Here is a 114,746-nt window from a genome sequence, read left to right on the forward strand (position 1 = left end):
CTCTCAGTCTCCCGCTCTCTTTTTCCCTCTCTCACTCTCCCTCTCTTACTCAATTCAATTCAATTCAATTCAACTCAATTCAATTCAATTGAAGTGTTTTATTGCCATGGGAAACACATGTTAACATTGCCATAGCAAGTGAAGTAGATAATAAACAAAAGTGAAATAAACAATAAAAATTAACAGTAAACATTACACTCACAGAAGTTCCAAAGGAATAGACACATTTCAAATGTCATATTATGTCTATAAACAGCGTTGTAACAATGTGCAAATAGTTAAAGGGAAATATAAAAGGGAAAATAAATAAACATAAATATGGGTTGTATTTACAATGGTGTTTGTAATTCAATGGTTGCACTTTTCTTGTGGCAACAGGTCACATCTTGCTGCTGTGATGGCACACCGTGGTATTTCACCCAGTAGATAAGGGAGTTTATCAAAATTGGGTTTGTTTTCGAATTCTTTGTGGGTCTGTGTAATCTGAGGGAAATATGTGTCTCTAATACGATCATACATTGGGCAGGAGGTTAGGAAGTGCAGCTCAGTTTCCACCTCATTTTGTTGGCAGTGTGCAACAAGCCTGTATTCTCTTGAGAGCCATGTCTGCCTACGGGTCTGCCTCAATAGGTTTTGTATCAATGTATCAAGTAATTATATATTTTTTCTCGTGATTTGGTTGGGTCTAATTGTGTTGCTGTCCTGGGCCTCTGTTTGTGTTTGTGAACAAATCCCCATAACCAGCTGACTTAGGGGACTCTTCTCCAGGTTTATCTCTCTGTAGGTGATGGCTTTGTTATGGAAGGTTTGGGAATCATTCCGTTTAGGTGGTTGTAGAATTCAATGACTCTTTTCTGGATTTTGATCATTAGCGGGTATCTGGCTTATTCTGCTCTGCATGCAGTATTTGGGGATTTTTCGTTGTACAGAGTCTCAATTTGCTGTTTGTCCAATTTTGTGAATTGTTGGTTTGAGACTGGATCCCAGACCTCACAACCATAAAGGGCAATGTGTTCTATAACTGATTGAAGTATTTTTAGCCAGATCCTAATTATGGTGAATTTTGTGTTCCTTTTGATGGCGTAGAAGGCACTTCTTGCCTTCTCTCTCAGATCGTTCACAGTTTTGTGGAAGTTACCTGTGGCTCTGATGTTAATGCCAAGGTTTGTATAGTTTTTTGTATGCTCAAAGGCAGGTATTCCCAAACTACCCCCAGGGGTACGAGCAATGCCGTCGGGGGTACGCCAAATAAAAATGTGATTCACATAAAAAAATATAAGCTCAGCAAAAATAGAAACGTCCTCTCACTCTCAACTGCGTTAATTTTCAGCAAACTTCACGTGTAAATATTTGTATGACATAAGATTCAACTGAGACATAAACTGAACAAGTTCCACAGACATGTGACTAACAGAAATGGAATAATGTGTCCCTGAACAAAGAGGGGGTCAAAATCAAAAGTAACAGTCAGTATCTGGTGTGGCCACCAGCTGCATTAAATACTGCAGTGCATCTCCTCCTCATGGACTGCACCAGATTTGCCAGTTCTTGCTGTGAGATGTTACCCCACTCTTCCACCAAGGCACCTGCAAGTTCCCAGACATTTCTGGGGGGAATGGCCCTAGCCCTCACCCTCCGATCCAACAGGTCCCAGACGTGCTCAATGGGATTGAGATCCGGGCTCTTCGCTGGCCATGGCAGAACACTGACATTCCTATCTTGCAGGAAATCACGCACAGAATGAGCAGTACGGCTGGTGGCATTGTCATGCTGGAGGGTCATGTCAGGATGAGCCTGCAGGAAGGGTATCACATGAGAGAGGAGGACGTCTTCCCTGTAACGCACAGTGTTGAGATTGCCTGCAATGACAACAAGCTCAGTCCGATGATGCTGTGACACACCGCCCCAGACCATGACGGACCCTCCACCTCCAAATCGATCCCACTCCAGAGTACAGGCCTCGGTGTAACGCTCATTCCTTCGACGATAAACTCAAATCCAACCATCACCCCTGGTGAGAGAAAACCGCAACTCGTCAGTGAAGAGCACTTTTGCCAGTCCTGTCTGGTCCAGCGACGGTGTTGCCGGTGACGTCTGGTGAGGACCTGCCTTACAACAGGCCTACAAGCCCTCAGTCCAGCCTCTCTCAGCCTATTGCGGACAGTCTGAGCACTGATGGAGGGATTGTGCGTTCCTGGTGTAACTCAGGCAGTTGTTGTTGCCACCCTGTACCTGTCCCGCAGGTGTGATGTTCGGATGTACTGATCCTGTGCAGGTGTTGTTACACCTGGTCTGCCACTGCGAGGACGATCAGCTGTCCGTCCTGTTTCCCTGTAGCGCTGTCTTAGGCGTCTCACAGTACGGACATTGCAATTTATTGCCCTGGCCACATCTGCGGTCCTCATGCCTCCGCGCAGCATGCCTAAGGCACGTTCACACAGATGAGCAGGGACCCTGGGCATCTCTCTTTTGGTGTTTTTCATAGTCAGTAGAAAGGCCTCTTTAGTGTCCTAAGTTTTCATAACTGTGACCTTAATTGCCTACCGTCTGTAAGCTGTTAGTGTCTTAACGACCGTTCCACCGGTGCAAGTTCATTAATTGTTTATGGTTCATTGAACAAGCATGGGAAACAGTGTGAAGTTATTTTGATTTTTTTACGAATTATCTTTGAAAGACAGGGTCCTGAAAAAGGGATGTTTCTTTTTTTGCTGAGTGTTTATATATATATATATATGTATATATATATATACTGTATATATATATCTTTTAATTTTTGTATATTTTTTCACATTTTTAAACGGTCCATTTATGTTTTTCAACAATACAATGCAGGTAGCCTAGTCAAGCAATTAACATCCAAAGTGGCAGATAGCCCAGTGGTTAGAGCGTTGGGCCAGTAACCGAAAGGTTGCCACAACTTTGGAAGTATGCTTGGGGTCATTGTCCATTTGGAAGAGCCATTTGCGACCAAGCTTTAACTTCCTGACTGATGTCTTGAGATGTTGCTTCAATATATCCACATAATTTTCCTATCTCATGATGCCATCTATTTTGTGAAGTGCACCAGTCCCTCCTGCAGCGAAGAACCCCCACAACATGATGCTGCCACCCCCGTGCTTCACAGTTGGGATGGTGTTCTTCGGCTTGCAAGCTTCCCTGTTTATCCTCCAAACATAACGATGGTCATTATGGCCAAACAGTTCTATTTTTGTTTCACATTTCTCCAAAAAGTACAATCTTTGTCCCCATGTGCAGTTGCAAACCGTAGTCTGGCTTTTTTATGGCGGTTTTGGAGCAGTGGCTTCTTCCTTGCTGAGCGGCCTTTCAGGTTATGTCGATATAGAACTCGTTTTACTGTGGATATTGTCATGCTCGTCGAAAGGATTGGACCAAGGCGCAGCGTGCGTAGAGTTCCACATATTTTAATAAATTGAAACTCACCAAACAAAACAATAAAGCTCAAGAACAAACGAAACGTGAAGCTACTGGTGTGCACACAGGCAACTATCTGTAGACAAGATCCCACAAACACAAAGGGGAAATGGCTGCCTAAATATGATGCCCAATCAGAGACAACGATAAACAGCTGTCTCTGATTGGAAACCATACCAGGCCAACATAAACCATTAAACACCTAGATGACCCACCCTAGTCACTATCACGCCCCAACCAACAGAGAATAAACAGCTCTCTATGGTCAGGGTGTGACGGATATAGATACTTTGTACTTGTCTCCTCCAGCATCTTAACAAGGTCCTTTGCTGTTGTTCTGGGATTGATTTGCAGTTTTCGCACCAAAGTACGTTCATCTCTAGGAGACAGAATGCATCACCTTCCTGAGCAGTATGACGGTTGCGTGGTCCCATGGTGTTTATACTTGCGTACTATTGTTTGTACAGATGAACATGGTACCTTCAGGCGTTTGGAAATTGCTCCCAAGGATGAACCAGACTTGTGGAGGTCTACAATTTTTTTTCTGAGGTCTTGGCTGATTTCTTTTGATTTTCCCATGATGTCAAGCCATTCATGATTAGCCATTCAGAAGCTTCTAAAGCCATGACATAATTTTCTGGAATTTTCCAAGCTGTTAAAAGGCACAGTCAACTTAGTGTATGTAAACTTCTGACCCACTGGAATTGTGATACAGTGATTAGTGAAATAATCGGTCTGTAAACAATTGTTGGAAAAATTACTTGTCAAGTCCTATCCGACTTGCCAAAACTATAGTTTGTTAACAAGAAATTTGTGGAGTGGTTGAAAAACGAGTTTTAATGACTCCAGCCTAAGTGTATGTAAACTTCTGAATTCAACTGTATGTGCAAAAGTACTATCTCACAACTCGATGAAACCTTCACTCTTGCGCAGACATTTAGAAACAAAACATGCCAATTTGAAAAATAAGCCACAGGAGTTTTTTGAGCGAGAATTAAGACGACTTTTGAGTAGTAAGACATGTATAAAAGCAAAATATACCATAAATAAGAAGGGGTTAGAAGCGTCTTATATGGTGAGCTACCGAGTGGCTAGGACAGGCAAGCCCCATGCTATTGTGGAGGACTTAATTATTCCTGTTGCCTCGGATATGGCTGGGACAATGCTGGGGTAAAAAGCCCCAAAAACTATACTGACAATGCCTTTATCAATCAATACTGTTTCACAACGCATCAGTGACATGGTAGGAGATGTTTTAAAACAATTACTGCTTCGCATGCAAGGCAGTCAATTCTATGCGTTACAACTGGAAGAGTCAACAGATGTGGCGGGCCTGGCACAGCTCCTGGTATATGTCCGTTATGTTTATGGGGGGTCAATTAAGGAAGACATTCTCTTCTGCAAACCACTGGAAACCAGGACAACAGGAAAGGATATTTTTAAAGTACTGGACAGCTTTGTGACATCAAATGGACTTTGGTGGCCAAGATGTGTTGATATCTGTACTGATGGCGCAAAAGCCATGACAGGGAGACATAGTGGAGTGGTGACGCGCGTGCAAGCAGTTGTTCCTGACGCCACTTGGTACACTGCAGCATCCACCGAGAGGCTCTTGCTGCTAAAGGAATGCCTGACAGCTTGAAAGACGTTTTGGACACTACAGTGAAAATGGTTTGTTAAAACAAGGCCCCTGAACTCTCGTGTATTTTCTGCACTTTGCAATGATATGGGCAGCGGCCATGTAACGCTTTTACAACAATACAGAAGTGCGCTGGTTATCAAGGGACAAAGTATTGACATGTTTTTTAAAATTGAGAGACGAGCTTAAAGTTTTCTTTACCGACCATAATATTCACTTGTCTGACCGCTTGCATGATGATGAGTTTCTCACACGACTGGCCTATCTGTTTGATGTTTTTTCTCACCTGAATGATCTGAATGTAGGATTACAGGGACTCTCCGCAACTATATTCAATGTGCGGGACAAAATTGAGGCTATGATTAAGAAGTTGGAGTTCTTCTCTGTCTGCATTAACAAGGACAACACACAGGTCTTTCCATCATTGGATGATTTTTGGTTTGCAAATTAACTCAAGCTTACGGACAATGTCAAATGAAGCACCTGAGTGAGTTGGGTGCGCAATTACGCAGGTACTTTCCCGAAATGGATGACACAAACATCTGGAATCATTATACCTTTCATACCTTGCCTCCAGTCCACTTACCGATATCTGAACAAGAGAGCCTCATCGAAATTGCAACAAGCAGTTCTGTGTAAATGTAATTTAATCAGAAGCCACTACCAGATTTATGGATTGGGCTGCGCTCAGAGTATCCTGCCTTGGCAAATCACGCTGTTAAGACAATGATGCCCTTTGCAACCATGTACCTATGTGAGAGTGGATTCTCGGCCCTTACTAGCATGAAAACTAAACACAGCCACAGACTGTGTGTGGGAAATGATTTAAGACTTAGACTCTTTCCAATACAACCCAACATTGCAGAGTTATGTGCATCCTTTCAAGCACACCCTTCTCATTAACCTGTGGTGAGTTGTTCACAATTTTCGATGAACAAATAAAGTTTTATATGTAAGATGGCTAAATAAAGAGCAAAATTATTGATTATTATTTGTGCCCTGGTCCTATAGGAGCTCTGTCACTTACCACGAGCCGGGTTGTGACAAAAACTCACATTCATTCTTATGTTTAATACATACATCATATAGTGTGTGTGTGGCAGGCTTACAATGTTGGAAAAAACTACATTTGAGAGTGTCCTGACTCTGGTGCTAGAGGGGGTACGCTGACCCTGGTGCTAGAGGGGGTACAGCTGGAGGTTGGATGACTGAAGGGGGACGGGACTATATATAGTTTTAGAGGGGGTACAGCTGGAGGTTGGATGTTTGAAGGGGGACGGGACTATATATAGTTTTAGAGGGGGTACAGCTGGAGGTTGGATGTTTGAAGGGGGACGGGACTATATATAGTTTTAGAGGGGGTACAGCTGGAGGTTGGATGTTTGAAGGGGTACGGGACTATATATAGTTTTAGAGGGGGTACAGCTGGAGGTTGGATGTTTGAAGGGGGACGGGACTATATATAGTTTTAGAGGGGGTGCAGCTGGATGTTGGATGTTTGAAGGGGGACGGGACTATATATAGTTTTAGAGGGGGTACAGCTGGAGGTTGGATGTTTGAAGGGGGACGGGACTATATATAGTTTTAGAGGGGGTACAGCTGGAGGTTGGATGTTTGAAGGGGGACGGGACTATATATAGTTTTAGAGGGGGTACAACTGGAGGTAGAATGTTTGAAGGGGGACGGGACTATATATAGTTTTAGAGGGGGTACAGCTGGAGGTTGGATGACTGAAGGGGGACGGGACTAATACAAGTGAACCACTGATCTAGGACAACTATGTCTAGATGGAATTCGTATTTGTTGTCCTGGCAACTGGACATTTTTTGGAACACCATTATTTTTAGGTTGAGGTACTTATGGTTTGTTTGTCAGTTATGGTGTGCAGGGTGAATAGGTAGTCTGTTGTATGGTAATTTGGTAAAAAGCCAATTTGTCATTTGCTCAGTACATTGTGTTCACTGAAGAAATGTACAAGTCTGCTGTTAATGATAATGCAGAGGATTTTCACAAGGTTGCTGTTGACGCATATCCCATGGTAGTTATTGGGGTCAAATTTCTCTCCACTTTTGTGAATTGGGGTGATCAGTCCTTGGTTCCAAATATTGGGAAAATGCCAGAGGTTAGGATGATATTAAAATATTTAAGTATAGCCAATTGAAATTTGTTGTCTGCATATTTTATCATTTCATTTAGGATACCATCAACCCCACAGGCCTTTTTGGGTTGGAGGATTTGTATTTTGTCCCTTTTGTTCATTCAATGTAATTGGAGAATCCAGTGGGTTCTGGTAGTCTTTAATAGTTGATTGTAAGATTTGTATTTGATCATGTATATGTTTTTGCTGTTTGTTCTTTGTTATAGAGCCAAAAAGATTGGAGAAGTGGTTTATCCATACATCTCCATTTTAGATAGATACTGTAACACTTGGTGTTGTTGTTTGTTTAGTGTTTTACTCTTTTCCCAGAAATGGTTCGATTCTATGGATTCTTCAATTACATTGAGCGGATTTCTGACGTGTTGTTCCTTCTTTTTCCGTAGTGTATTTCTGTAGTGTTTTAGTGATTCACCATAGTGAAGGCGTAGACTCAGGTTTTCTGGGTCTCTGTTTTTGATTGGATAGGTTTCTCAATTTCTTTCTCAGGTTTCAGCATTCTTCATCAAACCATTTGTAATTGTCATTCATTTTGTTAGGTTGTCTGCTTGACATTTTTAGATTTGGTAGGAAAGCAGAGAGGACAAATACACTGTTGAGGTTTTCTACTGCCAAGTTTACACCTTCACTATTACAGTGAAACGTTTTGTCCAGGAAGTTGTCTAGAAGGGATTGAATTTGTTGTTGCCTAATAGTTTTTTGGTAGGTTTCCACACTACTTTCCTTCCATCTGTAGCATTTCTTAATATTATTCAGTTCCTTTGGCTTTGACGCCTCATGACTGAGTATTGCTCTGTTTAAGTGGACTGTGATTTTGCTGTTATCTGATAGGGGTGTCAGTGGGCTGACTGTGAACGCTCTGAGAGATTCTGGGTTGAGGTCAGTGATAAAGTAATCTACAGTACTACTTATAAGGAATGAGCTGTATGTGTACCTACTGTAAGAGTCCCCTCGAAGCCTAACATTGACTATGTACAGACCCAGCATGAGACAGAGCTGCAGGAGTTCTGACCCGTTTTTGTTGGTTGTTTTGCCATAGTCGTGTCTAGAGGGGAATATTTGGCAGGGAATGCTGTCACCTCCGGGTATGTGTTTGTCACCCTGTGTGCTGAGAGTGTCAGGTTCTTGTCCAGTTCTGGCATTTAGGTCGCCACTGACTAGTACATGTCCCTGGGCCTGGAAATAGTTGATCGCCCCCTCTAGGATGGAGAAGCTGTCATTGTTAAATATGGGGATTCTATTGGGCATATATTGGTCGCACACATGAGGAAATATTTCTCTGTTGAGATCATTTCCTTATTCATTTCTAGCCCGATGTAAAATGTTCCTGTTTTGACTAATTTAATAGAGTGTCAGGTCTGCTCTTTACCAAATTAGCATACCCCCTGAGTCTCTTCCCTGTTTCACAAGTTTGGTGGATCGGACTACCAGCTCTCTGTAACCTAGAGGGTAACCAGTGGGTCTGTCTCCTCCATATCATGTTTTTGTTGATGACAATGTCTGTATTTGTCTGTATTTGTAACGGTCGTCGGATGAAGAAGGATCGGACCAAAGCGCAGCGTGGTAAGTGTTCATGATTATTTATTTAAACTGAACACTGAGACAAAATAACAAAATGGAACAACACGAAACAGTTCTGTCTGGTGCAGACACAAAACAGAAAACAACTACCCACAAAACACAGGTGGGAGAAAAATGATTCTCAATCAGAGACAACGATAGACAGCTGCCTCTGATTGAGAACCATACCCGGCCGAACACAAAGAAATACAAAACATAGAAAATGAACATAGAATGCCCACCCAAATCACACCCTGACCAAACCAAAATAGAGACATAAAAAGCTCTCTACAGTCAGGGCGTGACAGTATTTCCAATTTCTTTGATGAAGTCTGGATTCCTGCTCTTTAGGCCAAAGGCAGATGACCTCAGACCTGGTATATTCCAGAATGAGGTAGAAGAAGCTTTGTGTTCCATAGAGTCTAGTGTAGTTTTCATGTGGTTTAGGCTCGGACCATTACAGTAGGTGTGAGCAGAGCATGTTGAGCATCTGATACATACTTCTTAGGTCGCAGGATGGGGCTTGGGCGGGTGTAATAGTGGGGGTTGGGCCTGTTGCTCTGCTCACGGCCTGGGCATATGTCCTGCTGTCATGTTGAGGTTCTTGCTGAAGGGGCGGGGGTCATGGGGGGGGGGGGGGGGGGCAGAATACTGATGTGGGGGGGACTATATAGGGTGTGGCTAGAGTTTGTTTGGGGAGGGGTCGACTGGTTGAGGTGGGGATGTGGCTGGTGGTGCTATGGTCTAGGTGTAGGTCCTCTTGGTGCAGATCCTCCAGGTAGAAGCCACTGTAGTTCTGGGACGGTGTCTCGCTAGTCTGGGCAGGGTGTCCGTTTCTCTGTTGCTTCTGTGTGAGGTGCTGGGGCTGTGGTTGAGGGTGATATCCTTCAGGGTCCTGACAAAGGAGGATAACTGCTGTCTTGTAGAGGTCGACCTCGTCATAAAGGCTGTTCAAGAGTAGTGGTGGGCCAGGTAAACATTTGGTTTTGAGGCACAGTCCCAGGAAATGCTTGCATTCACATGCTGTATGGTGGCAGGGTACGTCTTTTCGTGGTAGCAGGGTGGAGATAACCACTTGTGCGTTGGGGAAAGTGGAATAAGCTTTTCAATCACTCCCTTGAGTGCTGTGGCCACCCTTTCCTGCTGGGCTCTCAGGTTGTTTGTGCCTTATGATGTGGCTGGGGGACCCTAGTCGGTACTCTGACAACAGCTCCATGTCACGCCGGGGTGTTCGGACAACAAAGTTTAGCCACTTGTGTTTTGGAAAAAGTTACCTCTCGTCAATGTATTTCCCATTTGATTCAATGGGAATGAGTTGACCTGGCGTCGTGAGGGAGTTTGTTCCACCATTGGGGTGCCAGAGCAGCAAACAGTTTTGACTGGGCTGAGCGGGAACTGTACTTCCTCAGAGGTAGGATTCAATGAGCACCACGTGCTCTCACCACTGGTGTCCCCCAGGGCTCTGTTCTAGGCCCTCTCCTATTCTCGCTATACACCAAGTCACTTGGCTCTGTCATATCCTCACATGGTCTCTCCTATCATTGCTATGCAGACGACACACAATTAATCTTCTCCTTTCCCCCCTCTGATAACCAGGTGGTGAATCGCATCTCTGCATGTCTGGCAGACATATCAGTGTGGATGACGGATCACCACCTCAAGCTGAACCTCGGCAAGACGGAGCTGCTCTTCCTCCCGGGGAAGGACTGCCCGTTCCATGATCTCGCCATCACGGTTGACAACTCCATTGTGTCCTCCTCCCAGAGTGCTAAGAACCTTGGCGTGATCCTGGACAACACCCTGTCGTTCTCAACTAACATCAAGGCGGTGACCCGTTCCTGTAGGTTCATGCTCTACAACATTCGCAGAGTACGACCCTGCCTCACGCAGGAAGCGGCGCAGGTCCTAATCCAGGCACTTGTCATCTCCCGTCTGGATTACTGCAACTCGCTGTTGGCTGGGCTCCCTGCCTGTGCCATTAAACCCCTACAACTCATCCAGAACGCCGCAGCCCGTCTGGTGTTCAACTTTCCCAAGTTCTCTCACGTCACCCCGCTCCTCCGCTCTCTCCACTGGCTTCCAGTTGAAGCTCGCATCCGCTACAAGACCATGGTGCTTGCCTACGGAGCTGTGAGGGGAACGGCACCTCCGTACCTTCAGGCTCTGATCAGGCCCTACACCCAAACAAGGGCACTGCGTTCATCCACCTCTGGCCTGCTCGCCTCCCTACCTCTGAGGAAGTACAGTTCCCGCTCAGCCCAGTCAAAACTGTTCGCTGCTCTGGCACCCCAATGGTGGAACAAACTCCCTCACGACGCCAGGTCAGCGGAGTCAATCACCACCTTCCGGAGACACCTGAAACGCCACCTCTTTAAGGAATACCTAGGATAGGATAAAGTAATCCTTCTAACCCCCCCCCCCCTTAAAAGAGTTAGATGCACTATTGTAAAGTGGTTGTTCCACTGGATATCATAAGGTGAATGCACCAATTTGTAAGTCGCTCTGGATAAGAGCGTCTGCTAAATGACTTAAATGTTAAATGTAAATGTAATTCAATGAGGAGCACAATCTATGTCTTTTGTCCTCAGTGGGTGTGGGGGTGTTGTCAGGGGGGGGGGGGGGGGGGGGTACCAGGAGGTGGATCCTGCCTTGTCTGTCCTGCCTGTGGTGTTAAGACTGTGGTCGAGGTCTGAAGTGGGCTGGTTTCTCAGGGGGGTTGGCTAGCTTTCTCATGAGTGGTTGATTGTCACACCTTAGCTTTCTCACCTCTTCCTGCAGTGCTGTTGGCTGGGCTGTGTGTTCCTCTGTTAGCTGTGCCATGTGTTCCTCTCTCTACTCCTTAAGTTCTCTCACCTCGGACCGGAGTGCAGCCAGCTCTCTCAGACAGCTGTCTATCTCCACCTCCAGCCCTCTGGGTACTGTAGAGGGGGTGGTGTTGTGCTGGTCGGTTTTGTGTGTCTGTGCTGTCTGGAGTGTGTGGACTAGCTCTCTGAGCTCCAGCATGTCTCTCTCCAGCTTGGTGAATTTATCCCTCTCAATGATGGAGGACCAGTGCAGTTGTGGGACCCTGGTGTGTTCAGTGCTGGGGGGGGGTGACTATCCTCTTCTGCAGGACAGTTTGAAGAGGTGTGATCAGACTCGCTCGGGGTGGGGGAGTCGTCACCAAGAGAAAGCTTCTCCTGCCTGATTCTGTGGAAGTCCTGTTGGAAATATATGAAGTTGCCCTGCAACACCACTGTTCCATTCTTGTACAGGTTGACATCCCTCAAGTGGTGAGGGGGCTGTGCTTCGGCAACGTGGGTGGGGTTATATCTTGCCTTGTTAGCCCTGTCCAGGGGTATCGTCGGACGGGGCCACAGTGTCCCCTGACCCACGACTATCTCAGCCTCCAATATCTATGCTGCAAGAGTCTATGTGGCAGGGAGCAAGGGTCAGTCTGTTATATCTGGTGTAATTCTCCTGTCTTATCTGGTGTCCTGTGTGAATTTAAGTATGCTCCCTCTAATTCTCTCTTTCTTCCTCTCTCCCTCCCCTCCGGAGGACCTGAGCTCTAAGACCATGCCTCAGTAATACCTGGCCTGATGACTCCTGGCTGTCCCCAGTCCACCTGGTTGTGCTGCTGCTCCAATTGCAACTGTTCTGCCTGCGGCTATGAAACCCTGACCTGTTCCCCGGACGTGCTACCTTGTCCCGAACCTGCTGTTTTTGACTCTCTTTATAAATACATTTGATTGATTGATTGACAGATGGTGGCTCATTCTCAGTGTCCTCGTTTTCCAATATTCAAATGTTCCACCCTCTGCCAATACCTTCTCTCTTAAAAGAGGGTTAGTGTGTTCTTATAGCTGTGTGCCATTACCAGGGATGGTCTGTGTGGAAGACTAGGTTGCTTACGTTCCCATTTTTGTAGCAGTCAGCAAAAAGTGTCTCTAGGTTGTCCATGAGGAGCTTCTCTTTGTGCTCTTTCTGTGCCTTGTCATTTTTATATCCAAGGGGTACTGTACAGAGGGATGTCATGGAGCAGAGGGCCAAACAGGCCTCTGCATTTGGGCGGGGGAGGAACTCTGCTGCCATTGTTGGGCTCAGGGGCATCACACCTCTCACTTCACACCTCTCACTTCACACCTCTCACTTCACACCTCTCACTTCACACCTCTCACTTCACACCTCTCACTTCACACCTCTCACTTCACACCTCTCACTTCACACCTCTCACTTCACACCTCTCACTTCACACCTCTCACTTCACACCTCTCACTTCACACCTCTCACTTCACACCTCTCACTTCACACCTCTCACTTCACCCCTCTCACTTCACACCTCTCACTTCACACCTCTCACTTCACACCTCTCACTTCACACCTCTCACTTCACACCTCTCACTTCACACCTCTCACTTCACACCTCTCACTTCACACCTCTCACTTCACACCTCTCACTTCACACCTCTCATTTCACACCTCTCACTTCACACCTCTCACTTCACACCTCTCACTTCACACCTCTCACTTCACCCCTCTCACTTCACACCTCTCACTTCACACCTCTCACTTCACACCTCTCACTTCACACCTCTCACTTCACACCTCTCACTTCACACTTCAGTGCTAATTAATGTTGCAGTCGTTTCCTAGCAAGCTTGGTAGCCTTTTAACATAGCATTCAGTATTCATAACGTTAAATATCTAGAATTTATTGTAATGTTCTTTTCACTCTAGGCTTTCAAAGTAGCTGTTGGATGATATTTTCGGGGTTCTGTTGTGCTTATTTTGGTGGTTGCTGGTTTTTCAGAAAGTTTTCTGGATCGTCCTTGGCAGTAAGAATCCGTGGTAAATAAAATCCTTCCAGAATCATTCCAGGTAATTTTGTTCAACATCAGGTTGTAGATTTGGAGTTTCTATTTGGAGTGAGGGTTATGTTGTGGAGGGTAGTATCCTGTATACCTTAAATCTATAATTTTGTAAAAACATGCAATGACCTCTCTCACGCTCACTCTCCCTCTCCCTCTCCCTCTCTCTCTCTTTCTCTCTCTCTCTCTCCCTCACTAACTCCCTCTCCCTCTCTCTCACTCTCCCTCCCTCTCCCTCTCTCTCTCTTTCTCTCTCTCTCTCTCCTTCACTAACTCCCTCTCTCTCTCCCTCTCTCACTCTGTTTCTCTCTCTCTCCCTCTCTGTTTCTCTCTCCCTCTGCTATCTCTCTTTCTCTCTCTCTCCCTCTCTAACTCCCCCTCTCTCTTTCTTTCCCTATCTCTCCCTCTGCTCTCTCTCTCCCTCGCTCTTTCTCTCCCTCTGCTCTCTTTCTGCCGTTCTCTCTTTCTGCCGTTCTCTCTTTCTCTCTATCTCTCTCTGCTCTCTCTCTCTCTCTCTCTCTCCCTCTTCTCTCTCCCTCTCTCCTGCTCTCTATTTCTCTCTCTAACAATCTCTCTCTCCCTCTCTCGCTCTCTGCTCTCTCTCTCTTTCTCTCTCTCTACCTCTCTCTCAATACTCTCTCTCCCTCTCTACTTTATCACTCTCTCCCTCTCTCTCTCTTTCTCTGCTTTCTCTCTATCTCCCCCTCTCCATCTCTCTGTCTGCTCTCTCTCACTCTCACGCTCTCTCCCTCTCCCTCTCCCTCTCCCTCTCTCTCTCTTTCTCTCTCTCTCTCTCCTTCACTAACTCCCTCTCTCTCTCCCTCTCTCCCTCTCTCACTCTGTTTCTCTCTCTCTCCCTCTCTGTTTCTCTCTCCCTCTGCTATCTCTCTTTCTCTCTCTCTCCCTCTCTAACTCCCCCTCTCTCTTTCTTTCCCTATCTCTCCCTCTGCTCTCTCTCTCCCTCGCTCTTTCTCTCCCTCTGCTCTCTTTCTGCCGTTCTCTCTTTCTTTCTCTCTATCTCTCTCTGCTCTCTCTCTCTCTCCCTCTTCTCTCTCCCTCTCTCCTGCTCTCTATTTCTCTCTCTAACAATCTCTCTCTCCCTCTCTCGCTCTCTGCTCTCTCTCTCTTTCTCTCTCTCTACCTCAATACTCTCTCTCCCTCTCTACTTTATCACTCTCTCCCTCTCTCTCTCTTTCTCTGCTTTCTCTCTATCTCCCCCTCTCCATCTCTCTGTCTGCTCTCTCTTTCACTCTCACGCTCTCTCCCTCTCCCTCTCGCTCTCTCTGCTCTCTCTCTCTCTCCCTCTCTCTGCTCTCTCTCTCCCTCTCTCTCCCCCTCTCTCTCTCTCTCTTTCTCTCTCTCGCTCTGCTGAATCTATGGTTGACCGTGTAGTTCTCTAGGCCAGAGTCAGAGTTGGTGTCCAAATGATTGCCACGGATCAGAGATCACTTCACTGAATTGGGGTATTTATGACAACATTGTCTAATCCATGGTTTATATGTGATTATAACAAAGCCTGCTGGAAATCCTGGGGAGGATTCTGGAGTGTTCCATCTGCAGCTTCCAATACCGTGATTCCGTACAGTGACCATTCCTGTCTGGTGAGAGAGGGGGATGGGCTTGCCCATCTGTGTGTGTGTGTGTGTGTGTGTGTGTGTGTGTGTGTGTGTGTGTGTGTGTGTGTGTGTGTGTGTGTGTGTGTGTGTGTGTGTGTGTGTGTGTGTGTGTGTGTGTGTGTGTGTGTGTGTGTGTGTGTGTGTGTGTGTGTGTGTGTGTGTGTGTGTGTGTGCGTGTGTGCGTATGTGTGCGTGTGAGCGTGCGTGCGTGTGTGTGTGGAGGGGTAGCCTTTCTGTCAGGTGTTGGTACTCACATTAGTCACGTAAAAACAAAGCATTCTGGGAGGCGCTGATGGGCGACACAAAGGGAGCATCCAGACTCCCCTCTGAGTCAAACGATACCCGATACCCTTTCTCTCTCTCTCTCTCTCTCTCTCTGTGTTTATGTGTGTGTGTGTGTGGCGAGGGGGGTACTGGGGATGGGGGCGTCTTATTGGCTGCCAGGCTGGGGTCACAGTGAGGTCGAGACTTACGTGATGGATGGACTACTCTGTCTCTACCCTGGGTTTCCTTCTCCTCCCTCTCCTTGCGCTCTCGCTCTCTTCCTAAATTGTTTTCTCTACTGCGGTCTCCATCTCATGCTCTCTTTCTTTTTTCCAATTCCCTCTCTTTATCTCTCCCAGTGTCTTTCTCTCTCACTCTCTTTCTTTCACTCTCTGTTTAAAATAAAATGCCTCGCAATATCTCTAAATGCATTTAATTTTAATGCATTTTCTCGCTCCACTCCTTCTGATTCAATTTCCCTCTCAGCCTTTCTCATTATTTTACAGATCACCATGTCTCTCTCCCCTTTCCCCCCCAGTCTTCCTCTCTCTTACAGATGTGCTGGTCTTCCATCAGTCATTTCAGGTCTAAACCAGAGAAACCTCATCACATGCCCTTCCACTCTCTGCTCCCTCAAGCCCTCATCTCTTTGTTCTCTCTTCCCTCCACCCCTTCTCTCTCTGTTCTCGTTATCTCTCCACTCTCTCTGTTCTCTCCATTGCTCCATCCCTCCTCTCTCTGTTCTCTCTCTATCCCTCCTCTCTCTCTTCCCTCCACCCCTTCTCTCTCTCTGTTCTCGCTATCTCTCCACTCTCTCTGTTCTCTCCATTCCTCCATCCCTCCTCTCTCTGTTCTCTCTCTTTCCCTCTTCTTTCTCTGTTCCCTCCATCCCTCCTCTCTCTGTTCCCTCCATCCCTCCTCTCTCTGTTCTCTCTCTTTCCCTCTTCTTTCTCTGTTCTCTCCATCCCTCCTCTCTCTGTTCCCTCCATGCCTCCTCTCTCTGTTCCCTCTATCCTCCTCTCTCTGTCCCCTCCCTCCACTCTCTGTTCCCTCCATCCCTCCTCTCTCTGTTCCCTCCATCCCTCCTCTCTCTGTCCCCTCCCTCCACTCTCTGTTCCCTCCATCCCTCCTCTCTCTGTTCCCTCCCTCCACTCTCTGTTCCCTCCCTCCCTCCTCTCTCTGTCCCCTCCATCCCTCCTCTCTCTGTCCCCTCTATCCTCCTCTCTCTGTTCCCTCCATCCCTCCTCTCTCTGTCCCCTCTATCCTCCTCTCTCTGTTCCCTCCCTCCTCTCTCTGTCCCCTCTATCCCTCCTCTCTCTGTCCCCTCCATCCCTCCTCTCTCTGTCCCCTCTATCCCTCCTCTCTCTGTCCCCTCCATCCCTCCTCTCTCTGTCCCTTCTATCCCTCCTCTCTCTGTTCCCTCCCTCCACTCTCTGTTCCCTCCATGCCTCCTCTCTCTGTCCCCTCCATCCCTCCTCTCTCTGTTCCCTCCCTCCTCTCTCTGTCCCCTCTATCCTCCTCTCTCTGTTCCCTCCCTCCTCTCTCTGTCCCCTCCCTCCCTCCTCTCTCTGTCCCCTCTATCCCTCCTCTCTCTGTCCCCTCTATCCCTCCTCTCTCTGTTCCCTCCCTCCTCTCTCTGTCCCCTCTATCCCTCCTCTCTCTGTCCCCTCTATCCCTCCTCTCTCTGTCCCCTCTATCCTCCTCTCTCTGTCCCCTCTATCCCTCCTCTCTCTGTCCCCTCTATCCTCCTCTCTCTGTTCCCTCCCTCCTCTCTCTGTCCCCTCTATCCTCCTCTCTCTGTCCCCTCTATCCCTCCTCTCTCTGTCCCCTCCATCCCTCCTCTCTCTGTTCCCTCTATCCCTCCTCTCTCTGTCCCCTCCATCCCTCCTCTCTCTGTTCCCTCCCTCCACTCTCTGTTGTCTCCCGCATGCCGCATGCCTTCATTAGAAGGCCTGAAGACTGCTGAGGAGAGGATCTTTAAACTGAGAGACAAGGCCGGTAATAGCCTCATTATTATCATGTAACTACAGGTGAGACTTGCTTCTAATCCAATAAAAATAAGAAAGTGATTGGCTGCTCACTACTTGATGGGCACATGAAACTGATGTTTATTGAGCTAAAGTTCACCCTTGGGAGCAATAAACAGTACCATTCACTCTCTTTTCATTGCTTTATCGTTTGACATGTTTAGGTGGTTGTAATTCCTGTATTTTCAATTGTTCATTATAGACACTCTTCAATGACTTAACCTGACCTAGTTCACCTAGTTATTAACCGAGCTCCCGAGTGGCGCAGCGTTCTAAGGCACTGCATCTCAGTGCTAGAGGCGTCACTACAGACACTCTAATTTGAATCCAGGCTGTATCACACCTGGCCATGATTGGGAGTGCCATAGGGTGGCGCACAATTGGCTCAGCGTTGTCCTGGTTTGGCCGGTGTAGGCCGTCATTGTAAATAAGAATTTGCTCTTAACTGACTTTCCTAGTTAAATAAAGTTGTTTTTTTAACTGTCCACGTAGGGGTTTAAAATGTTGGTAACTTTCCCAGAATGTCCTGGTTTTCTAGAAATCCTGGTTGGAAGATTTTCAGAATCGGGGGGATAAGCAGGAAATCTGAGAATACTCCAACCAGGACTTCTGGAAAAACTGAAATGTACAACCCTATACCTTGTGTGAAGCAGTAGATGTATCTCCGAGCTGGGCATCTCCGGCGCGGCCCACGCTTGGATTGCGTCCTACCTGACAGGTCGCTCCTACCAGGTGGCGTGGCGAGAATCTGTCTCCGCACCACGTGCTCTCACCACTGGTGTCCCCCAGGGCTCTGTTCTAGGCCCTCTCCTATTCTCGCTATACACCAAGTCACTTGGCTCTGTCATATCCTCACATGGTCTCTCCTATCATTGCTATGCAGACGACACACAATTAATCTTCTCCTTTCCCCCCTCTGATAACCAGGTGGTGAATCGCATCTCTGCATGTCTGGCAGACATATCAGTGTGGATGACGGATCACCACCTCAAGCTGAACCTCGGCAAGACGGAGCTGCTCTTCCTCCCGGGGAAGGACTGCCCGTTCCATGATCTCGCCATCACGGTTGACAACTCCATTGTGTCCTCCTCCCAGAGTGCTAAGAACCTTGGCGTGATCCTGGACAACACCCTGTCGTTCTCAACTAACATCAAGGCGGTGACCCGTTCCTGTAGGTTCATGCTCTACAACATTCGCAGAGTACGACCCTGCCTCACGCAGGAAGCGGCGCAGGTCCTAATCCAGGCACTTGTCATCTCCCGTCTGGATTACTGCAACTCGCTGTTGGCTGGGCTCCCTGCCTGTGCCATTAAACCCCTACAACTCATCCAGAACGCCGCAGCCCGTCTGGTGTTCAACTTTCCCAAGTTCTCTCACGTCACCCCGCTCCTCCGCTCTCTCCACTGGCTTCCAGTTGAAGCTCGCATCCGCTACAAGACCATGGTGCTTGCCTACGGAGCTGTGAGGGGAACGGCACCTCCGTACCTTCAGGCTCTGATCAGGCCCTACACCCAAACAAGGGCACTGCGTTCATCCACCTCTGGCCTGCTCGCCTCCCTACCTCTGAGGAAGTACAGTTCCCGCTCAGCCCAGTCAAAACTGTTCGCTGCTCTGGCACCCCAATGGTGGAACAAACTCCCTCACGACGCCAGGTCAGCGGAGTCAATCACCACCTTCCGGAGACACCTGAAACCCCACCTCTTTAAGGAATACCTAGGATAGGATAAAGTAATCCTTCTAACCCCCCCCCCCCTTAAAAGAGTTAGATGCACTATTGTAAAGTGGTTGTTCCACTGGATATCATAAGGTGAATGCACCAATTTGTAAGTCGCTCTGGATAAGAGCGTCTGCTAAATGACTTAAATGTAAAATGTAAATGTAACTGGACTTGAGATAACTAGAGTATCTTTTTAAACTGCATTTCCAGCCTAGCGCTACATCACACATTCTACAAGCAACATCAGAGAGACATAATGTCATCTCTCACACTCTTTCTCTCTCTCTCATCACCGTTCTCTCTCTCTTTATTTTTTTCTCGATCATACTGTCAATCCCTCCATTGGCTCGATCCCTTAATCGGCACCCGGAGACCCACATCTGTCGATGGTGGAATTCATTTTGTCTGCCACTCAGAGAGGAGGGGTCAATGGCTGTCTGTCTGTCTGTCTGCCACTCAGAGAGGAGGGGTCAATGGCTGCCTGTCTGTCTGTCTGCCACTCAGAGAGGAGGGGTCAATGGCTGCCGACGTGCCAATAACCAGACTACCTGATGAGTTCTGTCTGTCTGTCTGTCTGTCTGTCTGTCTGTCTGTCTGTCCGTCTGTCCGTCTGTCCGTCTCTGTCAGTCTGTACATCGGTCTATCTGTCTGTACATCTGTCTATCTGTCTGTACATCTGTCTATCTGTCTATCTGTCTATCTGTCTGTACGTCTGTCTGTTTGTCTGTCTGTCTGTTTGACTTTCAGGATCTGGACGTATGTCATTGCATCATGTGGGATGTGGGTGCACCTGTGTGTGTGTGTGTGTGTGTGTGTGTGTGTGTGTGTGTGTGTGTGTGTGTGTGTGTGTGTGTGTGTGTGTGTGTGTGTGTGTGTGTGTGTGTGTGTGTGTGTGTGTGTGTGTGTGTGTGTGTGTGTGTGTGTGTGTGTGTGCGTGCGTGCGGGGTGCGTGCGTGCGTGCGTGCGTGTGTGTGTGTGTATATATACAGTGCTGTGAATAAGTATTTGCCCCATTTCTAATGTTCTCGACATTTGTGGGTTTTCAACAAGAACTGCTCGCTTCAAGTCCTGCCACAACATCTCAGTTGGGATTAGGTCTGGGCTAGGCCATTCCAAAACCTGAAATGTGTTGCTTTTTAGCCATTTTCCTGTGGACTTTATTGTGTGTTTTGGATCATTGTCTTGCTGCATGACCCAGCTGCACTTCAGCTCCAGAGCTGACAAGGTAAAAATCTGTCGTTCTGCCCCTGAACAAGGCAGTTAACTCACTGTTCCCCGGACGCCGTGGATGTCAATTAAGGCAGCCCTCTTGACATCACTGATTCAGAAGAGTGGGGTTAAATGCGTAAGACACATTTCAGTTGAAGGCATTCAGTTGTACAACTGACTAGGTATCCCTCTTTCCCTTTTCCTTTCAGCTGGCAGACGGATGGCCTGACATTCTCTTGTAGAAGTTTCTGATACAGAGCAGAATTCATGGTTCATTATATTAAGGCAAGTCGTCCAGGTCCTGAGGCAGCAAAGCATCCCCAAACCATCACACTACCACCATAAGGTTCTTACTGTGGAATGCAGTGTTTGGTTTTCGCCAGCCATAATAGGACTGATGTTGTCCAATAAGTTATACTTTTGACTCAACTGTCCATAGAACATTCTTCCAAGAGTCTTGATGATCATCCAGGTACTTCCAGGTGCTTTTTGGCAAACTTGAGTTTGCTCTTTTTGGAAGAGATGGGTCTCATTATGTCTGGTGAAAACCAAACACTGCATTCTACAGTAAGAACCTTATACCAAAATCACTCCACAGTGAGGTGAGAGAATGAACAACAACTACAGGAAGCATTTGGTTGCAGTCATTGAAGCTAAAGGTGACACAACCAGTTATTGAGTGTAAGAGGGCAATTACTTATTCACACAGGTGAATAGGGTGTTACATAACTTTGTGTGTGTGTGTATTTGTAGCATTAGTGTGTACATGCGTGTGTGTGTGATAACCGCAATTAGTTGTATTGAGGGCCCAAGGGCCTATTGCTGTGGGTGTTTACTTGTACTGTGTGTGTGTGTGTGTGTGTGTGTGTGTGTGTGTGTGTGTGTGTGTGTGTGTGTGTGTGTGTGTGTGTGTGTGTGTGTGTGTGTGTGTGTGTGTGTGTGTGTGTGTGCATGTGTGTGTGTGTGTGTGTGTGTGTGTGTGTGTGTGTGTGTGTGTGTGTGTGTGTGTGTGTGTGTGTGTGTGTGTGTGTGTGTGTGTGTGTGTGTGTGTGTGTGTGTGTGTGTGTGTGTGTGTGTGTGCATATTTGTGTGCGTATTTGCGTGTGAATACCTGTGTACCTTCAGCTGTCCTGTCCCTTTCATACTGTGACGCTGCTGATGACGTCATATCACCCCTTTATCAGACGTTCCTTCTTATCATCATCTGATGACTCTTCTTCTGCTCTCTGCCTAAAGAAGGGAGCTGCTCTCTGCCTAAAGAAGGGAGCAGAGGTGAGGACAGACGTCTGGCATACCTGATCACAGAAACACAAAGAGTTGTTTGATGATTTCTTCATAACATAGGTAGGCCTATAGGTTAATGTATACAAGGTGAAATAGATCCACAAACACATACAGACAGACGCACGCACACATAGCGAGAGAGCGAGCGAGAGAGAGAATTTCAATGGTGGATGTCTCAGATCTGTTTAGCATGTTCAAACATCACCTCGTGCTATTCTTGTCATTGAGCACTAATGCGAAACCCCAAAGTGTTTATGGCGTATCCCTTGGAGACACTATCCATTTCACAACATCGATTCATGTTGAGAAAAAAAAGAAAGATAGAAACGTTTTGGGAAGAAAAACTGTCTCTGTGCTGTCTACTCCCCAAAGGAGTCTTCCTGTGATACAGAAAAGTCTGAAGAATAGAAAACTAAATGGACAGATTAATGATAAATAACGTTTCAAACTTCTGAGAGGGTTATAGTTTATAAATGGAACGCATTAAGTTTAACAAATTGTTGAAAGAGTGTGTGCGCCAGCCCGAATGTCCGCGCCAGCCTCCCTCAATCACTCTTGCGCAGACGACGTCGATAAACACAACAGAAGTCCAGAAACCAAGGCTTGCTGGGAAAACGAAGAATCAAACAAAGTTCAAAACTGAAGTAAACCGTTGAACGAATAGATATTTATTTTTGTTGCTAACAATGCATTTGAGAGTTACATCAATCAGCCTCATCTCAAAATGTCGGAGTGAGCTGAGAACTTTATCACGCACAGTAGTATTTGTTTTCTCTTAAGATTATTTAGTTATGTTTTTATCAAGTGAATTTTGTCAGATAATATAACAATCAGTTGTACATGTTATTGAAAATGTAGTGGTTTGTGCGATCTTTTTTATTTCCATAATGTTAAGCATTAACTTCTTTGAATAAAATTGAAAAGGGGAGATTGCAACCCAGAAATTGTAGGGCCTATATCGGAATTGCATATTATAACATTCGTTTATGTATTGGTCTAATGGTTACAAAAACAAATGACAAGAAAACGTTTCTAGAGACATTAGCCTACTATTACTATGATCTTAACGATCCAGTTGAAAGAGAAAAAAAATGAAATTACGATATTATATTAGACGCTTGCTCAAATAATTAGTTTTGGTCTAAAGCATTCAATTAATCTAGTTTACAAAAGATAATCCAAAAAATAAACAAAGGAAGTTGTTATGGCAAATGTGCTAATACCTTTCCGATTCAGTTAAATCAGTTAAAAGCACTTGTTGAAAGTTAATATAATTGGATTATGGTACTTTAACCGCCGGGGAAAAAACGGTTTGTTTGCAAACGAGAAAAATTATAACATTAGGCCTCCCTAGAATATATCCAGACAAATAGAAATAGGCCCGACATATTTAGATTTCACTTGAAAAGTTCATGTGAGCACTCAAAAAGTGTTTTTACATTTGGATAATAAAATGTTGCATTACATCCTCCAATGCTCAAGTTGTTTTGCACAAATTGTCCTTCCTGGTCCAAATCCAGGATACACGATAAAATATTTATTCAATTTCATAATCTACGTCACCTCCTTATGTCAAAAGGTTTAAACATCTATTCCCCCATCACAAGGCCGTAATTGTTTACGTCAGACATCTATCATCGAACACTGTTTATCCGCGAGCCTAATGGGTACCATCAACTAGGCTTACACAAGAACACTCCACGTGAGCAGAATCTACCGGCTGGAGTCGGTGAAAGGGTTGTTCTAACATACCTTGATTCTGAGGTCATACTTGTAAAAACGTGAATTATACCTACAACAGATGTGTCCTGCTAAAACCGAGAAGGAGTATTGCTTTGTAGCTAGATTGTGACTTTGTTGTTTGCCCAGTGTGGTCTTTAAACTGGTGTTTGGGTTCGGGGCTGCTGTGACAAACAGCCTCGGAGAGGAACGGTGACCGCCGAATGACCCCGAGTTTTCTTTACTTTGTGTTTTTAATTCAACCCTCGTCGCCCTGGTACCCAGAGTTCATACGGTGTTACTGCTAGTGTGGGGGAACGTTCAGTGGTTCCAAAGGCCTCGTGTAGGCTACAGAAACAAAGAAGAGAATAGTGGATAGGCCTCATAAAGACAGACGGGTATGAAACTCCAGGCAAAAACGACACATGTTGGTAGCCTATAGCCTACGGCTGGGTTATTTTGGTAAATATTATGTATTTTGAATTCAATTGAATACAGGCCTAGCCTATATATCATAAACTGACATAGATATGGATAATAGCATGCATCATAGAACTGCTGTAGAGCAGTTGCTAAAGATAGCCTACGTTGACTATAGTAGTGAAACTCTAACCATAGTAATATCTGATAGGTTGTCCTAATATTGTAATATTATTGCATGAAAATACATTTACAATTTAACCATGGACCAACTATGAAGCATGAAGATTATCGAATGAATGTTGCAAGAACAACGTTTTATTTGAAATAGTATTGGAAATTATATTTTCTGTTTTGGCCATTTATTTTGTATAAAACTCGAACATTATAGTATAAATGTAATTTATTTTGAGATTCAAATTGTCAAACTACAAATAAATAAATAAAATCCTGTTTGTGGACTAATACACGCCTATATACTCTGGCACAATTAGGTGGACATGTTTTACAATCACATACATGTATTTTCCAATAGGCCTGTGTTATTACATGTCGTTATTTCCCTGTGCTTCGTGCATTATTGGCGTTTTAAACAAGTCTACACAAGTAATCGCATTAATGATTTCATAAGCACGGCCCTGCACGGTGACGCAAATGATATAGAGACGCCAGCTCTCTATCCTCAAGGCAAACAGAAAATATAATGCCAACGGTAATTTTGTAGATATTGATTACATTTCGAAAGATTCGAAACCAAAACAAGGACCTAGGTTTATTTTAAAAGAATATTGGAGAGATTTGTGGAATTAAATATTATAGAAAAGTATCTCTTAAAATGAATACATTGTGATCAATTGGCTACTGAAAATGATCTGGCATATTTCTATTATTTCAAATAAAATATTTGAAGCAAGGAAAATAATTGTATTTTAAATCATGTGAAACAATGAGCTCATTTTGGATATGCTACAGGCTCAACATTGATGTAACATGTTATCGTAATTTAACATTCAAATAGGCTATTCACTATGTAACATTCAGTGAAAACAAGTGTCACATTAGCAGGTCAGATTTTGAGCAGAGAAAACGACAAGTTAATTAATTGACTATTGGCAACTTTTGATCACATATGGACCATTGTATGTAAAAAATGTAAGGAGAATTGTGTATATGAAAATAGCATATATTTATATCTAAATAATATATATATTTAAACTGTGTATACAGCCTAGGGCCTAAACCAACTGGTAGGCAGGCCTATGTTTGAAAGTGGCTAGACGACCGACAAACATGACTGGCCTGGTCTATCAACCAACAACAAACCCCTGATGAACATCGTTATGACTATTTATACAGAAACACCCCTAGTATTCAGGAATGACGGTGTCTTTTAGGATTTTACCCTCACAAAAAAAGTCAAATGGGACAACAAGATGTCAATGTCTAATCAAACAATCCTTATTTTTTTGTCCAAAACTGATCAGATGGTCCCCTAATTTCAAACCAATAAGGAGAATGTCTATCATTAGAAATAACTAAACGTTTCCCAAACTCTCCACGGGAAAAAAAAAACATCAGCATCACTTACGTTGCTAGTCCAATCGGTTTCCGCTATCTCCTGAGAGCCGGAGCTAGCGGCCCACGCAGCATGGCGAGGCCTCGCGCACAAATAGCAGCTCTCTCAGGTGGATCCAAGGTAAAGTTGAACGTCGGTCATTAATCATGACTCGATTTCAACCTCGAGTTCTTCCTTTTATGGCAGGATCGACTCGCACCCTGCACACGAGGAATTGCAACATTAACAGAAAGAGAATGTATGGCAGCTAGCAGACATGTTTTGCCTGAAAAACGTAACGTGAAGTGTTCAGAATAAGTAACAGTTCTTGAAAGAAAATTCTGTCGTTTTAGACCAGTGTGTAAACTTACTGTTTTGTGGCAGCTTGAAACTCATCCAATTCATACCAATATTTGGCTTTGCCACTTTCCAACAGCAACTAACCAAATATTCATGGTTGCAATCCAAATTCAAATATAAAAGAAAAAGGCAGGTTAATGGAACTGTGGGTGTGTTCGGAGTGGTGAGGACGGTGAATTGACATACTATTTTGGTTTATTTTCATATAATTTTCATATATTTATTTTCCTCAATGGAAGCTATTGAAATGAGGAACAATAAAGGTGTAAGTACCAGCCCACATGTATCCGAATAATACACACTAAACCCAGTCAACATGTGAAAATATATAGGTCCGCTGTATTTGTATGATTGATTCAACATCGCTTATGGGAGGTGAAGCACAAGTAGTCATACCGCAGTCCTTTGTTGTTGAAACAGTTTGTATTATTTGCATTGTTTCGTGTGTGTGTGTGTGTGTGTGTGTGTGTGTGTGTGTGTGTGTGTGTGTGTGTGTGTGTGTGTGTGTGTGTGTGTGTGTGTGTGTGTGTGTGTGTGTGTGTGTGTGTGTGTGTGTGTGTGTGTGTGTGTGTGTGTGTGTGTGTGAGCTCCTGACTTTATTGCTGACTTTATCCTCTCCAGTCATTATGACAGACACGCATCTTCCCGTATGACACCTTACAAGTAATGCATGAACATATTGACATTTCTCTGTATTTATTGGACATAAGCCTACATCTATCTAATAGATCAATGGACATAAGCCTACATCTATCTAATAGATCAATGGACATAGGCCTACATCTGTCCTCTATTTGTCCTTCTCAATGTGAACAGGGGATCCGAAAGCGCATGACTCCCATCGCACACGGTTGGTACTTGACACGTCATCTGGCACATGCAATATTTGTACCTGTACCTTATGTACTGCCGCAGCCAAGTCACTGCCCATACTCAACCGTGGATCTGGAGCATCCTTTCTGACCTATCATTTCCCAGCCTTATGCCGTCAGGGGGAGATGCCACACATCTCTGGTACCTTGAGGAGCCTGACAGACACACCGAAAATGACAGGAGCAGAAGGGCTCATCCTTGTCAATATCCTCCTCTCGATGTTTTAATCAATGACCTTTTTTTGTCCCTTCAATAAGCCAGCAGCTCGATAAGGTTGTCATCGCGAATGCCACTGACGTCTGCGCTCTCATCCCCTCCGTGGAAAAACATGCCTTTATTATGCCAATAATGCTTTAACCCATGGGACGGGAGTGCGCACGGCTGCATGCACTGAGAACGTTTAAACTGGAACACGTAAAGCCCTATGCTGGAGAGATAATGACGTTGGACTTTGGACATGAGAAACCTTAAGCTATTGTATTGTAGTCGATTATTATAGTCGGGTCATTCTCAGAGGCATGTATACAGGTACACTTGCAATACTATCATATAAGAATAACACTTTTGTAGTAGCATCTAAGGGCATATGGGTCATGTCTTCCACTTTCCACGGGTCTCCTTTGACAGAAATGGCCTCTGTTCCATTTCGATGAGAGATCCAAATTTGAATGCTTGGTCATGCATGGCGAGAGAAAAAAGGCCTATGATCATCCTTTTAGCCACAATAAACATACATCCAGAAAATGTCGTAGAGGCAAAAGCACTTTAATACACATATTTTGACCCGTAAACATCGCGCTGAAAAACCCTTTACATGTGCTCTGCTCGAATAAATAGTAACAGACAAGCCTTATAAGACATAAGTCATCATCGGTCTCCAAACTGATAAAACTCAGTGTCCTATCAAGTATAGGCTACATGAAAGCTTGGCGTATCATGCAAACCTCACACAATACATTCAGATTGACACTCGCGACACTAGGATAGTACAAACACGGGCCGGAAACACAGGTTTGAAAATGATTCGGGAGGTATTCTAAGAATGTGCCAGCAGTGATTCCACACATAAGAGTTCTCCTGGCTGATTGTGCGTAAAACACAACTCCTAGTGCAAACAGTCTGTGAAAGTAGTGCTGCACTGTCTAATGAATCAATCTGGCACACATGAGGTATTTGTTTCGTTGTGCAGCTTGTGTAGGCTATAAATCCAGCTCGTTGTGGAGCAATGGTACACTCTGCAGCATTTGCCTTGGGAAAGTATCCCATGTGCACTATGATTACTCTACACATGAATGTACAATTGGAATAGAAATCTGACAGATTTGAACTCAAAACTCCATGAACTTGTCAGATATGTTACCCTGTTTAAACCACAAATTACAACACACCATAGATGAACCACGCAGCCAGGACAATAGCCCAATCTCATTGTCTCAAAATCCCCCAAGTAGTGCATACATTTTTATATTTACCTTGTTCAAATTAATTTAACCTATCCGAGTTAGGACTTGTACATTATATTTACTATATGTAGACCGTTGCCACGCGGCAAGGGTTCTTTAGCTGGAGGAGTATGGGTCAACCCCAGAGGACACTGTTGAAGAGGCTGGAGATGGGGTGGAGGGGGCGGAGAGGGACTTCTCAGATCCGGCTGCTTTTTCCGGGCAGCTATCCCTCGGGTCTGACACTGCGGCATTGGTGGGCAGCAGGCATTCCTTCTCGCGCTTCTTCTGTTTCATCCTGCGGTTCTGGAACCAGATTTTGACCTGAGTCTCGTTCAGTTGAAGCGCTGCCGCGATCTCCACGCGCCGCGCGCGGGTCAAATACTTGTTGAAGTGGAACTCCTTCTCAAGCTCGGTGAGTTGCTTGGTGGTGAAGTTGGTCCGGACGGTGTTGGACTGCCCCCCATAGCCGTACTCCCCTGATCTGCCTGTAGAGGAATGAAGGGAGAATATGAGGGATCCTTGGAGGTCAGGACTAAATAAAGGCCAAGGAAGTTGGAGAACTGACACATTTCTCCCAACCTATGATCCTTAGAAATCGTGTGCCATGCACACATGTTTGGAAAAGTACTGTCATTTTTACGCACAATGGTTTAAATCCATCTTTTTGATCGCCAGAAGTTAACATAACTAAAAGTAGTTCAAATGTATATGTTCAAATGCACAACAATGTAAATATTGCCACAATTACTTTGTGACATGTTAATTTTCACTCATTCAACCTTTCATGCATGCTCAAATCACTTATGATGACATCAGTGGAATGTTTCGTTACTTTGTATTCAATATTTTACGAAAGGCAAACAGTTCATCACCTTTTTCACAGTCAAATACACGCGTCATGCGTGGGTATTAGATGCCTGCTTAGATGTCCCCTTTCTCCAACAACCCAGAATGTTCCATGCATTCCAGATATCACACCCAAGACAAACCAGACACCATACCAATAGCTTACACGGCCTAAAACTCAGACTTACAACTGGTAATTATATATGGCCCAACACTTCAAAACACGTCCTAAAGGAGAGTTTGGCCAACTTGAGAGCTGAATACCATAGAACTGAATGCCAAGTTGTTGCATCTAAGAAGCGTTTCATAATGTCACTCACCATGCGTAATTTGGATACGATCTATGTGGCGTCAGAATGGCTGCCATGACATTGTGGTGTTGTGTCAGCGTATCATTGTGAAATCATATCTATTTGAAACTGCAATGGCCAAACCCTCATCCTCCACTCTGCACGTGGGTTACTTCCTCCAAAATCTGTCTTGACTACACCTGTTCCAATAATAACAGACGGCCAATCGATCTATTACTCACACTCTACATTTGGGTTTATGAGAGGTGCATTCATCTGTCAACTTATGCATTGTACGGCACCCACCTGTCTTGGGCGGGTTCCTCTTCACTTTCATCCAATCGAAGGTCTGTGCGTTGGAGGCGCTCTCGGAGGACAGGGGCGAGCAGCACGAGTCAAGGTGGGCCGCGTGCAGGGGTGACAGCGGGTTTGAGCACCCAGAGAAAGGAGACAGGTTCGCCTGCTCGTGCCCGCCACCATAGGTGGCGTGAGCGTACTGGAGCTGACCCAGGGGCGCACCCCCATAACCTTGGCGATGCTGCGGTACCATGGACGAGGAAATGTTGCCGGAGTACATTAATGGGGCGCACTGGGGGAAACCCGTGGCCGACTCCACTTCCTGGTTCAGTGCGTAATGGTTGTAGGTGGCACAGAAGCCCTGGGGTCCATAGCCCGAGCCGCAGGCAGGATGGGCCCCATAGGCTAAACCCAGAGAGCCAGTAGGAGTCTGGTAGGACCCCGTTTGGTGAGGGATGCCATCCGGGGAAGACCTATTGGGCATGAAGCGCTCATCCGCCCCACAGTTGTTCACGGTGACTGCACAGGACTGGAATGTAGTAATTCCGTGGTCGGAGTGGAAAGCCCTGACTGAGCAGGACCCGCCGTCGCCGCTCATCACAGAGTAATCTAACAAGCTGCTCATTGTAGCATTGTCTCAGCGGGACTGACACCGTCCACAAAAGGCCCGGTCCTCTGATGAATCTCTCTTTGTCTCACCCTGGGTGACCGTGCCACCTTACCGGTTCCCTGCCTTATCAGATAAGGGAGGGGGCAACACAGGGCGATATCAATGAAACGGTGGGTGGTCACGTGGACCGGGTCAGCCAGTGAGCTGCTTGGCCCTGTCCACTTAGCTGTGACAGATTGTTGTCTGAGTGGGTATTTAAATTCCAAGCGCTCATCGATCAAGGTGACGTGGTTCGGCACTAATGTATTGGCCGAGCAAACAATGAGCCCGGAGGCAGACACGGCGGACAGCGCTCAGGTCGCATGTAGAGCGGGGAACAGCAAATACGGCATCCACTCTATAGCCTGCCCAGCTCGGATGACTGTCTGGAGAATAGTTATAGGCTTTCCCAAGACCCTCCAGGAAAATGACCTACTCTGTTTCTTCAGTATGCACGAGGTAAGGTGGCATTTCAAGATGAACAGGGGGGATATGGAAATATAACTGAATGTATTGAGAGAGAGAGAGAGAGAGAGAGAGAGAGAGAGAGAGAGAGAGAGAGAGAGAGAGAGAGAGAGAGAGAGAGAGAGAGAGAGAGAGAGAGAGAGAGAGAGAGAGAGAGGGAGAGGGAGAGGGAGAGGGAGAGGGAGAGAGAGAGAGAGAGAGAGAGAGAGAGAGAGAGAGAGAGAGAGAGAGAGAGAGAGAGAGATAAGAGACTGTGTGTTAACATCGTCAGCTGGTTGGCATGGAGACGTGAGTCTGGTACACCCGTCCCTCTCAACTGCAACTTACCATAACCGTGGGCCTATTCAGCAGGATTCAACGTGCATTATGTTATTTCACTAGATTGGGGTCTGTATACATCACTTGTGTATCAAGGACTTCCCTATCGTTTGACCTCATCTCTGCGTTGATAGCGGGACAGAGGCATTGAGGGTTTAGATTTCTTTGAGGCAGGCTAGCTGAGCCCCACGACGATATTTGAAGAGCACAGAGTTGACCCATCACAAAGAATCATAGTGACACAGTATTAACAGTGTTGCTCCAAAGTCCAGTCTACAGTGTAGGTTACTCTCATGATCACGTGATCAGCTGATTTAATAATGGGAGGTCTGTGTTGTAAGGAGGAGGAGAAACTGCTGCTTGATTATCCTGTTATGAGACCGTTTGAGAAATGAATGGTGATGAAATATACTGTTGCAGAGAAAGAGTAAAATATAGGGTGACTGGTGCTCTCAGTCCTGGTGCTAAACTCTCTCAATTGAATGCAAACGGATTTATTGGCATGGGAAACATGTTTACATTGCCAAAGCAAGTGGAATAGATAACAAACAGAAGTGAAATAAACAATCAGAAATTAATATTAAACATTACACTCACAAAAGATTCAAAAGAATAGAGACATGTCAAAGGTTATATTACTGGCTATGGACAGTGTTGTAACAATGTACAAATAGTTAATAAAGTAGGGGTTTGTTCTTCAATGGTTGCTCTTTGCTTGTGGCAACAGGTCACACATATTTCTGCTGTGATGGCACACTGTGTTATTTTACCTAGTACATATGGGAGTTTATCCAAATTAGATTTTTTTTTCAAATTATTTGTGGGTCTGTGTAATCTAAGGGAATTATGGTCATACATTTGACAGAGGTCAGGATGTGCAGCTCGTTTCCACCTCATTTTGTGGGCAGTGGGCACATAGCATCTCTCTCTCTCTCTCTCTCTCTCTCTCTCACACACTCACACACACACACACACACACACACACACACACACACACACACACACACACACACACACACACACACACACACACACACACACACACACACACACACACACACACACACACACACACACACACACACACACAGACAGATTCAACCCAAGCCATATAGGCACCGTCATAGTCACAAAGTATGTTTTTATATAACGTCACAAAGACATGTGACATTATGTTTCAAAATCAGTTGCAAGCTGAACTGTATGATCATTATTATCGCACACAGAAAGACACACACGGGCACATATCACACTCACACATAACAAAGACAGAGAGAGGACGAGGGTAGAGTGAGAAGAGGGGGAGAGTGGTTTGCGCCCCTACTGGATGATAAGAGAACTGTATGGCCTAGTGTCGGTCATTCTTACAACAGCCTCTTTTCCTTCTCAGCAGTATTTCCCCCACGGTAGTAGATTAGCTCACATTGAGCTTCTAGAGCATAACCCATATGAACGCTGATAGGGCCTATCGTAAATTTAGAATAAAAACGGACTGACACTACAAGACTCTTAAGTCTGAGAAATGCAAGAAAGTATCACACTCCTTCCTTACTCTTCCATTTTCTCCCTTCATCATCTCTCTCTCTCTACAACGGTGCACACAGCCTAGCCCCTAGTGCGTGGGCGCAGCATTGACTCTCTTCCCCAGGCCATGGACGTTCCAGAATACGCTTTGTGCGAACATGGAATGGGGAGAGAAAAGGCGCATTGTTTCGGAATGATTTCGTTACCAGCCTTTGGAAAGGAAAGCCCAAGTTGGACCAGAGTTGTATAGCCTAGGCTTATATAGCAGCTTTCCTCTTCACATATGTGCATAGCTCACTGCCAGTTTGTTTTTAGGAAGTTAAATATTGGCTAAACGTCACTCCAGTTAAATGTAATACGGCTATGCACTTAACTTTCCAATGATACGTTTTATGATCGATCCATGCTATGTAGCAACCGGTGGTTAGTATGCCCACAAGCATAAGCATGTTGAGTGAAATAGCCCATTCCGAAATTATAACAGGAATGTAATAATTCTACCCACATTTCATACAACTTGCACAGTGAAATGGGTAATACACACATTTCTCCAAGACTATGGAGAAATATATTTCTGCAAGAACAAAACACATTTATAGCCGAAAGCCATTTTGCCCTAATAGATTATTCTTATGAAAATCTCAATTTAACCAAATGCATTTCTTGGCATAGGCCTACACTGTTCCCCAACATTAAACGCATTAGAGCTATTTTTAGAAAATATAAAACGTTTAAAATGAATTCTAATGTATAGGCCTGCAGCAGCCTGTTTTGAATTAGGCTACTTACAGCACGAGGGGTGAGATTCTTCTGCTGTCCGCTGCCCTGCACGCTTGGAGAGCCCGCGCGCTGTATTTGAACAGCTATAAAAATGAATTATTACCTAAAGCCTACAAAGCTTCCGCGTTTTTGGCTTCGAATTGCGAATCCCATCCAAAAACATTTTATTTGTGCGTTATACATCACAATTGGTCTCTTTGATGCCATTCTTATTAATGACGTGGTTTGATTTATGAGCTCGGAAAACATGGCTCGAGCATTTGCCTCCCCATGCATCCAGCACTGGGAGCTCGCACTACAGGGAGACATGCTATTGCTAGCCTACCATGTTTACAATTCTACTAACTTTACAACCAGAGCAAGTAAAAGAGGACATTTATTCAAAATATACTGTAGTAGGTAAGTTTACGGAGTTTGTTGTATAATCGCCTCTGAGTTACATGAAATTGGACCAGAAAAGTTTTCAAAATAGCTTCTGATTCAAAATTGTAAGATGATGTTTTTATTCAACAAATTATTTGAACTAATATAAACTTCAATCTCGAATTTCACCGCTATTTAAATCAGTGAAAATAATTTTAAAGGTGCTAATTTGAAATGAACATAAACAGAATACAACCTCAATGGCTCTAAATTGGTGAACTGAGATTATTAAACCTCATCGATGAAGATTTGTGTTTGGGTTTCTTTATCCCACGAAATGTTATACTTACAATATAATATAGACCAAGCATTTATTATAATTACTATAGAATTCATACTCAGAGATCAGGATATATTGGCCTGCTTTCATCAGACTATTTTGCCTTGCAAATTAACGAGAGTAAATTTGTATTCAGGATGAACTAATTAACATTTAATCGATTGGTTATTCCTCCTTTCTATTTTTTGGACAAAAATACATTTGATCCAAATTACACTTTACACTTCATGAAACGGTTTGGATAATAATAACTGTACACAATCTTGCAATTTCCTTATGGTAATTCAGATTTATTTCTAACAAAAATAGTCATGGAGTTGTAAGCTATACAAAAATAAAATGACCAGATTTCATACTATTGTGCACCTTTACACAAATTGCATCTTGAGAAATCAATTTGTTATTGTAATTACAAGCATATTGTATATTTGTCCAGACTCTTACCTTAAATTAATCGACTAATCAATTAATCAATGAAAATAAAATGTGCCGATCATATAGGCCTAAAACAACCACCAAAATTAAATTCATAGTTAAACCAGAGTTTTAATTTATTAAATGTTCCGGTTTAAAAGTCTTGTTCTATTTTTTGATTGATTTCAATAGCTCAGATGTTGCAAGTCGATTGTAGTTAGTGACTCCGAGAAAAAGTAGAAGCTGTCCGTAGATATGTCCAGATTGTCCACGGGGCTGTCCAGGGATTCTGACAAACTGGGCGAAGCGGCATCGGAGAGGTGAAGGCAAGAATCCGAGGAGAATACTTGGAAGTCGTGTATTGAGACGTCCAGGGCTGGGGGACTACCGCCATTGTCCGGGCCAGTTGCAGAGCCGGAGCCTATTGTTGACACGCAGCCTGGAACAGTGGGTGACGGGTTGAGAAAATGTTTCAGATTTTTGTCATTGCTGCTCAGTGGCGAAACTGTATAACTCTGGGCCTCGCCATTGTGCGGACCAACATTCTGGAGCTGCTGGGAAGAGCTCAGCGAGTTATGCTGAAAGGAGCAGGCCTCTCTCTCCATAAGGGCCCCGGTCACTGTATTGAGGCTCTGCTCAAACAGCGAGCCATCATTCTCCTCGTCGTTGCTCTGGATTCTGTCCCCGGCGCTCGGTCCTTTCCCTTCGCCATTGTGGTTCTCCTTGCATTGGGTCTGCCTCTTGTGCTTCATCCGGCGGTTCTGGAACCACACTTTGACCTGCCGCTCGGTGAGGTCCAGCAGGGCGGCTATCTCCACCCTTCTCGGTCGGCACAGATACTTGTTGAAGTGGAACTCCTTCTCCAGCTCCAGGAGCTGTGTGTTGGTGTACGCAGTCCTCAACCGCCGGGAGCCCCCTCCCCCTCCTCCTCCACTTTCTAGAATCTCAGGGGAACCTGAAACAGCAGCACATAAACCATAAGATTAAGAAGCATTTCAACATGAGCAACAATTACTTGATAATGCACATATTACGCCCGAATAGACACAAACCACCAGAGAGTAAGTAGCCTATTCCACACAGTGGCTACTTCAGCAAAATGGCCGCTCATTCAGAGCAGCACCCAATGCATCCCTTTACCCACAAATATTATTGCAATATGGATATTGATAAATAAATGCACACTATTAGACTAAGTCCTATAGTGCACCATATGTACCTAAATTCCCCTCAAAATAGAGCAGAGAGAGAAAGCGGTAGTGTAGTCCAGGCCGGTGTAGGCTAGCTGATATACTAATGAATGCCCCAGCTGCCCCGCACCGCAACACTAGTCTATCACTCTTCATTACTGTCACACATCAGAACTCTGGCACTGCTCAGCGAGGAAGGACAGCGTGGAAATCAAATACATCTTTTTAAATTACTTACCTTTTCCCAAACTTTTAGGAGAAGTAGAGTAAAAATATGTTGATCCCAATGCGTATTTGTGAACAGGAAATTAATGTCGAATATGCAACTTGGTAATGACTAGCCTATTACCACTCCTTCAGGTGTTTAGAACGTGGATTCTGCATAAAAATGTCGACACTTTAAATTACCCCATAAAAACCACCCACCTTTCGGGGAGAAGCATACAGGTCCACTCGTTATAGCTGTCGCCGTGGAAGTCGGCAGGTGATTCTTCTTGGAGGCTTTCTTCTCCCGCATCCAGGGGTATTCCGGGGGTAGGGAGGCGGTGGGCAGAGGGCAGCATCCATCCGGGCTGAGTCTGGGCCGGCTGTGCCTCGGGTGGCTTCCCGGGTTGAGGCTGGGAATGGTCTGCTCGAAAGGAGGAGGAATCAGTGTCGAGCGTGAAAGCGTCGATCTCTTGATTGATGAACTTTGAAATGAATCACCGACAGGGGGGAAAGATGTCAGGCACTCAGCAAGCGACGGCTGACTATTGATAAAACCGCTCTCTCGCTCGAATTCGTAATTCATCTCAGCTCACTGCGAGCCGGGGAAAGTTTGCTGCGTGTATTTTTATTTGTCGCGGCTCAATGAGAAAGATAGACTTTTTTCAAATTCACTGATTACGGCGGTATGGTGAACGAGCTGCTATTAAACTATTGAATTCATGGAGACAAGGTGGAAATTGGAACGAACTGCCTGTCACATGATTACTTCTGCCCAATGACAATTTGGGGTTTAATCAAAAGAAGCCACTGTCTGCTTGATTGATCTAAAAACTATGGTAAAGAACGCCTCGTCTATGCGGGGAAGGCTGTTTTTATTTACACCTTTGTCTCGTCCCTTAACCCCCCAGTCAACTCCACTAAGCTATAAATGTGTTTTTAGAATGGCCGCTTGCGCGCTGTGACAGGGAAGTAGCTACACTTGCTGGTGCACTCTTCTTTTCTGGTGTTGAGTATGTCAATAGAGAACGCCCCGCGCCACGCAAATCACGCAAATCACGCCAATAGATAGCTACATGCTATGCCTGCGGTCATTAGCAAAGTTAGCCATTCATGTAGAGTTCAGTCAGGGAAAACACACCGCAAAACTAATACTGAGGGCTCCTGACAGAAACAAAACCCAACAATCCAATGTGTTCCAAAGCGGTAGAGCTAACCATATAGACTGTGTTCATAGACGTTATGTTCAATACAAGCATCTATGGGCTATATAGGCAAGGCTCATACACACAACTGGGAACTTAGAGTCATACTTATTGTGGCTAATGCTCACTACGATGCCATGTTACTGTCACCCACTTGTGTGCAATACATTCATTACACATGAAGAAGTGAAATATTGTGCATAACACCCAAATACCCAAATAGCCTATACACACACACACACACACACACACACACACACACACACACACTATACAAGTGGTGTATGTATTAGCAATCGGATGTTATACAATGATACGAACCTAATGCAAAAAAATTACAACAAAAAAATCTTTCAAATGTCAAATTCAGCAGATTGTGCATTTGCATACCAATCATGTTCTGCTTCACTTTAGTCCACAATGCTTTGGGAACCGTTACTCGTTCTCTATCTCTATAAAAGACAGCACTTACACCACTCTGCATCGGTCACTCTGCATAGTACTCCCGGGTTCACTAAAGTAAGGTTGACCGATATTCTAAAAAATAATCTGGTCTTTATGCTGCTTCTCTTGCGGGTTTTCCCCGGATATGGGAGGTTTTAGAAGGCGTCTGAGGCCAGGTGTGGTGGGTTGTGGGTGGACAAGTGCAAGAATGGAGAAAAGGATCCTCTTTACATACATCCTCTTTACAGAGAGTGCTATGTGCCCACATTTCTAATACCCCTTTATTCTATTGCACAGTATAAACCAAACCTGCCATGGGAATAGGTCGTTTTAACGAATGCATTGCAAGGAGATTCTGTAGAAGGACATGTGTATCGACTGAGCAGCTCCCACAGTGTTTGGTCATTTGCCCGTCCAGTACAATCTGTGAAAGCCACGTTTTGGATGTTTTTTGTCAAACAGTCAGGAAGTAGCTATGTTGTTTTCTTTAGAAAAAAAACTGGAATAGTTGGTTGGAGAGAGGAGAAAATTAAGTGGTAGGCCTCGCTCAGTTTATTGCTTATATACCAAACAAAGAATCCTGGAAGCCTGCGCGCGATCAATCTTACTTGCTAAAAGGTCTGACAGCTCCGTGCCCTCAGAACACATTTAAGGCTTCTAACTCTCCCCTGGATCAAATGCAGCCAGGAAGCGGCGAGAAACACTGGCCACTCAGATTAGAACACGTTTCTGTTTGCAATCACAGCTTTTCTGTCGCTTAAAGGGTGTTTTAAGACATAAAAAATACAAGGAAAATTTAGCAGATGGGCGATAATGCGCGTAAACGGTGAGTAGGCTAAACCAACATCTCCATTGCATTTTTCTTTCTGGAATTTATTTTTGCGTGTTTACAAAACGTCCATATTTTCGTTGGAGCAAACATTTGGGTTTGTTGGAGGTGAGGAGAGCAAAGGACGGGGCTGCTGAGGAGGAGAAGGATGGCTTTTGGGAATTACGCATAGGCTTTGTCTGCAAGGCAAGGAGTGGGTGGCGGCTTTCTGTGAACCCTACTCCGACCTACACACTTTTTTACAGGGTTATTCTGGGGGAATGATTTAGGACCCCTTTCCCACGGATGGATATACAATGAACAACAATTCATTTTTTTCAAACTAAAACCTTATTTATGGTGCGTTAAAATCTCCTACAAATGAGTCAAATCAATGCAGTGTGTGTGTGTGTGTGTGTGTGTGTGTGTGTGTGTGTGTGTGTGTGTGTGTGTGTGTGTGTGTGTGTGTGTGTGTGTGTGTGTGTGTGTGTGTTTTGGATCCAGAGCTGCTCAGTGTATGCTGACAGACCATGGTTCAATTGTTCTAGGTTCCCCTGCTAACCATATGTCAGGATCATAGAGCTCTTGCCCTATAATATCAGTCATTTTGTCATCGTTCTAAAGTAAATAAATTCGAGTACAGCTTCTGTAAAACTTTTCGATAATCCTGAAATGCATTTGAGGGGAAACTATCAATTTACTAGTAAAGTACGTGTCTTCGATTATTGGTAGGGAAATAGTGCACAATGCATGGTACTGAATGTTGCATCGTGTTCTGCATTATTGGTCTGTATTGACCTGCTTTATATAATTAATCAATATGCTCATTGAATTATGTTTGAATATCTAAACTTGAATGTAGTCAAATTAATTCAATAGAAAATACGTGTTATTCTATATGTACGACAGCTTTCTTTTTCAGACATGTGTGAATTCAATTTGGGCGTGCCACAACAAAGGAAACTGAAGTACACATTCCCAAAAGCTAGTCTTCAGAGAGACATACACAAGCTATAATTGTCATACTTATTTTACGTGACTGCACAATATTAACAGCTGAGATTATGTTGAATACTTTTTGCTTCTTCTAAACCTCTATAATTATTATTGTGAGCAGCGAATCCCGCGGCCACATAGGACTATTTAGCTGCATCAGATAGCATATAAATCAGACATTCATATGTCCTGTATTACACCCCCTTCATTAAGTCTCATCTACATCATTTACATTTGTAAATAACTATAATTATGAGCTTAACAGGCCATTTTATGCATCCTATAGCGCCATAATACATTTGAAACAGTTCCACCTAAAATGTAGTGATTGAATATAGGTCTATCAGCAAACTTTTTCCACTAACGGTTTCTCATTTAACCTATTTTATCCTAACAGATACTGCAGAAGATCCTCGTGACACTTTTGTTATTATGGATGTGCCCATGCGGAGGAGGAGCGGAACAAGGCCACCGCAAGAGCTTCTGAGTTGCCCACGCGCTAGAGGAGACAAAACAAGAGGCCTAAAATGTTTTCGTGATTTATTGTCACTACAAATTAAATATGATGTTATAGATTATTAATGGTATTACAGATTATGAGATAATGGGGATACATTTGTTTTTATGAAATAGCATAGCCTCTAAAGTCCTACCAGTTTTTTTTCTACCTCACAAATTAGGCTTTTTATGGGATATTAAGGTGTTTATTATTACTATTATTATTATTATTATTATTATTCCTTCCTTATTGTAGTTTGTGCCATTGTGTTCTACGTTCAAATTCCCTCGAAATTAAGGTTGAAAGATACATTTATATTGAAAATCATTTATTTATCCGAACTGCAGCAGGATGGAATGTATGACATTGAAACAGAAACTTGGTAATATCTCAAATATTTTTTTTTTCAATAAAAAAAATTCTAATGTCTGTCCTTCCTTCCAACCTTATTGCATGATTGCGTGATTTACATTCGTAGAGAAAAAAAAAATAACACCAACATATTATGTGCTGCTGAGAGTCGTGTCTGTCTGTGGTCTGTCCGTCGTCTGTCTGCCGTCAGGTAAAGGGTAGAACTGGAGCCGAGGTCTGTTTCCAATAACCTTCTCCCCACATACAAAGAGCACGGGGTGGTTAAATAATACTAAAGAACTCCATATTACGTCAGAACAAAAATAAATAAAATGTTGAAAGTCCAACAGAACACAATTTGGGTAGGTCATAGGCTGGAGCTTCCAGACCTTCCTTTGTGTGTGTGTGTCTCAAAAAACCCTGCACATGATTCCTATAAGGATCCTTCCACAAGTGCAACAAAATGCAAAACAATAACATAAAAACATATATTCAACTGTGGATAAATAACAAAAAATCACATTAAAAAGAATACCATAATATTTGTTCATATACCCTGTTTGATTTTTGTTTTTAGAAACAAGTTAAAGATTAAATAGGTCTATGCATTTGTGCCCCCGCGCTTGTCATATCAGATAATATGTCTGCGTGGAACAATGACACCATAGCAAATAGACAGAATATTTTAAGCAAAGTGATTACTTTCCTATCCTACTTCACACATTCAACTATATAAAAAACAAAACGTAAAACAAAGAAAAGGTGGAAGAAGCTACTGAAGAAGAGAAGGAACAAAGCGATGGTAGGTCTGGAGGTATAGGACAATGGGGCGGAGTGATCCGGGGTGCATCCCGGCTACAGATGCGTAAGTTTGGGCGCTTCCTGAATTCTTCCCTGAGAGTAGTGCGGCGTAAGGTCTGTGTACGTCGGGTTCGGATCACACAGTCCGTGATGGTGACTATTGCCCATAGTGATTGCTCCATTGTAGTCCATGTGTGTGGACGGCGGGTGCGAGAGATGGGTCAGGCCGAAAATGGAGGACCCGTTGTTGGGCATCGAATCGATGTAGCCTCCGCTAACATACACAGGGCTGCCCTGCTGCAAGTGCGCCCCATAGCCCCCATTGCCTTGGAGGGGATGCGCGTCATACTCGGGCGTGGGCGAGCCGCCAGTCCCGGGATATCTCTTCTGAGAGGGCGGGCAGTTGTTTAGGGAGCTGTTCAAGGGAGGGGGATATGACGTGGGCATACCGTATGCATTATGAGCGGGCTTATTGTAAGACGTTGGCGACTGGGACTCATAGGGGACACTGTTAACCAGAGAATGCATAGAGTTGAGGTATCCTCCACCCCCGCCTCCGGGAGATGGACCGAGGGGGCTCCGAGGGGACTGTCCCCCGGGAGAGGGCATCATGCCGCACCCTTTCTGATCCTTTTTGTACTTCATCCTGCGGTTCTGGAACCAGATCTTAATCTGCCGCTCCGTGAGGTTGAGCAGGTTGGCCATCTCGACCCTGCGGGGTCTGCAGAGGTAACGGTTGAAGTGGAACTCCTTCTCCAGTTCCACCAGCTGTGCACTGGTATAAGCCGTCCGGGCTCTCTTCGACGCGGCTGACCCGCCCGGGGGGCTCTTGTCTCCTTGGCAACTCTCAACTGCGCGGAAGAGGAAAAGGAAGAAGGTCAATCAGTAACCAACCCCAGCAGCAAGCACAAGAACAAGACCCACAGAGTGACAAGATACATATAGCTGATTACACACGTCTCTCCGCATGGACCGACTCAAATACACATATCATTAAGAGTTCTACAAATGCAGATAAAACAGAGATGTCCCAGTAGACTGTGGATGTTACTAATTTAATTATATCAGACATATCATTAACTATGACTGTATACATGCTGAGGCCGGCTCTTAAGTGTTAGCTATGCTTTACGCAAAAGCCAAATTAAAATTGTGTGCGTGCGTGCGTGCGTGCGTGCGTGCGTGTGTGTGTGTGTGTGTGTGTGTGTGTGTGTGTGTGTGTGTGTGTGTGTGTGTGTGTGTGTGTGTGTGTGTGTGTGTGAGAAAACGAAAGATTAGATAGGGTTGTAGGACCACATCCATACACAGCCGTGCTGTGCATTATAATACCTCCTATATCTCACTGGAGCTGTATTCAAACATCTGTATTCCTCAAGGCGCATGAGCTAAACCTCGCCATGCCTTCTCCTTTGAGTCTCACCATGCTGAATGGCTGGGGCTCGGCCGCTGCACACCAAGGTGTTGGTCTAGTTACCGTTTGTGGCATGTTGCCAACATCTAATAAATTGTACTTCTAGCTACTGTACAGAGGCTGAGCGAGAGGAATGCAGCATGCCATCATGTTCCTACTGGGCACAGACATCAGTTGAAAGTTTAGTTTAGATTTACATTTGGTTGAGTTGTAAACTAACTTGAATTCAACATGAAATCAACCAAAAATTTTGATTTAGGTTCAAAGATACAAAATTATCTTATGTAGATAACTTTTTGCAAATCCAAACAGTTTTCCACATTGATTCAATGAGAATCACATGTAAATTGTTGGTTGAAATGATGTGGAAACAACTTTGATTCAACCAATTTTTGCCCATTTAGATTTTCTTTTTTAGAAATGAGGAGAGAAATATTTTCATCATCTCAGTTTCAGAAACGACGCTACGAAACGAGGGTTCTGCTGCTTCCTGGACCCCTGGAAGAGAAGCTGCTGCTTTTTTATTGTTTTATTTTACATTTATTTAACTAGGCAAGTCAATTAAGAACAAGTTCTTAAGGGATGCCTTGTTCAGGGGCAGAACGGCCTTGTTCAGGGGCATAACTGCCTTTTTCAGGGGCATAACTGCCTTGTTCAGGGGCATAACTGCCTTGTTCAGGGGCATAACTGCCTTTTTCAGGGGCATAACTGCCTTGTTCAGGGGCATAACTGCCTTGTTCAGGGGCAGAACGCCAGATTTTAAATTTATCAGCTCGGGGATTCGATCTTCCAAACTTTCGGTTACTAGTCCAATGCTCTAACCACTAGGCTACCTGCCGCCCCATACTGCTTTAGCTTTAGCAGTATGGAGATCCTAATAAAACACTTTTAAAAGGTAGGAAACATGCTATAATCATTCTATAATCCAAATAATCATAATTATCCAAATAAAACATTTAGTAATTATACTGTTTTAAACATGAGCTACTGCTGTAATTGGAATTATTGGCATATGTTTGGGGGTTCTGTGAATTATTGGCATATGGTTGAGGGTTCTGTGAATTATTGGCATATGGTTGAGGGTTCTGTGAATTATTGGCATATGGTTGAGGGTTCTGTGAATTATTGGCATATGGTTGAGGGTTCTGTGAATTATTGGCATATGGTTGAGGGTTCTGTGAATTATTGGCATATGGTTGAGGGTTCTGTGAATTATTGGCATATGGTTGAGGGTTCTGTGAATTATTGGCATATGGTTGAGGGTTCTGGGAATTTTTGGCATATGGTTGAGGGTTCTGTGAATTATATTCATACCTGTGCGTAAAAAGCAAGCTATAGAAGACTTCTATTCAATCAGCTTTAGCTGATTTCTGCACAGCGTCTGTTTTGACGTGTCAGAGCTGGAACTAGATTAGAGCGCCTCCTGACATTATACCTAAAACAGACATTGCCATTCGCTGCACTGGAGTTCTCATGAACAGAAATTCCATGCAGCCTTGTTTACACGTTCCACCACAGGAATGTGAGATGGAATCTACACCTCCATTATGACGATAGAAATACTCATTATTTTGTTTAATGATTTGTCCATTTGAGCGTCAATATTTTTATACAGCCTACACTTTCTGTGTCTGAACTTCTAACTCGAGTGGGGCGGGTGTGGCTTCGTGACAATGATCGCAAGAGCAGCTGCTCACCGATTTGACTACTCCAATGCAGTTCCACCTCTGACACCGCCAAAACATCCATCCGCTATGCGGGTGTCTTCTAAAACCCGTAAACGCTCGATCTGATTGAATCTAGGCCTAGGGTTTGAAAAGGTCCCTTTGGCATTAATTTGGCAGACATCCTGACAAACTCCTGATAAATGTGATTCACTAGATCTTCTAGATGCCTGGATGCCCCACTTATTTAACTTCTCACTAAATATATTCCCAAAAGGTGGACATAAATAGGCCTACTATAGCCTATGGAGACAATATGATTTGGTAAGGCCATGGGAATTTAAGCGTCTTTGAACTTTGGGTTACATGTTGCTAAACAACTTCCTCCCCATCCACTGGCTCTTCCTGTAATCAAAACAATGGAACAAATTGGAACAGCTGTTTTTGCGTGTTTGTTTGTTGTCCTGCACACAACTTTGGTGATCCGGGCCAATATGTGATGTTTATTCTAGCATCAAGTCAACGCTAGAGCATACGAACAACAAATGGTGCATGAACCAAGGCCTAAAACTATGAGGAATGCATCACAAAGGAGTATTTCTAATGAACAGGACTACATCATAATATATAATAAAGGATGCGTTATATATCAACATATTGAGATAACATTGGAGTATGCGTAATAGGCCTCTGGAATGCATAATGATGGAAGAACCATATGACATCACGGGAGTGTATGCGTAATAGGACTAGATTAGGATAGATAATAAGGAATACATCACAATGGTAGAACAATACTTCGTTCAGTTGTGAGGCAAACGTTTGAGAATATAAATGTATGCAGCATAATCAAACCATAATCAAACCATAATCAAACGCATGAATAATGAGGTGTATTTTATCACGTGTTTCATCAGCAGTGGGGGTCTAGGTCATATACCTGAGCTGGAGCTACTGGTTTTAGGCTTCTGGTTCTGACGGGACTCTTTCATCCATGGGAAGATGTGTTTCCGGGTGGTGGAGGTCGGCGAGCCGTGTACGGGGCCATTTGAGTCGGCTTGACTGGAGCCGTTGCTCTTGTTCTGGTTGAGAGAACCGGGGGACTGTGACTGGAGAGGGGGTGGCGGGACAGACACCGACACCTGTGGTTGATTGCTGTCGGTGAGGACGGGTGGCTGCGTCGCCTGGATGGCCGTACTCCTATCACAGCTCTCTGCTATCTCCCCCGGCTTCTGCAGTGCGACCGAGCCGTCTGGGGACTGCAGGGAGCAGGCGGGTCGATGGTACTCACTTTCCACATGAGAGGCCCGGGGATATTGGACCTGATTGGCGTCATAACTGAAGCCATTTGCGCTTTGATACGGGTAGCCACTGTAAATTGCGGAGCTGTCGTAGTAGGTTGCCTTTTGCATCTCGCCGTTTCCCAATATTTATTTCAGAAACTGACAGGGTCTTGACACCCTTGTAGAATAACATTGGCACCTTTGGTCACGTGACGCCTCTCCGCCAATGGCCTCCTCGGGTGAACCTAGGGTTACAAGAAGCACCGTGAGGAGAAGAAATGGTGGCGATCCATCTTACTTTTCAATACAGGGCTGACACCAGCGACTATGGAGGCAAGATAGGGACAACAGTTCTCTGGCTATTATCGTTTACCTTCTGTTAACAATACAGGGCACAAAAGCATGCACAAACCTCATATCACCACCTGCACTTACGGCACACCAACTGTATCAAAATAAATACTTTTATAAAATCATATACTCAATTGTGCCATATTAATAATGGTGCCAAAATGAAATGAGAAAATACAGTTTAACAGGTTAGTTATAGAACACAAAACGATTGGCCTATGTTGTGTACAAGGTCAGAAGGCTGACGGTTGTCATTAGGCTTTATTATATTACATGTAATAATATTATTTGTTAGCTAAAATCCACATAAAAAATCCACCTCAAATCTCCCATAATCGTTGTACGGAATAGGCGGGCCAGCCCTCAACGCGGTGTGCTGTAGTCTACCCCAGCCCAACCACCTGGCTGAAATCTCTGTCTGGGCTAAAAGCATAAACAACCACATTCCCCAGTTTTTGCTGCATATTTTTGTAGAACCAAGATGGATGACAGGGCCAGGAGGAAACCTGAAAAACCGGGCGGGCATCCGCGCATCTCCATGACCACGACGTGAACTTTACCTCGCAGGCCTATAATAATGGCTCCTGTCGCTGCTGTCGACGCGGGCGCCCGTCCCGGTGATGTATGGGGGTCAGTAGCTGGCGGGATGCAGAAAGCGGGCCGATGAACAGCTAGGCTATGGCTCGATCAGGCACACAGAGATCCGGGATGTAGCCTAGAACTATAGGGTTACTAGCCTACTACATAGCTACTCAAGGAAGAAGCCTAGCTATTGTGGCTACAATGAGTAGGACTGCTCACCCACTGCTAGCAGTCTACTGGCTGAGGTTGGCAAACTGGGGTCATATCCAACGAGAAGTTATTGAAATACTATCCAATTGAATTTATAGGTTTTTATTTGAGATATTCGATGTGGGAAAATGGGTACAATACACAAGTTTGTAAAATAAAACAGTTGGGCTTTCGTTAGAGGGATTTCAGGCTTAATTTGTGAAGCCTTGTAGTCTTAATAAAGTAAGAACAATAGGCTAACAATACTGTCACAGCCGCTCTAAAGGTACTCTAATGGACATTATGTTTGTCATCAAACAAACAAAGAGATGAAACATAAACGAGTCATTTGATGCAGCAGTATCAAGTAACAAACTATTTAAAGTCTGAAGCTAATTTCATAGCTACTGGCGACTGGGATAGCTTAATAGGCAGGTTAATGTAGGCTATTGTGGAAACTTAAATGAAAATATGAACATATTGTACAGCATAGTTATGGCAGTCCAAAGACAGTTAATTCAAATAAATGACTGAATTAATTCATGATAAAACGGTGAAAGTGGAGAAGGTTTGTGATGTATGATATTAATTATATTTCTATTCAAAATAAATATATTACTACTCTGTTAGGCTGTTACAATGTAGTACTAACTGTGGGCAATAGTAATAATAGTGATATTAATAAATCAATCGTATCAATCATAAACATTACCATTATCTTAATATACTATGACCTATAAGATATTTAAAATAATAGAAAATGGATAATTAGATAACTACCGCTCGTTACAGACAATGCACCACGACAAAACAAAAACTGTCTGAAAACCAGACCCTCTTGCCCTCAACACACCGTAGAATGAAAATGAATTTTACATCCCATCACAACATCTGCTCTTAAAGCCATGATCTGGAAAACCTATCAGAATGCTTTTTGATGCATTTCCAAAAGAAATAGTCCGGTACAAAAAAGAAAGCCAGGGCAGAAAAGAGAAGACAGAGAGAAGACAGAGCCTTCTAATGCTCAACCCCCCGCTCCGCGCGAGAGATCTGTCTGTGTTGTGAACTCTTCCTGAACCGAGATGTAAGTCATACAGTGATAAATCACCGCGCGACGCAAACTCTGCCATTTACAACCGAGAGAGATTTCTGGCCTGCTTACCTTTTCCTCTGACGACGAATGCAGAGCACAACGCAATATTTCTCATTCAACGACAAAATCGATCAGAACAGTAGTCCAGAGAAAAAGTTTAGCTGGGGTAGAATCAGCAGGACCAGCCTGCACCTAGCTCATACAGGACTCATCGGCCACAACAGAAAAGGGAAGAGGCGAGTGGCTCTGTGTGTAGAAGAAACGAACTCCTTTTTTTTCTGTTCGACGTCGATGGGTAAACCGAGATTACGAAAGCAGGCGCGAGCACTTGGGTCGCCCAGATAAGCGCTATCTGCCCTCACGGTTGAACTTATCACATGCTAGAGCAGTGCCCATGCATCATACCAATATTAAACCTAGGCTATGCTGGACTATGTGTACAAGTACGTGCACAAGTACCATGCAGACATCACCAGACCAGTGAACTCCCCCGAAACATAGCGTCACCATAGACAAGAACAATTATGCAAATGAACTAGCGCCTTGAACACAGAAAGCTACTTCAAATCGTGTGGCTCTCCTCCCCCACGTGATGAAGTAGTATGGGGAAAAACCACGAACACCCATCCCCTAAGTGTTTTATGGCATTTGTTGTTATTTATTCCACACAGAATCGAATAACATAAGTACACAGATTTACGCAGCACAGCAGATGACAACAGCACATTACCATTACTATGAGAGGGATAAAAATCGTCATTACTCATTTACCAACATTTTAGCATTTTATGTAGTCTATCAAGCCTTTTGTTTACGAATGGTGCTGGGAGTTTTGGTTATTTTCGTTGCAATATTCCACCAATTTCAAAGTTCCTAGGATGGAATAGGTATGTTTCCTGAATGGTATAAAAATAAATAAACGATGCGTTAATGAACTGGGGACACCGCAGATCAAAGCCTTGGTTGGGATGAACCAAGGGAAAGACCCCCCATCAGGCTCTTGGTGAGAAAAATGGAAAGGAGTTACACCTCCAGAAGGGAAAACAGAGACTAGAGAAACAGGGGGAGAAAGAAACCGAGAACATGGGGAATGCCTCTGCATGTGAATGGTGACGTTTGCGGCCAAGGCAAAAATATTTATGTCCTCTTGCATCTCTAGGCAGTAAACACGTCCAGAGCACTGCTTCTCTTGTCTTCTGAGGCCGCAGGATGGATGGATGGAAGGAAGGACAGAGTCAGCCACACAGTAAAAAGATATAGACTAGAACATTCGGACGGCGTGGGAGGGTGAGTGGGACAAACATTCACGTGTGAGGATATTTTTTAGCAAACATTGCCTTTCTTTTTCAAAGCAGAATAATGACTTGGTATAATTATTTTCTCCTTTGTGTTTTGCCGAAATGCTGAGTCGTGATTTCCATTAATGTGGGCCCTAACTACGAGGCTAGATGTCATGGAGATAGCGGGAACAGAAGGCAGACAGATATTAATACAAAAAGGACGAATACAAACCATCAAACATTGTTGGGCTTTTTGGCAGTAGCATTTTGCTAAGTTTACAGCAAGTTAAGCGTTGTCTATAGCCTACGCCTAGGCTGATGGTTTTCAGAGATAGGATTTCTTTTTAAAGGAGCAAGGCACCGCTCCAAGAGGTACGATTCCCCCCATCGTTTTTATAGTGACAAATTAGACTACAAAAGACATGTGGAAGAGAACGAATTATTGCTCTCAGGCGTTTCATATCACCACAACAAGCTGTAGGAAGTGTAAGCTACAGGCTATGGATGTGTGTGTATGCTACACGCATGTGTGTAAGGGCGCTGGAATAGGCGTCTTTGTGCTACTTATTAGAATTGAATAAGGATATGACCATCAAGCATTTGTAACATAAATCGATAAGGACATAATATGGACTTACCGATGGCAGGGCAGGATCTCGTGAAGACTGTAGGATGGATGGGATTTATTTAGGCAGAATTCTGAAAGAAAAATGTAAATGAACGTTACTAGAGCCATACTGTGTTTTCCCTAATAAACCTATAGGTCCAGGATTACACCTAACATTTAAATGCGTATCATTATCAACAAGAACAATATGTATGCTATAGTAGCTTCCTACCATATTTTACAAGACAGTAATTAATTAAATTAAGTAACAATCCATAAATTTATGGATATTTGGATAAGGCTAATTCATTTTGAACAATAAATTCCTACAACATTAACCGAAAAAATAAGTCACGCAAATTGATCAAATGTAGTTGAATTGTGATATGTCCTGCAAATGTAGCCGCTATTCAAAAAGCCGAAATATTGTGTCATATTGTAATCATATTTGTTCGTTTTGCAACACAGTTAGTTAATGTTCTTTAAATAAGACATATCATCCACATTATCAGAAATAACCAAATGTTTGGCTAGTAATAAAAATAACACATCTTAAAACCAACAATCAGATGTATCGTTCAACGTTCAAATTATTTTTTACAAATTACAAAACTATCCTGAAAACAATAAAGTAGCTTGCACTATTGTACAGCTTCTCTATTTTGGGGTGTATTTTTCTCCACCATTGGAATTGGATCGAATAGTCATTAGCTCTCGCGCAACGGCTGCCCCATGTCCCCGCGCCCATAAATCACACTCGAGCGCCATGACCTCAGCGCGGCCGCGCGGTCCTGGATGGCACTCCGTCTTCCATTATATTCTCGTTTCCCTGGCGGAGCGGCACAACCCCACAGCTTTTCTTAACTTTTTATGGACCTCAATTTGATTTATCCTTTCGCGAGAAAACCCATATATAACACCACAAATGAATGTATTTTATAGGGAAAGGAATTACACCTCCGAGCAGGACGTCATGACTGCTTTCACCTCCTATGTTTTCTCTTCTTCTTCTCCCCAACAGACGTTCAAATGGCTGGGTTTATTTGCAAACGGATATGTAGGCCAACTGCAAATCTGATGTATCTGGCTATGGCTGCCTAACCTCCATACGGTTCTGTAGCTGAACAAATAGCGAGTCTCTGTAGCCTAGCAGAGGATTCTGAGGATTCCTATCAAAATGAAACTGGGGGAAAATTGTAATTATATATATATATTTTTTTTTTTTTGGGGGGGGGGTGATATTTAAAACACCAGTGTAGTTAGGCTACACCATGGGATGGGGAATTGTTATAGGCGCTTGGAAACTAAGCTCAAATGGTCCCACTGTATAGTGAAGGAAATATCAGTGAAGTTATGTTTAATGTAATTCATTTTAGTAGCCAAACACGTGAATATCGATACTCTTTAAAGATGTTCCAGTCTTAGTTTTCCAGCCAGGCAAAACCATGGAGTCTTTTTTTCTTACTGACCTCTGCTTCTCGCGGCAATAACTCACGACAGTAATGAACAATCGGCGGAAATACCTCAAAATAAAATCCATCCTCCCGAAGCACGAGCTCTGACTCTGTCCGCGAGGAAAAACATATCCGTCCGTGACAGCACTATAATACCGTCCACAAAAACCAAGAACATCTTTCTTTCCTCTCTCCCTCTTGCTTCATCTCGTTGGCAAATGTCTAGAAAGCCCCGACTCCACTCACGGAAAGTGGGGTGACGCGCGCAATCGTTGTATGGCCAGACCGGGGCTCCGGTTTTTTCTTCGTGCCATAACACTGTATTATGCGCCCTGCTCACGTGACACAACGTCAACTTAAATCGCTTTTATTTGAGCCTGTGAATCATTAATGGAGGCAGTCATTGCCCCTGAGGAGAAACGGATCACTTTGGAGGGAGGATAAAGAGGGTGGATGACACTGCAATGTATCTGGCAAAGGGACATATATCTCGCAATGCCACTCTACATTCACACAACTCGTCCGATTCCAAAGCGTGTGTGTTCGGTCGGTTTTGAAGGCTTTCGAGTGGCGCAGAGGTTTAAGGCACTGCAACTCAGTGCTAGAAGTTTCACTACAGACTATGGTTCGATCCCGGGCTGTCTCACAACCGGCCGTGATCGGGAGTCTCAAGGAGCAGCGCACAATTGCCCCAGCGTCGTCCGGGTTAAGGAGGGTTTGGCCGGGATAGGCCATCATGGTAAAAAAATAATTTGTTCTTAACTGACTTGCGTAGGTAAATAAAGGTTAAATATCTTCAGTGCCCATTTAAATTAACAGAGAGTGCTAATCCCGATGGAATATACTGTGATCATTGGCCAGATAGCCTTGAGCCACTGGCAGAGCAAGGGAAGCGTTTGCCACTGCGAGATACAGAGAGGTCTTTACGGGTGGCGGATGGATCACTCAACACCTGAGTTACCCCTTACTATTTTATTGAGAGATAAGGCTGGGGCTATTGTGTGCAGAGTGTGCAGAGGCCCTCATCATCACCCCACATCCCAAGCTATAGTCTACAACCACTCACTCACACATTCAGACAATAGCCTACATGCTGGCGGACCAATGGAAATCAAATGTCTTATAGTTAGTTACCTGTCCGAATGCTGAGTAAAGGTGTGCGCCCCGGTAGCCGGGAGGTGTGAGTGCGTGTCAGTCAGTCAGCGCTGAGCTGGGAGGGCATAGTGCATGCGGGAGCTCATTGAACTGAATATTTACCCCCCTAGTCAGTGCAGGGACCCTCCATTCATCCTGCAGCTCTTATGCATTCCCTACGGCCAGTTGAGTAATGCTGGAAATTATAGGTTCGCACAGAGGGCATACTCAATTCCCAGTATGGGGAGGGGGAAGGATCAGGTGGTAATATGGCAACTAGCCTACTCTTATGAGAAGAAGGCCAACGACAATAGTAATCTTTGAAATAAATGTATATTCTATTGCAATCCATAATAGGTCCACAACTTAAGTTATGAACGTATTGTGGCCCACTACATGATATCGTTTAGCCTTCCCGGGCATTGCCTAAACCTTGACCGGAAGAGCAGCCCTTCTCTCCGCACTGTTTGGCGCTTGATTTCCGTCAACACTGAGCAGCGGGCGTGGAAATGTTCCTCCACCATAACTATTAATCACGCCAAGCGGACATGGACCGCATCCCACTCCCACATCACAGCACCCTTTGTCTTCTCAAACTACAACTTGAGCCGTTTAAACTTTTAAAACCCGAACAGGAGGGAACAATCTCTTATCAGTTTACATTTCAGACCACTTTATGGATGATTGGGAGTGAGGAGGCTATGAATATATGATTTATGTTGGATTAGAATGAAGGGTTAATCAGATTTGATTCGCATTAATTCATTTTGTACTTTTTGTGAAGAGGTGAAGTCATTTAAACTCCTTTTTAGAGTTTGGCCTGTACTTTGGGATACATTTTAGTGATACAGAAATGTGATTAATATCTTTCTCTGTTCTTCTAGTTCGGCCAGATTTGCATACCACTCCACCAGCCCCGAGAGCACGTGCATTGCAACACCGGAGAGCGTCTGGGGCTGAGCTGACTGTGGACGGAAAACAGACCCTTTCTCCCACGCCACCTTTCGCCACCGCGCCTGAACTTTTCCCTGACCCAAACCGAGGCGCGGAGAGTTGAGTGTGAACATATTTTGGTTGAAAAACAAGGAGTAGATGGAGACTACATAACCAATAAGAGCTATACCTTCCTTTTCAGCTGGGAACGTTTTGGATCCTTGTTTTTAACGGGCTCGTGTTGGTTTCAGCAGTTGATTAGCCTATTTCTTGGTTTGTATGTATACATATATTAAAATTAGTAACATAAAGCTGGTAACCTAAATCCAACTTCCAACATTTACCAGCCTTGAGCCGTAGACTTGAGCCGTAGACAGTCCTCTCCACACCGCTCCGTCATTGGATGTTCGCCAGACTGCGGTGCATCTCTCCACAATGTTGACATTTGAAGCTCTTAACAGCGAGCCTTGGGTTACCGATACACTCAGCAGAATATAACTCTTTCTCTGAGGTTTACATCGGCCAACATCAAGGCTAATGCGAAATTCAACGCCCTAAACTGGTTTGGCGTGCATGCTAAAACAGAGAAGCCTCGGTGGATCTCGCTATACTCTCCATAACGGACTGACTTCTGTTCTGCTGGTTTGTTTCAGTATGTGCTGTAGAAATTAAATTGTAGTGGTAATAATGTTGAATTTTGGTTGTCATATTTTTTCATGCATTTCCATTGTAACGTTTGATAGTTTATCGTTATATATATTTAGTGTAGTGAAGAGCTAATTATATAAAACTAAGAACAAAATACAAAACGTCTTAATCTGACCTCAAAGCAATAATAATACTGGAAAATAATAATAATAATACACATTATGAATGGCACATTTCATTGGATTAGTTCTGGGAAGCTTTAACTCAAACTAATACATAACGCTCAAAGCCATTTTCAATTTATTTATATGCCTATCATTCTTAAAACGTATATTGCATGCTACGTGAATCTTCCATAACAGCCTATAGCCTAGTCAGTCTTTCGTGGAGAGGATGAAGATCTGTTAATGTTTAACTGAGTTCTTGATTGTTCTTTGTGTCTTCTCTGTCTGAGGCGCCCTTTCAGCAATGTGGACAACTCATTCATGCCCAATAGCCTACTGATATTTGCCTTCTAAAATGGTGCATGTGGCTTAGCTACACGACGAGACACGTTAAAATGCACACAAACTATTAATTTTAAAAAGTACTTTTATTACAAAATATTTTGAAAACAGTAATCTTTACCTAATGAAAACTGAGTACAGCTTTTCAAACAACTGTTTTTACCTAAATCTAACAATCCTTACAATTCAATAAAACGCAGTTTTATTCATACCATTACGAACAAATGCGTTTTTGTATCAAGAAAATACAATTATAAGTGACAGAGCATGCTGTGTGTGAATAAACATGGTAACTCTTCCTCGCTCAGGGTCATTGGGTCGCTGTAAGGTAAGGTATATTGTGATCACGTATGTCCACTGCCAATATACACTTGGGTCGAGTTAATTGCATTGTTTCTTTACAATTACCTTATTTATGCTCAATTAGCGAAGTGGCATGTCTGTGCTCTACAGCCTTGAATGTAAGCCACAGGTCATGAGCGCACAAGTAGTCACACTGCATCTCTTTGTCAATCTCAGCAGTATTATAACAACGGGGTGTCGCTACATCTTTTATCAGTTTATTTTACAGTATTATATGAGTTCTCTCAACGTTTATGCCACGTTGCAATTCCATATCCGGCTCCTCGGTGTTTTTGAGTATTTTTAGGGTACATTTGCGCATAAATAGGATGTTATGGAAAAGCACAGATGCTATACAGAAGTTTGTACTTTTCCACATGCTGAAGCGCCTAGTGCATAACCTCTAGTCCAACTCTGCCGCCTAGGTGTGCGCCTTAAACACGAGCTGAATTCCATATTCTACCATAACAACTACCTCTAGTGTATTTTCATTGAACACCTACATCTTCATATTCAGATTCCAGGTAACCATTTACAAATGGATAGTTTTAAAGTTAGCCAATGACTACATGGCGGTTACGGTTACGCATTTTGGCCACAAGGAACCAGTCGCCTAGCAGAGGAGTCTAACCCACAGAGCTGCGGGTTAACATGAGGTTGGTGTTGGTATTGGTGAGCAAGAAAGCCTTATCACAAAAGAACAGCTGAATATACACAATTATAAATCAATCCCAACCAAATAGCAATGACCTGGACAGTTACATTGCTCTCAAACTTGGAAACAGCAATGGAAAGCACAAATTATTCAGGAAAGAAAATTTCAAAGTCTACTCACAATCAGACATGACGGCCTCTATCCAGCAGGGAAGATATGGTAAGGAGCGAGAATTTAGCAGAAGGGAATGTTTGATTCGTGCTCCGCGGTGGATCACTTCAAATGAGAATACTGCCGATTTTCATATCTATTTCTGACCCGAGGGCATTCATTATTGAATAAGTCACGTGAGCAAGCATATTAACATTTTAGTACATTGGGAGTGACCTCTATTCGGGTTTTAAATGAGCTCAAATGTCTAATTTAACCATCTCGAAATCGTGAGAGACTGTAAAACATGTGCCAATCATCCAAAATGCCAATTTCTCAACTCCACCTCTGCGCCATGTGCTGGCACAGAAAAGGCCTAGACTAAGTTGGCAAGATAATTTTTTTGTAATTTAATTTGTTTCCTTAATACATTACATTTAATTGCACTTGTATCCACTTAAAGCTCAGAGGGAGATGTAGATGTATGAAGATGTAGCCCTATCATGCATTCCATTCCGCCTGTGCCCAATGCCATTTGATAAGAAAACACTCATTGTACATGTTATAACATTCCACTCAAGGCTACATTATATAATGCCACATCGTCATGGCTTCTGTGTATCAAGGATGGACCATGGAAGCTTGTACAGTCGAATCCCTAGATTAAACGTACTTCTGATGGAAAACAATATTATGGCCTTGAATAACTGGTTAATTAATTTCGTTCACATATCCCACCAAAATTCAACATTGGAATAATGTAGATCCTTTGGAAGGGTCAACTAGGTCATTGATATTATGGCTACAGTAAATGGAATATGTTGTTTTCTCTAATAGGTCTAAGCGTGGTCTATCTCAATCCTTCCTTTCGACAGACGTGTTTGTGTGACGAGTAGCAGCTTAGACGAGTTTGAGTAAATTAGCAGCACGGTTGCACACCTACACGTCATTTTGTTTCCGCAAAACAAAAGAAAAAGCCACGGAGGTCTGGACATTGTGTGTGTCGTAAGGTCAGGGGTCACGTGGAGTGCTCCGAGTCGATGATTGGCCAGAGACGGCCGTGTCCTCTAGTTAAACCCTCCGATTGTTTGATTGTAGCAGGTAGTGACCAACACTCACACGCTGGTACACTAAGGTTTGAGGGGAAGATGCACTTCATCCTTATAATTACAGATGAAAACAGTAGCAGCCAGATACGTGGGTGGACAAATACTTTGATAGAACAGGCCTCTATGGGGCTACATAATACACTGGGGGGAAATGTGTTACTATGGTAGTATCCTATTCGCAACACTCTCATACTGTTGTAAGGCTGTCATATACTGCTAATTTACAGATTATCAACAAATATGCACACAGAATTCCGTTTATTAAGTGTTAACTGGGGGAGGCAGGTAGCTTAGTGGTTAGAGCTTTGGACCAGTAACCGAAAGGTTGCTGGATCAAATACCCGAGCTGTCAAGGTAAAAATCTGTCGTTCTGCCCCTGAACAAGGGAGTTAACACACTGTTCCCCGGTAAGCGGTCATTGTAAATATGAATTTGTTCATGGTATGCCTAGTTAAATAAAACACTTTAAAACTGTGTATGTAATAATGTAACAGACATACATGGCTCGTAAATTAAACAGCTTAGCCTGAGTTTAATAGCAGATATTTTGCACTCTGGAAAGTACACAGAGAAAGATGTATCTGGGTGCATATTTTACCCACAACGATGTTTCTGGATGATTTTGCATCTTTGGCTGCGAACCTATATTTACTGAAAACCTTGGGGCTGTATGAATGCACCTAGTGGCCTTTTGTATGTATTTACAGACGTTTTGGGAGTTGCCTATAAGAATATCACTTGTTTGAGTTGTTTGGTCCAGAAAAAAAACACAAAGTGGACAAACAAAGCAACATTCAACGCCCAGCTCTCTGTCTAGTTGCTTTTTGGACCAAGCCTGATAACAACATACCGAACGAATTGAAAGTTATTCTGTCAAAATAAGGTAAGAAACTAACTTTTTAAGATAATATTATTGAATGTATAAAGATAATTTTTCTTAGTGCATAGATATCCATAATTAAGTGAATTTCTTATGTGCATAACATCCATTAGGCACGCACATCCGAAGCACTGGATAGCTAATTCAAAGGTTTACTCCCTGTTTGGGAATAGTGTTATGTCATTAAAGACATAATGGAAAGTATTGTTATGTCATACATTTTAGAAAAACAAGCATGATGCGCATTGGGTTTGCAAGCCTTGTTAAAATTATATATCCACGCCCTTTGTGCCGCCTTTGACATACAGGCTATGGTATTGTTACCATAGCATTTATTAATTTAATCTATTTCAATGCATATTACTCAGAAATATCCTACAATATCGTATCCAAACCAGCCATATAATTTAAGTACATATTTATTTCACGGGAACAGTTTCTTGCATGGGCCTAAATTACAATACATTATTACAACGTCCATTAATCAGACAACATATACAAATATTCACAGTTTAGAGCACACCACAAAATATGGACAAACTAGTCTGCACTGCTACACGAACAAACAAACAAACGATGTTGCCTTTTTTAAGCCTACAAAATGGATTCAGTATTGTGCCTTTGCTATGATTTGTCTATACTCATTAGGGATGAAAGTCACCTGGACATTACACGACTTAATAATACATTCAACAGTAAATCAACTCACTCACACATCACGAGCTAAACCCTAACTCTGACCCTGTCTCATTCTAAACCTGCCGAGAGGTCTCATACGGGCACCCCGAGCTTTCCTAAAACATCGTCTTCCTTTCAAGTATATATTTCCATGAGAATAAACAAAATTATTGCATAGAACAAAAATAAAAATGAGGCCTCACTTATCTCTCGTCTCATTCTCTTTTATTTTCATTCTATGCAATGATACATATAATCCAAAGTCCTGTGATACATTCGAGTGTGAGTTATCCTTCTGTCTTAATAAACAAATACATTTCAGTTGCCATCTTGGGCAGCAAGTGACGGATTTCGAACTAAAAAATTAGGAGAGAGCGAAAAAACGGAGAGAGGAGGTTGAGGTTGAGAGGGGAAAGGGTATTGAAAGGAGGTGACAGGCCCAAAAGCCAAGGAATGGGGTAATACCATGGTGGACATACTCGAGAATCGGTCCACAAAATTCCTTTTCTGTGTTCTGTTTGCCATTCTCAGTCTGTTGGTTTGGCGCGAGGGTTCCATAACTATAGGGTCGCGGCGCAAGGCGTGGGAACGAGCTGCTGGTGCGTGCCAGTTTTGATTTGCTGCTGCTGCTGGGCTCCCGAGGATGAGCTCGCAGAGCGGATCTTGGTGTTCGGAAGCTTATGATCTTTCTTCCACTTCATCCTTCTATTCTGGAACCAGATCTTCACCTGACGTTCGGAAAGGCACATCGTGTGCGCGATCTCCACGCGCCTGCGTCGGGTCAGGTAGCGGTTGAAGTGGAATTCTTTCTCCAGCTCGAGAGCCTGCTGGCGGGTATAGGCAGTGCGGGACCTCTTGGGCACTCCTCCACTGTAACTAGCATTGACTGGAGAAAGCAAGCACACACACATACAATCAAGCAGGTGTTATCTCCACTAGGCATATTACAAATGTTATTCTCCATAAAGGTTTGTTGGTAGTCTAATGGGGGAATAAAGCCTACGATGTTTTGTGGGGGTTTCCCCTCGATTTCTGTTGGGTAGAAGTACCTTAATTTGGAGACGCCATGTGTACAAGCGCTCGCATCCAGGGACAAATCAAGCCTTAGAAAATGATTAACAAAATCAGCGGGGCTGGATATTACATTTTGGCTGGGGTCCAGCCATGGAGGTAGTTTGGTTTAAAAAGCAACAAAGACCTCATGGCCCCGGCAGGCAATAAAATTTACGAGGGGTTCTTAATTACCGACCCCGCTGCTCGATGGTCGTAAATTGCCATTGTAAGGGGTGCTACTAGTGCTGCCTCAATGGGCGTGCATACGTTCCAGTGGTGGCTTGCTCAGTGGTTCCGGTATTTAAACGTGGCGATAACTCACCAACATGGACCTTCTTCATCCAGGGGTAGACCACCGGCGGTTCCTTGCCCTTCTGTGCACCGGGATAAGACTCAGTAGCGAGGCTGCAGTCTTTGCTGACGTCCTCCACCACACCGCTGTCTGGGACTGGGTTGAGGCGAGGGCCATGGTTCTGGGCAATGGGCTGAGGTTGTGCCTGATGCCTGTCGGTAAAATCGTCGAGTCCATTACTGGGGACATTGCCGTAGTCGTAGCTCGGTTCTGTGTAGTTTGACCTCGGATACGACGCCTCGTCATGATGGGGAAAGCCCGAATCTTTTGGCCGTTCGTAGTACTCAGTAGGGGCGGGGATGTATCCGTTCTGTTGATATTCGTCGCATGGAGGAAAGGAAGGTTCGATATAGTTCGAGTTTATCAAATACGAACTCATGATCATTAATTTGTGAAGTGCAACAATACTAATTTTTATCGTGCTGTCGTTTTTCTGATCTCCACCAAACCCTCCTACTCTCTGTCAAATGTACAAAGTTGTCTGGTCACGTGTAAACCGCCACCAATCACCACGTCTCCTGTGGGCATCATGTAAACAGGAACCAATGGAAAGCCTGGCATTGGCACAACGAAAATTGCTCCGACTAGCCGACGTTGTGTTTTCCTTATTAAATCAAAATAGATCAAGAAAAAAACTATGAAGTCACTTGTTTATCACATAGCCGAAACTAAACTAGAATAAATAAACCCTTTATTTAGCAGTAAACCACATTAAACCACGGCCTTGAGGAGATGATGATGATGATGTTGGGTATATCTTACTGTTGGAAATAAGCAAACTGTAAATGTTCTCTTTTCTGTCAAAGATGACATTGGAGCTCATTTCCAGTCCATTCCTGTCCAAAATGCTTTCCTTTCTAGTCAATTCTGAGTTGGTAATTCCGTGAATAAAATGTAAATCTGTATCTCACTTGATTTGAACGACAATAAAACAAGGCAAGGTTGAAAACATTGCATGTGCGCCGTTACGCACCTCTGATGTTCATATTCAGTCATTTAAACTAATGAAAACTCCGCATTTTAATTTAAGAAATGTTTGAGAAGGATAACATCAAATAGTTTACATTTGGCTTCTCATATGATGATACAAGATGGCAACTGAATAGCAGGCCCAAATAAGACAAGTGATTTTGACATGGCCAAAGGTTCTCATTTTTCATTTCATTTGAGTAATTTAGAAGATGCTCTTATCTAGAGTAGCTTAATCTATACACGAGTAGTGTTAGTTGATGAGAAATTAACATTTGTGTTGAAATTTGTAGCAACTCAAAACAAAAGTAAGGGTTCAACATGCACGTCTACAGACTCATATTCTACTACTAAAGCACGTTTTAGTAACCACGAAGATAGGCCTAATGCGAGTCATTTTGTGAAGCAAATGACTGTGATTGACTGTAACTAACCTGTGGTATGATATAGTACCTTTACTATACATACATTACGCTGTTCACTTTCCTCCAAGATCCAACATAAAACACCCATCATTTGTGCAGCGTTTTAAACTATTGAGCTGGACACCAGATAATGATTACAACAGCAACAAAACTAAGGGCATAATAATAATAATTATAATAATAATAATACATTTAGTGTATGCCTACTATTAATACGTTAAACCACTACAACAACTGAAAAAAAACAATTACATCTAAAATAACTATATTTAAGACATCACCTGAAAAGATCATGACCATGTAGGCTAAAATTAACCAAACACACTTCTCGATTCATTTCACTATGACAAAAGTGCAATTATATCCAGTTTATAATAGAAGCATCCCTGACCGTATCTCTTCTGTGCCATCAGTATCTCGTCAATTGCCATCTCCACGACCTGTTCGCCCTCCAGCTCACTATTACAAATCAGAGGTGAAAACCTTGAGGAAGCCAGTTCAACCGCACGAGCAACACTACGGAAGGTGTCTGCGACCGTCTACGTGAAGAAGGCCCGGTGTGCGGTGGCAAGGGGATGCAAAACTTCGGAAATATTGAAGGCTTTATTTTTATTTTTTTTCTCTCCCCCTTTCTGTTCGCCCCCTAAACAGCGATAACTTCTCTCTGACCCCAAAGTGACACCGTTTCTATGTTGTTTCTGATTAATCTTGCCCATTGACAGTCTTTGTTAAACAACAAGGCGTGCCCTTCCCCAACGAGGCGACATTTTCATATTTGTTAGACGCAGTGACCTGAAGCTCACCCCGGACTTGGACTTCGGTTTTCCAGGGTCTACTCGGCTCTGGGTAGATTACGGAGCACTTAGCACCGGTCAGCACCTAACAGCGCCCCAAAAATAATTTTAAAAAACCAGTACAAAACCCACGATAAAGCGTAGGTCCATCTGAAAAAGCCTTGCGTCGACTGTGCCACTCCTGTAGGTAATGTTAGCCAACTAAACTGAAGTTTCGGTGTCTCCTGGTCAAGGTTTTCTTTAGAATAGTATAAATATGTATATGTGTTGAATTTGTTTCACACTGTTAGGCTTCTGTTAATGTTTCTCACCTAGGCTCATGTTTTTCCTGTTCAAACAAGGTCCTCCTCGGAGCTTTGTATGTGTAAGCCATCGCTATGGGATTTTCATTTTAGTCAGATATAGGCCTATATGGCCTTTTACGCATCTAAATAGCCAAAGTTGTTAGGTGTTATATTACAATTGAGTGTATTTTACACCTGTAACTCATCGTGAATGACAAGGGGAATCTTTTTTTGTTGAGGATCTGGCCTCCAGAACGCATGTAGCCAAGACCACCTGAGGGTCTATCTGTCAGCATAATGTCCACGGTAAGAATACTTGACTTGATATCTAAATGTACACTCTAGTGTGTTATATAAGTGTTATATAAATATGGGCAGGATTGGCTATTATCCACTCGCTAGCCATAGTACCCTTGAATAAGCGACAGTTTAAAGGGTCCGTAATGCTTTACAGCCATTTACAATTAACTTGTTGCTATACTATGGCTTGTGTGTGTGTGTTATACACAGTTTTGGAAACGTTCAATTTGGAATGCATTATAAACAAGTATTTTTGCATGAGAAAAACTCATGAACTGTAAAAATCCTGATTTATGATGTTCAATTCCCTTAATTTCCTTCAGTTGAGAAAATAGTTCTTTCGAGATGCTGTTTTATTTTAGAGTTTTGAAACAGGCGAAATATAAACAGCACTGTGTGTGAGTGACAAACGTTATGATCTGATAAACACTTGAAACGACTGAAATATGCTATTCAAAGAACCACATTCAGTGTTTTACCTTTTAGGGTGGAAATACTGACGTTCACGAATGGATGTTTACGATTTAAAAAAATTAGAAGCGAATAAGAAATGTGGGCCTGCATGGTATCAATCTTAGGTTACAACGTGATTTTGGCTGTTGAAATGTTTCTGTAACAATTATTCCATATCAAAATCCTCCAAGACATCCATGTTAATTAGCAAAAGAGCAAAAAAAGTCTAGTTGTGAATAAGAAATAATTAGGCCTACTATTTATTGATTTAGAAAGGTACTGTGAGTGAAAGAAGTAGATTGCCACTCTTTCGGTCCTTCCCATATATAACGAACATATATCATTCTGACACTGTACTGTAAATTGAGATAATAAGAAAGTGCTCTGACGATAGTGACTGATCACATATGGTTGCTAGATCCCTTGTCTGTTAGGAGGACCAGGCTGCAGAGGAAAATGTTCCCTCGGTATTCACGAGGTGGTAAAGGTAAGGGTAAGGATTTTGATAATGCAACATATTGAAATAAAGAATATATTGGGAGTGGTTTGAAGAAGGAAGCTATAGATGTATCTTTTGGCCTAAACATGAATGCCACCCACAGAGCTCCTCGCACATTTAACACACGTTCAGAGGAAGATGGGTGGGTGAAATAGTATGATTCCATTCAACATTTTGTTGAAGTTGTCTTCTTAAAAATGGGACATAAATCAAAGCAAATGTAACTACATCAAGTGAGTGTTTTATGTAGATTGTAGATACACACAAGTGTTGAACAACATGGCCTTAATAGGTCTGTGTTATCATAGCGTATTTTGCCCAACCCGTTTCTTCTAAACTTATACGACGGAACATATACTATATCTTCATCCATAAACAGTTGTTAGAACGGTGCCATAACCCAATGCGTTATCTCCTATAACATAAAGATCACTTGTGGGAGCCACAAACATTGAGTGGCTAATGGCTATTTCTTTATTTCTTTATGATAAAGACACCTCCAATTATCATATTTGTCCTTTGGCTCTTGACTCTTTTGCAATAAACGAAGAAACTGAATTACCAATAGTTAGACTGGTGTATAATAGCCCACTTGCTTGTTGATCAAAACGAAATATGAATCGCAAGTTCGAGAATACATTGTTGCTAACACGGCTAAGGTGGCTCTCACAATTTCGAGTGCACCGTTTTTATGTGAGGTTTTAAGAGAAAAGGCCTATGTTACATTTAGCAGTGTGTTTAAACCAAATTGTATATATTACAATAGAGGTGCATATATTTTTTTTAAATGATCTCCATGAAACACGTTGGGTTACACACTTTAATGTAGAATAAGATAAGGCTTGATCTCACATTTTCACAACTTTACGTGAAAGGATAACGCCTATTCGATCCTGTTATACAGATCCATCCGCCATTAGAGGCTATATAGCCTATATCCTAATGCCTTTTCAAAACCCAATTAAGTTCGAATGATATTTTGTTCTTACTAATAACAATTGACTGTTCTCATTATAAAATAAACATATTCTTTCTTTGTAACCAAAATCACCCTCTGGATAATTTTTTGTACGGCTAAAAAGAGGACTCTTTCCTCAGCAGAAGGAGAGAAAGACTACATGTTTTAAAGGGGTCCGGGGGCTCCATTTGGGGGGCTGTGGGCATAGCCTACCCATCATCCTGTGACCGGGGTAAGAGTATCAATCCTCAAAATGCAAATGTTTCCCTCATATCCAATGCAATTTATTCAAAGGAAATTCACCAATCAACCGCCCTAATAAAATGCCGCCACTCAATCTTGGGTCTGGGGACGGGCGGGGGTCCACTCCCCTCGGTCCCAAACTCGGGGTCGCCCTGCTTTCAGGGTTCACCTGGAGTGCACCGTCAAACATATGTAATTCAAAGCTATTCTATCTTTTGTGTGGAGAGTCAAGATCGCTATTATAACGCTGGCATCAGGCCCCTGCTGAACAGATGACGGGAGACTTGTTCAGCGGGTAAACTTTTGACCCCAAATGTTCCTCCTCTTCTCCCGCTATATCGAGATCATCAGTCCCACCCCCGTGAGGCTGTGCTGCCAGGGCGAGGTGTCTGGCTGCTTGGGAAGAAAACTTGATTTGCAATATATCCATTTCTGTTATCATTACTGTAATTATTCTAACGACAATCATAATTAGTGATATAACAGGCAGGCCTATAATATAATAACTGTAGTTGTATCTCTGTATTGTCTCACTGTGGGTGTTGGTTACAATGCACCGCTCTCTGTACAACATCACCAATACAAGCAAACCGCTCAGGGATGCATGTCCTTCATACTTTTGTGTGAGTCTTTTTCTCTCATTGCCTCACATAGGCCTAGTGTTTTTGCTAAATTGCCCCAAAGGCTCTCCAAATAAAATAATGCAATATACAAATGATATTACTTCACTGCAATGTGTAATAATGCAAGCAAACCGGTCAAGTATTGTGTGCGTCCTATCATACTATTTTGTATTTGTGTATGTGTCCCCCCCCCCCTCTCAGGAGCTGGCTGCAGGTGACACTGAACTTGGCCTAAAGCGAGCTCTGCTGGTGGCTGGAGGATGCAGATTTATCTTGCTGCTATGGCTGACCTCGCGGTGAACCGCGCACGGGGGATGGTTCATTTATTTCTGCCTGGCATTGTCTGCCTAGGACCCCGATTTGGATTTTTGTATTGTGTAACAACGGTGTAATTTTCGCCCCAGACGTCACAATGATATTGACATAGAATAACGGTTTCTTTTTCATTTTCTACACCATATAACTGTAATGGAAATGAAGTCAAATTTCATTGCATTGGCTATTTGTTTACACGATGGAGTCTTCTATGTCGATTGTTAGGGGAAGGGGGAGCGGGGATCAACCCACCTCAAATCATCAGATGTTTCAGAGTTTATACTTTGAGAGTTTAGTTTTTATATAAACCCCTTTCATTTCAATTCATTTTCTGATGTGAAATAGATTCAAATTGAATTCACACCACTGACGGGGATAGTTATGAGGTGCCTGTAAGCACCAGTTTCGGTCTAATTGGGCGTAATTGCAATCTGTGCAAATACATAAGAGCAACACACGACAATGGAAATTGAGTCAGAAATCCAATTTGAATCTAAATCCAGAAATCCAGAATCCAAAGCACTGTTATACACAACAAATAGACCAAGCCTATACTAGCCACTCATCAGCACACACCTTATCGCAAAGTAAAATAAAACCAAGACTGTCGCCACAAGTAGGCCTAAACAAAATCTACATTATAAGCAAAACGAAAAAGTAATTAGGCTATAACCTACAAAATAAGAAATTATGATGCAGAGACATTTTTCTAGAAAACGAAAACATACTCAATCTAAAGGAAACTATTGTGATTGGGCAAATGCGTCACAAAGTCAGACCAACGCTTATGACGCATTTTCACATAGAAGTCAAAGCTTTATTGGAGATACTGGTATCTGAGTGTTCATGTCGGCCCGGACGCACGCGCCCAAGCTGGGCCACGAGGTCACCATGAAGCAAGAGTGACACTCTCCAACTGAACTTTACAACACAAAAACACAAAATGACATGGCTGACGCAAAACGGAATTCCTTTCCAAGTGTGGCCCTGCTGTGTTTTGTCCTCTATTGTGTTTACTCTACAGTGTGTTTGGCTGTCTTAAACCATTTGAACAAATTTGGAACACATGAGGAAACCTGACCAAAGACACACCTAGAGCTTCAAACAAAGTGTACAAGTTGTGCCTAACTTGACAATTACACAGATTGAAAAGCTACATTTACCCCAAAAGTGGTTGTATGATAGTTGAGTACTGTACACAAAGATATTCCAGTTTAGCAATGACATTGGAAACACCATAAAACAGCTCAAATAGCTTTTTTGGCTTGTCCAGCACATTAATGGCTATGAAGAGTCCAAAGAAGCCCCGTGTGTAATACAGGAAGTGAAAAAACACGAATTAAAAAGGAAAAGGAATGGACAGAAGCATAATTATCCCACATGCAAAAATGTATTATGAGTTACACCACAGATGGAGGGAAACTAGTTACACTAGGAAGGAAGCAATTAAATATCCATGAGCCTGAACCAACCCTGGCCAACATCTGCCGAGAGAAACCAGGATTCAGCTCAGCACCACTGACAAATTAGCGTAATGGGCTAATATGGACAGATAGCGCGTCCGAATACAATCATAATTCTGTTTCAAACAGGGTGGCTGTTCAGAGCTAAGGGAATGGAAGGCTACAGGCTACTCAAGGGCAATAGAGGCAGAAACTTACCTCGAGACCGGAGCTGTCTTCTCGTGTGCGTCTGGCGTACAGGGTCCATCGCGAGGCGTTCTGGTGAGCAAGGAGTGGGTGTAACGGTCAAGGAACACTTACAGCCTGCAAGGAGAGAGTCAGACGAAGCCTCGCGTCAGTGCGATTATATGTTATGTGCAATATACTGTCAACTCCCCAAAACCATAAAACTTACTTTAATGGCCACCACGTGACAGTTTATGGCCAGTGAGCCTATCTGGCCGCGCTCCGGATGATTTTTACGATCTAATTCATAGACAAAACCCCCATTCATTTGGCACCCAAATGTCAGGGAGCCGGAACCGGCCTAATAAAGTTTACGTTTCGAAAAGTGAACTGATTATATGATAGTAGTAAGCTCGAGCACATGGGACGCAGAGCCCCTCGAGCCGGTCACTGGCAAGGACCTGCTTTATCCCTACGCACAAAGGTGAGTAAAGTGTGCAGATATAGATTTTGCTACCTGTTGATTTTCTCGACCTTGAAACTAGCTAGAAAAGTTTAACTTTTAAAGTTTTAATTGCAGTCAATGGAGTGAAAGGCCTATAGTCTTGACCTAGAAAAAAAACGAGTTACTGCAGGCCTAAAAACTTTACATTCAACAACAAAAACCTTACAAAAACATACACACTTTCGTTTTACCGTGAGGCACATGAAGAAGTAATATAAATAACCGAAATAACAAATAATTGACAGTTTCTGTCGTTCCAGTAGAAAGTTTATTATAATCAGCATCATCACTATAATATTATTTTCAATTTCCAGTCATTCTTTAAAAACATTTACAAAAAGCGTATAGCACGATGAAGCTATACACTTAGGCAATGGGATCCACTATGGAACCCTTCACATCCAAAATAGAGGGGAACGTACAAGACAGAAACACACATTCTAAGAAGCTGCGCCAGGTGAACAGATTTACAGTAGCTCGTGTAAAAGGATACAAAGGCACAGCTCCACGCAATGGGTCAGAACTGCGATCCCGTCACGTGTTCACAACGCACAACAATCGCGTAAGGCTTATAAGTCTGTCTACAATAAGGAACAAGTTATCTAAGTTTGGTACAATACATTGAACAAATAAATACATACTTACATATAAAACAAAGGCTATACACAAAAGCAACACAATTTTTTATCAACTCATTAGTTATTCGAGTTTCTATACTGTTTTACAAGTGCAATAGGCTACACAACTTTTATTGGGTAGTTAATGGACTTTTTTGCGGTAACTTCGAGTTTATTCTATTTTGAACAAGAAATAAGTTAACAAACATGTATTTCCCATTGGTTTGTCCTAAGACAAACAATGTACAGAATGTTTATTTTTTTACTCACATAAGCATTATCACGGTCAAAATAAATATAACTATAGAGGAAAGTATTTTTGAAAAGGCCGGAGTATGGACAACTGCATGTTCACTGTCCCAAAACAGCCATCGGAAAGTCTTTCGCAATGTAAAAGTGAATGGAAGTTCTTCCAAGCTTTGTATTATTTTATTAGAGCTCATCGGGGAACCAAATATCAGGGACGGTGGTACCCTACACCCCCTGCCGCTGCCATGCTCATGCTTTTCAGTTTGTTGTCCTTTTTCCACTTCATCCTTCTGTTCTGGAACCAGATTTTGATCTGGCGTTCTGATAGGCAGAGCGCGTGCGCTATCTCGATCCTCCGTCTGCGGGTCAGATACCGGTTGAAATGGAACTCTTTCTCGAGCTCCAGGGTCTGGTAGCGCGTGTATGCTGTCCTCGCCCTCTTCCCCTCTGGTCCAGTGAGACTGTCTGGTGGTAACACACAGGACGCAACAATGAGCCCATAATCAAAATAGCAACCAACACAACAATGTTTACGAAGGCTTTATGCAGATTTACCTGGCAACAATGCAAGGACTTTTTTTTTTTCTTGATCAATAATGTTTACTAACGCTTTATGCAATGATTATTATATGCTAGAAAATGTACTTTATTCTTGATCACACTTCGATGCAGCTCAGTCCACATAAACACACTATTCACCTTTTCCATGTAGTGGAAGTGCCAATTAATTCCCAAAAGTTTGTCTTATAAAAAGACCATAAACATTTAGAATAATACAAAATGATGACAAAAGAAAATCCTATATTTAAACAAAATGTTCACCTTCTGCATTTTGGAAAATGTTTTCATGCCACGTTGAATAATTTTTCCAACGCTTTGGGTCCAAATATGCAGGTGAACAGGTGGCGTAAATCTCGCCATTACACCACTTAACCATTACTACTATCAAATACAGATTATTTCTCTCTTATAGAATGATTCGGTGAAATACTTTTTACCTTCGAAAATGGCAACAAGCACAGCTTAAAAGGGCTATAGGACGTCATCTCCACGACAAGTACAAAACATAAACGTCTACCTAATCAACATATAAAGCTATTTTACCATGACTTATGTGCAGTTTCCTCATCCAGGGGTAGATCTGAGGCTGGGCACCGTCGGTGAAATGTTGGGAAGTTGTGTGCTCTCTTCCAGCGGGCTTCTCTTCCTCGAGGAGGGGGGAGGCTTTGGACACACACTCCTGGTTCAACAGCGTGCCTCCGTTCGAACTCGAGCTCGGGGTCGCGCAGGGGATAGTTATGGAGTTCTTTATGGCTCGGTGTTGAGGTTGAGACTCGCTGACCGGAGACGAGCTTGTGACAGAGGAGGAGCACGGGAGCATGTCAGGTGCAGGCGAGAGGGGCGCCGTCCCAGTGGCGCTCGCGGGCTGGGTGTACCTGGATGGCTCGACAGAGGACGTTGTTGCCGCCGCCGACTGGTTCGGGGAGTAGCCCTGTGCCCGCTCGTTGGCCACAAAGTGCCCATTACCGCGACCGACAGTGAGGTCCATCCCGTTGTAGCCATAACCGTGCCTGCTGGAATGCATGTTCGTTGAGTCCCTGTATTGGTCGTTTGCTGAGCTGTGGTCTCCATAATTATGTAACTGGAAGTCGGCGCCATTGGGATAACGACCGCAGAATGAGTTTACAAAATAGGAGCTCATTGATTGACTATTCAAATACTGTTGTTTAGCAGGTATTTGTTGTTTTATTTTTGGAGAAAATAGTAACCTGTGTGCTTGATTTGTGGCTCTTGATGCTTTTGCTTCTTCTATTGCACCCTTGCACAATTTATGATGAATTAGGGAAATGAGTAGAACGTGTACTTGATTCTCTCTTACGTAGGCACCCAAATATGGGTTAAGGCTGAGAATCACGTGCTTTTGTTGACCAGTCGTAAATCCTGCTTGATGACCTCCAGAGGTAAACTCGTGCACAAGTAGGAAATCTGTGTGGGATGTTAGGGGCGCGCGCCTGGGAGTGCGCCTGGGCAGGGCGCTCGCGGGGCCCGGGTTGCATCTCTTGGATTGTCCTTGCGCGCCATCCTCCGGCCACAATCTGGCACTGCCTGCGACGGCGTTTGAGGCGTGGCCTCTGAACAGGGTCGTTCAGAGGTTAACGACCATTGCGGCAAACGCATTGCCTTCCCAAACAATACAACAAGAAACGCACTGAATAGTGAATATGCAACCTCTCCACTGACACAGAGTACAGAAAGAAATTCAACATTAAACATTATCCTTATAGTTGGGAATAAAACACGTGCAGTAGGCCTACAAAACAACACAACTAGCCTAAAGTATCAAAAACAATTGTCTAGCACCTTACCTTTAGTTTAATATTTCGTTAAACCATGTTACAAATCTTCGAATTTTAGTAATCAACCCTTGAAAAGTCTATATTTGCATTAATATCCTCCTTAGTTCAGGCTACTGGTGTGAACAGCTTGGTCACCTGCAGATCAACCGTTATTCCTAAAATTGTTAGATGCTCTGAAAAATGAGGCACTTCAAATGAATTACTGTTTCGTTTTTTTAAGATGACAGAAAGTAAGCTACCATACAATAGCATTATTAGACAATTATTTACCCCTCAATTGAAATTCCATAAATACTTAACGTGAATAAAGCACGTTTTGATCAACAAAAATTGCCTGAATTAAGTAAATGTGATGTTTAAATTGGTTCAATGTACGTGCGTAAAAATTTGCTGCGGTTCCAAATGAATAGCCTAAGCTCTAGCAGACATTACAGCGAAACAATAATATCCATTTTATTGTCATTATATTTTTTTGCCAATATGGATAACTTAAGTCAATTTCAGAACAGGAAAACTAGGAGCAGAATATCATTCGAAAGGAATCTAAACACACGAAGTTTCTCGCATTCGATGAAGAAAGAATGAAAGAAAATCAAAGTAAGAGAAGAAGGGAATTTAGAATATATATCTTTTTAAATAATGTCTGACAATAGGGGGAATAAACAGGATTTCTTGGTTTAGGAATTTTAGTGTATTTTACATGGACATATGCCTAGGTGAAATGAAATTATTTCCCTTGGCCTCTCTCGGCATCTTCCCCACACCCATAGATAATGTCCTCCGAGTGAGGACGCGAATGTAGTAGGCTATATGACTCTATTTCAACTCAGATAAGTCTTGTCAAGTTTTCAAAATAGAAAGATAAGGCACCGCATATTGACAATCTAAAATTAGGTTCGAAATATGATACGAAGAAAGCCCTATCAGTATAACAGCAGAAGTAATACAACTGTAGGCTCAAAACAAGCAATGACAATAACAAACATATGACTACATTACTTTAGCACAATTTGGTTTTAAATCATGTTAATCTGTGTTGAGCTGCTGATTAGTTGCTGTAACTTAGAGGTCACCTGTACCTAAAATAGAAGCAGCGATGACTATAATACTAGCCTATTTCAACAGGGCAAAACGTTTCCATCCCAAAAAGCAATGTGTTGACGTTGAATCAACGTGCAAAAAGTCATCAACATGAGGGCATTTCCTATTTTTTTCCACCCACCTTCTAACCTAAATCCAATGACATGGTGAAATGTTTTGTTGATTTCATGTTGAATTCACGTTATTTAACAACTCAACCACATGTAAATCAAAACTAGACATTGAGCTGAAGTCTGTGACCAGTGGGTTGTTATGACATTAATGTGACTGCTATAGCTGGTGCAGGTGCAGGCAGAGCAACAGCATTTTAAAAACATTTAGCCTTACAAAAGATACTGTTCATTCCGTCTACTTAGCAGAAAATAGTGCACTCCATATGGATTACTGGACACTCAGGCACGCTCGCGACGGCCAGTTGCAACCAGTTTTACAGGAGTAGGCTCTGGTTATCCATAGTCCATTGGACCTCTTGGTCCTATAGTCCCCAAAAGACGATAGCCCATATTTAGGCTACACAACGCCCCACGCTGGCACTAACAGCGTGATGGATACGTCTGCGTGTCTGTCCGAAGGATGCAGACTCGCAGAGGTAATATGGCCCCTTCAGGCACCGCAGGAGCCGAGGAACAATCTGCACTCAGGACCAGATGTGTACATCGGTGTATGAAGGAGCCCTCTATCCGAGCCCGGGTCTTGACTTACAGGGATAGTTTGAGAGAGCGCGTTCAAACATGCTCCGGATGTTGGAAGGAGCGAGGATAGGTTCTGTGCTTTATAATGGCCAGGAGTGTTTGTGATTGGGGTTTTAAAGAGGTTGTTAGCGAGAGAGAGTCTAAGAGCTAACATCGGATTTATCAATGGCCAATAGAAACAAAGTTCCCAAGAAATTATCCCACCCAGGGGACAAGGGGCAAACCAGGAAGTGGAAGAGTAAAGTGAGGGAAAAAGTACAAGTCTAGAAAAAACGGCAAGACTAATGTCCGCATCTGGTAGAAGCGTCAGGATTCGGCAATCTGTGTGCGTGCTAGTGGCGCACATAAGCGAGGGGAGCGCATGCTTCCCAGACCGTACAAGGCCAACTATTTGAAATTCAGATCCGAATCTTGATCGATGAGTGAGTAAAATTTCACGACGCTTCAGTTTTATTTGCTCATAAATGTAATTTGCTACGTAGGCTGTATTACAATAGCCTAAACTGTTCAATCTGCATGCATTTCAGATACCCTAGATTTTGTATAGTGCAGGGGAGCCGCAGCAAGGCCATTTTCTAATGTCAACTCGACTGGTTGCATTACCACTGCAAATATCGACGAGGGTATTCAATTGGAGACGCTAAGGTTAAATGGAACACTAAAAACACACATTCAACGGGTAGGTGAACCGTAACGGATTCGCTTGTAATAGACGCAAACTCATCGAAGGAAACTAAGCAAACTGACACGGACACAGCAACTACACACGCATTATTAAAATGCAATACAACAATATGCTATTGTGCTGTACTCCTTCCTTGGTATTGATGCCAATTGTGACGTTTTGGTCTCTCAGAGTCTTATTTGTGTCAGTATTTTGAGGTAATAATCTTGCCATATCAATTGTGACGTTTTGGTCTCAGGTTCTATTCTGTGACATAATTTTGAGGTTATCATCTACGAACACATGAATGGTGTCTATCTGTGACATACAGAGATCTTATGTAAAGAACACTGACTATCTGTTGTCCTAATCAGAACACCATTTTAAGCGAAAGTGTATTTCCTTTCTAGTCTACGGCTCATAATGATTGTATTTGTTTCTTGGTATACTCATTTGTCAACAAGTCTCGGTGTTTTATCATTCTTTGGGCCATTTTTGTAGACTACACCTTAAAATGTTATATTCTATTCTGTAGGCTTTTTTAGCCGGGCAAAATAGGAAGGGTTAACTTAAATTTCGTAAACGTCCAATAAAAAAATGTCAAGCATATACAGTAATTCACAACAATCAACTCCAGCCATCAGGCCCTACATGACAGTGCCAATGCCATTACTGAACAGCATAATATCACATCACTTTTATTTGTGATGCTATAAAGTTTATAATTATTATAGGTATGCACAATATCGAGATGAAGGGGTCATTGATGAGGGTATTCTTTCTGTGATGTGGTGCTGATGTTACCTCATTGGGATAGCAAACAGATGTGGGTAGCAAACAGGAGAGGAAGACAAGAACACCCGAGATTAAGCTAATATAAGATAGTATACATTATAAACGTTTTAGTCATTTAGCAGACACTCTTACCCAGAGCGAATTAGAGTAGTGAGTGCACACATTTTCGTACTTTTTCCTCCTGGACTCAGAAGTAAACGTAACACCGTAAACAAAAATCCGGGACACTCAAATTAGTATGATATGTTACATTTTGTATGGTATGTATTAATTAGTAATCCATTTGGTATGATATGTTACAAATTCAAATTGGTATGATATGTTACGAATTGCAATTCGTACAATATGCTACAAATTTGCAATAAATATGATTTGTTATGGCTAACTTCAGCTAGGGGGCTATCACTAAAGTTAACTAGGTGGCTAACATTAGCTAGGCTAACTAACATTTTAAGTATTTACAAAGTAGTAAGTAGTTGCATGTCATGAGATTCGAACACGTAACCTTCGGGTTGCTAGACATTTGCCTTATACCCCACCTATCCACCCTCCTTTCATTTCTTGCTTCAAGTAAACTTCTGTGTTATGTAACCATACCAAACTAAACATATCATACTAATTTGAGTGTCCCGGATTTTCGGTTGCTATGTTTCTTCTAGTCTATAAAACGAGGCTGACTTTTTCGTACTGGTCCCCTGTGGGAATTGAACCCACAACCCTGGCATTGCACGCGGTCCTATACAGCATACCGTATATAGATTAACACAACTGCAACACAAGATACACGTTGATTGTGATTCGTGCTAGACAACGCAATGTACATCACTGTGTTGTGGTTGAACTGTGCTGGCACAACCATGTAAGACTGAAAATGGCTAAATCGAAACAAAGTCATGACCAAAAGAAGACCACACTTCTCCCACAAGAGGGCGACAGAGAATAGCCTATTGGCTACAGTCCCAATACCCAGCTGCCGACAGACCACCCAATTAAAATTGCAACAAATAAAGAAAACACAAATAGCATACAGGCATGCTAATAAGTTATTGAAATTCTCAAAATGAAAATGCATAGGTCTACACAAATATCGAATAACATAATTAGATAGGTCAAGCCCAGAGACCACAATCAACTACCATAACAATGATCATAAATAATCATGCAAATTATGATCATATCATTATTATCAAATCAAATTATCGGAGAAAACCCATTTTAACGAAGCCTAGAACAACACTCCAACCAATCTTCTGAAAGTCAACACTTTAAAACTAAACAAGCATAGCAAGCAAAATGATGCTATTTGTTTTAACTTTTATGCTCACTCTATTTAATGAATGATTCCCAAATCATATAAAATCATAATCATGATAAGCAATCATTCTTACCGTGTCCAGGTCTCATGGTGCGTGGGGATGTTACGAGAAGAGGACGGACAGGTGCAGTTGGCGCGAGGTAGACCGGGGAAGATCCCCTGTTGTGCCAGTTGGATCCCTGAACGAATCCACGAGCTCCCGGGGTCAGGCGACGACGCGCTCCCACTCAATCCGTCCATTGTGCCAAACCGTCACAAGAACGACGGTAATGAATCCAAACCGTCCGGTTCCAAGAAAGGGACACTGCTCCTTGCCACTGCATAATACAAAACTCAACTCAAAAGCGAAACAGCATTACCCATGACGAAAATACATAAACAATGACATTGAGGAGAAAAAGATTTTACAGTACAGAAAGGGTTGTGTGGCAGACACAGGCTGTTAAATGAGTGACGTTCTCTTCTGGAAAATTATATATAAAAAAGTTAATGTTCACGGCTCCATGCCATGTGACCAGTGTGAACCAATGGGAAAGGAGGAGCCTCTTAAAGCTGTATTGCTATTTTGTAAATTTTCATAAACAACAACAGATTTATGACCTAGTGAGAGAGGGAGAAAGCGGGTGGGGATATGGAGAGAGGAAGGGGCAGGTCAGAGCTAGGCGCCATCTTCCCGGAAAGAGGGGGAATGCACAGTTAAACATTCAACATTCATTTCCCCTACACAGTAGGCTACACATACACAGCCTGTCCAGTCTCATGTCCTCATAGGTAGCATACTTTGGCCCATTGTTTCCCAATCTCAGTCCCGAGGACCCCAAGCAGCGCTGATTTGGGTTTTTGCCCTAGCGCTACACAGCTGATTCAAATAATCAAGTCATTATTAAGCTTTGATTATTTGAATCGACTGTGGAGTGCTAGAGCAACAACAACAAAAACATGCACCTCTTGGGGTCCTCAGGACCGAGTTTTGGAAACACTGCTTTAGCCTCTTTATTAAAGGAGTAGTTCACTATTTTACAACTGTTCCTCACCCTGAAAGTAGTCTATGGTCCGGGAGAAACTGTAGTCCAGGGTTCAGTGGTCGTTGAACAGCCACTACAAACTTCAGCTGACCTTAGCCACCACAAGCTAAAAGTCTATGGAAGTGATAGGAGCATGTGAGCATGTTTAAAAAACGAAGGTAAAAATCTCCTGAAATCAATTCAAATCAATTCCATATTTAGTTTGATGTTACTTTAAGGTGCTTTGGCTATTTAAAAAAAAAACATGCTCACATGCCCCCATCACTTCCAATGATTGTTAACTTGTGGTGTGTGTAGCGAGCTGTTTACAGGAAACTGAACTATGGATTACAGTTTCTACTTTCAGGGTGAGGAATCATCTCAAATGAAGTTGTAAAATAGTGGACTACTCCTTTAAACACACGTGTCATGGGTTTCATCAGCTCTTTTCACTTTTCCTGCTGAATGAGCCAGATAGGCAGTGTATTATGGAATAGTATAATTTGTAGGCTTAGTGTTGTCAATATTTATTGTCATATAAAAAGAAATGAACGTGAAAAAGTAAGACAAGTATTTTCATCCATGCATAATTTAAGCTAATACCATCTATTTTGGCATGTTGACTATATGTGCGTTCTTAACATTTTGTCTAAAGTTCTTATTAATGTATCGTTGGTTTACAGGAAATTCGTTACGAAGCTATTTTCAAAACTGAAGGCTTTTGTTTTTATTGGATTAATATTGTGTCTTGCGTAATGTCAAAATACGAATACTTCCGAGTCAAAGCAGAGATGTGGAGGGAGCATATAGGTTATTTCTGAACATTGGAGCAGTTCTCTTGTATTCATTTGATCAGATAAAACAAACACAATATTTCCCTAATTTACAAATAGCCTACAAACACATGCAAGCAGACACACTCACGTCCACCAAAAATTTGATTGACGTATAGAGGATGCAAAAATACACTAACAACACGACGTCACAGTGTTTACAAAGACTTCAATTTCACACATATACAATAAGTTATACAGTATTGAAATTCAGTGATACAGTAGTAGCCGAATAGGTCTGTAGTCTCTGAGGTAGGGTATTGGAATCATGCGAATATGTATTACAATCTCTACATGGCCCCAAAAGATAAGTTCTCACAAATATAAGATATAGGAATATGCCAACCCGTAACAGCTACAGCATTGCAATATAACGAGAATAAGGGACAGTAAATCGTTAAAGCCATATTCGCTAGTTGATTCAACAAAGGCACTTTTACGCAACATTTGCTTTTATTTCCATTTGAAATAGAAACAAATAGAATGCGAAAAAGGTCCCTTTGTCTAAGTCAATTGAAATTGGAGGTAGGCTAAATTCGGAGGTTGCTTGGATTTAACTGTCGCATTAGGTAGTTCTCTGTTCAGGAATGTTATTTCAGTAGTAAAATATCTAATAGTTCCCAACCAATAATATTTATTATTGAATAACATTTACAGTAGGCCTTTTCTACATTCAAAGATCAAATTGAGTTTTCATAATTATACTATGGTGTAAATAGGTAGTATCCGTTCCTTTTCATGTGCACATAGACGTATGCCTTTTGTTGCTAGAGACAGTGTTTCACTAGCTTGTATACAGTACAATAAATAAGTGCTTCTCAACTTCAGCCTGCAAGTCGTTTCACCAATCCTTACTAATCTATAAATTGATAAACAAACATGATGAACAGAGTGTGTCGATTCTATGAGAGTATACATCTTTAACATTTGACAAATACAAACATTTATGGAGTGTTTCTTTCATTAAAAGCCTCTACGTCGCCATCTCCTTCTCTTGCAGGGGTTTCTGACGCCACACCCGCAGACGGGGAGTCTCCTTGCTCTGCCTCCTGGGCCTTGGACTGTCCGTTGGTTACCGGATTACCATCACCATCCTTGTTTACGTTCTCTGAGTTGGCACTGAGGTTTGAGCTCGAAGACTCATCCTTGTGATCTTTCTTCCACTTCATCCTCCGGTTCTGGAACCAGATTTTGATCTGGCGCTCAGTCAGGCAGAGCGCGTGTGCTATCTCCACGCGCCTCCGGCGGTTCAGGTACCGGTTAAAGTGGAATTCTTTCTCCAGCTCCAGTGTCTGGTACCGGGAGTACGTCTGACGTCCACGCTTTCTGTTTGGATCTGAAAGAGAGAATGGTTTTAATCGATGTACAGATGCAGGATCTTAATTTGATCACTCTTTTGTTGTTGAGAATTTTCCTAAGCAGCAGGAAATGGAAACTTCTAGAGTATTTGAGATTTTAAAAGGCTTCTAAAGTTGGTCATTTCCAATTTAAAATGCCAGGCTTGATTTGCCCTAACGAAAAATGCATAAAGCCCTACAAGAAATGTCCATTTACTATAATCCACATAATAATTCACATTTCCTGTTGCTGCAGGATTATGTTCCTGTTGTTGGAAACTGGCTCAAATTAAGATCCTACATTTGTACATAGCATTTTCCCACTAGGCCCACGAATAAAAAATACTGCAAATTGCTCTAAAACCATGTTCTACACAAGCATGCCATATGTAATAACTCCGATAATAACTTGATACTGATAATGACACACATGACAATTATGTAATCTTGGATTCTTGTATTTTTTTCTATAGAAAATAATCAAATAAAAAAAACGTGCCACAGTCTTTCATTCTGTGCCATTTTTGCTAAGATTTCTTTCTCAAAATGTCTTCGGACTGTCAGTGCTGTTTTGGCTCAGACTTCCGTCCGTTATAAATATTCCAGCTGGGATTCTAGCCTGTAGCCTATTGCTAATGCACTGCATGCCTCTCCAATTAGAAGCATGTGTTGGTTCACCGTTACTAGGTCATACCCACAGCCCATAAGCAATTACTACTGCTATTTCAATGGTCTTTATTAGACACTGTCCTGCCTACCAATTCCGTACTAATCAGACACTAGTGTCAATACCACTGCTCCAACTAGTCTACTGATATTGTTTACAGCCACCACTATAGTTTAGTTATATCCCTGTGTACAAATAGGTTTCTGAAACTGATTATGTTAATCACAACTGCCATTCTGAGCCCAATTCAAAGAGCGAACTGCAGAGCGCACGAGCAATGATTTACACTACAATTTATAGCCTGGTATTTTACTGCCACATACCGTAGAAGACCAACAACAACAAAAACAGCGACAATGTCCCTGCGCGATGAACACTACAGAAGCGGAGTGATAATGAATTTATGGTCACACAACTAAGTAATTAAACATTTTTCTGATTCTTTCCATGCAATACCAATGGCTTCACGGAATTAATTGCACCATTAATTAAGACAACAGTAAGTTGTCCCATGTAAGATCATACCTGATGTTCTCATCCAGGGGTACATCCGGTAGTGTTTGTCCTCTGGCGAGGTGAGTGGACCCGGCACCGGCTGGATGCAGCTGTCCCCGAACAGACGGCTCTGGTCGAAAGAGCTGCAGTGCAGACTGTGCACGTCCGGCCCCTGGTCATAAGCAGGAGTAAACATCGGGGGGCTCTGGTAAATAGCATTGTTGACGTTGTAAAGTCCGGACAAGGACGTTGGGAAGGCAGGGGCTGCGCCACTGTGAACAGATTCGGGTCCTTCTCCACTGGCTCGAAGAGCGCACGAACCCCGGTCGGCGTTTGGGAAGAAAGAACCGGTCGCCGTATATTTGCTAAAAAGACCATCCACATAATAAGAGCTCATATTTTTTTCTTGTGATTTGTTGGGCCAGAATCTTCAGTGTCGTTTTTACGAGGTAGTGTGATAAATGACAGCAATACACCCTAGATTTACACCAAACCACGTGATCCAGCCCTGTGACCGCTGTAGCCAATCTCCAGCAGGGCCAGAAATATCATTATGGCGCACAGACTGCAGAGTAGGATTAACACACACAGACTGCAGAGTAGGATTAACACACACAGACTGCAGAGTAGGATTAACACACACAGACTACAGAGTAGGATTAACACACACAGACTGCAGAGTAGGATTAACACACACAGACTACAGAGTAGGATTAACACACACAGAATGCAGAGTAGGATTAACACACACAGACTGCAGAGTAGAATTAACACACACAGACTGCAGAGTAGGATTAACACACACAGACTGCAGAGTAGGATTAACAAACACAGACTACAGAGTAGAATTAACACACACAGACTAGAGTAGGATTAACACACACACAGACACACAGACACACAGACACACACACTATCTTCCTCATCTCTTTGGACACACACCCTCTCATAAACACTGTGGGAACATATGAAATGACACAAAATACAATGTCATTGGTTCAAAAGAAAACCGCTGTCCTGTTGCAGTTATACCTTACTTTTCATAATACAGCATAATACCATCGCTCCCACCCCCTCATAACATCTGTCATTTATACACAACTAAGAATATAAAACTGCATTGTATATTTAAAAAAAAGCTTTTCTTCAAATCCTTCAAATAGCTACATGTCTCCGTGCTAAAACGGAACGATATGTGATAGTCTACAACAAACATCAAACATGATGATTATAGTATACAAAGGGCAGAGCACTACATTTGTACATAGTTAATTGTTTTTATACATTCAACATATAGTCAGAATATAGGTGGGCTACATTTGATTGCTTGTCATAATTAACTTTACAACAGTTTATTTTATATTACTGTGATTAAAATAATACCATTTACAAGTGTAACCATTATCAATTGTATCCTATTTGAGTTACTGTTGTTGTGTAACTCGTGTTTCCAAAAATATATTATAAACTGGGTGGTTCGAGCCCTTAATGCTGTTTAGCTGAAAGACCATTTCTTTGTACTGCTCTAATTAAGTTGGTAGACAGTTTATAATAGCAATAAGGCACCTCGGGGGTTTGTGGTATATTGCCAATATACCAAGGCTAAGCGCTGTATCCAGGCATTCCGCTTTGCGTCGTGGTTAAGAACAGCCCTGAGCCGTGGTATGTTGGCCATATACCACACACCCTCGGGCCTTATTGGTTAAATATAAAATGACTTGTTGTAATGAGTACAAGAAGCAAGTGAGAAAATGATTTTGAGTGGTAACCCAATGCTAGATGAAGCAAGTGATTAATTAAAAACATAAAAGTTAGGTAAGCAAATTAAGTAAGTCAATTTGAATACTCTAAATGAGCCACAGTATTTGTAGGCCTACATTTAGACATCTACCACGTTTGTGTTATCCAGCGTTCTTGGCGGTAGGCCTATTTGGAAATTTAAAAAAATTAACTCTGAATTTATTATGTTTTATCTGCAATAGGCTATGGCCTAATTTGGTCAAGTTTATGTATATTCTTTCGTATTCCACAATGTTATCTGGAAATAAACACAGGAGGGATCAACAAACAAATGCAATTCTGTGTGTGGAGTTAATGATCATATAACCACTTAGGCTAAATCTAAATATCACCAAACATACTCTACAACGCAAAGCCTATCAGATTTTCCAATATGCCATATCATAGTACTCCAAAATGGATTCAACGAAAGCAAATTGAACGCAAATCAGACCAAAAGCTACTTGTGTTGGACCATATTGCAAATGTTGAACATGAATAATACTTCAGAAAAAAGGGGAAAATAGCTTTCCACTGACTTTACATAATGTAATTGCTTCTTGTACTCTGAATTATATGTTGATATTGCATGATAATTATGTTTATTAAACACTACTTATAACCTAAAGATAAAAATAAACGCATTCTAACTATAATAATTAGGCCTACTAAAAGCCTGTTTTCTTTGAAGACAATCTAACACTCAACGTTATTTGCCCAGTAAAATGTACCCAATTATCTTGATTGTCAATTCATTTGACATGTAGAAAAACGAAGTTTTAGGTTTCTTTGTGTAGAAAATGTAAAGATACCCATGTCAAACATGTTGTGTATAACTAGACTAAGGCCTACTATTTCGTCTATTTTTATAAATCTTTATATTATTAAATACTGCCCTGGATGTGCTTACGACCACAATAGCTAATAATATTGGGGCGGCAGGAAGCCTAGTGGTTAGAGCGTTGGACTAATAACTGGTTGCAAGATCGAATCCCCGAGGTGACAACGTAAAAATCTGTCGTTCTGCCCCTGAACAAGGCAGTTAACCCACTGTTCCTAGGCCGTCATTGAAAATAAGAATTTGTTCTTAACTGACTTGCCTAGTTAAATAAAGGTAAAATAATCTGAATAAGAACAATTAGAATTACGATGTTATAGAACGCAAATTATGCAGGAAAAGGATGCCTAAACATGTCTAAACGTTGTATTCCTGGTGAGCGCACTGTATTCGTAAACATTCCTTAACGTGGTATTAGACTTGCATTGTAAAACCGTAGGCAGGGTGTGAAATCACTTTGTTGCACTCTTAAACTGTTATGTTCCTGCGAGAGTAATCACAAAGGGAAAGCGTTCAAAAGAGGCCATTCTGAGGCTTGTTATGGAACATAAGCGCCATCCTCTGGTCACTATACAAAGTTGCAGGGTGGAAAAGGTGCAATGCGCACAGAACTGCAATCACAGCCACCCCCTTAGTGGCCAAATAGAGGGAAAAAATCACATAAAGAATGTGATTCATGTAGGAACTGTGGTATTCATTGCGCGCGGTACTATTTCCAGACGGAATGCAGATTTAGAGGTCCAATGATTAGCATCGAGAATAGTATATCTAAAATGTCCATGTTGGCCTCATATACACTGAGACTAGGTCTTGCCTCATATACACTGAGACTAGGTCTTGCCTCATATACACTGAGACTAGGTCTTGCCTCATATACACTGAGACTAGGTCTTGCCTCATATACACTGAGACTAGGTCTTGCCTCATATACACTGAGACTAGGTCTTGCCTCATATACACTGAGACTAGGTCTTGCCTCATATACACTGAGACTAGGTCTTGCCTCATATACACTGAGACTAGGTCTTGCCTCATATACACTGAGACTAGGTCTTGCCTCATATAATGCTGTTGCTTTATTGCCCTTCCTGTTCCTCCAGCACGTGAACAGAACACTAGCTACCACCAGAGAACCCGAGCGAGAACGTTTCCCAGGCCAGGTAGAAACAAAGGGGCGCTCGAGATGACCATGAGTCCCGCGAGCAACAGTCGGGGAGACGCCAATAAAGCTGATCATTTCCGCTAGGCCTTTTGTTCATGCTGCAGTCCTACAGAAAGAGAGAAAACAAATGGGTGCCGAGTTCTGAAAACGGCCTAATTGTGTCTGGACGGCCATAAAGCCATTAAAAGTGGAATGCCAGACAGTATAGCAGACCAGGCGTTTTATTGCTCTTTCTCTGGCCCAGCCTTTGATGTTTGGGGTCCATCTGCGTCCTCGAGGCCGAGCGCGTCAAAACACCACTATATGGCTCCATACAACTACTACAGGCCTGTGGGTATTCAAATATATGTGCATGCATTATGTGAATGATGTTGTCTGATAAAAGATGGGTGTTTCTGTGATTCTGTAATTATGTAGTTTTGCCAAGCTCCAGTTGTAGCCTATTCCACATGTCTCTATAATGTCAATTGTTATTATTATTTGGTACACCGCAGATTTAAGAGAACTCCTCTAGGCCTATAGGCCAAAGGCTTGTGGAAGCAGGTCAACCTCAACCACTCATTCTAACTAGAAGTTCAGATCAAATAGATTGTAATTTGATTACCACCACCACAGCTAAATTCCATATAGTACAGTCCCTCGTTGAACGCTCAATACCTTTGACCTCTCTCCCCTGCACATGTTGCAGGTTTTAAAACATGGCGGCCACGATGTGTCCAGAAGCACGGGGTCTAAACTGAGCGGTGGTGTCATATCATAGCTGAAGAACACATATCCTACAGGCCCCAGCTGTCGAAGATATCGACATCTTTCTTGTGTTGTGTCCTCTCGCCTTGCAGCGCTTTGCACCCCATAAACGGTTATAGTGGTAATTGTATTTTATGGCTGTATACAACTAACAATGTCCTCTGCCAAGGCGCGCGGAACAGAGCAGAGCTGCAAGCACGGAGCGACGGTCTGGGCTTGCCTGTTTACCCTGATACAGAGACATCAGGCAGAGCCCCCCCCCCCGCGTGTGTTTTGCGCGCGGGTTTGAAGAAAGAATGCCAAGTGCGCGTTTACATTATTTGATAAGCCGTTGACATTTCAAAGTCAAAGACTCGAATTTCCTCACGGAAAATGAAATAAATGGTCGACTGTCATTACTACCTGGTTTACATTACTCCATGAATAGTTTGTATTAGAGTATTATTCCAATATTTTGTTGGAGAGAAAATATAAGTGTAGGCATATAGGCTACACAAGACATTTGGTAGGATGCAATACATTTGACTGTCAATATATTTAAGAATTTGATAATTTATTGAATTAATTCTTAGATTACAGTGAAATGTAAAAGCACAACAAATGATAAGAATTCAATGTGGCTACATTCGCAGATATAATTTGTTTTATTCAATAAATAAAGTACAAATTACATTTGAGAACCGAACATCGGAACGTCTACAGACCATGAGATATTCATTACGTAGCCTACAGTGTTTTAAAAATGTCCTCTCTCTCTCTTTCTGACCAATATGTCCTCTAAATGTTACTCCCTGAAATTCAGACATAGTTTCCTATACAAGCGTTATGTTTCTTCACAACGGAGTCAGGTAAAAATGAAATAGGTTCTTGCAATTATAGGTCTTGCAATTATAGGTAGTTGAGAGACGTCTAGGTAGTCAACACAAAATAATTGTTATGTACCTTCTATTAATATTATCAATAGGCTTATATGCATTTTAAAAAGGCTTTTGATACTCATGCACCCACTTCAAAATGCTACCATTACGTTAGCAGCCAGACGTTAGCCTATCACTCCAACGTTAGATCATGAATCAACGTTACCAGTAATTGAAATAATGACAACAACAAAAAAACTTAATCACATTTAAAACTAAATTCAGTTGAACCGGAAATACAAATATCTACAAACCAGAGAACACACACATAGCTACAAACATCCATACACAAACGAGCACAGAGAACAGGCCTACTAATACTCGTCTTACACAATGACACTTGCAGCCGAGGCCTTAATTAATTAACATCCTAATAACAATAACAACAAATTATGCGCACTGTTAAATTGTGCAATATAAAGGTAGTTGCATCAAACCGACGAGTAGGGCCGGACATGCTTTTTACAAGACACATAACAGCTTCTGTTTGGAATAAAACAATAAGACAACGACTTCTAAAAAATACAGTCTTTTCACAGATATCCCTTATTTGTGATATTTTTTACGTTCTCGTTCAATGAATCATAGGTTCCTATAAATCATTTTTTGGTCCACAATCTTTATTAAATTTCTTCATCTTCATTCTGCGGTTCTGAAACCAGATTTTGACCTGTCTCTCGGTAAGGTTGAGCTGCCTCGCGACCTCGAACCTACGGTCCCGCGTGAGGTACGTGTTAAAGAGGAACTCTTTCTCCAGCTCAAGGATCTGGTGCTTGGAGTATGGACAGCGCTTTTTTCTCGTGGCGCTTGCGTGGAGCCAGTTAGATACCGGGTTATCTGGAGAGAGGGGGTGCGAAACGAGACTGGTGTGAGCCCGGTGCTGCTGGCCCAGATGTAATAAAAACACATGACCCACAAGGGACGAGGCTGATAACAAAAGCTCTGGAAATCAATTCTGGATATACAAATCTAAATGGACTCCTATACCTGACTGTTGCTGTTTCAGATCTGAAACCCATAGTATCAGAACATGGAAACGGGTGAGAGAAAGATAGCCTATTGTCAAGTCCCTATAAATGGCACGCCTCGAATGGCACATTTTCAAACACGCGCCCCATCTGCTACTCACACATTTCTACCTGCATCCCCGCAGCTTTACAGAACATAGCATTACCAAATGTCAAAGGATGAAGCAGCACTTACTTGGATCGAGGGCCGGTTTCTCCTCTATCTCCCCGTTCGGGTTTGCGGTCTGGCCAGGTAGTGTGTTCTTGTCCACCGGGGACGCCGTCGCAACTGTCCCGTTGGTGAAGTCGGACAGGAGCAGTGCGGTGTGGGATCCAGGCAGCGCGCTGTCCACTCGTGCGCCCAGGCTCTCCGGTTTGATCCCGTAATGATGACTCGTCGGTAATCCGGTCAAAGGCAAGGACCCTGAAATGGGCTCAAGCAGCCAGGACTGCATGTAGCGACCCTCCACATCGCCTGGAGCCGGGCCTTGGTGATGCCCATACGGGTGGTGGTACACGGATGACACGGCACCTGGAAACTGGGTCGATACATGGCCCCAGGACGGGTTGAAGACCGGAGCTTTCGTCGGGAAGGTGCAGGGCCCAAGCTCGGTGTGATCGGTGAGCGAGGTGAGCTGCCTCGCATGCTGGAGCCCCCCTGGACCGGAGGTGTATCTGGGCGCGGACAGCTCCTCGCTCTCGGGCAAGATGAGGGAGTCAACGTAGTAGCTCGTCAACGTTCCAGATGTCGACATGGCAAAATAGACTTTCACATGTACCCACACATACACAGATACATACAAAAACAAGCGTGCCACACACACCACACACACATACACCCGCACTAAACCCGACTTTTACAAAATAACAATCTGAAGAAATCAAGTATAGCAACTTGGCACCACAAAGATCTACAGTCGACTAATAGTTGGGAAGCAGGACTGCCATTCGATTGGGTGTCGAGCGCACGTGATCATAAAGGCTGAACAATACAGGATAAATCAATCCCTTTGGCTATTAAATGCTCGCGGGTCTCTGTCTTAAAACGTAACAATGTCTAGTTTTAAAAGCAAATTATTATTATTTTATACAGTTACTGCTGATATAAATGTAGGGCTATGGAAAGGGAGAGTAGGCTAAACTGAAATACCATTGGAAGTATCTGTCCATTTAGTATAGGTCAGCGAATCCAATAAATAATTCTCCCAAAACACACATTTAACGAGTATATTTACACATATGTTATAGGGTAATAAGCATTACCAATGATACTCACAACAAAACATACAGGGGCTGAACATAACCAGGAGAACGCCGCCATATTGGGGCTTATTAAAGAAACCAAATGTCATAAACTGCATTCTTTCTATGGCGCCAAGGAACGTAAATTATTCAGATATTCTTTCTTACAACTAATGCTCTGGGTAGCTTTCCATCGTAGTAGGTAACCTCGTTCATCCTCAGTCAAAATGTTCAAACCTTTCATATTTTCATTGTCAGGAAACATTCCAACATGAACAAGCTTTTACGCACACACCCCATTAAACATAAGCTTTCAAAGGGGTGCTATATCATGCTATTTTGTGAAGCCTTAGTTTGGTATTATACAATAATAACCTTATACAATATAAGATTAAAGCCTAATAGAACCACAAGCCTGCTGAGAATAATAATTGACTAGTTTAATGTGTTATTTCATCAACATCCTATGACATTGTTATTATATTGCCTATTTGGAAAAAATATATATAATTACTCAGTAAAAGTAATATTCCTTTCAGCAGCAAAATATGGATTTTTTAAAATTCGTATAGTTATTTTTGATAGAAAACAAATGTCTAAATAGAATAGAAATGTGTGTTGGCATAGTAGTAGGTCTACCCGGTTAAGTTCATGTATTTACTACTGCCTTAAAACAAAAAAATGGAAAGAATAATTTTACTGTTCTAGTCTAATATTGTATTCTATATCCGTGAATATCCAGGATAGCCTACATTCTGGTTATTAAACAAAACCGAGGAATTAAACAGCAATTTTCTATTACAGAAAATATATTAATTCAATCAATAACCTACATGGAAATAGGCCTAATTGTGGCATATTAAAAAAATTAAGATTCAACAAATAAGCGACAATTATGGATATTCGTCCTAGAAAATAGTATGCACATAGTAGTGCACATCGACCTGTAGCCTAGCGGGCTTCTTTTTCAAATACAAATACTTTACCACTATTACTAAACAATAGGCTACACATATTGTTTACATCCAACTATTACTAGGAGTTCTATTAGCCTATTATGAGACCACTATCATAATTAGGACCCTGTGTTTTGATTTACCTGGATTTTAACGTTCATTAAAAATATATATTATCAAACTTTACCCTTTTATTTTTATGTCAGATGGTCCAGCATCATCCTCAGACAATTGTTTTTATTTTTGTTCTAATTCTCATTTCTGGAAAAGGCTTCAAATAAAGGTTAAAATCCAGGTCATGTGACATGATCAACCAAAACACAGGCCCCGAACCATAATTACCATTAGCACTATTACAAATAGGCTACCAGCACAGCAGTGCCAATTATGGAAGCCACTATGGCTAAAGAAAAAAATTATACACTATTAAGTAGAAACTAATACGCTAACAAATACAGCATAATGTACAGAAGCCGTTGAGTTTATGAGTTTTCCTCATAAAAGTGGGAGATACCTCGTGAGAAAAACATGCAATTAATAGATAATTGAATAGATACTTTACACATGGGGTTGTTTGTTTCATCATCCAGACACATAGATCACGTTCTAATCAAATTTGAAAGCAGAAATAAAACTCGTTTTCAGAAACCGAACAACGCTCAATGGACACGCAAATACAATACAAACCAACACATGTAATTCAACAATAGCCGAGGAGAGGCTTTCTGAACATGCAAACCCAAGTCTGGATACAATATGATCAAATCTGAACTAGTATGAAGAGAGGAAATGACGGCGTAACACGTTGTAACACTTCACAGACATGTTCTCGAACCTTACCCTACCATAGCTTTAGAGAACCGTGATAGTACAGCCACAGAATTACGTGTTCTATTTATTACCGTCAAATAAAACTGAAAGCTAGGCCAACACCTTACAGGCCACAGGCGATTGACTACTGCTAAATAATCCACTCCAGCCTGTTTTCCCATACTGAAGGGAAAAAACGGTATAACTCATACCAATAACTGAACAGATAGGCGTTCATCTACCTGGAACGCATTGGGCCTACAACTGTGCATAATCAGATAATGCTTGGTGAAAATATGTTAGAGACATTAGAACAAAATATAGAGGCTAGTGGATAAATAAAGGCTATGCGCACTTAAACACAGCACAGACAGGCACCTTCAAAAGAAAAAAAGGACACAAAAGTGAATGCAATGGCACTTTAAGGCTGTAAACTAAATCAGGGTGTTTTTAACACGGACCCAGTATACCGCAGGGGTTATTCACTTATTTTTCCCGCAGATAACAGCTTGTCTGGCGGATCTAAATATCGCCATAAAGCCCTTCCTTTCTTTTGTGTCCGGGCTGTATTGCGCAGCGGAAGCATCCGGTTCAATTGCCCACCGGCGCGCCGCTGAGGTCGCTGTTGCACACTCAACTTCCCCTTCCACTCCAATGCAGTGGTCGTAACCGAGGCCTTGTCTGGCGTCATTGCGTCACGACTGACAGAAAACATGCTTATCTATACGCTAAATCCAAGTCCAACTCGCCTATGGCTGAGCTTTTACCAAGATAAATATAGGACGCAGGCAATACAGGGGCTTAATTTAACGACGAAAATAACAAGTAGAGTTTGTATAAATATTACTGACGATATGTTAAGAGAAATACACGCCAGCAAGTATTTCTCAACAGCTAAAGGAAATAAGAAATGTCCTATTGTTTATTCATATATTTATGGAAAAACAAATAACACTCCATCCTATTACATACAATTCAATCAGATTTCACGTGTCCCAGACTAAGTTGACTGAAGTTTCGATGTATTAAACTGGGCCAATTCAGACAGTTTCGTGTTGTAGAGGTAGAAAATAGATCCCAACAACATGAAACTACCTAAACCACTCCACAGTCCGCTCCAGGCCTCAAGACGCACAGCAGCCAATGCATAACGCCACGTCTTCTTCGGTTTCATATCGATTTCAAACACCAATGCTGTTCATAACGAGCCTGTATTGAAAGTACCATGTTCTTTAATGTTCATGATCAAATCTTTGCACTGGAAATTGTCTTTCTTTTTACATGTTGAGTCCAGAAAACACAAATCGCAAACAACAAATTGACTTACCCATTCATCGAAGTTATTCCACTATTCCAATCACAAAATGAATGGATGACTTAGTAGTCCAAAAATGCCAAAACGCAGTATAACTTTCTACCACTGTCTATTGCTTCCTCTCCGGCTAAACGTCTCTCTCTCGACTGAAATCAGTCTTTGGGGAGAGCGAGAATCGTCATATACGAGCAAGTCATAAAACTCTACAAATGCCGCCTTGCAGCGTTATAGGCCTGTGCCTATACCGCCTAGACATATTATGACTGGTGTAATATTTAAATCGTTTCCGAGAGCTATTCCATGGATCCTTTAAACATTTCTGAACGGACAGGCAAAAGCCAAGTAATGTACAACCCAAAGAGTACCTACAACTTCAATAGCCTGTCCAAAATGCCAATACTATTTTACAGAAAAAAATGGCGAGAAATACAGAGGTATAAACACAGACTTCAAAAACCAGTCTAATCCAGTATATGTGAACTGATAATTTATTACGCAATACACAAAACACAATCTCATATGTACATAACGTTATACACAATAAAAACATTTTCACAATGTAGACAGCTCATGTACATTTCCCTTAGTTCGAGTCTACACAACTAAATGATCCTCAACTCATCATAATATATCGGAACAATACATTGATAGGGCGACTCATCTTATTCCCTCACTGTTGATAGATAGGCCTTGTGTGATCCACATTGCAAAATGCAGGAAAAGGGGGGTGTGAATCATGTTGTTTCATGCAATCTCCATTTTAAAGAAACTCCACAATATATGCAATATATTTGTAAAACTCAATTGTGATTTATATGTGTAGCTCCAATTTAGATAAAATGTCAACCATTATTTTACCCAAGACACCTATTCCAAGACGTGACAGCAATAACAGAACCGAATCAACGAACAATTAACAAAAAATAGGAAGAAATAAGAAACAACCGGTAACATTCACGTTTTACCAGTAGCTATACAGGACGATGCAAAGGCTTGCCTGTAGGCCTAAGAAAGATGTGCCCTTTTCAACTTGCATTATAACTAAAGCTCGTTTAATACAAAGCTTATTAAAAACATTCAGTGTTATCACGAAAAACCGAAATTTGACGTGAGCTCCCGAATCCTGTTTTCCCGGGTCATTTTCTTCAGTTTCATTCTGCGATTCTGGAACCATATTTTGACCTGCCTGTCGGTCAGGTGCACGCTCCTACTGATCTCTAGGCGACGCTCGCGAGTCAGGTACATGTTGAAGAGGAACTCCTTCTCGAGCTCCAGTGTCTGGTGCTTGGTGTATGGGCAACGTTTCTTCCGGCCGCTTTTTGCTGTTAGCCAGTTGGCGGTGCTCTCACTTTTTGAGTCTCCTAAAGGAAATGGTAGATACATGCTTTTAGGCTGACAGCTTGGGATGTAAGATAGGCCGCGCGCACGCTTGTGTGTGTGTGTGTGTGTGTGTGTGTGTGTGTGTGTGTGTGTGTGTGTGTGTGTGTGTGTGTGTGTGTGTGTGTGTGTGTGTGTGTGTGTGTGTGTGTGTTGTGCAGGTCAATGGGTTGATATAGGCCTTTCCATAAGGAAGGTTCAACGGCCTTGTGTACTTTGCTTGAACTTAAAACATGTGCAGGTAATAATTCAAAGATATTTTATGAGATGTATAACATTTTCTATCATTTTAGACCTACTATAATAAGAACAAATATCAACAGACAAAAATAAAAACACGCTTTTAGTAGATAGTGAATAGACATAGCCTACGAATGTTAGGCCTATTTTGAGCGACAGTGAAGTCATTTTTTGTCCAAAGAAACAAGGGCCTATAATGGAAACTCTATGATAAACCTATAGCCTAAGCCGAAACAAATAATAACATGTATTTTTTTATAATAACATTGCTTTTTTCCCCCACAGCATTTTTACTTTCATGCCCGCTTGATATTAAGACATTAAAATATTCTCAACTAAAGCATGGTGTGGCCTCATATAGACCATATATAAACCCTGAATAAAAACAAACAACTAAATGACCTCTGAATGCTAAAGCAGAAATCCGTCTCTCGGCAAGTGTTATAATCTTTTTATTTGTCGCTTCAATAAACAGCATGAAATAAAACCAACCGTGGCAGAGTGAGTGACAACACCTTTTAATGATCTCAGCTCACCTTTAGTCGTTTTCACTGACTTTTTCTTCTCGAGCTCCACCTCAGCTTCCTCGGGAGAGGAAGGTTCCCCGTCGGAGGACGCTCGCGTCTCCTCGTCCCCCTGTAGGGCGTTCGTCTGCTGGGGCTTGGGCGCGTTACTGGAGGGCAAAGCCTCCTCGGTGTCTCTCCTCTCGTGCTCCGCGGTGGCTGAGCAGGCTAAAGCTGAGGACAGCTGGGGTGTCGAGGTGTGGAAACGAGTCGGTGCAGGGGGGTGTAGGCCAAAGTGAGAATGAGAGGGGTTCGATTGGGCACCGTGGTAAACTTTATGAGAGCGTGCGTGCGTCTGAGACAAGCGGAAGTAGCCAGGCACGGGTACAGTACCGCCACCACCGCCGCCGTCGGTGACTGTACACGAGCCTGAACCGGAGCCTGCTGTGGTTAGCCTCGAGTATGTCAGGTCTTCGGCTGTGGAGGCTTTGGGGCACTTCTGCGGTTCATAGAGACAGTACGCGCTCTCCTCCTTAATGCTCTGCGGGAACGAGCAGGGCGCGACCTGGGGACACACAGTTTGTTGCTGGTCCATTCGGTCCATTCTGCACGACCTCTGCGCGTCCATCCACATCTCCATGCCTGACATATACGCGCCTGACGCGGCAGACATCATGTTTTGGGGACCTGCGTTGCTCCGCTTGCCTATGCCAGGGAAGTATCCACAGTTCTGTAGTCCGTAAGGAACCTCTGAGGCGGTGTTATGGGGCAGACACACGCCGCTGCCCGGGTAGTAGTGTCCCCCTGCACCCTCGGTCCGACCGCTGATCAGAGAATCCACAAAAAACGCGTTTCCTGCGGGGCTGTCCGAGCATGACATTATTGTAGTGTATTTTGGCGAGGGGAGAAGATAGCCCTTTCTGGCTGACATTTCTTGTGCAAAACATGCTGGATATGATTAGATGTACCCCCCTCTCCACCGTGCAGCCTCTGGAGCCAATAGGAACGCTCGGATAGGCAGGGCCCCTCCCCACCCACGACCACGTAGCAGTCGGGGCCATCGTAGGTCTGAGGAATAGAAAGGAGAAAGCACAGCAATCAGTGCGTTTCTCTCATCTCGCTTTAATGCACCACCATAGCGCCGACGGGGCGAGGCCCTATGTGCAGAATGCAAACATTCGAAAATAAAATGTAGTCTATGCGCACCCATGCATGCGCAAAGGGGAGTTCTGCAGCATATGTTCCATATCAACTACCAATTCTGTTTTCAGCATTATTAAGAGAAGTGCGTCTTATCCCCTATTATTTTGAACTGTGCGTAAAATAAAATATGCATAAGGTTCAATCAAATGATTCATTTAAGCCCTATGGCTCCCTATAGTTGATACCTTATATGCGTAAATATCACACAAGAAGACAAAATGGAAACCATATTCGTTTCAAATAAGACATGCACAGACGCAACAACAGGACCAATAAAGGAAAGCCTATTTAAGCTACTAAATAATGACGTGTTCACCTCATCATTATAACACAATGAATATGAAATAAAAATTACAAAAAGTATTTGACACCCTATTTTACACTGTAGGTTAGTGACCTTTAAAGATGCCTTTGCAAAAGTTTAGAGACTTCAAGTGTTACATCCTTCAACTGCAGATAAGGCTATGCGTTCTTCCTGTACTAAAATGAGAGGTTTACCAGGTTTAACAGCCCTCAGATGCTGTTTAATCGATACTAGACTAGATACAACTAGGCTACATGTACTCCTTATATAGCTCATTTAAAATGAACGTTGGAAAAGTAATACCAGCACATTAGTTCATATTAAACCAAATAAATTAACAACCACTTCGCAAGTCATTCGCGCCTATAGCCTACACCTTTTCATGGGCATTGTCAACAATACTCCCGAACTGTAAGTGACAACTGTAAGCCAACATTAAGGTTCCCTTCAGGTTTAAACAGGTATGGTAAACAGGGCGTAACAAGACGGCTACACTTTCTTTTACAGTGATTTAATATAAAATAGATCACTGCGTAGGTCTAATTAATTGACAAGTAAATGGATTGTAGAGAAATAAAACACCGATGAAAGCAGTAGACCTAATTGACAGGAACATTACACGCTTTACATACAGCAATTTTCTCCGTGTTCAAAGGATTTGTTTCTTCTAGATCTAGTTGTTATATAAGATATACATATGGGGACATCAAAACAGACTGTATATCCGACTCAAATAGCAGCACTAGATGATTTTTGGGAGTCTGGTTAAATCTAAATCGTTGTCAATTTAGCGTCGAAGGATGATGCAGTAACGCCAAGTGATGTTTCTGGTTAAAAATAGGCCTATGTGTAGCCTCGATGTGTAGCCTCGATGTGTAGCCTAATAATGTGTTACAAAGGCATTGTAAAAGCAAACTATGGATGCAGATAATCATTATGCGTTCATCAAATATAAAGGTGTTCCATGTCCTATATGAACCTACGCATTTCTTATTCACACAATTCACCACACGTGTAAAATACCTTTGTGGGCATCTAATTGACATGCTGTTTCAACAATAACAATACATTTTTCTCCATTTTGCATTGAGATGGACACCACAGGGTGAAAACAGAGCCTGAGGGCCACAAGCCACCTGGCCCGGGTAATGGTCAAAACTGTCCGAGATTAACTTCAACCTGGAGAGAGAGAGAGGAATGGACGCATCCAAATGGAGGGAGCCCCAACGAGACAATGGGAATAACCTGAGCAAGTAAGTAAACATGGTGATTTAACCCCCCAAAACACAAACGTGGCCTTAAATGTAGACCTAAAACCAATTTCTGCATCGTTACTATAGGCTTATAGTTGTGGCTTAGGTCTAGTGGGATAATAGTTCGATGGTAAAAAAAAACCATTGCACTGTCACGAAAAATTTGATCTTATTCATTATGTCTCCCAATTAAACATAGAAGTGAGACTGGTAATAGTTTTATCAATTCTAAAGTATAAGGAACGAAAATGTTTATCTGGTGCATAACTGGGGTTGACTATATATATATACTGTATATATGAGAAGGGGGGATCCGTACAGCCAACATTTATTAGCCTGTTCTATAAACTGAACAGTGAATTTTGCATTCCATTACGAGTGAACTTAACTACCAGACAAATCAGCAAAAACACCATCAGCAAATATATATATATATATGATCTTATAAAATATCAGCCATTCGAAATTCAATACTTAATTATGTTGACGTTAATTAATTCTGTGCACATGCAGCTTTGAAACAGTTCTAGTCAGCACACACACCACGCTGCTCTATTGACGTGTAACCTAGGCCTATCAGTTATATCTCCGTGTTACAGTTATTAACCTAATTGCGGCTATTAAATCTTCATTTCACAGCTGTCCAGCTATCATTTCCCCCAAAACAGTTTACTCTGAGCAACGCTTTGATCAACCTCATATGATGGTGGCCGGGGAGGCCGTTTCGGACGGATCATGTTCGTCGCGAGTGCAGTTATGAACAATAATGCAGAGTTTTATTACATCCAGCGGAAGCATTTATTTTTCACGAGAGACAAAGGAGTAGTAGAGGGGTGTCCACGCGCATTCAAGAGCCGTGGCGAACCCCATCCGCGCCTTGGAATGATACCGAATATCCCCCCTCTCTAGCGTCTAGAACAGGAAGGAAAGGGACACACGTTTCTGGCGTATCACAATCAAACCTACTTTTTCAATCACATAATTTATACTTTTGGCACGACCCAGAGAGTAATGTCTTCTGGAAGGACACCAAATGCAGATTGGTTCCGAAAAGCCCAGCTATGGGTGAGAGTGGTGATTTAGAAAGGCCAGATCATCAAAAAACTATGTTTTATATAAAACAAATTAAACACACTGAAATGAATATTTAATGATAAACTACTTTAGATAAGACATTCACTCCCCTCTTTCCATGATTGTGAACAAATCCATCAGCCTGTAATAACCTTGATATCTTAAAGTAGGCCTGTTCTATTGGATATTTGGGACAGATATTTTGCGATATATTTTTGGGCCATGCTTATACATGTAAAACATACAAGCCTAACAAATGTAGCAGAGCACAAAAGAAGGCTTTCAGTCTCGCACATGTGTTGCTAGGCTACTACATGTAATATCTTAGCTAGGCCCTCTACCATTATACTGCCAATCATGCTCTTCTATTGACCACCATATTGAATGTGCAACCTAATGATCAAAACAGCTAAAGGAAAGAAACGTTACAATACAGTTGTACTTAAATAAACTGTTCAAATAATCTACTTCTGAAAACAGGAAAAGCCAGCTCTCTCACAGAGTATGAGGCTTTGTTCTTTATTTACCTGCATTGCAAGGTATTGTATCCCTCGAGAATCTTGAATGTTTCTTGTGCTGGGTTCGAGTTCTTGCAAACAAAAAGATCTACGACAATGACATTGATCTCAACAGCGCCGCACTGTGGCAGGAAGAAGCGTCTCCAACTGAGCACAAGTCCCATGGCCGCTACTCTGATCCAAGAAGGACAACCTGCGAAGGGGGAAAAACCTTCTCAAATGAAGTCGAAGCGACCAGTGAGCAGAGGCTTTTCCTATCCGTCCTCTCCCCTGTCTTCGCTCTTGCCTCCTTGGTAACAGAGTTGATAACCTTGGGTCTCAGACGGTTTATTGCACTGCACTCCAAATGTCCAAATGCTCCAGACTCTGAGACAGAGTTTATGGCCGCGTTGCTGCGGCAACGGGGAGGATGTCCAGTAATTAGGGACGGAATTCCAGCGCGCAGTAAAGGATGCGCCAGGCGAGGCGAGGCCGGACTATGCCGGAGAGAGGCAACCATAAACTTCAGCCTCTCTCTCCCTGCGTTTATGGCCCTTTTGACTGTCATATATGAACGCCATTGCGCTGCGGCTGGCGCTCATAAACAGAGTGATAATAACAGCAAATATGGCGATGCTCGCTTAGGAGGATGTTGTGGAAGAAGGGATGCTTTTAATCCAATCCATGAGAGACACAAGTAGGTGAATGAAAAGGAGATGCACATGGTGACTGTATTCGGCTTGTTTACCACAGTGTTGTGGGTAATGGAGACAAACATATTCAAAGTTCAAAGCCAATAAATGAACTCCATTGAAAGATAAGCCTGAATGATGGTAGCCTATACGTCAGTGAGTTCCAAACTAATAGTGCCTAGATGTGCACGTCACCCTATACAATTGCAATGAGCAAAGGTCATTAGAAAATACAACCTGACACAAATAAGAAATAGTGGCCTAACATTTAGGTGCATATCAACATTTACGATTGGTAGCTTGATGAAATATTGGTATTTATCAATCAATCGCTCACACAAATATCGTTTCCACGAATAAGGTTTCACATTAAGTAAATAACTCTCAAATGTTGGATGTATAATCTACCAGTTCCATGAATTAACAAAACAGTTTGAAATATTTAAATAGCATTTTCTTGTCTTATTTCTTTGTGCGTAAAATGTTTAGGGTTGTGCGTAAAAGGCCTGTGTGAAGGTAAAACAGCTTTCAAAATGGTTTCCAGTCTGAGTAAAATAACCAGTCACATTTGTACATTCCTTCAAAAATCTTTTCATTTTTAATTTCGAAATATAGGATAATACAGAATATTTGGGGCATACCAAGCAGTTGAGCCAAGATTATGTCCCTGACAATACATTTCAAAACGCTTTTCACGTTCATGTTACTGCAACAGAAAACAAGAAGACCCGTGAATAATAGAAACAAATATTTCGCCCTATTTGAACAAAACCTGGATGCATATTGGCTGAATCTGGGTATCGATAGATTGCGGCCTTGTCGCAATACATGACCTATATTAACAACAGGCGTCTCGCAATGCAACAATTCGAAGGCTACAATGAGGCTGAACAAACTTATATCAGGTTCTGTCTGTATAGGGTTAATATTCTCCTCATTGGGTTTGTCCGTGCATTAACATCAAATTCAGAGCCAAATTAGGTGTGGTAATCAAGTATACAAAATATAAACAGATGTTACTACATGTGTTGTATTGAAACTATTACAATGGTAGCAATGGCCTAGTCACGGTTTGGGGTCAACACCATTTAACACCCGAGTCCTTATTATTTCGCTGATAGAGCTTTGCAGCTGGTATTTAAAAGTGATAGAAAATCAGTGGCTGCAAAATAAACAACCTTACAAACAGAGACAATTTACAAACGCGCCCTTCCAAGTCTCATTATTTGGTCACACCAATTAATTAATTAAAGTCATAACCTCATTTATGAAATGCACAACATCACATATTGTCTGCCAACAAAAAACCTATACCACGTCACCACTCGTACGATTTTACTAACAGAAAACTTAATTTACCAGAGGCTTTTCGATTTCAAAATGAACCCGGTTCAGTCATTGTTAGACTGGTAAGGCTGTCCGCGCTGTGAGGCGAAAATGAAGGCAATAGGCCTACTGTGTCACAATATTATTAGGATACACAAGAAACATAGTCTTGGTGAGGACAAAATCCGCAGAAATATATTTTTTAAACAAAGTCTGATGGCCAAAATGCCGTCAGTGTGTCAATTTAAATCATGCTCGTTCTCAAACTGATGGAAATCAGGAGAGATTCTGCTACCTGCCCTCGAACTTGAAATTAACAGTTGAGCATCGTGTTGCAGCTGCAGACATTGTTGTTGTTGTGTTGTTGCTACTGCTGCCACAAACGTCAGGGAAAAGAGACCACAGCGAGTCAATAAGTCTGTAAACGCATATGACAAGTCACTCCTAAAGCAGCGGGTTCGTGGTGTAATACTGTAATCTGTCTCTGCTTAATTTCTTTTCCTTCATTCTTCGGTTTTGAAACCAGATTTTCACTTGGCGGTCGGTGAGGTTCAGCATACGAGAGAGCTGCAGTCTCTTCTCTTTGTTGATATACACACTGAAAAAGAACTCCCTCTCCAGTTCTCGGATCTGATATTTTGTATAAGGACATCTTTTTTTACGAGTCCTCTGTCCATCTAGAAGAGAGGAGAGAAGAGAATGTCGGTCACCAAAATATACAAATAACTCATATTATCCATGACTATGTTCTAGGATTTATAGGCTTTTGGGTAGTCTATAATTACGCATGTGGTCCAAATCAATACGACGAAAAATATTGTTATTGCCTCTTTTAATTTCTATATATTAATTAAGCAGTCATTTCAATTACAATATGAAGCCATTAAATAGCATATGCAGTGCTGTGGATACGAACACTGCATATGCTATACATGATAACTGACAGTTTTCAGCGTGCATGTAAGGCTATAGACGAAATGCAATTAATCATAAAATAATATCAACAGTAATACCACATCAATAGATTACATTTGATTTCTCACATCAGAAACATGACAAATAGCATACTAGTGCAACACACACACTGCCAGATTGCTTTAACGCACGATCTTCTATGTGCTAACCCCTAAACCAGAGGCACTCCCCTCATTACACGCAAGTAAGTGCTCTTTTAATGCTAAGAAACCGTGAAACTAGGCTACATTTATGATTAATGTATGACCGGGAATATTAGGTATACGTTACAATTCACAGTAATAACTACGTGCTTTTTACAAACTTTAGGGAGGTTTAAGAAAAATCACTAGTTCTGATTTCTTTCACGGCCAATTTCAATTCCAAGCACGTGATCCTGAAGTTTATAACAAAGTTTTGTTGGGGAAATCTACAGGCCCTCTATAAACCTTATAAGCTTATAAAACACCATATAAAGAATTTAACAGCAGCGCGCTAGATTGCAAACTTTCTCTCATAACCAGGGTGCTGACTTAATACGTACTGCTGCTGCTGCTCGATTTCTCCTCATTGTTGCCGGAAGAGGACTCTGGACTGCTGGTCTCCTCGCGTGGCTCCTTCCCCTCAGTGTCCCGGCACCGTGGAGCGTGCTCTGCCACGGAGCTTGTTTGTTTCGTGGCCGTTGTGTTCCCTGAGTAGTCGTTAGACGACGGCGTTTCCGAGGCGTTGCCATATGCTGTCTCGAAAAACTGGTCGAAGGCTTGGGGCAGCACCCCATTCCTGCCAACGTTTCCGTAGAAATTGGACGCTGCAGAGCCCGCGCCGGAGTGGTGGTGGTACGCGGCAGCTGCGGCAGGGTTGTTTTTGGCAAACATTTCCCCCATGGTGGGCTGCGACGACAGACAGTCCCGGTGAACCATGTCCTCCGTGGTGGGGTAGCACTGGGGCAGGTTCCCCCGGTGTGTCCATTTACCAGACGCGTCAATGGCAGCATAGTCCCTGAACGTCACCTCTCTCACAGGCTGGACTTGCGGCAGGTTAGAGGAGTACGAATATGTTATGGGGCGAGTAGACGGGGTCTGAGACAAAAATGAAGGTAGACCGGAGAAGTCTGCCCCCGCCGAGACGTAGTAGGTGCAACTGGGCAAATACATGTTCGAACCGACAGGGACCAGTTCGTCAAAATCCATAATTCCTTCACTCTACCACAATCTGGGTCATGCCTCTATAGCCGCCCTTAACATGGCTCTGGAGCGCCCTGGCTCGTGCCTCTTTGAAGCTGGTTCGCTAGGCAGAAATTTTGAGACGTAAGCTGACGTGGAGAGCCAACTCCATCCATTCCGGGGAGGCGTGGGTCACGTGACCAGCAGCAGAAATTGACAGATTTCCTGTGCGTGTGTGTGTGTGTGTGAGAGAGAGTGTGTTAACTGTTTATTTTTTTATTTAGCTTTTGTATATTGTCTATTTCACTTGCTTTGGCAATGTTTCCCATGCCAATAACATGTTTCCCATGCCAATAAAGCCCTTTGAATTGAATTGAGAGAGTGAGGGAGGGAGAGAGAGAAAGAGAGAGGGTGTATGTGCGGGGGGTGCACGCGCGTGCGCGAGCATCATGGAGAGTGAGGACTTATTCAGTGAGTGAATGTGTGAGTGAGTGAGTGAGAGAGACATACTGCTAGTTGTCCTGAAGCTTGACATTGGTGGTTTATCACCATGTCGGTCTAAAATGAATTCCCTTACATGCAGCAAGTCAGAGGGAAAACTATAATTGCATTGGTTGTTAAAATGTAGGGAAGTGACATATTTCTATCGAATAACTAACCTGATTCAATATCAATTTCACATATGCTATGCGCCTTTCGACATTTAATCTGTGGGGGGGGGGGGGGGGTACTGGTTGAATCCATGCGTCTTGTAAGCTTTATGATATCCCTGAGGGTTTGAAGATGTCTTTGGAAATATTACACATTTGAGGCGTGCCAACAATATCCGTATCCTCTAAACGTTTAAGTACATTTCATTCAATAGTAAAATCCAAGACTAGTGATTATGCTTTAGCAAAGACAAAGACATAAAAATAACATATTTCCATGCTATGTTTGATGTTTGTCACTGAGGTGTGTGCTCATAATTTACAACATTATATCATGACCGTTTGGCTTCACAGCAACATTTGTCAATCAGGGTCATGTTCAAGTAAGCCTTGATGTTTGGCCCTGCCTCCGGTCAGGTGTCAGCGACGCAGCGACCAAACAGACATTTTAGGCCATGCAACACTTAGACAACATCAACAGACAGCTCATATCGACGCTTGGCTGTTAAAATACTCCAAACCCGTACATCACCTACATTTTGCCACATAAAAAAAGACGGACGTTTTGTAAGCGGTTTAAAAAAGTTGCCAATATTGCACAATGTTGTTTATGACAGCGATAACCGAGGAGGCACCGGATCAATACTTCATATTTGAGCGCAGTAGGTATAGAGATAGAGAGAAATGCCCATGAATTGATTGTGGGTGTCTGTCTGGATATTATAAACACCCAGGGCTAGACCAACAATAGGCTAATTAAAAATGGACGTTTGTTAAATCATAATAGGCCTTTGTTAATTAAACTAATTGTAGTTCGTTACTAGTTAGGTTGCATAATTAGGCCACTACTGCAAAATTTGTTTTGTTTTCAACTTGAACTCCGTTATTTATGAATAATATACGAATACAGGTCTCACCGCCTGTAAATAGCAATATTATCCAGATTGCACAATGCGTAAAGTGCCGTTTTACGCACAGATAGGCCTATTTCTAGATGGAATGAGGAAATAGACATCTATTTCTATGACCTACAAGACATTGTGAACTACAATGCAATTCAGTTTTACAGACCAATTCCGTTTAACAGACTGAGCACCCCTTCAGCGGCCCAGACAATAGTCCAGACAATAGTCCAGACAATATTTGAAATAGCGTCAACACACTACAACTATCAGCGTTGTGGAATACATTAATGTTGAATCAATAGCCGATTTGTTTTGAAAGATTTCTCCATACATTGTCCTCGTTTAAACCCAACTCCACGAGAAACGTTTAAACAACTTTTATGGGCTCCATGGGCCTATGGGCAATAATTATGTTCGAAACCATTATTCATTCTAAAGATTATGTTGGGTAAACATTTATTTCCTTATTAGCACATGATGTATAGACAATCTAACCAAAGGTGGAACACTTGTCAAAAAAGGTTCATGCTTAAACATTAAAAAAGTATATATCGTTATATCTCATAATTAGGCTAAATACTATAGACTGCATTTTCCTCACGAGTATTGTACCCATTTCGCATCTATTGAATAGAATTACAAACACATAGGCCTATGAATTATTAACAACCCAATAAAGTGTATTAGGTTATACAATTTACTTGTTGTATTGAAATACAAAATAACATATTTAGATGAATCCTTTTCGAGTTTGTTTTTGGATGATACATTTTGAATATGCTACATGTGACGATACATGTTCTATTAGATTATGTAGGATAGTCGGGTATTATCATTTTTACTATAAATAAGACAATGAAGATATCCGTCTCTTTGCGTATAGATAGACCACAGTGGTGGGTTTTGCGTGTTGTGAGCTGGTGGAACCTAACGCTAATGTTCTGTAAACGAGCGACCTGAGGACGGATTAGGACCGCGGGGACTCGCTTTACCCAAATCCGCCCGGCCTAACCTCCACACACAGCTTCAGAACGCGCCAACGTGACACGTACTGTAATATGACCTCGAAAACATAACATGTCTTAAGAAACGGTAAGTAGGCTATGAGCTAAACCCCTGTTCCAAAATAGAAACAAATCGAAGCATTAGAATATCTCGGGTCATCCGTTCATTTATCGTCTCCTATTCAAATGATTGTGGGGACACAAACAAACCCTGTGCCTTTGCAACCACACGCCCCGCCTCTTCGTCAATCCAGACAAATTCTACGACTTGAGCTCGAGCTTTTAAGCCGTAATTGAGCACAGGGTGCCCAGGAATACCAAAGGCAGAGACCTGAGGTTTTATAGCTCCCATAGTATTATACTGCGTTTTTCTCTCTCGGCCAGACACCATCAAACCGACCAGGCGTGATAGGAAGTCGCCACCTACACGGACAAAGTCAGGAGCCGAAGCAGTCCAGCGACAAAAGAAAACTAGACTTTCTAAAACTTAACAAAGACAGGTAAGATTCATACTTACTCTTATAAAAAAATGCATAAGCTGCAAAAACGTTTTTTCTACATAAACTATTTGTCTATACTGACCCAAAAGTTTTAAATAATTCACTAAAGATAGAAACAAACTAAGAGAGACATTTAAGTTTCAACATGTAAACAGTTTTTATGTTCGAAGAAGACGCTTCATAACACACTTGATTCATGTCGACCCTACGACATCTCTCTTAATTAAGGTCTTGTGAATTTTCTTCGGTGGCCAAAAAACAAGACGGCATCTCTGCGTAAAGCCATAGCGTTGTCTGTGCGGTCGACTTCAAGTTCGGCGGAGGGAAACGGTCACCGCCCGCGGGGTAGGCCCTTACAGTAGGGAGTGCAGATGCCATTTAAGGGCACAGTATGCCCCGGATGAAGTTTCCCTGAATACAAATTCATTTTCAGCTTCTGGCAACAACACTGTGAGTTAAGGAAAAGAGAAGGTGGCTTTAGGATACAAGACATCGATTTCTGCATGTGTGAAGTGACGTCTAAAAATGAACTTAACCTTCGTGGACTGCTTTCTAGACTTTGGAATAGCAGATTTGTTGGTGTAGTTTTCATTTGAGCCCTAGACACCAGTAAGCTTACACTGATATTACATAATAGAACTGTAATGTTTTTCTAGCCTACCTGGTTAAATAAAGGTGAAATAAATAAAAAATAATGACAAAAAACCCATGGATTATAGTCCTCTCCATTTGGTACATTAAACAGTTAACTTTACGCACAGAAAAATGTTCACTTCACTAGATCTGTTCTCAACAAAGGGACGCAAATAGGCATTGATATAGTCCCACTGATGGTAATAAAGGCGATAGGGCTGCCACATTAAGGATGAATGAAGGTAAAAGTCTAACACTAACTCTTTAGACTTATCCAAGTCAATAACTTGTTATGGAATATTGGTCAGTGACAAATAGGCACACATGGCACAAGTATTTTTACAAAACGAACCAATTCAACTTTGCTGTCTGGGGATATGTCTTTAAAATGTCCTTCATTTTTCCATTGATTGTTTCTTTGTTCTTCAATTACCGTTAGACTTACTACTAAAGCCCAAGGATTATTGATACACAAAAATTCATTAAACTGTTGTTGTTGACTACAGTACGATTTTACCATTCAGAAAGTGATGTGTACAATTTATTATTGGTGTGTACCATGTTTTGTGTACCGTTTATTTGTTCAGCCTAAAGCCAATAAATAGGAAACAAAATGGCGTAGGCTACTTAGATGAACCTTGCACTTTGGCATAAAGTCTATTGTTTTCAAAAGAAAAACGTGGGTGATGTATTACACATCTTCAACAATGTCAACTGAATTGGTATTTACATGTTCAACATAAACATCGAATAAGTTACCAATGGGGCTATATAGGCCTATAGCATAGCAACCTATTCTCACGTTACAATAACATTCCTTCTAACCCCAAGCCAGAAAAAAGCATTAGGCCTGCTGTAAAACCTCCAATATACAAAATAAATACATTTCGATTCATGTTCAATAAAGATTTTTGTAATCTTGCTAAAGCGTGAGTATTCCACGAAAAGTCGTGATGCTAAATTGCATAGGCTTATATCCCATCTTGGCTGTTATTAAGTTGTAGGCGGTAATCAAGTCTATAAGCGAAGACGGCGCCGACGAGGGCGATACTACTACACAGATATAGTCATATGAAACATGACCAAAAAGCCCTGACATATACTTTAATACGAATGAACAAACACGAAGATACCAGGAGGCGTGAACTTTTTTTAAATCAGTAAAGAACTGTTTATTTATCCACAGGTGACAGAAATGTGAGGAGAGGGCGACGGCGACGACAGAGGAACCGAGGAGGGACCACAAGGAAAAACAACGCCCATAGTGGGAACCCTATTCAACTCCCTGGTCAATGGGAGGACGTGGCTTTAGCCTTACTATCTCTTGCATCAATTCAAGGGAAACGACTGATATCAGTCTCGCATTGAACTCTCAAGGACAGAGTGACACAAAACGAGTTAAATTACCTCAGCGACGGAGTGGACAACCGCAACAACATAACAACTAACCTTGTGTTGCATAGAGTATGGATTATAATCATTCCCGATATAGATAAAAAATTGGCGAGAAAATAACTTCATAATGCAAAAGACACATTTCAAAAATTTCACCAGGACCTTTGACTTGTGTACATAATGTTGCAATGGCTATAGTTTAATAAATTGTGAAACAAAACTGCGTTTTTTTCTCTCTCCATTTTATAGCCTTCTATAGGAGTCACGGAAGTGTTGTGCATGTAATATAGTGTGAAGTAGACCCACCAATATCAGCACCCTATGCTTATACAAATCATCTTCCTATATACCGTAGGACGACAGAAACACAGCAACGAAAACAGGCCTACTTTTTCTTGACGCATCTCGTGCTTTCGAACTTGATTTTCTTATGGACGTCGCTCGCTTGAGATACAAAAATGAGTTAACCATGTAAAGCTGTGATAACAATGTATAGACTACGATCACACTGTGTTACTTGGATCAATTCTACATTTAGCTCAATCAGAAGCTACATTATTTCCACCTTGTAAAACGAATACGTCCCCTAAAGGACTCATCCTAGAAATGTACTTATAACTCAATAAAAAATAATATCATAGTATTTTCCCCATGAAGAATATTTAAATATAGGCTTTTAGCATATATTTTTGTTTGTTTATGAGTCGGGTGAGGGAGGTTTTTGATTTGTCGACGATGACAGGATATTTTTCTCCGGTTCTAGGTATGGGACCTGTATCTGAATAACACAATTAAAGGAAAATTGCATGTGTATGATTTAGGCCTGTTTGTTGCACTGTGTTCTGCGTGATATTTATTTAGGCTAGAATATTAACGGAAAATATAGCTCATATACAACTCAATGTGGACAACTAGGGAACTAAACATGAACCTAACATATAGACTAGGCTTTAGACTAAACTAAAATCATGAATCTCAAATGCAAAAGTGATACTTTGTTTTACTGTAATGTTTTGAACTTCAGAGTACAAATTAAATATATAGGGAACGGTGTGAAACCAAAATGCACCACGTGGCCCTATAATGCTCGGTTTACTGGAGTTTTATATGATGAGACAATAGTCTATATTAAAACAAATATAATGTGTGCTTGAATCGATAAAAACGAAATAACACTGTAGAATATTTAAATACTTTTCCATCTCATTTCAGATGGAAATCCATTCATCTTTCCGTAATAAGGACCTTTGTCACGCCGTTCAAAATAACAAGGCACACCATCTACAGGCCTATCCCTTTTCTGTAAACGCCAATCGGAGCACAATAGCATCGTATAAAAACAGACAAATAACGAACAAAGTGTGTAACTAAGATATAATTAGGCCTACTGAAGAAGAAAAGGATAACATACTACACTGCAGCCGGACTCCTTTGCCCGCACACAAGGTTCATTTTGGAGTGGGCTACAAAATCATTGGTGTCAATACACCTTCCTCGTAGAAATTGAGAATAGACCTACTGAATTGTATGGGCCGAAGAAAAAATACCACCGACTTACTCGAATTAGTAAACGTATAGGCCAGGGCACGAGAGCGCAGCCTACGGAGGTGTGACGCACATATCCTCAGTCAAGTGCCTCTGCTTGACCGCTGTTAAAACGGCCGTATCCCACGGTGTCTACCGGGCTAAGGTATTTTAGCAGGCTATACTGCGTGAGCTTAAACCGCATCTGTATGCGCTATCCTGGCTAGCGGGGTAGGCCTCTGGAAAACGCCATCAGTATATCTCGGCCAGCCAGTTGAAGATTACAGCCTTCTTCATAGTCTCTCTCCATTACCCGGGTAGACAGCGAAGGTCAAAGTAAAGAGCACAACACTAGCCCCGGCCTTTACTCATCTCCTCCCCGCATGACAGAGTTGGGAGAGCGGGGCGCAGTGTGAGAGTATAGGCTGCTCCTCCGCCAGACAACAATGCGGTTAATACAATAGGCCTACATCATTTTTTTCCCTTTGTAAGCTTTTTTGTATGTTTTTTTCCGTTAGGATTGACCGCCAACAGCCATTAAAACTGATGCAAAAATATATTCTACATTGAGAAAGGCAAAAAACAAGATATGACCTTTTGTGGACGTTTCATTAAAAGTAGATATTTCAGTGCAGATATGAAATGGAATAGGGAAATTCTATAGCACTTAAAACGTCTGGACTATTTGATAGCGCGGCAAAAAAGATTTACAGACGATCATGTACTTCTTACTTCACTTAGCCCGTTTGCCATTAAGCGCGAATCAGCAAGACAGTGAATTATGTGGAGCTCTCTCAACCTGTATGTATATCATTCATTTTACGCAACAGGGAATGCCAAATTGAATTTCTGCCTGGATTACTTAGGAGCTGTCATGCCTGGCTTTGCCTGTGGGTGGCAGCAAGACTCCAGCAATGCTGCAGTGAGCGCTGGGCGTGTGCCAGATTTAGAATCCAGTCCAGCCTGCTCTGCTCTATCGCCAGCCACAGTTTGAATATCTCTCTCCATGGGTGGCGTGCGCGTTCGCGTGTGTTTGCGTCGGAACCGTGTACGCAAGGACGGAGACATTGCACGCAGACGGTACTCTCGGTTAAGACATACTTGACCCTGAATTCAATTTGTCTGACAGAGGATTTAGTGTAATGCCGAATAAATAATCATTTTGAGAAACTAAGAAGTTAAAAGTCATTATATTTAATTTGCATATTTTTACATTAGAATTCTTTACGAATTACCGACAATACTTAATTTGAAATTCAGCTCTTTATGCTGCTTAAATAGTTATCATATGATTAGGACTACATGTTTTGTTACCAATTAAAAAACTGTTTTAAACTGCAAATCATAATTTATTATACATCATAAACCATGCATGTATTACTAATATAAAAGTAATACAAAAGTACTATAGTAAAACAATTCATTTCGAGAACTTGTTTATAATCAAGAGACATTGTAGCCTTATTTAGGTTAGATATGTTATAATGTTATATTTTGATGTGATAGCACATTTCTACTGACTTCATGACAGCCTATAGACTATGAACATAACATCCACAACGGTGTTTAATCGTTAGCATTATAGAAGCAACTTTTTTAATCAGCAAAAACATTAGGACGCGACCGTTTCTATTTCAAATGTATTAATGTGTGATTCCGGATGTTGCTAGAAAAATAGCATGCACCACAGTTGTGCGAGATCACTGATTAAAATAGCAAAAGACTATGGCACAGCCTAGAAGCATAATGTGTCTTGTTATTTCCCCGTGCCACGGAGAAGGCCAGACGTTTGCTTTTCTTAAATTATATACATTTTCCTGCAGCAACTGAATCAATTTATTTACGATATATGGATAACTTAAAGTAGTAGAGCCTGAAAACATTTAATATTCTGGTATGTTTACCTGTATAGACTATATGAGTTTGCTCTGCTGCTTCCTGCGTTGAAGACTTTGATTTTGCAATGCAACATAGCCTACACATATTTATTCAGAAAACAAACGCAACCTCAATGAAATTGAAATATGTAGCCAAACATGCGAAGGCCTATGCATTCTGATTCGTGGGAGCAGTATGTATTTATATTTTCTGGCAGAATTCGGTTACCGCAGGATACATTAGAGTAAATATTTTACAATTATAATAAGTTTCTATTTGATCGTGAAATGTTTGTGGTAAATGTTCATAGCCTGGCATTCACGAAGATAATGACAAGGAGCTTTTGAACTCCCTACAACAATAAAAACACAAGTCATCGCTACGGGTTCTGTAAGTGCAAATCCTTTCCCCTATATAATCACCATGTTTGTTTGCTTTCTAGTTTCATGTCCGCGTTCTTCTCTTATTTGAAGAGTGGTCTGTGCCACAGTAAAAATGTATGATACAGTCCTAAGCCTAGTACACTGACACTTAACGGATATGATTCCACTAATACGGTAATAGATCCAAAGTGGTAGGCCTGTCAACGAGAAACATTTTTATCTTGAGTCACCAGAGTAGTACATGGTGCATATCAGAATATTATTTAAGAAAGCGCTCTATTATAAATTCTACATTTCAACCGCTTCTGAATGGGAATAATAGAATAGTTGTAGGCTACGGCTGGTGGCGTGATAATGCAGCATCAGCGAATCAAAAGGCTGCGGCCTTTTCTCTCGATGTTAAATTCACGGGTTAGCACTTCATATTAGCATGCATACAGATGTGCATAATGTAATAACAAGGTATAAGTATCAGGTAGCTTAAATACCTTTATTTAAACTATCTTTATTGTTAAGTCTATTTTCCAAGAAAATCTAAAAACGTTTGAGCTAAAATGGTATTGTATAGGCTTCTAGCTCATTATAAAGTTACTTCACGGATTAGACTAGTACTGCGGTTAATATAATGTGCAACCCATGCACGTTTTCAATCCAAACTATTTTAGAATTAAACATGTAGACCTGCATCACAATCTAGACCTGCAGCAATAATATCCCGCATTTCAAATCGCTTCTCATTTTGTGATTTGGTGTGATATGGATATTATCAGCAGACATGAACGCGAGACGCTCACCTGTTACAACAAAAGATGATCAGTCATACAGGGGATTAAGAAATGCCGAAATGATAAACATTTTCATACAGACTTTGTCGTTGGAATGACGAGATCATTGATGACATCATTGAAAATATTATTGCAGATTAGTGCAAGAAAATCGGAAATTGAAAACAACAATAGCCTAAACCGCGCGTGGGTGTTTTCTGCAGCACATGGGGGGGCATACTAATGTTCAAAATCCAAAATGCTCACCTCTGTGACGCTGAAGCGGTTATATGGAAACACCTTTGAAATTCTGATATTTTAGCTGTGGCTGAGACACAGTGCATCGAATTGACGTTTTTACTGATATTATTATGACGTAATAATAAGTAGGAATTCTTATCGAAGAAATGCTTCCTGCATTCTCTATATGATTGCATCACAGTAATAGTATTATGACGCGAAAATGGACAAAAATGCCTGTGAAAGCATGTAAAATAATCCGAATAATCGAAATGAACGGGACATTCACAACTGAGATCTACACATGTAACAGTAAACACAACAGGACAAACAAATAGAGAACATTTGGAGCAAGTATCGCTTCGAATAGGCTGTTTGTCCAGGTATTGTTGCTAAATATTTCCACATTGATCTCATATAAATGTAACTATATTATTATTATAGCCAAGTTGATGTGGCAAAGTAGGGTAGAACCTATTCATATGCCAGTCTGGCTACAGTCAACTACTGTAGCGCTTGAGACAATTTCATCAGTAGATGGCGATGTCGTCATTATAGTCCAGCACATACACTCAAAACCAACTTCCATTATTTGATCTGTCTCCAGAATTAGACATTTTTGATGCACTCAATAGATAGCTTCAGACTCTTCGTAATAACATCACAACCAGGCGACACATGGAATTAACGTACAAAAAACGACAGAGCCCAGAGTAACCCAGTATGGCTAAACGAGGACCTTCCGCAGTGACGCATAAATCACCGCGGTCAGACATGTTCCTTACATACCGTAAACAGACCTACTCGAGCCTCTCACACTGCCTCTGAATCTAAGCATAACTTCAACCAACTTATGACTGATCCTTTCACATTTGAATAGCTATGACAAAATGACACAATTGACATCAAAATGTCACCAAAAACTGAACCATTTCTCTGTAATATACTGGATGGATGCTCAAAACAGAAGTCGTGGATATATATGATTGATTCAACAATGTCCATATTTTATTGGGACGGATTTCATGTCAATCCTTCTACACCGACATGTTTTACAGACACACACAGATGCCCTGAAATATTATAGTTTTGTCTGCATAGTTTACTTATACAACCACATGAATACACACACAATATAAAACCTATGGTTCATATGGGCACACAGACCATTATCTATGCATTACAAGAGGGAATGCACCATGGATTCGTTATGAGTGAGAGCAAGAGAACCATTTGAAAAAGCTTAACTTTAAATTAAGATGCGCATGATAAGTGGTGTGTTGAAGGGGAAATGGAACGGATTAATATTTAACCGTGGAAGCTATAATCCTAAATGCCGTCACTTCCTGTGGATTTCCAAATGTTTTTTTTCCCTCCACACGGTGAAGTTGCAGATAAAATGAGAAACTAAAACACACACCTCTGAAGGGTGTCTGTTTTCCTGTACTGCATACCAGTCGCAAAAATTACACGCCCCTTCCTGCTTTGGGATCCATTCACCGCGAACAATATTTTACATCATGGAGGAAAGGTGGAAGGTCCAGAGTTTTTATGCATATTCGTTCCAAAAAGGTCCCGGAACGCATTTGGCAAAGTAGGCCTACATTTGTGAATCATGATCGGTGGGATATAATGAGTCAACTGTTCCAACCAAAAAGCGTGAAGAGCATTTTGAGTGTGTGTGTGTGTGTGTGTGTGTGTGTGTGTGTGTGTGTGTGTGTGTGTGTGTGTGTACTCAATTCCCATCGTTCAGAACTAGCTGATGCTCTTCACTTTGACGACCACCTTCTTCTCCTTTACCCGTCTGTTCTGAAACCAGATAGTGACCTGTCGCTCGGATAGATTCGTCTGGGCCGATATCCTCCTTCGTTTGTCCTTCGTTATGAATTTATTGGCCGCGTACTCGCGCTCAAGTTCCTTCAGTTGCACCTTGGTGTATGGCACGCGCTTCTTTCTTCCACGTCTGAAGGAGCTCACGTCCCCTCCTATGTGAGACATTGCGTCTGGTGGAGCAAAACGGAAAACAAAATAGATATGGTATAAGAAGGTTACAATAGTAGCCTAGCCATATGCTATCATACAAGATAGTTTTACAAAAAATGCATCGTTTCGAAAATGTTGTTACATTAGGCATACATGAAGGCCAAAATATTTCGTACATATAACTATAAAAACACACTGAAAAGACTGTCTGGTTTATTGCGTAAAAACCTGAGGGCTCTCTCCTTGTGTTGTACCTGGTATGGAGGATTTCCACATGTGTCCGGGCTGAGGCTGCTCCTTGGTGCAGTAGACTTGTCCGTTCCACCCGTTTGTAGTCAGAGCCCATGGCTGATAGCTCTCCATGGGCAGCAGGGGCTCGTGTCTGGGTTCTGCTGGCCCGCTCATAGTTGGAACTACGGGGACGTCCAGGTAACTGGGAACGGGCTGGTATGGCCCCGACGCATAGCTCGGATAGAAGGCGAACTCCTTGGCCCGCGAGGTGAAGTCATCGCCCGAGGCGGACGTGTCCATGTACTTCTCCCCGTACGCAGAGGGGGGCTGCGTGCCGCACGACTTTATGCTACTGTGGTGCGACATTCTGCACGGGTAGTAGCCGCTACCGAAGTATCCATAGGGCAGGGACGCGCTGGAGGAGCTTTGCGCAGCCGAGCAAGGGCTGCACTGCTTGGCCTGCTCACCCATACCGGAGATGGGGACCTCACTTGACGAGTACGCGGTGCTCGGAGCGAGGGACGCGGGGTGCGCCATCAGGTTTCTGCATTGGTTCGCCGCAAAGTTGCCTCCCGCAAAACCACCACCGCTAGCGTCCATGTTCTTGCTCACTTCATCGGAAACGTTGTCGTAGAGGAACATTACCGACGGGTCGACCCAGCGAGGACGGAGGAGCAGTGACGTTGTCATAGCACGACATCCAACATTGAGGCGTCTGGCTCTTTTTAAAAAAGCACAGAGACTGAAAAAAGGAGATACTGATTCGGAGAGAGTAAACCACTCTGACGTGCCCTGGTGCAACCAAGGTCGCGCCTTCATTGGCCAAGAAGGGCCCACGTGATATGCAAAGAGCACGATAAACAACTCCCAGTGCAGATAATTAAATGTAGAAAAATGCGGTGTTGTCAGATGACCGTACCTATCAAGGGATTTGGCTTGTCTTTTTGCCGCTCAAAAACAAGAGGGTTTCGTGAGTAAATCTAAAACAAACAACAAATATCCTCTCCTATGACTCCTATATAAAGGTTACACTTCAAACCTAACTGTGTGACGGACACATTTGTTTGAAAAGTTTCCTCTTTTATAACTGGAAAGCCAAATTAAAAGAACGTAGTTGTCCAGACTGTTTCAAACGACTGCGGTGATTCACCTACTTACAATCATCCATACACGTTGCTTTTACGCACATAAAGGAAATACGTGTAATCATGTCTATGACACAATGTCATTGCGGATTATTTTGAAGATTGTGGGCCTGTTTTAATTCCACAAAGTATAATCCATTCAAACCCTAATACAGCTCACATAAATCGACTAGTAAGTAGTACATAGCATAAGAAATGGTTCGCCAAGGACACGTTTCCTAACATCCCTTAAAAGACGATGGAGATGAACTACTAATGCGAACAGTGTCTGAACAGACCGAACCACTGTGGGGAAAACCGACGACTCATCCAAAAGACACACATATGATAGAGAATAATCAGATGAGAATTAAAATTAACAAGGCTTTAGAACATCAACAAAATATAGACTTGGAAAACGTCCATCTCATTTTGCAACTAAAGATACATTGGCTCAAATCCATGGGTGATTCAATCACAACGCCCCGTTTTCTTATCACTCAAGTGAGAGTGATGGACACAGGTTCGAACATTCAATACATTAGTGCGAATTCGGATATAACGTCAGTGTGCACAGCAAATACCATACCCCTCGCTTTACAATATGCAAAGACAGAAAATAGCTATCAAGTTTGGCGCAGTTGGTTTTTACATAGCCTACTGGGTAGACGCGGCTAGAGGCCAAGGTCAAGTTGAAAGTTGATGTCTAGCGGACGAGTCTGTTGGGTTATTCAGTCTTTGAAGGACCGGTCTGTTCTTGAAAAGGGCAGAGGAGGGGTGAGAATTCC

The 114,746-nt window shown here is 42.4% G+C and overlaps 9 protein-coding genes and 5 long non-coding RNA genes across 23 annotated transcripts; 5 read left to right on the forward strand and 9 right to left on the reverse strand.

The window, feature by feature from the left end:
- Positions 1-27,429: 27,429 nt before the first annotated feature.
- hoxa1a (homeobox A1a) lies at positions 27,430-30,638 on the reverse strand. Its single transcript, XM_071374997.1, has 2 exons — positions 29,568-30,638; positions 27,430-28,610 (listed from the first exon to the last, which is right to left on the reverse strand). The coding sequence occupies exons 1-2, from the start codon at positions 30,181-30,183 to the stop codon at positions 28,240-28,242; spliced, it is 987 nt and encodes a 328-aa protein (XP_071231098.1). The 5' UTR covers positions 30,184-30,638; the 3' UTR covers positions 27,430-28,239.
- Positions 30,639-31,468: 830 nt separating this feature from the next.
- On the reverse strand, positions 31,469-37,729 carry LOC139559204 (homeobox protein Hox-A2a-like). Its single transcript, XM_071374996.1, has 2 exons — positions 36,028-37,729; positions 31,469-35,366 (listed from the first exon to the last, which is right to left on the reverse strand). The coding sequence occupies exons 1-2, from the start codon at positions 36,389-36,391 to the stop codon at positions 34,597-34,599; spliced, it is 1,134 nt and encodes a 377-aa protein (XP_071231097.1). The 5' UTR covers positions 36,392-37,729; the 3' UTR covers positions 31,469-34,596.
- A 38-nt stretch (positions 37,730-37,767) lies between these two features.
- LOC139559212 (uncharacterized) lies at positions 37,768-40,186 on the forward strand. Its single transcript, XR_011671716.1, has 2 exons — positions 37,768-38,622; positions 39,656-40,186. It is a non-coding gene; the product is annotated as an uncharacterized lncRNA (long non-coding RNA).
- hoxa3a (homeobox A3a) lies at positions 40,069-75,252 on the reverse strand. Of its 8 annotated transcripts, XM_071374988.1 has the most exons (5): positions 75,123-75,252; positions 66,788-66,892; positions 49,401-49,461; positions 44,925-45,512; positions 40,069-41,760 (listed from the first exon to the last, which is right to left on the reverse strand). In XM_071374988.1, the coding sequence occupies exons 4-5, from the start codon at positions 45,394-45,396 to the stop codon at positions 40,964-40,966; spliced, it is 1,269 nt and encodes a 422-aa protein (XP_071231089.1). In that variant the 5' UTR covers positions 45,397-45,512; positions 49,401-49,461; positions 66,788-66,892; positions 75,123-75,252; the 3' UTR covers positions 40,069-40,963. The 8 variants fall into 8 exon arrangements, with proteins under 8 accessions (XP_071231089.1, XP_071231094.1, XP_071231091.1 ...); XM_071374993.1 differs by lacking the exons at positions 66,788-66,892; positions 75,123-75,252 and adding an exon at positions 61,049-61,170; XM_071374990.1 differs by lacking the exons at positions 66,788-66,892; positions 75,123-75,252 and adding an exon at positions 55,222-55,572.
- LOC139559210 (uncharacterized) lies at positions 52,305-53,585 on the forward strand. Its single transcript, XR_011671714.1, has 2 exons — positions 52,305-52,743; positions 52,842-53,585. It is a non-coding gene; the product is annotated as an uncharacterized lncRNA (long non-coding RNA).
- hoxa4a (homeobox A4a) lies at positions 57,584-61,029 on the reverse strand. The gene is made up of 2 exons (XM_071375002.1): positions 59,234-61,029; positions 57,584-58,744 (listed from the first exon to the last, which is right to left on the reverse strand). The coding sequence occupies exons 1-2, from the start codon at positions 59,646-59,648 to the stop codon at positions 58,419-58,421; spliced, it is 741 nt and encodes a 246-aa protein (XP_071231103.1). The 5' UTR covers positions 59,649-61,029; the 3' UTR covers positions 57,584-58,418.
- LOC139559213 (uncharacterized) lies at positions 61,320-65,305 on the forward strand. Its single transcript, XR_011671717.1, has 3 exons — positions 61,320-62,041; positions 62,907-62,975; positions 65,013-65,305. It is a non-coding gene; the product is annotated as an uncharacterized lncRNA (long non-coding RNA).
- On the reverse strand, positions 67,498-70,880 carry hoxa5a (homeobox A5a). Its single transcript, XM_071375001.1, has 2 exons — positions 69,230-70,880; positions 67,498-68,590 (listed from the first exon to the last, which is right to left on the reverse strand). The coding sequence occupies exons 1-2, from the start codon at positions 69,825-69,827 to the stop codon at positions 68,334-68,336; spliced, it is 855 nt and encodes a 284-aa protein (XP_071231102.1). The 5' UTR covers positions 69,828-70,880; the 3' UTR covers positions 67,498-68,333.
- Positions 72,155-78,729, forward strand: LOC139559211 (uncharacterized). Its single transcript, XR_011671715.1, has 3 exons — positions 72,155-72,697; positions 75,132-75,315; positions 77,887-78,729. It is a non-coding gene; the product is annotated as an uncharacterized lncRNA (long non-coding RNA).
- LOC139559206 (homeobox protein Hox-A9-like) lies at positions 77,504-89,876 on the reverse strand. 3 transcript variants are annotated; one of them, XM_071375000.1, is made up of 3 exons: positions 86,032-89,876; positions 79,416-79,557; positions 78,089-78,222 (listed from the first exon to the last, which is right to left on the reverse strand). In XM_071375000.1, exons 1-3 carry the CDS (start codon positions 86,588-86,590, stop codon positions 78,147-78,149), a joined length of 777 nt encoding a protein of 258 aa, XP_071231101.1. In that variant the 5' UTR covers positions 86,591-89,876; the 3' UTR covers positions 78,089-78,146. The 3 variants fall into 3 exon arrangements, with proteins under 3 accessions (XP_071231099.1, XP_071231101.1, XP_071231100.1); XM_071374998.1 differs by lacking the exon at positions 79,416-79,557 and having other exon boundaries at positions 77,504-78,222; XM_071374999.1 differs by lacking the exons at positions 78,089-78,222; positions 79,416-79,557 and adding an exon at positions 84,522-85,665 and having other exon boundaries at positions 86,032-89,873.
- A 754-nt stretch (positions 89,877-90,630) lies between these two features.
- Positions 90,631-93,209, reverse strand: LOC139559214 (homeobox protein Hox-A10-like). Its single transcript, XM_071375004.1, has 2 exons — positions 92,312-93,209; positions 90,631-91,519 (listed from the first exon to the last, which is right to left on the reverse strand). The coding sequence occupies exons 1-2, from the start codon at positions 93,207-93,209 to the stop codon at positions 91,245-91,247; spliced, it is 1,173 nt and encodes a 390-aa protein (XP_071231105.1). The 3' UTR covers positions 90,631-91,244.
- Positions 93,210-97,868: 4,659 nt separating this feature from the next.
- Positions 97,869-100,974, reverse strand: LOC139559215 (homeobox protein Hox-A11a-like). Its single transcript, XM_071375005.1, has 2 exons — positions 100,126-100,974; positions 97,869-99,304 (listed from the first exon to the last, which is right to left on the reverse strand). The coding sequence occupies exons 1-2, from the start codon at positions 100,769-100,771 to the stop codon at positions 99,072-99,074; spliced, it is 879 nt and encodes a 292-aa protein (XP_071231106.1). The 5' UTR covers positions 100,772-100,974; the 3' UTR covers positions 97,869-99,071.
- Positions 100,975-103,337: 2,363 nt separating this feature from the next.
- On the forward strand, positions 103,338-106,051 carry LOC139559216 (uncharacterized). Its single transcript, XR_011671718.1, has 2 exons — positions 103,338-103,803; positions 105,623-106,051. It is a non-coding gene; the product is annotated as an uncharacterized lncRNA (long non-coding RNA).
- A 5,554-nt stretch (positions 106,052-111,605) lies between these two features.
- Positions 111,606-113,578, reverse strand: LOC139559217 (homeobox protein Hox-A13a-like). The gene is made up of 2 exons (XM_071375006.1): positions 112,858-113,578; positions 111,606-112,623 (listed from the first exon to the last, which is right to left on the reverse strand). Exons 1-2 carry the CDS (start codon positions 113,522-113,524, stop codon positions 112,376-112,378), a joined length of 915 nt encoding a protein of 304 aa, XP_071231107.1. The 5' UTR covers positions 113,525-113,578; the 3' UTR covers positions 111,606-112,375.
- Between the last annotated feature and the right edge of the window lie 1,168 nt (positions 113,579-114,746).

The sequence above is a fragment of the Salvelinus alpinus genome, chromosome 29 (assembly GCF_045679555.1).
Source record: "Salvelinus alpinus chromosome 29, SLU_Salpinus.1, whole genome shotgun sequence".
Taxonomy (NCBI): Eukaryota; Metazoa; Chordata; class Actinopteri; order Salmoniformes; family Salmonidae; genus Salvelinus; species Salvelinus alpinus.

Coding starts and splice junctions, on each gene's coding strand:
- LOC139559204 (XM_071374996.1), bottom strand. CDS start 36,391: ATGAATTACGAATTCGAGCGAGAGAGCGGTTTTATCAATAGTCAGCCG. Junction 35,367..36,027: donor TGTATGCTTCTCCCCGAAAG/GTGGGTGGTTTT, acceptor CTGCTGTTTCAG/GTTCCCCTGAGATTCTAGAA.
- hoxa1a (XM_071374997.1), bottom strand. CDS start 30,183: ATGAGCAGCTTGTTAGATTACTCTGTGATGAGCGGCGACGGCGGGTCC. Junction 28,611..29,567: donor GAGGAACCCGCCCAAGACAG/GTGGGTGCCGTA, acceptor ATTCCTCTACAG/GCAGATCAGGGGAGTACGGC.
- LOC139559206 (XM_071374998.1), bottom strand. CDS start 86,590: ATGTCGACATCTGGAACGTTGACGAGCTACTACGTTGACTCCCTCATC. Junction 78,223..86,031: donor GAAACCGGCCCTCGATCCAA/GTAAGTGCTGCT, acceptor TCTCTCTTTCAG/ATCCAAACAGAAAGCGTGGA.
- LOC139559214 (XM_071375004.1), bottom strand. CDS start 93,209: ATGTCAGCCAGAAAGGGCTATCTTCTCCCCTCGCCAAAATACACTACA. Junction 91,520..92,311: donor GTCAGTGAAAACGACTAAAG/GTGAGCTGAGAT, acceptor CATTTCCTTTAG/GAGACTCAAAAAGTGAGAGC.
- LOC139559215 (XM_071375005.1), bottom strand. CDS start 100,771: ATGGATTTTGACGAACTGGTCCCTGTCGGTTCGAACATGTATTTGCCC. Junction 99,305..100,125: donor GAAATCGAGCAGCAGCAGCA/GTACGTATTAAG, acceptor CCTCTCTTCTAG/ATGGACAGAGGACTCGTAAA.
- LOC139559217 (XM_071375006.1), bottom strand. CDS start 113,524: ATGACAACGTCACTGCTCCTCCGTCCTCGCTGGGTCGACCCGTCGGTA. Junction 112,624..112,857: donor GTGGAAATCCTCCATACCAG/GTACAACACAAG, acceptor TTGCTCCACCAG/ACGCAATGTCTCACATAGGA.
- hoxa4a (XM_071375002.1), bottom strand. CDS start 59,648: ATGATCATGAGTTCGTATTTGATAAACTCGAACTATATCGAACCTTCC. Junction 58,745..59,233: donor GATGAAGAAGGTCCATGTTG/GTGAGTTATCGC, acceptor TGCTTTCTCCAG/TCAATGCTAGTTACAGTGGA.
- hoxa5a (XM_071375001.1), bottom strand. CDS start 69,827: ATGAGCTCCTATTTTGTAAACTCATTCTGCGGTCGTTATCCCAATGGC. Junction 68,591..69,229: donor GAAACTGCACATAAGTCATG/GTAAAATAGCTT, acceptor TGTTACCACCAG/ACAGTCTCACTGGACCAGAG.
- hoxa3a (XM_071374988.1), bottom strand. CDS start 45,396: ATGCAAAAGGCAACCTACTACGACAGCTCCGCAATTTACAGTGGCTAC. Junction 41,761..44,924: donor AACCAGTAGCTCCAGCTCAG/GTATATGACCTA, acceptor TCTTCCGCGCAG/TTGAGAGTTGCCAAGGAGAC.